Raw genomic sequence first — 144,179 nt, forward strand, 5'->3', positions numbered from 1 at the left:
ATCCGGGGGTGTGCATGGGACTAACATAAAGATCTGTGTTTGTGTCTCAGAAAAAGGGGCCGCAGTTAGGACCTGAAAGTGTTGAACTCTTTAACCCCTCCACCTTTCACCCTGTCAGAGACACTTCACTTTATTCTCCCCACCCCCCTCCTAGCTTTCATCCATGAGCCCTGCTGTATGGTCACAGAGTTGAGACATTGGCTGAACCATGCTTGGTGTGGCCCACGCTCTCTCCATATTTCAGCTAATCTGACATGGTATGTGGTCCAATTGTGGTCGCAGCTGAGAAGCAAAGCTCCTTTTCAAAGCCTGAGCCAAATAAGAGTTTTTAATTTCCTCTGATATACAGAGACATGTAGGAAGTACCAGACTTGATTTAAATTGTCAGACACCTAAAAAAGTACATGAAAGCACTAATAAATGATTAAGAATAATAAAATAAAGAATGACTAACCCAGTTTTTTCTTCATAATCTCCAGGTTGGGAATCTGTATTTGGACTCCAATTGTAAACTAGGGGAACCCCACCACAACCTGGCACAGCAACTGGAGTCCATACATCTGCCCCCAGACCGTCCGGTGCTTACAGAAGGTGCACATCAGTCTTCCCTGCAATTGGCTGAATGTCAGCAGATCCCTCAATGCAGTCCAACAGTTCTGCACACAATATTGTCAGTATATTTTTTTTCATTGTTGGGATCATTTCTGACCAACAGACTGCAATCAGTGAGGATAGGCAGCAATAGCCCCAGCACGATTATTCTCAATACTGGTGCCCCACAAGGCTGCGTCCTCAGCCCTCTACTCTACTCCCTATATACTCATGACTGCATGGCCAGATTTTGCTCTAACTCCATCTACAAGTTTGCAGATGATACCACCGTAGTAGGCCGTATCTCAAATAATGATGAGTTGAAGTACAGGAAGGAGATAGAGAGCTTAGTGGAATGGTGTCATGACAACAACCTTTCCCTCAATGTCAACAGAAGAGTTGGTCATTGACTTCAGGAAACGGGGCAGTATACATGCACCTGTCTGCATCAATGGAGTGAACATCACCAATAGCCTGTCCCGGTCCAACCACGTAGAAGCCACGGCCAAGAAAGCTCACTAGTGCCTCTACTTCCTCAGGAGGCTGAAGAAATTTGATATGTCCCCTGTGACACTCACCAACTTTTATCGATGCACCATAGAAAGCATCCTATCTAGATGCATCACAGCTTGGTATGGCAACTGCTCTGCCCAGGACAGCAAGAAACTCTAGCGAGTTGTGGACACAGCCCAGCGCATCACGGAAACTAGCCTCCCCTCCATGGACCCTGTCCATACCTCTCATTGCCTTGGTGAAGCAGCCAGCATAATCAAAGACCCCACCCACCTGGGTCATTCTCTCTTCTCTCCTCTTCCGTCGGGTAAAAGATACAGGAGCCTGAGGGCACATACCACCAGGCTCAAGGACAGCTTCTATCCCACTGTGATAAGACTATTGAATATTCCCTTATACGATGAGATGGACTCTTGACCTCACAATCTACCTTGTTGTGACCTTGTACCTTATTGTCTACCTGCACTGCACTTCCTCTGTAGCTGTGACGCTTTACTCTGTATTGTTATTGTTTTTACCTGTACTACATCAATGCACTCAATGTAACTGCACTGCGTACGATCAGTATGCAAGACAAATTTTTCACTGTACTTCAGTACAAGTGACAATAATAAACTAATACCAATACCAAGCTGAAATGAATTGAATGAGGCCTCTTTCATGAATGTTATTTTAAAATCTGATCTGAAAATAAGCAGAGATTCACAATAAGCAGTTTCTATCCTGTGTTCAAATAACTGCTTGCATTGTACACCCCAGCATTGGGCCCAGCTAACAAAGCTATGTTGATTGATGGATAATCTCCTGCTCTTTAACGTTGTGCCATGGCATTTTTAGTGTTCACCTGGAGTAAATTTAATCTTTCATCTGAAGACAACATGTTCAATGTAAAATAGTAAAGAAGAATGACCATACAGAATTCAAAGAATAAGCACTTTTTTATTGAAATTACTCTTAAACTTCATAAAATCATAATGTTTTACATTCCATCTCAAATGGATATGAAGGCACTAAGAACTCTGTATCTAGGCCACAGAGGGCAGAGTTTGGATTGGAGCTACAAGAGGTAGATTCTAACACTTTTGATGTAAAAATCTTTGAATAACATTGGCACTGGTATTACATTGGAGTCAAAAATAATCCACGTTTCACAGCTCTTTTTCTTAATGAACCATTACCACAATTTGTAACATACTTAAACTGCAGTAAGAGTACAAGTCATATAAAATATCTCCAGCAACATGATGTGCCAGCATCAGCAACTACATTTATAGGAATCTTCACTCTGCTCCAATGAGATTGCTACATCTCTAAGCTACTTTAGTTTTCAAAGCTCAGCTTTCTCTGCTTTTTTGTTCTTTTAAAAAATATAAATTATTTTTAAAAAAGCTAAAAAATAAGTTTTAAACAAAATACATAAAACATCTTTTATTATATCTACTATTTTAGACTTTAAACCTGCAGTAAGTAATCATTTATTGTGTTGAGGCTTTCCACCCAGATTACAAAAGTCAGAGCCAATGGAACCTTTGACAGAGTAATATTGGTGACGGCACGTCTTAAGCAATGACTTGTACTTCTGGATTTACACAATATAATATACAATATGTGATGAGATCTTCCTATGCACATTCTGGACACTTGCAACATTCCAATGCTCTGCTCATACCCCCAGTGTGACAGGCAAGTCCATGGAGAGCAACTGCAATCTCCTCATAAAGAAGGAGGCTTTGATTGCAGGGTGCCACTCTAGACTGCAGTCAACCAACAGAAACAGTTTTCAGACTTGGGTTTCTGCTTAGAGTCTAATAATCACCCTATATCGTGTATTATCCCACACATTTCTTAATCAAGAACTCAGCCATCTTAAACACCTACAGAAATCGTGACCTACCTTTCACCTACTATCATTATGTTCAATTTTGGGGCTAGTTGTAGACAATTTTCCTTAAATTACATCTCTCGGGAGACTTATTGCCCTATCTGCCTCTTGAGCACCAATCACAGCTTTACTCTATCTGAGCCTAATTTGACCAAACGAGGATTTGGTGCAAAAAATAAACTGCTGGAGGAACTCAGCAGGTCAAGCAGCATCTGTGGAGGCAAAGGAACTGCCGATGTTTCAAGTCGAGACCCTGCATCAGGACTACGAATGTAGAGGGGAGATAGCGAATATAAAGAGGTAAGGGGGAAGGTGAGGCAGGGGCTGGCAGGTGATAGGTGGAGACACAAGAGCTGCAGATGTTGGAATCTGCTAAGTAAGGAAGGTGACAAGTGGAGTCAGATAAGGGACGACCGATAGGCAGATGGAACCAGTAGGGAAGGGGACAGGAGAACCAGAGAGTGTGGTGTGTGGGTGCTAGGCAGGTGGAACCAGGTTGGGAGGGTTTAGTGGCGTTCTCTCTCCGTATTTTGCTTATGAATAATCACACAGGAATTTCACACGTGCTCTTATTGTTCTGAGTAAAGTGATTTGCTTATTGCTAATTCCGATAGAGCTAGCTGCACACACTGGAAATGTGGACCAAGTCACTCTTGTGGACCAAACTCTTGTGGACCAAGTCACCGTGAATCACCCAGCTGACGTTTTGTACACTGCAAGGTCACAGTTCTTCACTGATAGACTCTCAGTGTGTTCAGACAGAACTACATGGACTTGTAAGGCATTGCCCAGAGACATTTCACAGATGGTGCAACGTCACTTACTGATGGTCGGTACAAACACATCTTTTACAAAGCGGCCAGGAAAAGAGAACAGAAACTTGAAATGAAGTCACACAGTGAACGCCAAACAGCGTCTAAACACTCTGCTAAAAATTTCAGAAGTGAAGGCACAAAACAATATTTGGCTTAGCGACAATGGCAAAGAAATAGTGAGCATAAAGCCTCCTGAATTAGCAGAAAAGTGACCATAAATACTGGTCTGTCCTTGCTTAGCCTGAACAATGGTATTTCTCCTCAACTTCAGTCAACTCTTCAAACAGATTTTCAGTCCACTTCCTCCAACTCTGGAAGGTTTGAAGGGTTGAAATGTCCATTAATTCAAGGAAACACCTGTTGTGTCTGCAGATTAGACATTCTGTCTCAAAACTGTTCATCTGCAAGGCTGCAGAGCTGTGAGGCTGGAGAATTTCTCTGTCCTTCACTTGTTTGATGGAATTTGAATGTGGTGAACTATATAAGATTCATGTCGATCCCAATGTTCCCTCACTTCTTTGGACCTTCCTGGAATAATACTGGGGCCAGCATTAAGTTGTCTTTCCATGTAGCTTTTTCAAAACACCATCTCAACAGGTGATGCAGTTGCACAGAATATACCACAGCACATATTACATATTTATAACAGTATCAGAGAGCAGTTGGACACAAACTGCCTTAACTCAGTTAACTTGCGAGGCTTCAGAGGCATGAGACCATAGGCAGACCATGGCATACTAGGTCTTTGAGGTGGACCCAGGTAGATTGCTTCACGGTCTCCCTTTTCCCCTACCTCTGTTGATGACTATTCTCCATTTAAAGATAATAAATGATACAATGGACCTCACTGATTGTCATACTGGACAAATAGCAAAACACAGATTCCAGCTGGCTTGGCTTTATGAGATGGTTTTTGGCACTTCATTTGGTCGCAGCCCATTTTCACCCCCTCAGGCAAACATCTGGATGTGATCTACAGACCTTTAACACTTCATCCAAACAACTGGCAAGGGTCTATACAATACTGAAAATACTGAGGCCAACTTAGGTATGAGCTTAAGACAAAAATACTGGCACATAGGGAACACAGTAAAATACCCAAGACACTAGTTTCAGTCCACCAATGTGACCAAGGCCATCACAATCGATATGCACACCAATAACCATGCAACTGCCCATTGGTGGTAACAATGTTCCTTGTGGTAAGTGTGCCTGCTCCATATCCCACAATGCTTTATGTCAATACAATCCTTGCACTGTCCACCTCGTACTAGTAAGGCAGGAAAAAAAAAGTTTACAAAACCAAAAACAATTAAAATGATTTTTTTAAAAGAAGAAACAACTGGTTTTGTTTGTCTTTGAGGAATGGTGCATTGATTTCCAATGCTTGTCTTCAAAGCGATGAATCTTGACTTTCTATATGAAGCTTAAGCAAACAAATCATATACAAGTCCTGTATGTGAGCACAGCCTGGAATCCAGTCCCATAGGTGGCGGCTCCTTACTCATCGGTGTCTGGCTTAACATCCAGCATGGCGTGTAGCTCCTCTGGTGTGTAACCCAGCAGGCTTTGGAGGTCACAAACAAACCGGTACACATAGCGTTTGCCAGCTGTTTTGTGAATGATGTTCTTGTCATAGTAATAACGCAGGCCTCTGCTCAGCTTCTCGTAGTTCATCTTTGGTTTATTCTTCCTTTTTCCCCATCGTCTGGCAACCTGAACATAAATGAGATGGACAAACATTTACACTTCTTATATTTTGTTATGACACAGAAAAAGACCATTGGGTCTACATAAAACAGAAGTAGACCATTTGGCCCAACATGCCTCTTCTAGTGTTTCGGTCATCCAGGACCATCCATCCAATTCAAATCTCCTTACCTTGCCCTATCTACATACCCTTCTGTCCTTTATCTACTTATCCAACTTCCCCTTAAATGCCACACTACCACTCACTTCATCTACTACTCACCGCATCCACCACCAAGGACCCTTACCATCTGGGACATGTTACTACCATTGGGGACGAGGTACAGGAGCCTGAAGACCTACACCCAACATTTTACAAACAGCTTCTTCCCCTCCACCATCAGATTTCTGAACGGTCCATGAACACTACCTCGTTATTCCACTTTGCACTATTTATTTATTTTTGTAAATTTTCATGTCTTACACTGTACTGCTGCTGCAAAACAACAAATTTCATGACATATGTCATTGATAGTAAACCTGATTCTGATTTGCTGTATGTAGAAGTGAAGTCCACATTCCACCCACTCTCCACACATGGACATTTCTTCTGAATGTCTCATATTAAGTAATAGTGCCTATCATATACTTCTGCCTCTAGTCTTGAGTCTACCCCCCAACAAGTGGAAACAGCTTTTTATATTTACTCTAACAAGGTCAGTGTGGACATGGTGTTGCCAAAGGACCTGCTTCTGTGCTGTATGACTCTTTGACTAAGTTCCTCCATAACTTCAAAGACCTTTATTATGGCACCTGTAAGCTTTATCTTTTTTCGAAGAAAGAGTACCAGTCTGCTCAATCTTAAATGATCGTTTAAACCCCTCAGTTCTGGTATCAGTCTTGCAAATGTTATTGTACTTTTTCCACCATCTCTAGATCCTTTTGTATGCTTATGTTAAAAGCATCACTTTACTCCAATTTTGGCCTAACCATGGTTGTCTATAAAGGGAACATTCACTGGGAAGATCTCCCTTTATACCAAGCTTGCTTCCTGCATCATATTGAGCTCAGAGGGAGAATGGTGCAGAAATCAAATTCACCCTGAATGGATTATCTCTCTCACCTCCCTATCCTGGTCACTATGAGAACTCTGCCAGTTAAAGATTTTCAAATCTGATTGTACCACACATGAAAAATAACTCCACCTCTGTACTCAGGTGTTCCAGGCTAGTTGGAATAAACAGGAATTCGCTGCCTAAAAGGGTAATCAACCAAATTGATCAGTTGTATTCAAAAAGGAGTTGATATATTTTGAAAAATGAAAACATTTGCAGAGGTGTGAGGAAACAGTAGGAGCTTGGGGATAATTGGATGACTCTTTCAAAGAGCTGGTTCAGACACCTGGGCTCAGATGGCCTTCTGAGCTATTGAGACCTTTATATGACTGCAGAGCACATACAGATATTCTGAGACTGAAGCAGTAAATGGCTTCAGGCCCATTACTTGGGCAGGGGTTTAGAACATAGGTGAAGGCACTGAGCATTCAGCACCTTGGGCCTACTCTGCTATCCAATTAAATTGTGGCCCATTGGCACTTCAACTCTATTTACCCAGACCTAATACATTTTGCAGGATTATCTTATCCAATAAAAATCTTTTATTTTCTATTCTTTCAACAGATTCAAAACACTGAGTATGAGTTTCCACATTTCCACTTTCCTCCTGATTTTACTCTGGAATGGCTTAGCTCTCATCTTGATGTGGCGCCTTCCTGTTCTAGAAGTTCCACCCGTGGGAAAACCTTTTTATCTACATTTTAAAATCTTTTCGTTATTTTTAAATGTTGTATAATACTATCCCTCTGAACATTAGGGAATATAAACTAAATTCATGTAATCTGGCCTCACAAATGAACCCTTTTAATAATGGGATGACTTTCATCATTCAGTTCAGTTGATGTGATTGCTCAGTATGGTTGTATTGTTCAGACTTGAAAGATCTCAGATCTAGTCGCCGTTCTGCGTTGAGCTTGTTGATCTTGGAACCATTTCAACTGATCTTATTGGACCTGAATTAGTTAATTAGTGAATTAGTGCAGTGGAAAAACAAAAGAGAAGTTCCTGAAACACCTCAGCAATCAGTATTGGATGAAGCTTTGAAGCACCTCCTATATGAGTGAGTGAATTGGGTTACTACCCAATGGAAGCGTGACCAAGCCAAAGAATGGGTGAATGGTATTGGACCTGAATAGCAGCAATACATTCAGTGAGACTCATGTTTATCTCCCCCGTACCACAGAAAATGTGTCCTCATTTACTGAATAATAAAAGTGGAGCTCTTCTAAATTCTAATTTCAAATTTCCAGAAAAGCCTAAAATGTCCATTTGATGCAGTCCTAGGAGTTGGACAGTCAGTTTACCTCGAAAGCTTGGGGCTTTTCTGGATTTGTAATTCCACACACGGGATGCAAGGAAACACCACTTATTCTTTTCTGTTCATTCCTCAAGCTGGCTCAACACTTAAGCAGGACAATGTATTGATAAGACAGGGAAACTAAGTGACTATATCAAGCACCAGAGCCACTGAAGTTGCAGAACACACCCACAGCCATAGCCAAACTCTCAGGGACTACAATACTGAACACAGCCCCAAACTGGACAGGTACAGTGAAAAGGAAATCAGTAATGTCTTGCTCAAAAAATTAACAATTTATGCCTTTTTTTCCCAAAGATTTCAAAAGAGGCTCTTTACTTCACAACAGTGAGGGTTTAACACAGAAAGACTGACTTCTACACAGTCCTAAGTAATTAGGTATTTGGCAGCTAGATGCTCTGAGTCCTGTGTCGGGGGATTTGAAAATTTCCTAACACAGGTTAATACTAACAGCACACAAAGCTTGCGACTGATCGATACAGAGTCAATGCCACTGCACTGTTACCTCATCGGGATCTGCCAGTTTGAATTCCCAGCCGTCACCTGTCCAACTGATAAATGACTGGCAAGATTTGTCTGTCAAGAGCTCCAAAAGGAACTGCCACAACTGGATGGGTCCACTGCCTGTTACAGAAAAAAAGAGGTTGTTAATTAACAGACTCCAGAGAGATCAAAAAGCTATGACTGTACCTAAGTGCTCTTGTCAAGAAAGTGTGCACACAGGTAGATGGTTTAAAAACCATCTCATTGACCTGCTTTAATGGCAAAAGAAACTCCCAGCAATTGTTCACATACCTCTTCCATACACCTTACAGTTCACTACAATCCTTTGATAGAAAAGCTGGAGGAAAGAGGAATTGTGTTTGCAAGGTGAGTGGGGGTGGGGGTGGGGTACAGGTTGGAAGAGGAAATGGACAGAGAGTGGAGGTGGAACGAAGGGTGTGGACGAGGGTAGATGGAAAAGAACAAGTGAGGAGGAGGGCAGGAAGAAAGGAAGATATGGGGAAAGAGGGTTTGGCAAATCTCACTTACAAACACTGCAGGTCCCATTCATACATCATTTAACAGATAACGCAGCAAGAATGATTCCTCCAAAACCACTTCCAGAAAACAGTAATACCCAAAATGCGTGACTGCTTGCAATAGATACAGTGAGAAAATCCAGTGAGACCCATTGGAATCACTTGCATATGAGAGGCAGAGTGGGAAATGAAATATAGAATGTCAGCAGTATGATTGGCAGCCTGACTCTGTCTGTGGCTCTCTTCGTGTCCTTGGATAAGGAAGGGTACCCAGCACATTCACAGGGCTCAGAATAAAACAAAGATCTGCAAGCAGCTGTAACTACAGCAATGGAAAACAAATAAAACTGCAGAAGCTGGAAACTGAAAGAAAAACAGAAATGTTGGAAGAGCTCAGCCAGTCAAGCAGCCTGTGTAGAAAGAGAAACCAGTTAACGTCCCGATGAAAGGTCATTAACCTGAAACGTTAACTGGTTTCTCTTTCCATAGATGCTGCTTAACTGGCTGAGTTCTTCCAGCATTTCTCATTTTGTAACCACAGTATAATAATTATAATCATTCATTCTTAATCAAAGGACCTTCAAATCCATGCCTCAACATAGGCTAAAGTTTGCAAGAGGATTTCTCCAATAAGATAAGATTATTAGTCACATGTACATCGAAACACACAGTGAAATGCATCTTTGTGTAGAATGTTCTGGGGGCAGCCCGCCAGTGTCGCCACGCTTCCGGCGCCAACATAGCACGCCTACAACTTCCTAACCCATACGTCTTTGGAACGTGGGAGGAAACTGGAGCACCCGGAGGAAACCGGAGCACCCGGAGGAAACCCACGCAGACACGGGAAGAAAGTACAAACTCCTCACAGACAGCGGCCGGAATTGAACCTGGGTCGCTGGCGCTGCAAAAGCGTTATGCTAACCGCTACACTACCGTGCCTGCCCCCTACACTACCGTGAGCAACTTGTCTAAAAAGTGCTAATAAGCCTCCCCATACAAAACAAATATTCATTTCTGCATTACGTCCATTTTAGTGCATCACCCTAAAGAGAAACAGTAATTCCACACAATGCAAACTCCCCAAACCCACGCCAGAGAAAATACTTATTAAGGTCCTTTGGGTGAGGAGTCAAATTAAACTTATCTCCCTTTTCAAGTAGATGTAAAAGATTTCATGGCACAACCTTGAAGAAATTTGAGGAACTTTGGATAACTATTGGGCAGGCTTATCGTGGTAAGGGGGGAGGGCAGTATAGAACTTGCAGTATTATTGAAATAAAAGTCGTGGTCCATGATTCAATGGCATTTGATTTGCCCATTATAATCATGACACGTTTTCCACTGATGCTCAATCACTGAGTTGGGCCGACTGCTCTTGACTGATCTAGTTTAATATCCATCAGCAGATGATATAATGAAGAAAGGACCTGCATACATATAACGCAATTCACAAGTTTAGGATGTCCATAGGTGCTATACACCCAGTGAAGAAGATCTAGTAGAAGTGAAGTCACTGTTGGAATGTAGGAAACATCAGGCTAAGCTCTCTATTGGCTGAGCAATTAACATTCACCTGCTCTAAGTACTGCCATGGATTGTTCACATTCACATTAATAGATAGGTGAAGCCTATTAATTAACACTTCACCCAAAAGACTTCCATTTGTATGTCCTCAGCCTAACTCAAACTCTGAAGTTTGTGGTGTGGTGGTTGAAGCCACGTTCTTTTGTCACAAAGGCAATAGTGCTACCCACTGAGCCAAAGTGTACAGTAATCAAAGAATTCCAACTCAAACACTCACTCCCCTCCAACAGTCAGCTAAATATGAAAGAGCTTCACAGGAGATGCACAAACTTCACACTGCATTAACCCTGCCCTTTCCATCAGAAGCCTAAGAATAGAGCTCATGCCAGGGATCATATGCTAAAAATTCCTGACAATGAGCATAGTGTTTGCTAAGCAAAATCCGCCTCACTGAAGATAAAAAAGTTCATGCAGAAAAATTTTAGCCAAGCTCACAGACGCATGATGGCATCAGTTTATTACTATGTAGAAATGGAGTATTTGTGTCTCTCTGCTCCCATTTGTGAACAAGGGAATGTATTGATGAGACTGTGAAAAATGCAGGAGAGATAATCACAGAGAGTCAGTGTTTCCATCTGGGATGAGGTGACAGTGCTCGACTCTTTAGGTCTCTCGTTTTTTTGCTGATTTTACTAACAAACCCATTTATGGCTGTGATGATTCAATTCCTCAAGAATGCAGGCAGGCAGTGAGAGTAGCTTGAGGCAAGTGGCAGTAAAATGTGCAGCTATGAAATGGCCATTGAGTGACTTAGATCCTAGGCTACAACCCCCAGCAATATGCTCTTCAAACCCACTCATTCTCGTGCCTGCAAAGTCCTTATTGCTCTCCAACCCTGAAACATGTAGGGGCTGTCTTCACTTGACAGAGGGAATTCAGCAGTGATTTGACAGAGCTGCTCAATTTATGATTGGGATTGGGATTATCAGATGGAAACAAAGGGTCAAGAACGAAGGATGTGCATGATTAAAAGCAAGAGTCACAGGATAAAATGCAGGAGCAATGTTTTCACCCAGAGTTCTCAGGCTGGGGAATGTGACTGCAGCAGACTTGACATGTTTTATGGACAGTGAGAAGGAAAGGGAAATACAGATGACTCAAGGGAATTGAACCTGCTCTTGCATAAGATAAAATGGATTGGTTTGGCCAAATATCCTGCTCAGTGTTGTGATTTCCTTTGTAACACACACACACACACACACACACACACACACACACACACACACACACACACACACACACACACACACACACACACACACACACACACTCATTGGCATCAGCTCTACAGTGCAAAGCTTATAGTCTGTGCTGGGCAACTGTACCCCTGAGTATTTATTCAGCAGTCTAACATTTAACAGTATTCAACTGGGTGACAATTAATTCGATCAGTTGATGAATAGAAGTTAAAGCAGTTAGGGAATTATGAAAGTTACAGAGACTGCAAACTTTTTTGCTATCGTTTTCAGATGTCGGTATTATCTAAGCCACTGTAAATATATGTTATTAATTATCTGTTTTCCTTGTTAATTATATTAATTTGTCAATTCAGTCTATAACAAAGTCTGTTGTGAGGTTACTTTGCCATTTCTTGGGAATAGAGTGACTAAACAACTTGAACACATTGCAACCTTTGGGACTCAACAGCGAATTCAACAATTTCAGATAATCCATTTTCCTGCTTGTATCAGATCTGATCAGTTCTATTGGCTCAGTTTTTTCCCTCTCCACAGACGCTGCCTGATCCACTGGGCTTTTCCAGCACTGCCCTTTCGACTTCAGGTTTTGGCAGAAGCTCTGACCCACATTTCAGTGTTAACATGTGTTTCCTCTCTCTCTAGCTTCCCTCATTATTTCACCAAGCAGAGATATTCCCCTTGTCCTATCCCCTTCACCCTCCATCGCCCACTTGTTTTCTCACCCGCCCACTTCTGATGGAGGATCTTTGACCTGAAACAGAAACTCAATTCCTCTTTCCACTGATGCAGTCTTACAAGCAATTGCAAAGCAAAGCTGAAGCTCATGGAACTGAAAGAAAACGAGTGTCCTGATGGAAATTGACTGAGCAGCAGGGCCAGGGATATTGGGTCAGACTCAAAACCACAGGAACCGTGATGGGGATGAGCTATTCACCATATTTATAACAATTTCGGTGATGGCACAGAGACCCACGTATCAGAAATTCATTAATGACACAAGTAAGCATCATCATCCGCACTGTAGACAGAAGCATTAAGTTACAAAGAGATCAAAAGATTAAGTGAGTGGGTGAAGCTGTCGCAAATGGATTTAATTGTAAAGAAATATGAGGCCGTTGTCTTTGGAACTAAAAGGGGTAGAACAGAGGGCTCACTAAACAGTGAAGGCTAGATGCAGTGAGACTTGGGGCTTCATGTACATAGGTCACTAAAGTATCATGGACATACAGAAAATAATCAAAAAATCTAATCAAGTGCTGGACTTAAATGTCTTAAATAGTTTAAGAAATTTTAAGTTTAAGAAAAGAGTTTAAGAAATACGAATTTGCTACAGGTGAACAAAATCCTGGTTACGTCACAAGTAAACACTATAAATAGTTCTGGAAGGATACATTGATCATGGATTGAGAATCGCAGATGTTGACCAGAATTATACATTGACTCCAAGATCAAGTTATGAAGAGAGACTATACAACCTAGGATTATGTTCTCTTTAATTTAGATTTCCTTCTATGAAGGCCACCAGTGAACAAGATGGGTTTTTCTTTACAAGTCCTGCAGTTTCATGGTGACCATTACTGAGAACTAGCTTTTCCAAAAAAACACAATTATTTAACATCTTACCATGGTGGGATTTGAACTCATACTTCTGTAGCATTGGTTCTGACTTAAACTTAGAATGATCACAAAGCCAGAATTAGGAATACAGGGAGAGGAACAGGTGTTTTATTTCCTCGAGCATGTTCCACCTTTCAAAGATAATCTGATGGATCTGTGAAAACTCCAGCCCCAAGGTCTTTCCTCCATACCTTTTGCCATCTGATTTTATCAAAATCTATCCTTTTAAAATTTAAATGAATTTGCGTGATGACAACACTGTCATTGGCAGAATCACGGATGGTGATGAGGAGACATACAGGAGTAATATAGGTCAGCAGGTTGAGTTGTGTTGTAACGTCAACCTGCCCTCAACGTCAGCAAGACCAAGGAACTGATTGTGGACCTTAAGGGGAAGTCAGGTGAACATACACCATTCCTCGTTGAAAAACACTATGATGCTGGAGGAACTCAGTAAGCCAGGCAGTATCCATGGAGAAAAGCTAGCAGTCAATGTTTTGGGTCAGGTCCCTTCTTCACTGAAGGGTGAGCAGCTTCAAGTTCCTAGGTGTCAATATCTTGGAGGATCTATCCTTGGCCCAGCACGTAGATGTAGCCATGACGAAGGTGTGTCAGCATCTCTACTTTCTGAGAAGATTAAGGAGATTTGGCATATCATCAAAGACTCTCACAAACTTCTACAGGTGTACAGTAGAAAGCATTCTGAGTCGTTGCATCACGGCCTGGTACGGAAACTCCAGTGCACAGGAATGCAAGAGGCTACAGAGAGTGGTGGACTCAGCCAGTTCCATCACGGGTACAGCTCTCCCTACACCTTGTAATTTAACGCAGAGTCCTGGTAGTTTGTGGTCAACCTGCTGATGACCTGACATATTAACTCTTTCCACAGAAGCTGCTTGACCTGCTGCGTGTTTCTAACATTTTCTGCTTTTATTGCAGGTTTTAACATTTGCAGTCTTCTTTACTTTCATTGGATTTATATTGGATATTGGTCGACTGCCTCTTCCAGGGAGAGGAGACAGAGGAGCTAAGAACTGAAAGAGTCAGTGAAGGAGAGAATATAGTGGGAATTGGCAATAAAGTTAATGAAATTTTCTAGCTCTGGACAGGAGAAGGAAGCATCAAGATAGTCGCAGGTGGCCAGAAAAGGAGGTAGGGAGGTAAGGCAGGATTGGAACAAAGAACATTCCCCATATGCTGTGAAGAAGAAGGTACAGCTAGAACACACTTGCCTTTATTTATATACAGTACACTTTTCAAACAATACATATTGGCCTATGTTAGAGCACTCTGTACAATAAAACTTTGTATTAGAACTTATTACTCAAATATTAGAGCAATATGGCCTCATAGTAAAACACTCAATGTAGAATAAGGCCCTGTATTAGAATATTTAGTTCAATGTGCTGGCATGTTAGAGCAGCAGTTGTATTGTAGTTCTATATTAGAACCCTCACTGTAGAATACCGCCCTGTACAAGAACAGTAACTGTGCAGCACCTCAAACTGCTTGCTACATAGTACAGCCCAACATTAAGACATTCTTTGTACATAATGGTCCTACATAAGTGTACAGTATTGGCCCACGTTTGAATGGTTGATGCAATCCCCGGGTTCTGATCCTGAGAATCGTCAGGCGAATTCTCTCCATGTCAGAAACGCCAGTTTTCGGGAGCTATGCATATCATATTGCTCTACATACACTTGCTATAATTCATTCATTTCATTGAACAACCACCTTAACACTACCCATAATTAAACAAATGGAATCTATACTGTACCCAGTCATTAATGAATGCTTAAAAAAAATTATTAATATTCCTATCTTGAAAAATGCTTTGAAGATGTATGGGTGGGTTTGCGCGAACTTGGCTTTCTGTAAGTTCAGTCATCCACAATCCAGGTAACCCCTGTATTAGAACACTCTGTACTATACTGCACTATCCAATATAAAGCATTCACTGTAAAATGCAGCCCTCTATTAGGGCACATACTGAAGGGCTAGTTTTACCTTGGGGAAATCATTATAACATACAGTACAATATTACAGCAGTCACTTCCGAGTATTGCTGACATTGTATGTTAATGAGCTACATTTCACTGTACAGCATTAAGAGTGAAGGAATATAGTGGTGACCTCTTCCTGTAACAAGCAGTTGCAAGAATGGAGAAAAATCTGTCGCAAGTTCGCTATCACTGTTGTGAAACAGTTTCACATTTAAATGGTGCAGAGTTGAGCACTGCAATTCAGCACCTCTCACCGTTCTCCATGATGATGGTGTGGTTAGACATGCATCAAAACACAACACTCTGAACCCCAGCACAGGCCTTGCTAAAACAAGGGCAGCGCCACATCTGAGCCCCACTGGTGTGGGCAGCTGTGACACGCACGTGATTGTGGAGGAGTGCACCATAGTGTGAGACCAAACAGCCTTTTGCTTGTGGGTGGCCTACTTACTTATCAACAAGCATGACAAATCCAGGCTTGGTCACAGCCCAGAGTAATCCTCTGAGCTGAAACTGGATGAAGTCCTTAAAATGACTAAGCCTGTAAACCAAGTTTCAGTCCGCAGTTTCAAACTTGAGGACTGCCCTGGATATGTCTGCAAAGTTACAGCTCGAGAAACAGAAACATTTCATCTGCAAAAGTACTGGGAATAATGGGATCCTTGAAGAGTTCCAATGACTGCTAATTGCAAGATTAAAAGAAATTGGATATTGATCACTCTACCTGCTGAGCAGAATATTCGATAAACACTGTTTAACCTGCATATGTTTGCGCAAATTTACATCTATGGACACAAAGGCACAGGCACACTAATATACATCAAACTGAACAAAAACTCATCTACTGCCAAAACCATAAAGCACACGGTTCAAATTTAACTCAGCTTGACCAACTGTGCAAGAGTTTATGTGCCAGGTAAGGATGACTGGTGCCAGCTTGAAACAACACCTGATAGAAAATATGACCTTGCCATCTTGGCTCTCGATGTGAGCTTGATTTGACCCAGACTGATAGAATAAAAGTTCCACCTGTCTCCATTGGCTTCAGGAATACTTCTCAAAGAAAGTTACTGTATCTGGCATTCAGGTGCCCCAAATTCAGCAAAAGCTTCCACAAAAATTGCCCATGTCATTCAGAGCTGGTCTGGAATTTCCAGAAAATTAACAAGTAATCTCCAGGACAAGGCCGTGAGAAAACTGGGGTTAAAATTGGGACAATAAAAATAATTACATTTACTTTTTACAAAAAATATTGGAACTAGGAGTAGAAGCTGCTTTATAGATAAGAATCAACAAAGCAGTTAAGTCTATTTTTGGCCTCCAGTTGTGCTGGTATATTGGGCAGCCCAAGAATGGAGGTGTGAGTGGTGGCTCATGTGGGTGAGAAGGGGGAAAGGGGATAGAAAAGCTAGAGTCTGGGTAACTGGTGATGTAGGGCTAGTGGTAAAACCTTCAGAAATTCATTCAATCTTATTGGCCTGCCACTGGCAACAAAGCATGAAGAGAGAATTGAGAGTTACAGATTCAATGAATGGGACATCTCACAGGCTGACAGTCAGTGATTACCATGTGATTAGAAGAAAATAAGAACAGTAAAAGCAAGTCAATTGCCATCTTAGACAAGCACTGTTCTGAAGGAAGAATCTCTCCTGTTTCTGTTGAGCTTACTGTTCCTATGTGAATAATTTCAGAAATTAATTTGTTAAAGCTAAAATTGGATAGAAAATATGTCTATTAATGCATTACATCATGGCCTAGATGTCAGTGCAGAAGCCTAGCTACAGTTAGCCTGCCATTGCCCTGAATCTACCTTCAAGATTTGCCTTTGAGGCCAGTACCAGAAACCGCAACACAATAGGTCCGAGCTCATCCTGTCCTTCAAGTACCCAAAATTGCCCGAGGCAATGAACCTAAGTGTTTTTGTTCAGAAAAAAAAGGTTTCCATTTACATAGGAACACTGAGCACTAACCTCAAACATATTCTGACTTTCAAGAGACCATGGCTAATCTGTGACCCAATTCCACATCAATGCCAGTCGCCTAGGTCTCCTAATGTTTTTGGTATAATAAAATTTGATCAATCCAAGATTTAAAATGGACCTTAAAAAATTAACGAAGTAATATCCTTCATAAACCCAGGATATCATGAAGTGTTTTCTAGCCAGTGAAGTACTTTTGAAGTACAGTTATCGTTGTAATGTAGGAAGTGCGGCAGCCACATAATGCAAAGTAAGATCCCACAAACAGCAACATGATAATGACTAGAGAATCTGCTTTAGTAATGTTGATGTTAGGAGGACAATTGATCAGGGGATCATGGACGTCCCACCCACCAGCTAATCTTTGAACAGAGCAGTGGGCTTTGTGAGAAATGGTCTTGATTTGAAAGCAGGTTTAACTTTTCCTGCTACAATGAAGGATGCAGAAACTCCCAGCCTGCAGTCTCAGTGAGTTTAGGGTTGCCACTGGGTCCCCTCTTTCCCGCAAAGCCCGAGGAGATTGATAACAGCTTTTCCTGCTCCTGTTCCCTCCCTCTTTCCTTTGTCTGCTCAATGATCCTTAGTCTAATTCCACACCCCTCAAAATTCTAACTGCGGTCCATACAGTCACAGGCTGAGGTGCGACACCTGAACTTAACTGTGTCTGGGCCACATTCAAGAAAATGCACTGAATGAATAGTTATTTATATAGTGATTCAGAATGAGTGCACTGACTAAGCTTTCTGCACCTCCTCCAGCCCACTCCTGAGATCACCTGGCACGTTCCACACACCATGCAGTGTTTCCCAAACAACCCATCCACTGAGGTGCAAAATCATTTTGAACCTAAAGCCAGCAGGTAGCTGGTGCTTTTATTGAAACTCACAGAAAACTGGATGGGTCAAAAATAACATCAAGTGTTCTGGTACCTTCACATTACCACAAACCTGTTCGAGGGCTGTTGCTCTCTAACTGATTGACGATAACACTGGGTTCCATTTTATCACAGATAGAATCTGGGTGACTGTTACTAACACAGTGAAGCATGCAATCATCTCAGGCATCATTCATTGCAAGAGTAACTCATTGCATGCTGTGCACACGGTTAAGGTAACAGGTCGTAGAACTTCTGCCAACTGGAGATTACTAAACCTTCTCAGTGGAGTGAATCAGAAGCCATTGAAAAGTGGGATTCACTCTTTTTTAGTATTTTAAACATGTGCTGTATGCAACGCCAACACCCACATGAATCCCCCACAAAAATTCTTGGAATTGGGGAAAATTATTTCAAAAAGATAACCTTGGCATGTTGCACACAGAAACCAACACTAAATTGGGACCTGTGGGATTCCTGCCCCTTGGGAAAAGCACTGAGTGCTTGCAACTCATACACCATTGCCCACTGGCCACTGGGAAGTGAGCTGATGCCTAAAGAACTCTCCCAGGGTAGCCACAGAACAGCGACAGGGAAGGTGAGTGCAGAATGTCGGTGGAAGAGGGGAGAGTCTGTGCACCCTGCCGTGTGCTGGTCTTTCCGGAGTGACCCATGTGCAGTGTGCGGTGTGCACGACTGCAAGCTGCAGGTTGATTGCAGTGTGCAGCTCAAATTTGATCTGTATGAACAGTGCAGGGAAAGCTACCGACAGAGATTTGATCATCTTGGCTACTGAAGTCTGAGACTGGCAGACATGGAGTGGAAGACATTGATGGAACCTTAATGAACCTCTCACTTCCCATCTCAGCGCTTTGTGCTTTTGGGTTTTTTGTGTGTACTCAACAAAGGTCATAGGTCACCCCCAAAAGCTCCAGTTTCTGCCAGCAACAGGGGAAATGACAACCTATGACAATACCTAGTGTGACAAGTGCCGGGAAAACATTGACAGCACAAGGGTGAATTGTACACAGATATACGTAGGCCAACTTCCCAATGGCTGCTGCTACACCTGGAAATGAGCATGTGCACAATCTAACCCAGATAAAACTGCTTTTATGTATAATTTGCACACGAAAAATGTGTGCAAATCCATCCAATTGCTAGGCTGAAGTGTCTCTTCTTTTCCAGCCATTACTTACAAGCACAGCTCAACATTATCAGCACATACTTGGCCCCAGTAATATGCCTTAACTGCAGACTGCTATCATTACGTCATCCTGCCACAGACAATCTTTGTGTTGAGTGGATAGCAGGACAGTGCCAGTGGCCATGAACAGTGGGCCATTCGGCACTCAGGTCCTTCAGGACAAAGATGAGGATGCCCCAAATACATTTTACACTCAGTGCTATCAATCATGGTTCAACTTTCTGCAGCTTATCCCCAGCATTACAACCACTGACTGCACATCTCTCATTTTCTCAAGAATTTCCTGATGAGACAGGAATCATTTGGCTCATCAAATCTATGCTGGATCTCAGAGCAATCGCATCAGTCTCATTCCCTCACTAACTTCGCTGTAGCCTGTTCCCTCTTGCCTGCCAACTCCCTCCGAGTCTCCTGCCACCCACCTACACACTGGAGACGATCTACAGCGGCCAATCTACTGGCTTGCTAACCTCCACGTCTCTGGGATGGGGGAGTAAACTGGATCACCCAGTCGGACACCACACAGTCACAGGGAGAACTCCACACAGACAGGACCCAAGGTCAGCTTTGAAGGCACATTCTCTCAGACATCATGACCTAAAATTCTTTAACATCTTATCAGAAAGGCTGGTGTGGTATGGACCAAATAATGTTTTGGTTGAGGCTCAACCACTTGTAAATTTATTGCACAAGAGGCTCTAGACACCAAGGGCATTAGCTGGGGCTAATGGGCTGAATGCCTTCCAATATCCTTCTCATGCTCACTGCACCGTTGCACAATGTGCAGAAGCAAGCAAAGTAGGTCTTAGATTTGGGCTGCGGGTGATGGAAGAATACAGAGGAGATCGGCCCAGGGGTTTGATGGCGGAGTGGGCAGTGGATCTGGGATCAGCCTGGGAGTATCGGGACCAAGGGCTGTTCATGACATTGAGGGGGAGGGAAGGGACAAAAAAAAGAGTTCAAATGGCACTCAAATTAGGGGTTTTGGGGGTTACAGCCAGGGGTATGGAGAGGTCTGAAAGAACTGCCACAGAAAATAAGTTTTTATTAAACAAAATAGACCACGACATGCTGCCAGTTCTCAGTGCCCAGATCCCTCTGACTGGATCCTGCACACAGCGCTCATGTTTAGCAGGATTAAGACCTACTTTTGCAATGAGTGACTGAGGTTGTCTGTGAGCCAAGCTTGCACACAGGTTACATCCAGTTGTGCGTTTCATGTTCTTGGACACTGCTGCACAAGAGTCCATCTGCTTGTGTGTCAGTCAGACGGCGCGTGCAACAGAAAAATCATCAACTTTGTAGTTCACACCGTAAGGTTCCAATTTCAGTAAAGGAAATATTCTTTCTTCAACTCTTAATCAGGTAGCTCGCATAAGTACTGTGCTGGTCAACAGAACTCTGAAGCTAGAATGCATCTGTTTTAAATTGGCAAGACTGGAATGGTGTCCAGAATATAAGTGGGATCAAAGTACACTGGATGCAAAGGGATGGAGAGTGGATAAATGTACCTGTAACAAGTCAGTGAATATCTCACTCTGAATCAAGACTCACTGAGAAGCAACTTTCAAAGTAGATGTGCAGTTCTGTATCGTTCACTTTCTTCACACAAAAAAAAAGTACATGTGATTTTTATCAGTCTCCACAATCTGACCTACTTCGAGCAAAGGGTTGGTTTCTGTGACAACCAAAGAAGGCGAGAAAAAACAAACTATTGTTTTAAAAATAATTGTCTCTTTGCAAGTTTATCTGTTAAAATAAAAACTGCTGATCAGCAAAGCAAGACGGGAAAATTCCAAGTGAATGGCAACTGCATCTCTGAATCCCATCTGCAGTCTTTTGTTTCTCTGAATCCCATCTAGTTGGAACCACACAGACCGTGCCCTCTCCCAGCTAAGGTCTTTTCATCAGGACAACCACCACAAAATACAATGACACACATTACCAGCTGCTGAGATCCAGGCTTAGTTATTTTATGTTTGTTAGGATTCAGCTTAAGCAATCAAAAGAATCACACGGCGTGTTTCAGAACCTTAAATCTGAAGTCAAACCAATGGTCAGGAAGATGTTGCCTTTTGCTGGCTCAAGAACCTTCAAGGGACATACTTGACTGCAAATACTGGAATCAACTGGCTGTAAGACAGATGTCACTTGATAATAGAGGGAGTAACTGAAACTTGACTTCATCTAAGTAGGTGTTTAGTTTTATTCAGTTTCATTTTTTTCTTTATGCCGATACCGAGATGTTTATATTGCTTGACTGCTAATCCTGAAAACATGTTCAAATTCTACCACGGCAGTTGAGAACTTGAATTTGTTTTAAAAATAAAAATGAAAATAGAACCTTGTTCGGTGAAAGTAATCATGAAGGTGCCAGATCATTGATGGAAAGAAGGGAAGGAATTTCATTTAATGTCACACCAACTCCATAAAAATATGCCTGACCATTGCCTGCTCATGAAGCCACCGGGCAAGATCATACTGTGTGCAGAGGTCTAAGGCAGCAGCCCACTGCTCTGCCACAGAACAAGTAGGGATGGACAATAAATGGACGTGGTGCCCACTCCCTGAGCAGCAATTAAATCGACAATGTCAGCCCAGTACTAAGCTTATTAACAAAGGGGTGGGAGAGTTTGAGGGGATTTGAAGATTTTTTTTCACCCAGAGAGTGGTTGAAATCTGGAAAGCAATGCTTGAGGGGTGGAGGAGGCAGAGACTCTCACAACATTCAAAGACTTAGATGTGTACTTGAAACACCATGGCATAGGAGGCCATGTTCCAAATGCTGGGAAATGGGATTGGTATAGGTAGATACTTGATGGCCGTCAAAGATGCATTGCACCGAAGGGGCTGTTTCCATGCTGTATGACAAAAGACTCTAAAAAGACAGCAACAATCAAAGGTAGGCTCATTGCTGATCGCCCATGAGCTGGACAGAGGGATGGAGCCTTCACTTTCCAGCTGGCCTGGCCCTAACACTAGGTCGAAGGTTAAGCATGCTGACTTCCCAGCGAGCTGTGTCTCTAACTTCTTGCAGCACCTGACCCAGTATCTTTTCCCACCTGCCCTGACCAGCCACTCAATCTGCCTTTGTCAGCCCTGGCTTAATGGAAGTCAGTGCAATCCAGAGCAAAGCATGTTATCAGTCATTTCCGGGAGAAACTGCATCAATCACAAAGTTGTAAAGGACACTTAGGTTGGGATCTACACTGTCACATTGAATCATTTCCCTGTGTCAAACACCTATCTAATGATGTCAGTTGTTGTGCACTGTAGGTTTGAAACCCTCCCAACATACACTGGAGATCCAACACCATTACTTGTGTCTCTTAGAGAACCTTAGTGCTCTCCCCATGCCCTCTTCAACCTCCTTCTCCTCCACAGCAGCCTCAGGCAGAATCCATACTGACACTATGGCAAAGAAGCAGAGAATGCTGAAAATATCCAGCAGATCAGGCAGCATCTATGGAGAGAGAAACAGTCAACGTTTCAGGTCAGTGGCCCATCATCAGTTCTGCTGGATTCTGATGGAAGCTCGTCAACCTGAACTGCTGACTGTTTCTTTCTCCACAGATGCTGCCTGACCTTCTGAGTATTTCCAGCATTTTCTGATGTTATCTCACATTTCCAGAATCCACAGTAATCTGACATTGTGGACGATAGTTTACAGATGGTTTTTGTGATCCTTTAATGCAACTGTAAAGGTGATATCCAATTTCTGGATAATTATACGATCACTATCTCATTGCTTTTAAGATGTTTGTCATTTGTGTTTAATACACCGTAATAGTGATTTCAGAAAAAAAGCGTTTTATTTAATTGGGTTGACTCAAGCCCAGTTACTGGTGAGGCCTCAGTGCTCACCACCTAGCTCCCAGGGATGGAGACTCGGCTCATTTCTCCCTCTGCAACCTATCCTGGAGAGGGCGGGCCAAGGGCAGAGACTGACTCTGCTCCGTTCAGCCAACTATTCATTCACAGGATGTGGGCATTACTGACAGGGCCAGTAAACCTAATTACCCTTTAGAAGGTGATAGTGAGTCAGCTTCTTGAACCATGGGATTGCCTGTAAAGTGCTTTCAAGTGTCCCAAGGGGCTTACACATATAAAGCACCTTACATGTTTGAACATCCCTTAAATCTTTCAGCCAAGTACTTCTTGAAATGGAGTCAATGCTGTAAAGTAAGAAATGTGCAGCTAGTTTGCATCCAACGAGCTCTCTCAAAAAGAATGCAATGCTACCAGCCAGATAAGATGTTTCAAAGAAGCTGAATGTCAAATGTCGGCCAATGAGATAACTCCCCGTTCTTTGAAATGTGGCATATTATCTTTAAAATCCACCTGAGAGAGCCAATAGAACTCCATGCTTAAGCTACCTCCTCCTCAGTAATGTGCCTGTTTTTGTGTTCAAGTTGTGGGCATGTAATTTGACCCACAACATCTGCCTCAAGGAAAGAGTGCAACTGACTGAGCTGCAGCTGACACTTAGGACGTGAATATATCATTGTAAGCCTTTCCTCATTCCTGCACTGGCAGTCACAAATTTATGAAAATTATGGTTCAGCACCTATTTCGGGTCTTCAGTGTGCGCCATATCCCAAATAAGTGTCCCTGACTTCGGCAAGCCAACTAAATTTACATGCATGCATCCTAATCCTTCCAGCTGTTGCTCCAGTTTTACCCTGCAGCCCACGGGTCACACCAACAAACCCAGGGTGAAGGTGAGCCCTACCTGTGTATCCAGCCAGAGCAGCAGCAGGGATCACTGGCTTGTCCTTGTTTAAATCGGTTCGTTCTCGCACGTAGTCTTTGAATGTTCCTTTGGGCTTGTGATTGGGCAGGTTGCTAGAATAATCCTCTGAGTCAAAGCTGTCATAGGACGGCACTCGTTGGAGGCTGTTGAAAGAGCTTTGGCTGCTCCAGGACTGCGCTAAACGGTCACAGCTGTCAAAACTGTCAATGCTTTCAAAAGAATCCTGACCACCAAGCTTACCTAAAGGAGCAACAAGAGGACAAAGGGCTGTCAGTGTGAGTTTGTACAGGATGCAAACCTCCCTTTTTACCCCCCTCAAAAAAAAGAATTGGGGAAAAAGGGAATCTCTGTAATAAAAACAGAGAATTCTAGAAATTCTCAGCAGGTCAGGCAGCGCCTGTGGAGAGAGAAGCAGAGTTAAAGTTTCAGGCCATCATGAATTCTGATGAAAGGTTATCAACCTAAAATGTATTCATTCTATTTCACAATTCTCTGATGTTGCCTGACCTGCTGATTGGAACCAGCATGTACTTTTAATATTTTTTATAGTTTTTTTTTAACTTTTCAAGTCTCTGTATTGTTGGTTTTCCAAATATTTTGGTTTGAAGCCATGCATCTCAACGTCAAATGGAATTACTCCACACCAGCAGGCTGCGAGAATATTGGCCGCATTTGCTCAAAGCCAACACTTCGAGCCTCCTCCTGGTCCAGTTGGTAACAACTTCAGGCACCTTGCGTCAAGAGACGTGTCAAGTTCATGGAAAAGCTGCAGAACTGATTCACCATGAAGATTATCATGTATGAGAGGGTTTACAAAAAGAGATGAGAAGAACTGGGCTCTTTTCATATTAAACAAAGAAGATCGAGGGATGATTAGTTTGAGATGCCTGAAATTATTCAGGGTCTTTGATATGGTAAATCAAGAAACAGGACTTTTACTGGCCAGTAGATGAGTAACTGGAGAAACTAAAGATAGCAAGTCCTGGCCTTATTCAGCAGGTCAGGGAGAAGCTGTGGGGAGAGAAACAGAACTAATGTCTCAGGTCAGTACCCTTCAATCAGGTTAACAATCCTACTGATAGTCATTGACCCGAAACATTAAATCTGTACCTCTCTCGACAGATATTTCCTAACCTGCTGAATATTTCCATCGCTTCCTGTTTTATTGCAGATTTCCAGCATCTGCAGTCTTTTTCTTGTCAGTAATTGGTAGACCTCACTTTCAGTTCATAGGTATCTGCCAAAATGCTCTTTTCACAGTAGCTTGTTAGGATGTGAAATGCCCAACCAGGAGTGAAAATGGGAACCGAATCCCTTGTAACATTTAAAGTTGAGTGAAAAATAATATTTTAGAAAGAAAAAGAAACCAAGAGGAAGGACATGGATATGGGACTACGAGGTCTAACTTTACAAAGCCTGGACTTGTAAATGGTTGTACTGTTAAAGTCCCTGAGTTCCACTCATCCCTGTAGAAGTTGATCATACTACCCTGGTAAAGATTTAATTTCCCACAAGGGAGCACCGCAGTATCAAAGGCACTGTTCTCCAGTTGTGACCTTGAACTTAGATTGGATTCTACATTTCAGCTGGAAAGTGTTTATCCCACAGTTCTTAAAAACAGCAGGGAGTTCTCCAAATTTCCTGCTCAAATTCCCTTGCCAATGATCATCATTTTTTCCTCTCGTTACTGTGGGATCATTGTACGTCAGCTATCCTATTCATGCACGTAAAGATATGAAGCAGCTCAATATAAGTAAAACACTTTGGGATTAAGGGAAAGATGCAGGAAGATGACACAAAAATACAAGTTTGTTTTTATTTCTTAAACAGAACATCATAGAAAGGATGGAGAATATGTACTTAAACAAGAATAAAAAGACACTTGTATTAGGCAGTCCTTCTGAAAAAGTCCCATTTCTGACTGTATGCTGGCTAACTATCTGCTCCATACTCTTGAGAGAAAGAGGGTCCTTGACTGAGGGAAGTATTCTAGGTAGTTTAATAGGTGATGCACCCTTGATCCATGTGATTTCCTGGATTTTGACTGTTTGTGGAACTTCATCAGTCTTCTCCCTTACTGACCTGGTTTTTACCTCTCCCAGGTGAGTGAATAGCTGTGCAGTGGGAAGCAATAAAGTGGAAACAGGTGACCTCTCTGGATTATTACTTGCAGACGTGGGATGATTCAGAATTCCCTACCTGCCTCCTCTTAATCCTGAACAACAGGATTTTATCACAATTTCACCCACCTGTCTGGAGGCTGCATTCACTTTAGGGCCCCACCCCTCAGTTAAAGTATTCCAGTTTTGGGGGAATGCAGTGCAATGGGAAGTTACATTGTGAGCACAGGTTGCCCAGACTAGTCATGCCTTCCTTTGATTACTGGTGATCCAGTTGGTGCTGATGATGAAGATCCTTGATCAGGTAGCAAAATGTTTCCCTTTTTGGTGACGTCCAAAACCAGGGCAAAAAACTCAAAATTCCAATTAGGCTTTTTGGGTAATGGTTGGAAATACTTCCTCTCAAACATTCTAGTGGAACACTAAAACATGTCCCTCCCCTACAAGAGGTGTTGAGTCAGGATTTCAGTTTAAAACTGGCAAACTGATTGGTTTTGCTTGTCAGGCATTGTGGAACCAATGCACAACAGTAGTCAGGATAAAGATGAATTATGACCTAATTCTATGGTGGATTCGGCTTGAAGGGCAGAGTGCTTTAATCCCATTACCATTTAAAACACGGTGAAGCAGTTGTCAGGACAATAGAGATGCAGACTCCGTCTTCAGCGCACACCTTTAAAGGCACTAGAGTTTTTTGACAGGCCTCCAACAGGACACTGTGTTCTGCAGTAACCAGGTTTAACAGAGGGATGCAACCAATCACTGTTAAACAACCCCCTCTATAATCCTTGGACTCTAGATCTCAGTTTGTGAACCTGCAGTCAGTTTCCTCTGTCCCACTGCCTATGGTAGCAGTTTGTAAATATCTGGTTTGAAACAAATGCCTTTTCTCTGTAATTACTGGCCACTTGGTGGCTAATGGCTACCATCAATTGGTGGCCAACATTGCAACTGTTTTTCAGTTGTCACCTCATTCAGCTTCGGAGAAAGACAGCCAGGAGAGGCAAAATTACGATCCAGCTCAGCACAAGCCCTGGAGACTGACGTTCATCTCCTAAAATAGGAATCATTCACAGAGCACAACACTGCACAGTAAGTCATCATTCCTGTCCTCCAGCTGTAGTCACCTGTCAAAGCTCAGTGCTTCACAGAGGCCACCAGCCCAGATCATTTCTTCAGACAACGTCACCTCAAAAGTTGAGAGAAGTCCAGCCACAAGCCTTCATCCTGCACAAACCCGGTTCCACAATCAAGAGTTATCAGTGGTGCTTGTGTGCATTCCCAGAGATTTGATAGTCTGTCTGCCTTTCACCCTGAACATTCCCAACCTGGTGTTTCCATCTTCAGTCTGTCCTCTAGGTGAAATGCCCTCAAGCAAACAGGCCTGTCAAGGTGGAATCACTTTGTTGGAGAAACAACTTTCACACAACACTCCCTAATCACCAAAACTTCAAAAGGGAATAAATGATGGATCAAAGATAAGGAAAGGGCATAATTTTAAGGATTATTATTTTCCACGATGGTCTTCATACAAGTGTTATTTTCAGTGTTGGGAGATCTTCTCCCAACACCAATTACAGAGACTCCAAACCAGTCCTGCCCACTGGCACCCTATAAATGTAGTTGCACCTCCCTTGCTCTCACCTTCCAGAGTGCTTCTAAACTCAGAAGGAATTCCACAACACCACCCAGCCCCATTCCCCAGTCCCAACCTACCTCGGCTGATTCGGCCCACACACATGTTATCGGGTGACACCACTTCTTGCTTGATGTAATACTCAGATTGCAATGAGTCCACAGGTGCATCTCGACTGATCACGGTCTGATAATCCGCCTCGTATTTTAGTGAGAGCAGTTCCTCCGAGCTGATGGGATGCAGAGTTTGGTAGGACTCTGTAATAAATCCTGGATCTGAGTACTCAGATGGAGGGACGCATTGAGCATGCTCAATGCCATAACCTGTGAGGAGGGACGATGAAATCAAAACCTCAGAAACACAGAATCAGCGACTCTGGTTATGCCTGAAAATACAGCAGTACAGGAAGTCCCCGACTTATGAACGCCCGACTTACAAACGCCCTTACTTACGAACCGACCTTCGTGGTCGGTTCGTAAGTGGGCCCGGCCCCCGATCCTACCACGGCGGCAGTACACCTTCTTTGGCCCAACCCCGGGCCAAGTGCGTATGTGCGGCTGGGGCCATGTGCGGCCGCGATCCCCAGCCCAAGTGCGCATGCACAGACACTGTTCCGAGTTACATACAAAATTGGGTCACGAGCAGTCTCAAAAACGGAACTCGTTCGTAACCCGGGGACTTCCTGTATTGAAAGTTGGTCTCTGCTTGGAGTAGGAAATGATCTGACAGTGAATGGACCACCTGATCAAACAACCTCCAACTTAAACCACCCTTGGTTCATGCTACCTCTGGCTCACTCTTCACACAGCCCCGATTCACAAAGTCTTAATTCAAACTGCCTTCAAATAACTTGTCCCAATTCCCACCTCCCCCAATTCATTATCTCCAGTTCACATCCCTCAAATCATTGCTCCCCCAAATCACATTTGCCCCAATTCACCATCCCCTTCATTTCACATCTTCCTCTATTCACACCCCCCTCAAAGTAACCTGAGTTCACATCATCCCTCGTCCCACCATCCTTTTTCACACTGGCCTTGATTTGAACCATCCTATTTCTCACCATTAGCAACTCCCCATTCTAGCCCAACTCCCCCAATCCACACCAGTCCAATATACAACTACCCCAATTCATACGTATCAGCCCAATACACATTTCCCGAAATTCACATCCCAATTGACAACTCCTTCAAAGTGCACTGCTCCCAGTCCACATCCCCCTCAATTCACACCACAACGATTCACAATAACCTTGGATGGGTATCTTGGTCAGTATAGACCAGTTGGGCCGAAGGGCCTGTTTCCATGTTGTATAGAGTCATAGAGTTATGACTCTTTTCATATTGCGCCCAATTCATGTCCAATTCACAATTCCTCCACTTCACACCAGACCTAAGGCACATCATCCCCAATTCACACCTCCCCCAGTTAACCCAATGGCCCTCAAAGCAAACCACCCCTGTTCCCCTCTCCAATTCAAACTATCTCCAATTCAGAGACATGAGAGGTGGCAGACGCAAAAATCTGGAGCAACTCAATGGATCAGACTGGCCCTGATACAGGTTCTCGACCCAATACATTGACCATCCCTTTGCGTCTGCAGATGCTACCTAATCCACCGAGTTCCTCCAGCAGTTTGTTTCTCACCCCTAATTCACATCTGTCCCAATACCACCCGTTTTCACATCTCCTTCAACTTACACCTCACAGTTCGCATCTTCTCCATGTCACCGCAACCCTTACTTCACACCTCTCATAACTCGTATCGTCCCCATATCACACCACACCTAGTTCACACACTGGTTCACACCCTATTTGATTCACATCATCCCTGATTCACCCCATTCCTGATGCACATGTCCCTGATTCACAGCACCCCAGTTAAGAATCCTTCTTGACTTTCAAGTCCCAATTCACACCCCCCTCATTCACATACTCCCTAACTAACAATGTCCCTGATTTACACCAGCTCTGACTCACACTAGCCCTGATTCACACCCTATCAATACACTCTAACCCGTATTCACAATGATTCACACTGTCCCAAATTGCATCACCTTGGTTAACACCGTGCCTGATTCATACCCCCCACCATTCACATTGTGCCTGAACATATCCTCCCTGATTAACACTGCTCTTAATTCACACCGATCCACTTCAGGCTGTCTCGATTTGCACAGCCCCATTTACCCCACACTAGACACATGAAGATCGAATTTGAAGATCGAATTTTAAGACAGAATACAAGGTTAATGGCAGGACTCTTCGCAATGTGGAGGAACAGGGGGATCTTGGGGTCCACATCCATAGATCCCTCAAGGTTGTGGTGTGGGTTGATAGGGTTGTTAAGAAGGCGTATGGAGTGTTGGCGTTCATTAGTCGGGGTATTGAGTTCAAGAGCCGCGAGGTAATGTTGCAGTTCTATGGAACTCTGGTTAGACCACACTTGGAGTATTATATTCAGTTCTGGTCGCCTCATTATAGGAAGGATGTGGAAGCTTTAGAGAGGGTGCAGAGGAGATTTACCAGTATGCTGCTTGGATTGGACAGCATAACTTATGAGGATAGGTTGAGTGAGCTAGGGCTTTTCTCTTTGGAGAGAAGGAGGATGAGAGGTGACTTGATAGAGGTGTACAAGATGAAAAGAGGCATAGATCAAGTGGACAGTCAGAGACTTTTTCCCAGGGCTACAATGGCTAACATGAAGAGGCATAATTTTAAGGTAATTGGAGGAAGGTATGGGGGGATGTCAGAGGTAAGTTTTTTTTACACAGAGAGTGGTGGGTGCATGGAATGCACTGCCGGCAGAAGTGGTGGAGGCAGATACATTAGGGACATTTAAGTGACTCTTAGATAGGCAAGTGGATGATAGAAAAATGGAGGGCTATGTGGGAGGAAAGGGTTAGGTAGATCTTAGAGTAGGATAAAATGTCGGCACAACATTGTGGGCTATAGGGCCTGTACTGTGCTGTAATGTTCTACGTTCTACAAACTGTTCTTGTTTCATACCATCCTGATTCGAACTGTCCCTGATTCATACATCTCAGTGCACGACACCCATGATTAATACCATCGCTAATTCACAATGCTCCAATTAGGCATGGTTAACACTGTCCCTGATTCACAAACTCCCAAATTCATTCCATACCCCAGTTATTCTATCCTAATTCACACAGTTCCTGATCGCATCCTCCCTTATCAACACTGCTTGTAATTCACACCGTTCCACTTCACGTAACCCCTGATTACACACTGTATGATTCACACCTTCCCTGTTTCAAACTAGTCCCAATTCACTGTGCCTCAACTCACTCTCTCCCAATTCACGGCATTTCTGATTTACACCTCCCCTGGTTTACGTCATCGCGATTCACGCAGTCCTTCATTCAAACCATCCTGACCCACACTGAGTTGCACTGTCCCAAACCCCCAATATCCACTGTCCCCGTTAATCAATATCCTGATTCACAGTTTCCTGATGAACGCCTGTCCTTGATTTGAACCATTTGTGATGCACTCTGCCCCAATCCACACCATCCCTGATTCATACTGCCATGATATTCAGTATCTTTGACCATACTGGTGTGATTTGCCCCTTTCTCATTCACATCATTCTTGATTCACAAGTCGATTCACACATTTCCCGATTCGCACTCTCCGGATTCACACTGTTGCAACTCACACCATCTCTGGTTCACACCATCTCTGGTTCACACCATCCGATTCTACGCTCTCCCACACAGATCATCAGTGATTTACACTGTTCCCAATTCACACAGTCCCTGAACCCCATCCCAATTCACACAGCCCCTGACCCACCCCATCCCAATTCACACAGCCCCTGACCCACCCCATCCCAATTCACACAGCCCCTGACCCACCCCATCCCAATTCACACAGCCGCTCACCCACCCCATCCCAATTCACACAGCCCCTGACCCACCCCATCCCAATTCACACAGCCCCTGACCCACCCCATCCCAGTTCACACAGCCACTCACCCACCCCATCCCAATTCACACAGCCCCTGACCCACCCCATCCCAATTCACACAGCCCCTCACCCACCCCATCCCAGTTCACACAGCCACTCACCCACCCCATCCCAGTTCACACAGCCACTCACCCACCCCATCCCAGTTCACACAGCCCCTGACCCACCTCATCCCAATTCACACAGCCCCTCACCCACCCCATCCCAATTCACACAGCCCAGTTCACGCTTGCTGATTTGCATTCTCCCAAAACATATTGTCTTGGTTTACACTCTGCTTGATTCATACATCCCCAATTCAACTGACATCACCTGTGACTCACACAGTACAGATTCACACTTTACTAATTTACGCTGTACAGACTCACCCTGGCCCTGAGACTCACTGCCCTTAACTGGTTCACATCGGCTCAATACGCAGCATCCCTCATTCATACCTTGATGCCTTGCACCGTCCCTGATTCACAGCATCATTACTCATTCACACTGCCCCCATTCACAACATCTCTGATACGCACCGTCCCATTTCACATCATCTGTGATGCATACCATCCCGATTTGTAGTCTCTGATTCACACCCAGCTTAACTCACACTGTTCGATTCAGATTGTCCGATTCCCACTCTAACCAATTCACAATATTCCAATTCATACATTCCTTGATTTACACTGTTACTCCTTCACACCATCCCAGTACATACAGCCTTGATACACAGATCATGATTAACCTTACCCCAATTAGTACTGCCCCAAATTCACACTGCACTGACTCACACTGACCCCTATCCACACCATCCCAATTCACTCCATCCATGATTCACAATTTGCTATTTCACACTGTCTTGATTCACACCGATTGACAACATGCTAATCACACCACCCAGTCTCAATTCACACCAATAGCAATTCTCACTCTCCCAGTCACACCAGCCTAACTCACCATCCAAATTTACAGTCTCAATTCATTCACTCTCTGATTCACACTGCACTTATGCACACTGTCTGAATTCACACTGTTCCAATTCATACAGTCTCAATTCACACTGTGATCTGCACCGTCTCAGATTCACACCAGCCCAGATTCACACCAGCCTTGACTCACATTGTCCTGATCACACTCTCCCAATTCATAGCTCCTATGGTACACACCATTCAAATTCACCATCCTGATTTGATCCATTCCTGACATACACCAGCCCCAATTTGAACTGTCCCATTTACCATTGTACTAATTTACACAACGTATACTGTCCGATTTCCACTGCCTATGATTCACACTGGCTCTGATTCACACCATCCTGATCTGCACTGGCTCACTCTGCAACATTCCTGTTCACACACTCCCTGATTCACACCTTCCCGGATTTGCCCTACACCAAAACACATCATCCTTGATTAACACAATCCTGATTCACAACACAGTCCAATTCACCATTCCTGATTCACACAGGCCTAATTTTCACTGTTCCTGATTTGCACTTTCTTAATTCACACTCTCCCAACATGCATCATTACACTTTCCCAAATGCACACAGCTCCTGGCCCACACTGTCTGGATTCACAAAATCCCAGTTCACACCAATCATGTCCAGTTCCTGATTTATACTGTCCCAATTCACACATTCCCAAATTCACACCACCCATCATTCGCATTGCCCCAATGTACACTATGTCCTGATTTACAGCATGCCTGGTTCACACCACCCTTGAGTTATACCATCTGGATTCAGACAGTCCTGACACACAGCATGCATGATTAACTCCACTGATGATCCCAGGTGTGCACTATCCTGATTCACCCATTTGTGATTGATACTGGCCCTGACTCACACTGCAATGAATCCCACTCTACCAATTTGTATTTCACACTGCACCGCCTCACATCATCCTGTAGTCACCGTGTCCTGATTCACACTGTTCCAATTCTGTGCCTGACCCACACCATCAAAGCTCACAAAGTCCCAATTCACACTATCTCTGATTCACACCATGCCAATTCACAATGTCCACGATTCACAGCATCCCGATCCACACCATCCCTGATTGACACCATCGCAGAATCACAATCTGAATTCATACCATTTTGATTGGCAATGACCCAATTCACGGCATTCCTGATTCACACCACCCAGATTCACACTGCCTTATTCAAACAGTCCTTGGCTCACATCATTCCTGATTCACACAATCCTTCTTTGCAGCATCTGATTCACACTGTCTCATTTCATACTCTCCTAATTCACACTGTCCCAATGCACACAATTGCTTCAGCGTACAGTCCCATTCACACCCCACCAATTCACACCATCCTTGATGGACATTGGCCCTGATTTGAACCTTTCCAGTAAACACTGTTCCAGATTCATACCATTCCAATTTGCACAGTCCCAATTCACACTCTCTGTGATTCATTCCATTGCTGATTCACGACGGCCTGATTCGCACTGTCCTCGATTCAGGCCACCTTCTGAATCTGAACTGTTCTGATGAAGACTCTTTGACCTGAAATGCTAACTGTTTCTCTTTCCACAGATGCTGCCTGATGAGTATCTGTGCTTTTATTCAGAATGATTTGCATTTGCTGGCAATGTATTCCACTTCAAGGAATAACACAACTAGTCCTGTCCTCATGGGCAACAGACATACTCAGCCTTTCCTACAGCAGTCTGCAATCATTAACCAAGTCAGGCTCACTAACAATTGTTGTATTTGGCTGGTTTAGCCCCAACAGTCACTGCACTGGGGGAGGATTCCCTGAGGATTCACTGGGCTGCAGTCTGATGCTTGTACTCATCTGGACTAAACACTCAGATGTGGTACAGATCCTGACAACCACATCTGAGCCAAAGCTCACCACCCACATCTGGGCAGACCCTGATAACCACATCTGGGTCAGTGTCCAACAACCATATCTGGGAGGGAGCCTAATACCCAAGTATGGGATAAAGTACTGCACCCACGTGTGGATGGGAGCACGACACCCACATCTGGACCGTAACCCAACACCCACATGTGTGCCACATGTTGTGCGGAGCCAAACATCATGCGAATAAACCCAAGTCCCACATCTGAGGTGGACCTTTTGAGTTCTGTAACTATGCCAAAGGCCAACGTTTACCTATACAAGATTGGCCAGTGGCTGCATCTGGGCTGGAGCAAAACAAAACATCCCTGAGCCATAACTGTCCAATACCCTCACCTACAGGTGTGCCTGAACCCCTGACCCACATGTGTGAGAGAGACTACATTTGGATCCCACATGCCCAAGCTTGGACCAGAGTCCTACCCATGTTCGGGGTCTGTGTCCCCAAAGCAACCCACTCATCCCAGACATCTGTCACCTTGAACCACTGCTCTGGTGTTGACCTGTAACTTACCCATGGGGTAGGCAGAGAAGAGGCTGTTCTCAGTGTAATTGGACACCACTCCATTCACCACATAGGGCTTTATATCTTCTTGACATTCTGGCAGAAATGAAAGTCATACATTCAGCAATCAATGCTTTCAAAGGAGAAGCTTTCAATATACTTATCAAGAAAGATAGTCATATACAGGACATTATAACCACTCAGTGTGTCAGCATTCGAAATCCCCAGTCATTACAGGGTAACAATGCAGGTGAAGACTCCCTTAACACTCCCAACAAACACACCCAGGGCAAGTACAGCTCGTTCAGACCACAGTATAACTCCCTCTTCACTGTGCCAATAATGTAGTTTAGTCTAAACTCCAAGTGCACCTTCTTTACACTACTAATATCACACTGTTTCAAACCACCCACTCTTTCTTCATGTCTGATCTTTTGTTTGGAAAAAATTCCCATTGCCTGGTAGGAGTGCCACCACACGGCAACATCGCCCAGCTACAACGTGGCCAAGCATCCCAATTCTGCCACGTCCTGATGGAAAGTGTACTCTGGGACACACCTTATCAAAATGCAACCATTGCACTTATGGCTGATCTAATTTATCCATGCACGTGCTCCTGTTCTTGTAGGAATGGATGTATGAGGAAGTGTGTGAGTGAGCGTGAATCTGTGGGAGGAAACCCCAACAGCATAGGACTGACTCCCACAGTCACCTGGCCAGCATACAATTAAGCACAGGAAAATAATCAATATTTGGAAATGAAATGCATGAAGTACACTACAAATTGTAAAGGTACCAAAATCCTCTGCACTCCAGCTATGTACATAGCTATTGTCTGTGACTTATCCCAATTTGTTGTGGTAAACAAACACACCAGCTGGAATCTTAGAAGCATAACCACAATAGGATTGTACACTCCTCAGCCACACCAATATTCACTCTGCATTGTCTACAATTTTTAAGTTAATGCCCACACAGAGTCCACTGACCTAATCTTTGTGGACCTACAGGGTTTCAGCAATGGGCTCCAAGCCCAGAGCATTAACACTTCATCTTGAGGCAGGAGGACATTTTCTGTGAGTAGTTACATCCCTACAGGTGAGTGTCCAGCTGAATTTTATGATACTCATACGCTGAAGAGCTACCAATCTACCTCTTTGTGGCCCTTGCACTTTACTTGTCTACCTGCACTGCACTTCCTCTGTCACTGTAACACTATATTCTGCATTCTGTTTTCTTTTTACTCCCTCAGTGTAATTATAGATGGCGTGATCTGTCTGGTACGCAAAACAAAATCTTTTCACTGTACATGTGATAGTAGACTATAATAACTGTTATTCTGAGTGTTTTTATTCCTTACACTAAGTCAGAGAGACACCACAATCATCATAAGTCACAGGGGAAACAGCTGATATTTACCTTTCTGAAGCTGCTCAAGATGTTCCCACAAGATGTCACCCACAAAGTCGGGAGCTAGTTCGAGGAAGCTGTCCCTGCCCAAGGCACACAGACTGGCTCCATTCATCCGGAACTGATGGAAGTCCACATTCTTCAGACTGAATTCGTTGACAGCCCAGACCAACCAGTGGCTCACGTGCTCATCCAGCCATTGCCGAGGGTCTGCAGAATGTTATAACAAACAAGGATCGACCCCGCCTGACAACAGTCATTATCGTTCTCAGACCTTGGGCTTGTAGTGCCCACTATCAGAAAATTCCATCGGTGACAGAAGAAGGTTGGGAAGATTGATCTGGTTTCTTTAGGAATAAAACATTAAATTCCTGGACAGTGCTGTAAGAATGAGCTGGGGAACTGTCAAATGGGCACTTCTGAAAGAACAACTGGGGCCCAGATATTCCAGAGCACCCAAATGAATCGCACCATTAACAGTCTGCTAGAGGAACTCAGCGGATAGAGCAGCATCTGTGAGGGGAAAGGAATTGTCGATGTTTCAGGTTGAAAGCCTGCATCAGGACGTGGCACAGGGGTTTGACCTAGAGCATCAACAATTCCATCCCCCCCACAGATGAACACACCGAGTTCCTCCAGCAGATTGTATTGAGTATAGCAGTTGGAATATCATGTTTCAGTTGTACAAATCATTGGTTAGGCTGCACTTGGAGTATGGTCACCACTCTAGAGGAAGGATGTCATTAAGCCAGAGAGGGAGCAGAAAAGATTCACAGGAATGTTACTTGGACTGGAGGGCTTGTTATAAGCAGACATTGGACAGACTGGGATTGTTTTCTCTGGAGTGAAAGGAGGCCAACGGTTGATCTTATGGAGGTTTATAAAATTATGAGAGGCACAGATAGGGTGGAGAGTCAGTCTTTCTCCCAGGGTAGGGGAGTGTAACGTCAGGGGGCATAGGTTTAAGGTGAGGGGGGAGAAATCTAAAGGAGATCTGAGGGCAAATTTTTCACACAAAGAGTGGTAAATAATTGGAACAAGCTGCCAGAGAGACTGGTAGAGGAGGGTACAATTACAATGTTTAAAAGACATTTGGACAGGTACATGAACAGGAAAAGTTTAGAGGGATCAGGAAAATGGGATTAATGTGGACAGGCATCTTGGTTGCAATGAATGAGTTGGGACAAAGGGCTTGGTTCCATGCTGTATATTACAGCACCAGGGACCCCAGGTTCAATTCTGGCCGCCGTCTGCAAGGAGTTTGTACGTTCTACCCGTGGGTCTATGTGGGTTTCCTCCGGGTGCTCCAGTTTCCTCCCACATTCCAAAGACGTACGGGTTAGGAAGCTGTGGGCATGCGATGCTGGTGCCAGAAGCGTGGCGTCACTTGCGGGCTGCCCCCAGAACACTCGACACAAAAGATGCATTTCACAGTGTGTTTCGATGTACATGTGACTAATAAAGATATCTCATTGAATGCACCAGCTGCCTTCACTGCTTGCTGCACCCGCATCGGGAATTTTTAATAAAACAAAACTCAGAATTCCAGAGGAACAGTATCTGAAATGATTAAAGGCAGCAGCCTAGCATCATTGTTAGAGGGTGAGTGGAAGTGAGCAATAAAGATGATGACTCTGGTGACTCCCAGGTCCCAATTTGTCAAAAATGGTCCCCACTCACAGCAAGTTAAAGCAGAGCCCAAGTGGTAGGGAATCAGAACCAGAACATCAGATTTCCATATTTCCCAAGGCCCATTGAGTCAGTGTATGCTCTTAAGACAATCCCATCAAGCATTCCTCTATTCCTTCTTCCCAACCAAACCTCCGTGTTTGCCAGTGAAATGACTTTCATCAGTCTTTACTCTGGATTATTTAAAACCAGTGCATACTTAATGCCTAAAATGACATTTAGGTAGCCCTCACTCCCACCCCCACTCTGCCATGTTATTAATTTTGATGTCAAACATAATACAACAGTGTGAGAAAAGCCCTGTCCTATTCCTAAAGAGGGAAGGGAGTCCCTTCAAACTGCATTACCCTGGTCAGTCCGGCTTCTCAGTAAAGGATACCTAAGGTGATATATCAGAAGATTTCCATAGCAGTGAGTAGCAACATTTACCTTTTGGGATTCCCAGTCTCTGCTGCTCCCTGGTGAATTCACTAAATGTGGCCTTGAGGGCTTGAGACATCATTTTGTTGCTGCTGGGAGTCAGTAATGGTATATCCCCACATTCCAAATCTGAAAGGAATTTAGGAAAAAGAAATGCATTTTTATGCCAAATATACATACTATTGGATCTGCAAAGAGGTTAGCTGGGGTGCTTGTCCACTGTGTACGAGACATAACTGGAGCATCCAATGCCAGGTAACCACTTTGGTCTGAAGTTTCAACAGTGGCCATGCATCAGAAGCAAAACACCTGGAGATGATTTAACACTCTAAATTGTTCACCCACCATTCACTAATCAGTTCACATGCAAGGCCTCCTTCCAACGGGAATAATTGTAACAGAATCATTAGTTGGCTTGGACTTGAGACTGAAGGTGACACAGGTCTCTCATTTTGCAAGAAAATATTAACACATATTTCATAGACATTAAAATCTAGACATATTAAATAAACAAAAAGCATTCAAAATACTGATCAGGCTAGGCAGCATCTACACAGGGAAAGTCAGCTTGCATTCCATCCAGATTATTTTGATGAAAAACTATTGACCTTAAGCATTCACTCTTCTTCTTTCTTCTACAGATCCCACGGGATCTGGGAAGACTTGCTTCCACTCCAGTTCTGTGGGTTCTGAGGTGGCTGATGAGACCAATGTGGGAACCACAGACCCTTCCACAGATGGAGCATGAGGTGATTGAAGTGACAGCAGATAGTTTTTAAGGTGATGCACTCCATCGACTACTTAAACAAAGCTACTGTGTGCTCGCAATGCACAGCCAAAGGGTTCTTAAATGCTCTTTCTCCACTTGAGCAGTCACCGGCCAGCAGTTCCCTGGAGTCAGTGGGGATGCTGCATCTCTTCAAGGAAGCTTTAAGCGCATCCTTGATTCTTCTTCTCTGTCCATCTGGTAACCACTTCCTGTGACAGAGCTCAGACTCGGGTGATTGTTTGGGGAGTCTCGTGTTGGGCATGATGTGTTCTGCCCAGACAGCTGGGGATATCAGCCAAGGAGAGTTCACATCCTTCAGTGTATTTGGAGGGTTTTGCAGAGACAGCTTTGGTGGTGTTTTTCCAGGGCCTTGAGATACCTACTGTAGACAGTGAGTCTTAGAAGCAGAGAGGAGGCAAGAGATCACTCCCAACGGGCTCAGCATTTCCAGCATTTTGTCTTCCTTTTTATCCTTTTGCAATATCTAGAACCTACAACCTTCATCTACAGAAGGTACAGACTTAAGTTAGGGAGTGTAATTTCATATCTATCCACTGCCTTCCCATCCCTCATTCAAGTGGCCATTCTACAAGTAAGTTCACAGTTGGAAACTTGACCATACAGACCATGACACGACAAATGCTGATATGACAGATATGCCTTGGCAGAAGACTCCAGTACGTGCCTTTCATCAGTGGATGCAGATGACAGCTTAATTAACAAAGCCCATATTCATAACAGTGGCCAATTCCATCATGAGTGAATGGAGTAAATCAGGAGCAGAACCGTGAAAGAGCAAGTGGTGTCATTACGTCACACCAGGAGCTAAGGAAATGATCAAGGCAGAACACTGGAGGGAGATAACGGATCCTTGGTCAGGACAGCATGCAGCATCGGCAACCTCCTCCAGCCAGCAGTAATTCAGACTTATTATCTGTTGACTGAAACCAGAGCGGTGAGAAAAGACAATGCTGAATCAATTTGAAGGACATCAGGTGAATTTGTCTTCACAAACACATTTGATTTTTATAATGTTATTTTGAATGTGCAGCTTACACACTCTCACTAGAATTGGCTTGATACCCAGTACGTGTAATGTGGCCAGTTACAAAGTACTCAAAAATTAGGAAGTCTGAAGGTCAAGTTTCCAACGTTCAACTTGCTTCCCATCTGGGAATTGCTATCAACAAGGCAACTGGTCCGGAATGAGCTTCTTTCTAATGTCATGGTTCAGACTGCAACAATCTGTTGATGGGTCACACAATGCAATATCTTATGCATATTAATTATTCCTCAACAATTGGACGGTAACCAGGATACTTACTTCACTATTTTCTCTGCAATAGATTGAAATACTGCTACTTCAACCTGCCAGTCACCATCACACTTGTGAGAGCTGCATGTTGTATAATATTCAGTCAGCTGCTGTAGAGAGAGATACCCTAGCCCTAGCCCCTCTCCACCTGACAAAATTCTAGTTCTAAGTTAACATTGACGAGTAAGGAGAATTAAGCTCACTGCAAAAGGAGTCGCTCTGAAAGAGACCAAATTAGTTGCTGGTCCTTTTGGTCCCTTTGAAAAGAAAGAAACCAAAGAGAAAGACGAGATGTAAAGGAGAGTAGAGAAAGGAAAAGAAGGTTTTTTTTTTGCTCATGGAGCAGACTCCACCCTGCCCCCCCCCGCCACTTCTCACTTCTTTTTCCCCATTTCTTTGGAGCAGACACGATGGGCCGAATGGCCTACTTCTGCTCCCTTGTTTTGTGATCTTGTGAGAACTGGAAACAGAAAGGGGTAAACGAGATGTAAGAGGAGATGCAGAGGGAAAGAAATGGAACTTTTGAAAGGAACGAGGGACTTGGGTACCAGAGGTGAACTACAATACAACCCTCAAGAAGAGTTGGAAGATTAGAATAGAAATCACAAAATCAGTGTCAGCCACCGTGAAAAAGAAACAACTTTGCATCTCTATGGCACTACAATTCTATGTTACTTGTAAATAAGTATCTCACTGATTTTATTATTGAGAACAGCATTACATGATGGGATGAACGGCCTTCTTCAGTGCCATAATGACTCCAAGTACCTCTGACTCCATGCTCCATTTTGACCAGGAATCAGTTGAAAGACAAACTGCACATCACATATTCCCAGTCTGTAAATATCACTTCGAGGCGAGGTGAAAGACCATTACTAGTGTAGGTCAGAATGATGAACTGGCGATCTGGCAGCACCCAGCTTAGATTTTTTTGAGCCTGTGTAGAAACCCTAAGGCATCTCACTGTCATGAGTTATTGTGACAGGATGTGGTACAACATGAGGGAGTGCAGTAATTATAGATCATGTTACTCCACTGAAGGAAAATTGAGTGACATGAAGCACCAAATAGCACAGGTAGGAGGTAACTCATGAAAGAGTTAGAGAAGATAATAATTTTCTTTCCTTCCAGAGGATATTTTGGAGACTGGAAGTCACTGCCTGAAGGTATGAGAGAGGCAGAAGCCCTCCAGACATTTAAAAAGCACTTGGGTACGCACTTGTGGTACTGTGACTACAACCCTACAGAATAAGAACTGGAAAGTGTGATCAGGGTGAATAGCTCTTCTTGGACAGCAGGGCTAACAAGGACCGTAGGGTCACCATCTCTGATTCTATTAAATAAGAAGCAAGAACTTTACCTCAGTGTTTGGGATCATTAACCTTGGGGGCAGCAAGAAAAGATTAGTACCAGAAGTGCCTTGATGGACAGAGGAGAGAAAGGGAGGAGGAAGAAAAGGAGGAATGAAAGAGAGGAAAGAAGTGGAGAGGATGAGAGACAGGAGCGAACAAACAGTGGAAAGGGCCAGAGAAGGGAAGAGAGTGGAGAGAAGGAGGGATGCCATAGAGAGGGGCACAAGAGAAAGGGGATTAGCTCAAGGAAGAGAGGATAGAGAGAGGAGAAATAGAAAGAGCAAGGGAAAGAAAAAAAGACAGAAATTTAAACATAAGTATACTTAAGAGACAAAAAATCTTTTTCATTATGTTATCCTTCAAACATCACTCTGGCCAATGTTTGCACAGTAACCTCAATGGAAAGGGTAGGTGTTTATTATCAGAGAATCCCAGACATATAACTGCCTCACCAGCAATCCTCTGACAAACCTCTCACCAACCCATCACCACCACAACTCTCTTTCAGACAGCAGCAGCCCTGCAGATTTGGGGTTTGTACAAACATAAGTTAAACCCACAGTGATCCATCTGCCAACTCATAAAGACCACAGGCTGATGTGAATCAGGGGCCAAGCTGTTCTAAAACATTGAACTGTTGGTCATTCACCACCAATGTAAGATAAATCCCAAACATGGACATAATCATGCAACAAGGACACTGACAATATGGACTATCGTTAGCTCAGCTGCTTTGCCTGGGAGTGCAGCCATCCAGCCTCATTGCAAGTCAAAACCTTCACAGATGACCCTACCCATTCCTGTAGGTCAACATTCCAACTGGGATACAGAACATCTGGGCCAATCATTTCAGAAAATCTTAACTGCAAGTTGCACAACAGTGTTTTTGTTAGAACAACCCATAATGCACTCCTGAATGGTTCATCACAAAATCACAACAGATAGGAAATTAGCCTGTGGTTAGATTGCATGCAGAAGCAGATACACTCCACCCTTGCAGACACTGGCCCTGTTCACCCAACTTAACACTAATTCTCTGGCTTTAGTTATGGAAGCATTGTGATTGTTAGTTGATTATTAGCCAGAGATCTGGGCCATTGATCCAGAGACACGAGTTCAAATCTCCTCACCGCAGCTGGAGAATGCAAATTCAAGTAATTAAATAAAGCTGGAGTATTAGGTGACTCTAGATCCACCAATGTGGTTGACTTTTAACCACCTTCTCATTTTAGGGACAAATTGGGATACAAGATATGCCAGCAATGCTGGTGATATATATAGTTCATCTCAGATATATATATAATATGAGATGGACTATGACCTCACAATCTACCTTGTTGTGACCTTGCACCTTATTGCACTGCACTTTCTCTGTAGTTGTGACACTTTACTCTGTACTGTTATTGTTTTTACCTGTACTACATCAACGCACTCTGTACTAACTCAATGTAACTGCACTGTGTAATGAATTGACCTGTACGATCGGTTTGTAAGACAAGTTTTTCACTGTACCTCGGTACAAGTGACAATAATAAACCTATATATATCCTGTAAAACCATTCTTGGTATCATAAGGTGAAGTCCTGCCCCACCTCTTTCCATGAACAACTGCCCACTCATGTTAACACTTGAGCCCAATGTTGTCCACAATAGAAGTTCGTGCCTCAATCACTCCAGTAGGTAACTATAGTTCCAGCCAATTACAATATGTCTTTCCTTATATAAGGGGACCAAAGCTGTACACAGTACTCTAAATGCAGCCTCACTAATGCCTTGTACAGTTGCAATAACACTTCCCTATTTTTATACACCAACCCCTTTGAATTAAAAGCCAGCATTCAATTAGCCTTCCCAATTACCTGCTGCATTTGTATGCTTCCTTTCTGTGTTTCATGAGGATCTCCACATCCCTTTGTGCAGCAGCTTTATGCAGTCTTTCTCCGTTTAATAATAATGTTCCATCATTTTCCTTCCACACTAAACCACTTCACATTTTCCTGCATTATACTCCATTTGCCGACTTAACCTATCAATATCTCTTTGTAAACTGTCTGTACCCTCTTCGCAGTTTGCCTTCCCACCTACTTTTTTACTTGCAAATTTTATGATATACATTCACTTCCTTCCTCTAAATTATTAATATATATTGTAAACAGCTGCAGTCCAAGCACTGATCTCTTAAGCAGTCCACTGGTTATAGGCTGCCAACTTAAAAATGACCCCCTTATCCCTAATTGCTACTTTCCTGCTTATTAGCCAATCCTCTATCAATGATATTACTTCCAACACCGGGAGCTCTTATCTCCCAAAATAATCTTCTATGCAACACCTTGATGAACACCTTTTGAAAATCCAAATATATTACTGGCTCCCCTAATGCACACTGGTTAATATTTCCTGAGAGAACTCCAATAACTTAGTCTGACATGATTTCCCCTTCATAAAGCCATGCTGAATCTGCTTGACCAGATTACCATTTTCCAAATGTTCTGCTGCCCGCTCTTTAATAATCGATTCTAACATAAGATATTAGGCTAACTAGCTAACAGTTACCCACCTTTTGCTTCCCACGCTTTATGAATGAGAGAATCACATTGGGGGTTTTCCAACGCTCCAGTTCTTCTTCAGAACCTAAGGAAGTTTGGGAGATTACAACCATTGCTTCCACTAACTCTGCAACCACTTCTTTTGTGATCCCAGGGTGCAAACTATCATGTCTTAGTGACTTATCAGCCTTTAGACCCATTAGTTTGCATAATACTAACTTTCTGTCGATGGTATTTAATTGCTTCTCTGTATTTTTAGTGCTAACATCAATGAACCGGGTCAGGACCAGATTTAACAGGAGTAAGCCCGGTCGAAGTGTCTGACAGTATTGGTATTGGTATGTTATTGTCACTTGTATTGATGTGTAGTGAAAAACTTGTCTTGCTTGTCTTGCATACCAGTATTGCAGAGGTTGGATACTAACATGAGTGGACAGAGGCACAGGTTCAGATGTTGACTGGATCAGATAGGGCCAGAGGTCCTGCTATTAAAGTGACTGGCCAAGCTCCAGATAATAAGGGGGTTGGTCAAGACTGGAGCTCCTGATGTTGATAGGCGATGGATCTGATGTTAATAAGTGGACAGACTTGAGACAGCAGAAGTTTGTGGGAGGGGCTAGGCCAGGGATCTGGATGATGAAAGGTGTGGAAGGGAGCAGGACTACAGACATTAACACTTATGAAGGGGCAACGGTTTCAGGTGCTCCCGGCTGGGGTTCAGGTTGCAAAGAGTCAGGGCTAAACACTATTGGGAATGGCTGTGGCAAGAATTCCAGATGTAAACAGGAGTGAACAGGGGCAATGGTTAATGGAATTGGACAACACTGGAGCTGGAGCTGATTACAGGAGTCTAATGCCTGGCTCTGTCTCATAACAGGAGTGGGTAGCACTCTGCTCCAGCAGCTAACAGAATTGGACAAGGGTGGATTCAAGGTGTTAATAGGATTGGACAGGACTTTTCTCCAGCTGTTAATGGAATTGGACAGGGTTGAGTTCCATATCTTAACCTGAGTGGACAGGACTAGACTCGTACAGTTAATGAACCAGGACTTGATTAAACAGTTTGAAATAACTATATTTTCAAACTATCTGTTTCCTGGACATTCTTAGTATTTCAGGGAAAAGGCCTTGACAAAATAAAAGGTTAAAATAACCTCCCTCATAGACTTTCTGCTCTATTGTGGAAGTTACTTAATAAGCTTCACAGTGTCTTTTGCAAAGACATCAACTGACAGGAACAGAGTGTTTCCTCTCCTGCAGTCAAGCCCTGTCCCAGTTCACTCACTCCAAGTGTTGTCAGGCATGTCCTTTCCTGCCCTATCAACCTTCCGATCGACTGTTAAGCGGGGCGGTAAGTGAGGTCCTGAGATTGCTGTACTGTTATTCCTTTCCAATAAGCATTCAGCACATTTCTCAATGATGTGCTGTTATTGTTTTTACCTGTACTATCTCAATGCACTCTGTACTAACTCAACGCAACTGCACTGTGTAATAAATTGACCTGTACGATCGGTTTGTAAGACAAGCTTTTCACTGTACCTCGGTACAAGTGACAATAATAAACCAATACCAATACCAATATCCCTAATAATTATTCTCAGACCTTCAGATCTCCACCCAGTACTAGAAGGCACATAACAGCCATAAATGAAAGAGGTGGGGAGAGAAAGTGGACTTTATAAGAATATAGGAAATAGGAGTAATAAACCTTCATTACTGATCTTTTACGTTACAAAGACAGAAGATAGGACTGAACTAAGTTCCCTGCAACCTACTTCTTCTGACTTATTTTGGTATTGCCAACTTAAACGGCCATTGTTCAGCCTCAGAAAGAGGAGCACATCCCTATCCCAAGGGACAATCTCTCCCCCCCCAAACCAACACTCTGCCTTAAGCTCCAGAAAGAACACTAGCTTCAGTGTGCTACCATATGGTTGAGGGCAAAGCCCTTGTGGTGCCTGACCCAGGCTGACTTGGCCCTTCTAACTGAGCAAATGACAGAATGCAGGTCACATTCTGATATATTGTAGTCTCTGTTTTCAGCACTCCACCCCCCCCCCCCCACCCCCCGGACAGTGAGTAGCTGCCATTTGTCCTCAATGAACTGGGATCAAAGGGCTCCTTGTGTGTCAGCTTTGAGAGCTGTATAAAACCTCGAAGATTCACACAGTTGGAAAGGGGCTAAGACTTGAATCTCATTGCACAAACCACAAACAACTGCAGCATTTTCCTCAATATTTCTATCTCTCCCATCATCTCACCCCCCAACTATTTCCCTCAGTACCTCTTCCATTCCCTCTTTACTATATTTCCCTTCGCCAACCTTCCCTTCCCACAAAGCCCACATCAACCTCACGCACAGCATCAAGTTCATTTCAAGCTTCCTCATCTTTCACTTCATCCTGTTCGTAACCTTGTGGTATCTGATAGAAAAGAACAAGCAATTTGCCAAAGTAAATTTAAGAAGAGAAATGAAACAATTCCATTGGAACTGCAGAAATCAGCATGCTTTTAAAGATTGATTGATTCGTTGAAATAATTGATACTTGCATCAGAATATATGGAAGGATCAAATTGCAGCAAGTACTTGGCACTGTAAATGGTTGAGGAATAATGTGTGCAGGCTGCATTGGTGAGCAGGAGTACTGTGCGATCTCAGGTAGGTTGTCAATGAGTAGTTATAGTGGCCTCTTTACTACCAAGTCAGGTGAGAGAGTAGAGGAGGCAAGTGGGAAGGAAAATGAGCCAGAGTTCTACCTCCTGACCTCTGACCTTGTTTCTTGCTTCAATGATCAGAGTAAAACAAACAAACAATGCCTCAACTGGCTGAATTGCCTGCTGGAATTCAAAGTCTAGGCTCACGTAGGGTGCACAGTGTATAAGCAACAGGATGGGTAAAGGTATGTGGCAGACAGACACCAGGACAATTGCTCAAGGATAGTGTGTGGTTTTGGTCTTAATTGGATGCATGAGAAGTATTTGGCAATTTATTTAGATTTCTTTTGTCAATGTATGCTTAAGGGGACATGGAGATGATCGGCAGAAGGATAGTAACAAAAGAACTGCATCGTCAAGGGATTTGCAATTCCCTTTATTCATAGATCACTCATAGATGGTGGATGCAACTGGGTCAACATCTGCATCCTTCCATATCTAGAACCCAGGGTGATAAGGAACCACCTTCTATGCAGGTAGTGGGGGAACCCTGACATTGAGATGATGGATGCAGCTCAACATAATGAAACACAGGAAAGGGAAAATATACTTCCAAGTCAAGATGCTGTGTGACCTGCAGTTCACCGTATAGAAGCCAAGCAACAGTTACTCCTGTCTTTCATGTCAAGACCGCTCTCTGTGATGGGGAAGCAATGTCCAGAAGTTACTGCCATCCCACTTGAAAATGGCCCAATCTGCAGGCATCTCGTAAATGGACTGCAGTGAAGAATCAGGTTGGCTACTCACTCTGGCAATGAAGTGCACTGGTTTTTGCTGAATAAGGTACAGAACATTTCAGAGTATCTGGAGCTTCACTGATGAAGCAGATCTGATGGGCTCTCCACTGCTTTTGGAAATAGCTGCACTTAGCTAGAAGGATGGTGCATTGATTAGAAGACTGAAGAATTGCAACTATTACACACTTCTTCAAATAAAAGGAAAAAGGGTCAACCCAGCAACCACAGGTCAGTCACTTTAACCTTGCCAGTTGAGGAAGCTTTTGAAAACAATATCTGGGAGAAAAAAATACCAGTCACTTAGATAAGTTTGGATTAATTAATGGAAACCAGCACAGATTTGTAAAAGGTAAATTGCAAGTAAACTGAGATGCATAGGAATTTCTTCTCACAGAAGGTAGTGAATCTTTGGAATTATCAACTGCAGACACTGTCAAGGCTAGATCAATGGAGATATTTAATGTGAAAGTGGGAAAATTTTTGGAAAGGTCAGGAATTTGAGGACCTAGTGCAGGTGGCACAGAACAGGAGATGAGGCTTGGGGTAGATCATCCATGATCATTTTGAATGGTGGGGCAGGATTGAGGGGCCAACTCCCACTCCAATTTCTTCTGTTCTTGTGTGTTTAAATAACCTGATTGAGTTTTTTGATGAGGCATCAAGAAGAGCTGATAAGGGCGGGGGGTTGATGTGGTGTATACAGACTCGCAAGATCAAATGCCACAAAACAGACCCGTTCAAACTCCACGGAATAACAAGGATAGTGGCAGCATGGATAAGAAACTAAGCCATGCTCAGGCTGAAGGAAGGTAGAGAGAGATGCTCCTCAGTGATGGAGCCAATCACTTTTCTGATTAATGACTTGGATTTGGTTGTATGAGGAACAATCTCAAAACCTGCAGATGGGACAAAACTTGAACGAGTAGCAAACAACAAGGAGGAAAGTGACAACTTCAAGAAGAAGGGTTCTGGAACGGGGGACACAAGGCAGATGAATTGATGCATTGTGGTAGGAAAAGTGAGGATAATAGCAAGTCCAAACAGCATTAAACAACAGACTGGTGTATTTGTGCATAAACCTTTGAAGTTGGCAGTACAGGCTGATAAAAGCAGACAGAATTCTGGGTCCTTTACTCAGAGGCACTGCTCGGAGAGCAAGGGAGTTGTGATGTACCTTTATAAAACAATGGTTCAACAGGAACTGGAGGATGTGAAGAGCACGGCGAAGGTGTCGGACAGAGATGCTGAAAGGGCTCCAGGGACCAGGCACTTACATTTCAGGGTCAGGCTGGAGAGGTTGGACTCAAGACACAGGTACATAAACAGAAACCCTTTGGAGCAAGGATCAAAAATCAAAGGCTTTAGGTGATTTACAGAAGGCAGGATGAGGAGAAACATTTTGTTATGTTATGTGGTCAACATCTGGGAAGCACTGTTGACAAAGGTGAGCTGAAGGGAAGGTGGCTTTCAAAGAGAATTGTATCGGCACCCGAAAGAAAAAAATGTAAGGCTATAAAGAGAGTGGAACATTTCCTTCTGGGCTGCCATTCAATGATTCTATGATCAGCTCCTCTGGAGCTTCACTTACAGAGGGAAGTGTAGAGCATTTGTCAATGTTTTTGGAGTCAGCTGCTGTCATAGAACCAAATAGGGAACACACTTTGGTGTATCTGGAGTTGAGAGACCTTCTTTCACAGCCCTGATTGAAGCTTGTAGATGTTAGAGCAGCTTCAAAAGTCAAGAGTCTCTCATTGCTGCAAACACAGCCTTTGACATGTTTCTGTTGTTGCAGTGACTGCCCAGTAAAAGTACATTTCTGGTTAATAGTGATCATGGAATGTTACTGTTGGGAGAATGTCAAGGGAAAACATTAACAATTGCAATTGATGCAGATGATCATTACCAGGCATTATTGTGTTGTATTGGTAACTTGCCACCTGGCACCGCAAGTCCAAGTTCTTGCTGAATTTGAGCATGTGTGCCCTGGGTAGTGGAGCAAGTGTTCTCCTGTGAACTTCAGACGGAAAAAAGCACACCTTTACACCACATCCAGACAGGGCCTCTCTCTGCCATCATCTGACATGGAGGAGAAGGCTTTTGTGAAGTATACATACTGGCATACAGTATGTATGGAATCAGGCCAGTTGGCTCATCAACTGGCCTGATTCCATATTGTAGATTCTAGGGCCAAGGCTTAAACAGGATAAATCCGATGTGGAAATAGAGTTTCGATCTGTAACATAAATCTGGGGATGGAGAATAGAGAAAGTCTGAGATGGGAGGGGTGCTTGGGGAAGAATGCTGGAGGCTCCTTCTTTGTTCCACAGTCTTTTTTTAAAGATCTTGTTCCTGGAGCCTTCTTTGGTAAAAGCCTTTGTCATCAGTCATGACAATTGGTGTCAAGCTTTGGACTGATAAACTGTAAAAGCCTGAGAACGTTTTGCTACATAAAGCAATTTGGGATTTTAACACATACAAGCCTTATGCAGCAATCCCAAACTTGCTGACTGCTGTTTGCCAATGGCACTATGACCGTAGTCCAATATTGAACTCCTCTGAGTCTGGCAATGGAGGGCAGAATTGAGACAATTTCCCACGACTTCTGATGGGGAATATGCTTGAACATTCTGAGCCAGGTTGGATGTGGATCAGGAACTTTCATCCTCTGACTTCATTGGAAGCAAACGACTGAGAGGGATGATGCTGTTCATATTTTTTGAGGTTTTTAAGTGCTTTTATTTCTTTACCTTTGATTTTTAAAATAATTTTTCAACTTTTAATAGACTGATTAATTTTTAATAATTTTGGAATGTGTTTGACAGTTGGCCAAGACAGGTAATGTGACCAAGCAGCATCAGAGTCTCACTGCAGGCAGGGCAGGATTTAGACGTGCAGTGTCTTCCTGTTGTGGGATGTAATTAATGTGAGTCTGAATTTAGTCCAGCGAGCAAACACAATATCCAGGCCAACACACAGAAAATGCTGGAGGAACTCAGCGGGTCAGGCAGCATCTATGGAAAGAAATAAACAGTCGACTTTTGGGGTCGAGACCCTCCATCAGGACCTGAAACGTCAACTGTTTATTTCTCTCCAATAGATGCTGCCTGACCTGCTGAGTTCCTCCAATATTTTGTGTGTCTTGCTCCAGATTCCAGAATCTGCAGAATCTCTTGTGACAACAACCAGGCCATTGAGCCTTTGAGTGTTTCTTAATGACAGCTTTAATGGATAATTAGCCTGGGGAAGGACCTCACCAACAAAGGGGCTGGACACACTGGTTTTGCTCAAAGAGGCTCTGTACTAGATTGGACCTTGCCAACTAACTGGGAATCAGCTTCCTAGCAGAAGACCACTGAGAAAGATTTTGCTTTTCACTCATTAATTTGGGCCCAGGAGATCTTCTTTGCTGGAGGACCTGAGAGGGATTTATCAGCTATTTAGCCTATGACTTTATCTGGAATTTCACTTCTTCCAAAAGGTTTTCTGGGACCAGTTAGATTGAGGAGTTAATGCACTGAGCCAGGAGATTATGTTCTTAAGTTTTATATGTTGAAAAAGCATTTCTATACTAATTTAACTTGCCTCATTTTGATGGTTAACTATTCAGAGAGTAACTGACTAAGTCCCTAAAGTCTTGTTCCAAGATTTCATCAGCTATTTGCTTCTCAAGTAAACTTATTCATCAAAATACTCCATAGGACTGGATATTTTTACTTTTACTGGGTTGCCTCTGAGTCATTCAGTCCATTAATAGTTCGAAATTTCTTATGAACCAGATGATAGGAGTTGAGAGCGACGTGAATTCTACTCCACAAGCCACTTATCAGCCAACGTCCACAACTGCTAAACTACATCTGGAACAGCTGCCTTGGCAAAATTGCCATGACGACTTATAGCAGTAAATGTTGACAGCGAATAATGGCAAAAAAGTGCCTACAGGAAGAAAGATTCTGGGACAAGAAAATGCATCCTCAAGACAATAATTTTATAGCGTTTATAAAGATGGCCCAAAAATGCTATCCAAGAGTGTGTTTCATTTGCAGATTTTGAATAGCTGAATCACTCACAGCGTATGCTCAGAGAACAATAACCATGTAGCTACCTATGTGGAACTAACAAGCCCACTTTCCCAGCAAGCTTATCCACTTCTGCACAATAATCAACATAGCAATCATGCCCCAAGACTTTGAAGCAGTTACTGTAGCTGCCTCACAGCTCCAGTGATTTGGGGCTGACCCTGACCTCCTGTGCCCTGTGTGGAGCTTGCGTGTTCTCTCTGTTGCCACATGGGCTTCCCCTGGGCGCTACAGTTTCCTCTCACTTCACTAAGATGTGTTGGTGAGTTGGTTAGAACCATAGAACCATACAGCACAAAACAGGCCCTTCGGCCCACCATGTTGTGCCGTCCATTGTTAATTCGCTACTGTGAATTACCTTCAACGTAGGTGGGTGATGGGAGAATTGGAGAGTGGAGTTGGTGGGTATGTGGGAGAGGACAGGTTACAGGGAAATAAGAAAGGGAATGAGACTTACAGGAATGCTCTGAGGTGACGGGCCAAATGGCCTACTTCACTATCATAAAAAAATACGGGTCACCCACATGATAGAGAGGAGGTGAATTCTTTTCTCTCAGAGTGTCATGAGTCTTTGGAACCCTCTTCCTCTAAAGATGGTGGAAGCACAGTCTTTGAGTATTTTAAGGCAGAGGGAGATAGATACTTGATTGGCAAGAGGGCGAAAGGGTCCCAGGGTAAACAGGAGCGTGGAGTAGAGATTACAATTAGATCAGCCATGACCTTACTGAATGGCAGAGCATGAATGAGGGGCCAAATGTCTACCCTTGCTTCTAATTTGTATGTTGGTATATTCCACACTTCCTCGTGACATAGAAGGAGGCCATTCAGCCCATCAAGTCTATGTTATTTTACAGGGCAATCCCATTCCCTCACTAATTTTCCCTATTATCTATTCTCCCAGCATTCCCACCAATTTTACCTACACAACACCAGGGGCAATTGACAGTGGCCAATTAACCTACCACGCTGCACATTTCTGGGATGTTGGAGGCAACTGGAGCAGCCAGAGGCAACCCATGGACAGAATGAGCAAACTCCACCCTGGAGGTCAGGATTGAACCCAGGTTGTTGGAGATAAGAGGATGCAATCAGACTTTGTGTAATGGGAGTTACATCTCTTGATTTTGCATTGAAACTGTGTTTATTGTGTCAACAGAACCACATGCAGAAATGTATTCAAAGAATATGACTGATTTAAAGTTTTTTTATCAAGTTATTCCTAAATATTTGAAAGATTCCATGGTGTAAAGGGTTACAGAGACTCCACCACAGACTGTTGACAAAACAAAACCAATCTCAATTGCTTTATTTGGAACTGATTATGTTGAGTTTTGATGAACTTCTGAACCATTTGAAATCAGACTGACTTGCACAGCCGCACAAACAAATGTTTACTTTTTGCCAATTCTTATAAACCCTTGCCGTGACTGTGCTTGGATACTGTATCATGTGGGAAGCACTCCAATCCTCGAACTTGGCGCAGAGGATCGTCCGCAGTATCACCTCTAAACTGATAACACAGGAAGATTGCACCTTGGACACCCACTCAAAGCCACGGCGATATAGCACAAGCTTTCCAGCCTTCACCCGACAAACAGCGAATATTGTGGCCAAGGTGAGGTATCTTCGCATTGAGAAATAGAACATAACCTTGTTTCATGTTGCCATTTTCATCATCAATCCATGTCCTCGTTATGCATGGTAACTGGACACAGAGTAAAGTCTTTCTGCACTGACACAAATACTTTAAGCCAGATCTTACCCATCACAGCCAAAAAACTGTTCACTATTCACCATGTGGCTAGAGGACACCAGAGCAAAAAATGGAAAATGTCATATCTGCCAATGTTCTCCTTGATGCTGAGGATAAATTTAATGCTGCTTTTTATCCTACAAGAGATTGCTGATATGATCTGAATGTAATCTGCATCAAAACTGCACCATATCTGTTCTCTGGATGTCTGATGAGACAGTGCAGAGGGAGCTACAAACTGTATTTAACCTGTGATGCACCTGTTTAATGGGACTCTGAGTGCCTGAGATAGAAAGTGTTACAAACCACAGGGCTAACACCTTGCAAGTTGAACATCAGACATAGGCAATTTGGATCTGAACATAAAGGCTTATGTGCTTAGCACTATTACTCACCACATTCAATACATTGGGGATGGAAACAATATTTAAAGTCTGTCAGTTAACGTTGCATGCCTCTAACCTCTGCTCTTTCCAACCTGCTGTCCCCTCATTAAATGCCAATCAAACAATGATTGACATGAAGCTGTGGTTTATTTATTAACTAGATTTTATTCTCTTAAATATCACTCCCATATTGGCTTTACAATAAACCATTTGCCTAGAAACTGCTGCAGGCCACAAAAGCAGCATGACACCAGTAATGCGCAGGTAGCCAACGTATATTTTGCGCATGGGGTCTCCCAAAGCAATAGTTGATAATGCAGGAGGCCCGTGATGTTGTACAATGGATTGTGCCTCATGCATGCAAAGATCTTTGCTCCACCAGCTGCCCGGTTGCAAAGGTATTGGTTTAGATCGGGTGGGTTGCTGATTGCATGTGGTGGGGACACGGCAGTTGAAAGCAATCTGGGAGAATGGATGTGTATGTGAAAGTTGGTAGCGGAGGACTGTGGGGTGGGGAGGGTGATAAGAGGAGAGTAGAAGCAGAACCAAGGATTGGGTGAAAGCGGGAAGATGCCATGACTTGTAGATTTGGGCATCGGGGGTCATGGGCCCAACCACAGTAGGCCCAAGAAGCATCTGCAGTGAAGGGGTTCAGGGTGGGTGGTGATGGGGACAGGGGTCAAGGAGACAGGTGGGAGTGAGGGGTGAGTAAAAACGTAAAGGTGTCCTGTAGATGGGGAATTCATGTGTTGGGCTCTGTGTCCATGGATCTGGCCTGTAAGGACTGCTGTGGGTCAGGCAAAAGCAGGCCACATCTTTCTTTCATCTGTTCAAGTGGCTCCACGGTTTGTGGGCCAAGCACACGCAAATGAATCTTGTGCAAGTGATGCCTCTAGACCCTGCGTGTATGTAGAGAAGCCGAAACAAATTCAGCAATATCTGCGCTCCTAGTTAGTACATGTTCAAGTTCAACGATTAGATTCTTTGTTTAATTTCTTTTTGGGGTGCACAAAAACATTGGAAGGAGGAAAAGAATTTCTCGTCCATTGTGAATTCAGGGGCATAAGGTCCCTGCCCAGATCAAACAGCACAGCAGCCAGCTTAATAGGTAAACACTGGAAATACATTAGTTTCCAATGGAGTCACTGCTGAAGGTCACTGATGACTAGCCAGTGACGTGTGGATAACCACCTGTTTGCTACAATGTGAGTGGCATCCTGTCCCAGGCCCCTTTGCCCACGTACTACAACGCAGAAGAACATAAGGTGCTGGACGTTAGTTGTAACCACATCTGACCTGCCTATATTTACCACTGATCTCCTCACCCCAAGCACTGAGGTGGCCATGCCACCTCATTTGATTGAGGTCTCTGATCTTCATTAAAAAAGGTAAGTAACATGTAAATGTTTGGCACAGCTTTGTGGGCCGAAGGGCCTGAATTGTGCTGTAATTGTTCTATGTTCTATGTTCTAAATAGGGTGGTAAAGAAGGTGTGTGGCATGTTTGCCTTCATTGGTCGAGACATTGAGTATAAGGATCAGGAAGTCATATTGCAGCTGTATAGAACTTTGGTTAGGCCACACTTGGAGTATTGTGTGCAGTTCTGGTTGCCTGATTACAGGAACAATGTGGAGGCTTTGGAGAGGGTGCAGAAGAGGTTCACCAGGAAAGTGCCTGGATTAGAGAGTATTAGCTATATGGAGAGGTTGTTTTCTCTGAAGTGTCAGAGTCTGAGGGGGGGCCTGATAGAGGTTTATATAAATTATGAGATGCATAGATAGGGTAGATAATCAGTCTTTCTCCTAGGATAGAGAAGTCAAGTACAAGAGGATGTAGCTTTAAGGTGAGGGGGAGGAAATCTTAAAGGAGATGTGCGGGGCAAGTTTTTTTACACAGAGAGTGGTGGTCACCTGGAGCACACTGCCAGGGGTGGTTAGTGGAAGCAGACATGATAGTGGCATTTGACAGGCATTCAGACAGTCACATGAACTTCCAAGGGAATGGAGGGATATGGATCACGTGCAAACAGATAGGTTTAGTTTGGGGCAATAAGCAATCTGCTGGGGGAACTGAGCAGGTCGAGCAACATCTGTGGGAGGAAAGGAATTGTCAAAACCCTGCATCAGGACATCCTCCCACAGATGCTGCCTGACCCGTTGAGTTCTTCCAGCAGATTGCTCGTTGCCCCAGATTCCAGCATCTGCAGTCTCTTGTGTCATCAATGATAAGTAAACTGCTGCACCCCATGGAATGCTAAGAAGTTTTAGCTGACCTACAAGATCTATTTGTAACTTTCAGGCTTCAAGGGGATGCAAGGGTGGCTGAGATGTGATCATTCTCGGATGAAGGAATAAGGAGTTAGGTGAAGCAAGAACAACAAGCTCCAAATTTAAGGCCAAGAATGTGTCTTTCTGAAAATACAGGTAGTACATCCATGCCTGTAGATGAGAGAAGTATGCTACATCATGACATTAAGTAAAGGCACCTGTTAGATGTGTCAACTAATTAGATCTATTGTGTCTCCTCAAAACTTGGCAGCTAACAAAAAAATTAAGTCTGGCATGCAATCAAGTTGATATAAAACCTCACTGAAGATCATTTCACCATTCTATAAACACCTTGCAAATGTCTTGGTCTTCTCATCTACTCATTTAAGTCACTGTGACCTTGGCCCTCCCTAGTTTTATCAATAATAAAACAGAATTAGCATTTGCATTGCTCTTTCAACAACCTCATAACACCCTGAAGCACTTTACGGTCGACTAGTGCTTTTGATGTATGGTGTTGGGAAATGCAGCAGCCAATTTACAACATCAGTGTCCCAGAAACAGCAATGAAGTAAACAACCTGCAAACCACAAGCAATGGTTCAGATGAACAGCACAGATGCATTTGAGGAGAAGCTGGTTGAGTGCATGTCGAAGAACAGAAGGTTGTGCTGATGCTGCCAAATGAAGCGAGATGGCAAAATGCTTGCAAAGGGCATTAACATCAGCTCACACCAGCAGGGGCAAATGAATGCTTCAAAAATAATTTCTGTGCAGTAATCTTTTTTCTGGTAATGTTGGCTGAGGGATAAATAGTGATCAGAACATGGTGGAGAACTTCCCTGCTCTTTTATAATATATAGGACTATGGGAGAGCAGATGAGTTTAATGAATAATTTGAAAGAAAACACCTCAACCAGTGCAGTATTCCTTCATGTCAAAACAAGCTCCCAATGTTCTGTACGTAGACAGGTCAAGGGGGCAGGAAGTGGCATGTGGAAACCAATCCCAGGTATTCACACAATCCACTTGGGGGGCAGCAAACTAGGAAGCAGATAGTAAACAGTATGATATTGAGAAGTCTAGAGGAGTGAAGGGAGCTCGGTGTGCATCTCTAATGATCCTTGAAGTTAGCAGAGCAGACAGACAAGGTGATTAAGGAACTATATGGAATATTTCCCTTTCCTGGCTGAAGCATAGAATATAAGATCAGGGCAGCCTGCATAACATGTCACATAGACCACAGTTAGGGCACTGTGTACAGTTCTGGTCATCCCTCTACAGCATGAATGTGACAGTACTTGAGAGGTGCAGAGGAGATACATGAGGATGTGACAGGGATTGCAAAAGTTTAGTTATGAGGAATGATTGGTGGAGATCGAGTGAAGAATTAGTTGGGGTATATAAAATGAGAGGCCCAGACAGAGTGAACTGGCAAGACCTGTTTCCCTTGGTAGAGAGGTCTATAATTAAGGAGCATGCTTGAATGCGTAAAATGGGAAGACTGCCACAGAACTGAAGAAATATGTTTTCACCCAAAGAGTCACAAGGGTGTAAAAATCTGTGCCTGACAGCCAGGTGGATGCACAAACCCTGTACCTGGAAGATCTCTTCATGTGCTGTACTGTATGAAGGTTAGAGCAGAGAGCTGGCAGGTGGGATTAACCTCAATAACTCTTCACTGAGCCCTTTGGTCACAATGGGCTGAATGGCCTCTTCTTGTGCTGTAATATTTTTTATGATTCAATTGGGGAAATGATATTTTCATCCCTGCCCCCCATTCTGCAAAACATTTTCTCATGAAGATACCAACCCCTCAACCCTCTGTAAACTACGTCTCTTCACCATTTGTGTGAAAGAACATCTCAAATGTCAATCTCTCTTGCAGTCAACACTTAAAACTGCCTCTGCATACAATGAACAACAGTATTTCACTATTTCATTTTGATGAAAAGCAAAATGAAATGACTCTAAACAAAAACAGAAATGTTGGAACAACTCAGCCGACTGGTGCAGCATAGGTGGAGAGAGAAACGAGTCAACGTTTTGGATCAGTGACCCTTCCCCAGAACCTTCCTTTTGATCCTTTCTAGTTAATGAAGTGACTAACCTCTCTCATTTTCTAAACTGTGGTTGCATGGAATCTGCCTGGCCAGACTGAATGGACAGTGCATTCCAGCAGAATTATGTCAACTAATCTCATTTGATACATAGAACTTTATTAAATTTATGCCAATGAACTGAGAGGTCACAGTGAGAAAGTAATCTAATTGCAATAAAACACTGCATCATTATTCATGGGAAAGATAAATTTAGAACCCAGAACCCAGGGACGGCATAGTGATACAGCTAGCAGAACCACTGCCTCAGAGCTCCAGGAACACATTCAGTTCTGACCTTGTGAGGCATTTACATACTTTCCCTGTAATCACATGGGCTTCTTCCCACATTCCAAGGGCAAGCCAGTTGGTAGGTTAATTGTTCCTTGTGTGCAGAGGTGAGTGGTAGTATCTGGGTGAGTTGATGGAATGTGGAAGGAATTACACAAGATCAGTGTAAATGGGTGTACAATACTGTACAATTCTATGGCTCTAACATTTAGCTAAAAATGCATTCAAATCATCTCTCTCATCCTCCCACCACTGAGGTACCGATACAATGGTCACAGGAATACAGATTACCTGGTTACTAAATAATTGGTGAACTAATGATTGGTGAACTTGTGAACAAGTGACTGATATATTGGTTGCTAGTGTATTGGTGAACAAGCACACCTGTAAAACTTGTACTTGGGCACAAGGTACTAGAGTAATATCATTGCAGCAAACAGAGGAACAGCCCAGTCTACTTATCAGTTTGACCCAAATGAGAGCTGCAGCCCAGAATAAAGCTCAATTCCAATTATTTTGCTATCAGCAGCAGAATGCAAGCAAAGTGGGGGTTGCAGATGAGGGTTATCCGGGAACCTAATGGAACAGGAGCCTCAGAAGGGACATGATGGAAGAGTTTGAAATTGAGAAAGGTTTGGATAAAATCAACCTGCAAGCTTTTCAGCCATGCACAGAGTGTAACCACACAGGGTTACAGATGCAAAGTGAGTGCAGTGGAAGAAAACAGCAACCCAATAAGGTGGTTGATATGTGGAACAGATTACATGAGGTACACCAGAAAACTTACATAGACTTCCAGAGGGAACTAAACAGGTTCTTGTAACAAATATACTCAAAGTTATGAAAAAGACGATGGATGGAGGGATCCATTGTGCAACAGTCTACCTGAAGCTGCCACTGAAGTACAGCATCTGGAATGGTACTCTTCACTTAAGTAACTTTGAATAACGGCAGTATGGAACTTAAAATACTGTTCCTGAGCTTCATTAAAAACAATGAGCATTCTGACCCCAATGTTCATTGCACATAGGTTTTCTTAATTCAACATTAACCAGATCTCTCAAACAGGAGTTAGAATTAAAGACATGTAATGTTATTGCCCTAGAAGGTTAAGAAACAGTGACAAAAAACTTACTGAATCAAACCAAAGGCAACAGCCTAGAAATTCAATCTCTGCCATTTTTCTGACATTCAACTGTCATTGCAAACGCCGTATCAAAAGCTCAGAAAAAATTGCAGAATCTGACAGCACCATTTGAAGTAGGACACTGATGTGCTCCTTGTCTAACATATAAAGCCTCACAACCTGGGCAGCTGAGAGCTCATCAACCAGCCCTTAAAGATGCAAGTGCACACCAGCAGCGCTCTTCCGCACCTAGTGTTTGTGTTTCCTTGGCAGCAGTAGCATCAGTGAGTCCTGATGGCAGGAAGCATGCTCCAGGGACTTCGAGAGGTTACATCACCTACAAGAGAAATGCTGACAGGGGTGACAGGGACCCTCAGAGCCACAGCCAGGCTCTCCAGGCAGGAGGTTACCAGAGGTCTCTGTAAAGATATGAGTGCAGTCCATGGCTGCAATGGCAGTAAATGCCTGTCGTCAGTCTGCCTGCCCCTGTGGAGGTGGAGAAACAGGTAAAGTTTGACCTTGTGGAATGGGCGGATCACTGACCTTCCTGATACAGCAGCGAACAGCAAACTGCGAGAGACGACACCAGGGGCTGGGCTGGTCCTGAGGCCAGGAAGGTGAGAATAAGGGTGACCTTGACTCACCCTGTGAGGATAGTCCAGGTACGGCGCAGGCTTGTTCCTGAGGTGTTATGGTTATGGTGTGAACGAGGACAACCCTGTGAAAGCACAGCCTGTATAGACATCATTGCTCCAGGGTGCACAGGGTAGTAGGGGGTCTGGAACTCACTAACTGACTGGGTGGGAGAGGCAGCAACCCTCAACATATTCAATAAGTACTTGGATGCATTAGTGAAGAGGTGTGTCGTGAAGGTCCACAGACCCAGTCCTGGGGTGTGGGATTAGGCTGGGCAGTTCTTTTCCAACTGGTGGGAGAAGGGGAAGGACGGAGTTAGGAGACAGCGGCTGGTACATGATAGGTAGAAACAGACAGAGATAAAAAGGAGCTGTCGAGCCAGGTGGGTGGATGTGGAGGGTGGAGGGAGAGACAGAGGCTGGAAGGTGATAAGTAAGTAAGTAAGGTGATAAGTAGAACCAGATAAGATGAAACCAAGTGGGGAAGGGGAATGAAACTAGGTGACAGGGCGAGGGCAAGCCAGGAGAGAGAAAGGAGCACAGGGAGTGGGGGCTCCCTGAAGCTGGAAAATGCACTATTCATACATTGGGCTGTAGACTGCCCAAGTGAAACGTGAGCTGCTGCTCTTCTTGTCTGCATTTGGCCTCAGCCTGGCAGTGGACAAGGCCGAGGACAGACAGGTCGATGGGGGAATGGGGAGGAGAGTTAAAATGGCATGGAACCGGTCGTCAGACAGAGCACAGGTGTTCCACAAAACAGTCGCATAATTCACGCTCTTACTGCTCTCCTACGCAGAGCGACGTGGCTGAAAATCACAACAATTTTAGGGCTGGGCGCAAATGATGATGCCACTTGGGTGCCCAAGTTTGAAGCTGGAAAACCCCTCACCCAAAAATGATTGCATCGTCGAAAATTAACTACAAAGGAGGCCGTTCAGCCCCTTACATCCATGCTGGTCAATACCTTGCTACCCAGCCTAATCCCAGCTTCCAGTACTAGATTCAAAACACTGAAGATCACTGAGTTTTGCATACACATCTCGGTACTGTATAAGAGCTTCTACCTCTATTACCGTTACACAGGCAATGACTTCTGGCCTGCTAACTACCACCTTCTGGATGAAAACAATTGTCCTCATCTTCCCTCGAATCCTTCCACCAATTACTTTAAATCTGGGCTGCAGGTTCTGGCTTGTCTGTAAGGGAAATGGGCCCCTCCTATTTACTATTTGGTTCCCCCAAAGAATATGTGTAAAATTGCATCAATCTTCATTCAAGCAATTTGCGGCTTCACACACAGTTCTTTCTAATGTTTCTATGCCAAATGCTTGATCAATGTAAGGGGATTGTTACTTGACATCTATCCCTTGCTGTGTCTCTTGGGAATGTTAGATGGGACAACACAGAAAAAAAAACTAACATTGCACATTACTTAGGGCAAGGGGCCAAAGGCTTATTAAACAATTTCTAAGATTACAAAAGTTTGTGGTTAATTTAAGAATACCTTTGTTTGTTCAGTCCAAGTCTAACATACACCATGAAATAGCTGTACATGTTTGTACAGCACCAGATTCAGGCATATTCAATGAATATCTGTTGACTAGAGGCCAAGGTCAGGACAGAACCAGGCAAGGAGGGTGTCATCCCTCACTGACACTCTCAAAAATAGTTACAGATTAATTTTAGCATGCTTGCATAGGTTAAAAAAATGTTTCGTAGAATTTCAAATGACAGGTAGGAGGAGAATAAAGGCGGAGCAGACATTGTGGATTAAGTGTGAGGGGATGAAGTTATGACATAGCATGGGGGACGCATGTGAAGACGCAAATAAAGGAAGGATAATGAACAGGATGCAGACGGACATGAGGGAAAGAAGCAGAGATGCTGGAGAAGAGGGAGCAGAGGAGTAATGAACAGAGAAAGAGTGTGGGCCCGGGAACAGCACCGAGGTGTGGGAGTGCAAGATGAGCTAGAAAGGATAACGAAGGAATACAATAGAGGCGTTTTTAGGTGTTGACAGTGTCAAAAACTGTTGCAAGTATAATCTGTGCAAAGACAACAACAATCATGGCCCTTCCACTGCACTTTCTCTGTAACTGCATCACTATATTCTGCATCCTGTTACTACCTTAATGTACTTACGTTTTGAAATTATCTGTATAGATGGCATGCAAAACAAAGTTTTTCACTGTACATGTGACAATAATAAACTAATTCCAATTCTGCTGCCCAACTGACTGATGCAGGCAGCGACAGAGGGACAGTCATAAATCTGCATCTCATCCATTAGAGCCAATAATGCACCATTTTGGGAGACTGCAAGAGGGTATACAACAAACTGGAGGGCTAAGAACTAATCAGGGTTCCTGTATTATAAACAACACATTACATATGCCATATAGTTTCACCTGCTGCCTGTCTGTCCATTGCACCAACCTGTCTCAAAGTCCATTACTACCCTCCTCAAAGTTCACTACACCTGTCAGCTTTGTGTCTTCTACATGTTTGTAAATGGTGCCCATGCACCCATTTCCAAATCATCAATGTATTACAAATTAAGCTCTTAGCAATCACTGGGGAGCTCTGACATTTCCTTCCCATCCTCTGTTGTCCCCAACGTTGCCAATTTTCTACCCACGTTTCTACAGACTTTTATTCCAAAGCCTTCCACCCTGATAGCAAGCTAATTACGTGGCTCCTTATCAAATACCTATTGGAAGTTGATATGTACCACATCAGTCATAATTCCCTCATTGCCTTTCTCTACTACTTAGTCAAGAAACTCTATGTTAGTTCTGATGAAAGATCATCAGCCTGAAACATTAAGCCTGTTTCTCCTCCTACAGATGCTGCCTGACCTGCCGAGTGTTTCAACTTTTGCCATTTTATTTCAGATTTTCAGCATCTGCAGTTTTTTAGCCTCGTGAGACAATGGGCAATCACTTGGTTCTGGGTTGTGAAACCTAGCTGTGCAACACCTGCAGCACCGTCACTGAGCACCCAACCAGCCCAAAAGAATGAGTGGGAGCTGGGTTTCCATTCTGATCCATCATTTGTAACTGGCTCAGCCTTGAACCACCAGACCGACGAGTTCATGGATAGGAAGAGCCGAGAGGGATATGGGTCAAATGCAGGCAAATGGGACCAACTCAGATGGACATCTTGGTCAGCATGGATGAGTTGGGCCAAAGGGCCTGTTTCCAAGCTCAGTGACACTATGACTTGGCTCCTATGCACCTTCACGGGTAAGGCACAAGAAGAAATCCAGCAGCATTTTTAACCCCATTCCCTGTGCAGTGTCTTCACCTCCATCTGGTGCCACGAACCGACTGAGGTTTGACTGTGATATTCCCATATTCCACAGAGACTTCCTGGATTACCCCACAAAGTGCCACTTGTCTGGGTACTGGTGACCTGCTGATTCATCTAGTCTTCTCCCCATCCCAGTATTAACAGGAAAGGAAAAGCAGAATGCTCCAATGCATTCCTTCGCTTCGAGTTTAGAGCTTTTGTGAATTAATGTGCGAAGTTTTAAATGCACTGTTTCTCTGGCTGTCTGTAATCCACAAACAAGATGCTGCAGAAACGCAGCGAGTCAGGCAGCATCTGTGGAGGGAAATGGACGGTCACACAGAATGAGAGAAGGTCTCATCAAACTCCCGTGGAAGAGGAGGAGGAAAACTGGGCATACCTTGAAGAGACTTCGCAGTGGAGCAGCAAAATGGAGACACGAGAGACTGCGGATGCTGGGATCTGGAGCAACACACACGCATCTGCAGTCTCCTGTGTCTCCGCAGTAAAAATCCAACTGGGCTCAGTCCCTGCGCCCACCGCGGTTGTCCATTCCGGACACCCAAGGGCGTGTCACATACCCCCGCTCCCACCCTCCTCCAGCGGCAACACCCACCCCGTTTGAGTTTGACGAAGGCATCAAACAGAAGGGCGGGTGCGGTGGGATTCAGAGGGAGCCCCACGCCACATCCCGTCTCCAGTCCTCTACACTGAGGGTGGAGCCCGTTTGGGGAAAGCAGCCAATGCTATTGTATGCTAATGAGACTATTTTCGAGCGCATATTTAAAGCCACACTCGGATATGATGTCAGCAATAAGGCAGCCAGAAATGTTACCAAGCAGTCCGGTTCTGTGGCCTTTCTCTGCCCCGATGCCGCTGTGAGCTGCTTCAGAACAACAAGGACACATCCCTCTGCCAGACTCCTCCCGATACCTTCGTTAATCAAAACCCAGAGCCCCTGCGCCTGAACGCTGGCGTCTGAAACCCGTCATTTTTGTGGCTGTATTTGGAGTTAAAGTCTCTGAGCCTGGACTGCCCCGTCCAGTAAGTGAGGTCGTAGCTCTGTAAGACAGCACACGTCAGAAAAAGGAGATTGGTATGCCTGTTTGTGAACAGTAAGTCAAACACGTTAACTCCCACCCAGTGGTGACCAGACTATAAGCGCAGCCACAGAGGGGAGGGAGTTCCTGGAAATCCATTGACAGAATTTCACGTGATAACCAAAGCTACAGCAATCTAGATATAAATACAAAGTTCCTGAGCTCGGAGACAGTAACCACAATCCTTTCAGAAGCATGGCCGCAGTTCACACCCCTCGGTACCCCCGTCCTGTTATCTGATGAGAAATGTTGACTGGATGTCTCCTCTGAAGTCTGCTCCATATCACCCTTACAGCTGTCATACAAGCAACAGTTTGGAGAGCCATTTTAGTTGTGCGCTTTAGGCGTCACCTAAATGCAAGAACCTGCTCTTTCCAAGATCCGTTCAAGTTTGACTTTGCGTGACATTATCACTCAGCATTGAGGCAAACGAGAGTGCAGATGCTGGGATCTGGAGCAAGAAACAATCTGCTGGAGGAACTCAGCGTTCATGCACTGACTACCTTTGAAAGAACGAAATCAGCTATCTGGACACAAGCCAGTTCCTTCAGCGCATCCCTCTGCACTTTGAGGATTTGCACATAATATTGCGGCCTGTAATATTACAATGACATCCTGAGCATTTAATCCCTAAAGTTGGTCCATCATGACTTTTTCAAACAGCTGCCAATCTGGGACACGCCTACATCAAAGGTCTCGGAAACCCGTCGCCCATCCTCCTATTGTGATCGCCGTAACATAAACCAACCCCCACACTCAGGAATAAATCAGAGAGGGGCTGGAAGAGGTTAATGTATAACAGCAAAGTGCTCTGTGTGAAGTGCAGGCTGGAAGTATAACATAGCCCAGAGCTGCTTCCACTGGATCCGTGATGTTAAGAGCTATAAGTGCAATAAACTGCAGAGCTTGGAGCGAAGCCAGAGCCCTGTGAAAGTCGGGTTACCAAACTTCAATAATAAAACCAACTGAAAACGTTAAAAAGGATAAAGATTCGAGTTCAGATCAGGGCACAATGTACTCTCGCCCTTCTTTGAGCTTCAGGGGAGAGGACACTACAATAAGGAGACGTGTTGGTTCCGGGTCTAACAAGTAGGGTGAGGGTCTGAGGGCGTGACAGTTCTCAAGCTCATTACACACAAACACACACACACATTGACACACACATATACACTGATACAGACAGACACACACATATACACTGACACACATATATACTAACACACACATATACACAGACACACACATATACACTGACACACATATATACTGACACACACACACACACACACTGACACACACAGAGACACTGATACACACACATATACACTGATACACACATACACTGATACATGCATACACACAGATCTACAAACACGGCACAAATACATGCATACAAACACACACACCGAGACCGATACAGAGGCACAGACGCACGTCAAATCTAACTCAGCAAAACTGCGGTAAAACCGGTTCAATCTCACAAGCCGGAATCCACAGGGGTGCCGGACCCCAAACTTAAAGCGCGGAGTAGCGTCCGACCTTGCAAAGAAGACACGGTCAGAATGCGCCGAGCCCGGGTGACAGCTCGCAGTCTGTCCCGTTCACGAATGCACACACACCGCGCAGAGACAGAGCGGGCTCCACACCGCCACTCACCATCAGCCTTCTCCGTCTTAATGATAGTCAGAGCCGGCTGTTCGACAGCTGCCTTCATCGTCCTCTTCTCACACCGAGAGCCGAGGCTCAGCAACACAACTTAGCACGACTGCTGAAAAGTTTGGAGGGGTGTGCTGCCGGCGAGAGGGGTTGGGTTGGGTGCCGCGCCGCTTTCTCTTGGTTTCTCTCCAATATCCTTTTGCGGAGATGAAATCTCACTGATAGAGGCTGACCCGCTCACGGATTCAGGGCGTCGCTCAGTGTGTGAGTGTGCTGGGTGAGTTTGACTCGCATTGAGCTCCAGCTCAGCCCACGGACTGGTCCAACAGGGCTCAATCTCCGAAAGTTTTTTTTTCCCTGTCAAGATCTCACTGAGGACTTCCACCGCACTAGCCCGATAATTAAATCTCCCCCCTTCTGTGGCGGATCAGGCGGATGTGACGCCAAGCTAGTTACTGCTTTTTTTTCTGACTTTTTTTTCTCTGTCTCTTCTGGGGAAGTGTGTGCCTTTTAACAGATTACAATCGCTGTTTCCTCTCTTCCCATAACCTCCCAGACCTTGCGGCTCATGTGTTTACACTGAAATATATTGGGAAAAAAGAATGACTGATTTGCAGTCTGGGACCTCTCCGCTGTTCTAAAGCCACAGCTGGGCAGCTGCAGCCCAGAGAAAGAATAACATTAAATAGAAAGCTCACCATCCTGCCCTCAGTATTCTATAACCGTCAGACATCCCTTACAACTTCGCTGTCATTTTAGCTTCAATGTTCAACTTCACTCTGTTCTTCGGCTCTTTGAGGAGTATTGTGTGCTCTGTTTTCCAAACCGTGGCCCAAATTTGCCTCAGTCTGCCTGCTCTGATTTCAACAGCTGGATCCAACTCCTGATCTGTCCCTCTGTAAAGGGTATGAAAAGGACTTTGGAGTTGGGGTAGAGAGATGAACCCAATTCCATCACCCAAGTTCCACAAGGGGTTGAGCACCCTCGTGATATTTTCGCTGAAGACTTTTGTGTGGATTTTAACATGTTTGGAGGAGACAATGCAGGCAGCTCTAAGTCAACATTCAACACCTACATGCGACATATACATTTGCCCAAATTTCAGGGAATACAGCCCTGGGCTCTGGAATGTCTTCTTGTAATGTGACTTGCAAAATTCTGATAAATTAACACCGCAATCTCTCCGGGGTACACTATCCTTTCTGGACAGTACTCCAGTGCACCAGAGCTGTGCATAGTTGCAGCACAGTTCACTTGTACACCACTCCTCTACATATAAAGCTCAGCATTTCATTAGTTTTGACATTTTAATGTAGATTGAAACCTAAATCTCCCAGGGCCTCTTTTTGCTTCTAGTTTTTCTTAACCATGTAGTAAGTGCTTCTGCTCTTTCTATCCTTTTTTGGTCCAAAGCCAGGTAATTATTGCTGATTATGGACTACTGAAGTCAATGGGCAGTTATACATGATCGTAAATTTGAAGATCACTACAACAACTAGCTTTGAACTGGTCTACAGTGGATCCCAGCCCCCAAACACCCCAATTTTAGAATTCACATCCAATCCTTCCATGAACTGATCACTCTCAATCTCTGCAACCAATCATAAAACTGTCTTAGAAATGTGGAACTTCAATTGGGCCTTTTGATTTACTTGGTCTCACAATTATTAAACAGGGCCAAGCTGTAGGATTCTTTTTCTAGAGCCTTAAAAAGTCTCCTTTAAAATGTACTCTTTGACCAAGAATTTAGCCACATGCCCCCTATTATTTGTAAGATTCGAGTGTTAAACACTGTTACTGCTGTTAAGTTGAATCTGTGTACTTTTAAAAGCCATGAAGTCTCCCCTTCTGTTTAGTACACTAGGGGCTGAACTTGCAGGTGGAAGTTGCTCAGATGGGGGCTGAGGCAAGTGACACATTCCCATATCACATCTGCATAAACCCCACCAATTTCTTGCCTAAACCAGGCATTTAACAAGCCTGGATTGCAGTGCCTGCAGGAACATCCCACTAAGGCCCTGTATCAAAAAGAATAGGTTACTCGTTATATATGCTATAAGTGAGCTCATTACAGGATGTGAAACTAACCAATAGTCTTACAACTGATGACAAAGATAGCAACTTTGTTACTTAGTAATTGGAAAATGAAGTAAGTTATCTCATTTGATAGGGTCAAGCGAAGTGTGAAAATGAGCAGCACTGTGCAGGACGTCCTTGGTTTCTTCCCTGGCCGATTTAGAGTCGGCAGGGCTGAGCTGAGTTGTTGGGAGCATTTTTCCACGTTCTCCAAGGTTTGTCTCCCACTGGCAGAGTCCATTCACAAAAATTCACAGATACTTTCCAACAGAAATCACTGGCCATCAGTCAGAAAAAGACACCCTAAGTAATTTTCTCTTCTTTATCCTAGAATTGTCTTCATAGCTGCCTGAAGTGAGATCAGCTGACTCAGTAGCTCAGTAGTTAAACCTGGAGCCTTCCAGACTTCATGGCATAGAACTGCTTGGCCATGTCTGAAGGTGGATACAACTGAGAATAACAGCAGTAAATCAAATTTGTCTGGTAATGTATTTTTCTATGGAATTATGTTAATAACATAAACCAAGCACCAATGAACCTCAAAATCATTTGTTTTGAGATGAAGGCTATTAGTGGCAGCTTGACGCAGTGGTAGCAGTCTTTCTACTGGTTCAGATAGTTCAATCCTCTCCTCAGTGGCATTATGTTATCGTTTCATTTGATATCTATTGCAGTACTGAAGGAGTGTTGCACTGCTAGGGATACCATCTTTTACATGAGATGTTAAACTAAAGCCTTATCTGCCTGCTCAGAAAGGTGTTAAAGATACCTAGACACTATCTAAGGAGATTCACCCCAATGTTTTAACCAATAGTTACCCCTTAACCAACACCACTGAAAACAAAACAGATAATGTCACTGTTTATCCCAGTGCTGTTCACACATTGGTTGATGCATTTCTACATCACAAGAGTGACCACACTTCAAAAATATCCGTGGTTCCAAAATGTTTTGTTTCATTCCAAGAAATGCCATGCAACAGAGGGAAAAGAATGAGTGTAGTCCTAGATCACTCGATGTACAGGACTCAGCGGTGAGACAGAACAACAGCAGCCAATTCGGAGAGCACGGGACGGGGGCAGCATCGATACAACACATTCAGCTGAAACCACAAGGTTAGCAGAAGCTAACTGACAGTTTCAAAAAGCTCTCAAGGTGGTTTCAGCTCAAGAGTGCTCCTGATCACAAGGTTTTCATGTGAAAATGACTAGTAACAGAGACTTTATGAATTAATTTGGCAATATGCACAACATCTCTTGATTTTAATTAGCATCAAAAAAAAAGCGTTAAAGCACAGAAGCATGAAGGGGAATTCCAAATGTTAAAGGCACACATTTGGTCAGCACACTTCATGGACTTGCATAATACTTAATATTTTAAAGCAACACATTTTGCTTCTTATTTTAAATATTACAAAGGGAAAAGCTGAAGAATATTTGTTTTTCATCGTCCGTCCAGATTGTACAAATGTTGTCTCAACAACCATGTTCTAACATCCTTCCACTTCCATTCTGTTCCCTAGTCCAACTTACCTTGACTTAGTCTCACCCTGACTTAGTTTACTGAGTAACTCTACCCCATCCACCTCTTTATCTTTTCAGCTCTCCCCATTTTCAAATTTCCCACTTAACAGTCACATCTTTCATTTTACCATCAATTCCATTTGGCACTATTCATGCTGGAACTCCTGTCTGACCCACACTACACCCCAACACAATCCCCCGACCCTGCCTCCACCCCCACCTCTCACCCTCCACACACACACCTCTCACCCTCCACACACACACACACACACACACACACACACACACACACACACACACACACACACACACACACACACACACACACACACACACACACACACACCTTCCACCCTTTCTACAAGCTGATACTCTTTCCCTCTACCCTCGAGTAATTCTGGAATTTATCCTCACTCCAGTTCTGTTGGTATGGCCCTTCCCCGATACCTGGTAATAATTCCACTGCCAACATATTCACACTTCCTGAACCTAACTTCATTTTCCCTTCCTATTCCTTCATCACCAGACCATTTACTTCTCTTTGTTCCCTCCCCTTTCCCTACTTGATACCATACTTGAACCTAGCTGTCCTTTCCTCATTATTGCTCCCTCTGGAAGAGATTCTAGCTCCTCCTTACTGAATTCCTGACAAAATAGGAAGCTCCACCTGGAAGACAGGTTCTCCACCAGTAACATTGGGAAAGGTTTGGATAAGAATCACAGACCTGATCCAGTTAACAGCACAACTTGTGTAACAATGAGATTGCGCAGATGGCGATAACGGTCCTCACTGAGTTTTTGTAGTGTGTGCTGACATAGAGATTGCCAGTTTGACACACTTTGATATCCCAATGCACTCTTAACTGGCCTCTGGCATTCTGTTCTTCATAAACCTGGGATCACTCAGAACTCAGATACCCAACTACTCACTCACACCAGAACTCGCTAACATACCAGCGCTGTCTACTACTTCAGTAATATACTGACTCTACAGTTCTCATTCTGGTATTTCAATCCCTCTATGGCATCAGCCACTACTCTACAATCTCCCCCGGCCCTGCAATGTTCCAAGAAACCTGTGCTCCTCCAACTCTGTCCTCTGATTCAGTCCTCAACTTAATTTTCCACCATTGGGCTGCCAAGGTCCCAAGTTCTGGAATTTCTTCTCTACAGCTCCGTGTCTCTCTTCTGGGCCGGAAGGGCCTGTTACCGTGCTGTATAAATAAAGTTTTAGAAAAAGTTTTAAGATATTTTTTAAATCTAGTGGGCAACTGCTCCAATGATTTCCTCAGCAGCTTGGTATCAAATTTTCTTTCAAAATGTTCCTGCTTTTTGCTGCATTAAAGACACTTTATAAATGTAGTTTTAGATTGTTGGCACACGCCAATCAAATGTAACCTTGCAACACGTTAATGACCTGTTGCCATTATCTGATACAACAAATTAGTTGTCCTAAATATGTCTAAAGATACAGACCAGTTATTGGATGTCATTATCAATCTCTCTGTGATTAAATCAATAAACAACAGCGAATCAGTACTGAGTTCAAAAGTATGCATATGTGGCAAAAATGAACTGCTGGAAGAACTCAACGGGTTAAGTGGGATGTGATTCAGGGTCTTGACCCAAAGTGTCATCATCCCTCTCCCTCCACAGGTGTTGCTTGACCCACTGAGTTCGGCCAGTTGTTTATTTTTTGCTCCATATTCTAGCATCTGCAATTTCTTGTGTCTTCAATATGCGCACATATCCAACTGCGTTCAACAGTGAGTCTTCTGATATGATTCCCTAACTAAATATCTAGCAGGAAATTCAAAGCATTTAAGAAGCGAAAAAATACATGTAAGAGCTCTCATGCACCTTTTGGCAAGGAATAGTCAGTAGCTCAGTGTTAATCATTTCTATTTTACTTTATTAAGAAAAAAGCAACGTGGATATATCAAACCTAATGCATGATCAGAGATCGTTTGAAGTCACTAAAGATGAACTGCACAATCTCCAGCTCAGTTTATCTTGTTTGGTATCTTCTCTCTATCCTTAATCTCTTTCACCATATAAACTCTCTGACTCAGAGTAACGATCACCATTTGATGTTTCCATTTCACTTGGTCCCATTACTACTATCATCTCAATCACAGATAGTGCTGACTCTGATCACCTTCTTGTGTCACTCTGCACTCACATTCCCCTTCCCCTTCCAAAGCCACTTCCTTCTGTGTTCATTCCTGGAAAAATTTCTCTCCTGATTCACTTACTTTTGTTCTTTCAAGATCTCAGTTGTTTATTGGTATTGGTATTGGTTTATTATTGTCACTTGTACCGAGGTACAGTGAAGAACTTGTCTTACATACCGATCGTACAGGTCAATTCATTACACAGTGCAGTTACATTGAGTTAGTACAGAGTCCTAGTACAGGTAAAAACAATAATAAAGTGTCACAGCTACACAGAAAGTGCAGGGCAATAAGGTGCAAGGTAACAACAAACAAGTCCTTTATCTAGTCCTTTGCCCTCCATTACACAATATTTTTCTCATTACTGATCACTTCAAATGCACCTTTGCCTCCAATTCTGAAGACCTGGTCCTCATTAAAACCGCTGCTCTCACTGGTCCCCATCGTGCAGCTATCCTCTTCAATTTCTTCAGCCCAAAAGAAGAAAACAAGTCCTGTGGAGCACTGAGGCACACAGGATTCTTGTCACACAAGTGCTAGGCAATGACATCTCCAAAAACAGAGTCTAATAACCTAACCTTGAACTTTAATAGCATTACCATCACTAAATCTCTCACCATCAACATGCTAGGGTCACCACTGAACAACATGTTAACTGGATTATCCACATAAGTAACGTGATCAAGAGCAGCTCAGAGGTGGGTATCCTGCAGCGACTGACTCAGCTGGTTCGGCCTAAATCCTGGAACACCCTCGTCTAAAGCTTTGTGGGAGTAACTTCACCAAGAGGACTGCAGCAGTTCAAGAAGGCAGCTCACCACAACCGTCTCAACGATAATTAGAGAAGGGCAATAAAAACAGTCCAACCGTATCTGATGAAACCCTGTCTTATCCATGATCAGTTAAGTTTGCATCTCAGTTTTATTCATTGATGAGATGTGGGCAATGAATGAAGTACTATCGTCCTCCAAAGCTGATAGACTTCCAGTGAAATGGTGGAAAGCAAAGGTAACCTTGACTTACTTTCTCTACAGTAGTCACCTTCATAAACTCTTTTGCTTTGTCTCATCTACCTTCAGCTTCACAACAAACTACGAAGAACTCAGACTTCTACACACTAACAGCCAGACCATGCAGTCACCAGTATCTGCCACCTCCCTCCCTTTGTCTAACCTTCAGTATTAAGTTTCTCTCCGGTCCTTGCTCCAAACTCACATCGTTCTCCAGTTGCTTACTTTTCTGCCCTCATGACACCTCTGAGATTGTCTTGCTTATGAGACCACCTCCTGCTCACTTAACTCCATTAAATCGTTTACCTCTCAATCCTCCTTGCTAGCCCCATATTGGCCGATGCCGATGATTCCGAACAGGAGCCCTCTTTTTCCATTTAAACAGGGGAGACTCCTGGAAATCTGACGACGTGTCCTTAAACAAGGCTGGTGGGGACTTACTGATGGATTTAGATCACTAATCAGGACAACCCAGTCTTGTTTTTATACCTAGCACAGGATCCAAGACTGGGCAAGGATTAGGAAGCAAAAGGAAATGGTTATTTTTCAAAATTATTATTTACAAGTATTTGTATATAATTTTGGTTGAATTTTAATACATTGTATTTTTCAAAGAAATAATATTTATTTCAATTTTAATGATCTTTTCTAATTGTTTCTGAATGTTTGTAAAAAAAATCATTTACAGACTTGATGGCTGGCATTGCTGGGGGCAGCCCATTGCCAGGTCTCAGTGCTTGCAGGGATATTTCAGTAATGGGGTCTCTCACTGTACCGTCAGAGCCTTTCATGTCTGGACCGGGGCATGGCATGGATGGACAGAGTTGGCAACATCAGATCATGGTACTGGACCAGCTGATATGACCATTAATACCAAAAGATAATATATTTTGGGAGTTAAAGGGATGAAAACAGAACAAATTCCCTTGATCTGAAAGCTTGCATCCATGGTTTTAGGTGACCTCATTAAGACATGCATGGAGGAACATAAAGCAAGAACCAAACTAAATTTGAAAGGCTGCCTGGCATTGATACCAAGAACACCATAATTCAGATTACTGCATCAACCCCACCAACAAAATGGTAAGTCTCATCAGTATCCCAGTGTGCAGGATACACAGAGAAATATGTCATCCATGTTCTGTGGATAGGAAGAATAAAACGGACTGATCATTTGAATCCTTCCATGTTCAGTGAAATGAGTATTATAATCCTTAAAAATAATGACAAACTAATATGGAAATAACTATGTATACACTTATTACACCCACTACAGTGCATTAATGACAATCTTGCAGTAGGAAGTCATAGGTCAGACTTGATCAAATGCCCAATAGCAAAGCTGGTATTGGCATAATTGTTTCTTTAAATTGAAACTTTTTCTAATTGGTGAATATTTTGTTCAATATGCAGGCCTGAATCATAGGTGGAGTAAAGATATTTTCCTCAGCGATACATTTAGTTCTGACCTCAAAAAAACTATCTCTTAATTGCTCTTACGTGACATTTTCCATTCCTCGTACCAGCCATTCTGTGGTTTCTCTGAGTGAGATTGTTGAGCAGTGTAGAGCTAGTCTTTTTTGCAAATTGTGCTGGGTCTCACTTGTAATCCTAGGCCAGTGCATACCCAATCCAGAAAATTATAGAACAGTTCTGAAAACCCACCTTCTTCCAATGTTTCAAAAATCTGCTATTTGCGTATGACCTTTTAGATTAACCACAATAGCAGGGCCTTGGTTTAAAGCAAACGAGGACAGTTTATAGGAGAGATTTGTGGGGAAAAAACCCTCAAACCAATAGTATATATTGAGGTGATGTGATGTACAGATAGCTCAATGTATAGTGGCATTGAAAATAGCAAATAGTGTCTGAGAACGATATTAATCCAAAGAAGGGTGAGTAGATGTCCTGAGAAGAGATCTGCTTATACAAAGTACAAGTTCATTCTCCCCACCAAGGACCTGTGTTGGTACTGGGTTTGGATGCAGTTTTTATGTGAAGGATAGAAAGTTCTTTCATTGTGACATTATATCAGGGGTAATAAGAACCACTGAAACACGGAGTTGTCTTCTGGATGAGACCTCAAACAAGGTTCCATCTACTCTCTCTGATGGATATAAATGATCCTGTGCCACTCTTTGAAGCAGAGTAAGATCGTTGCTCTGGCCTACTTTCATCTCTCATCTAGCATCATGAAAATTGATTAACTGGTCATTTGTCCCATTGCTATTTGTGGGACATTGCCTTGGGCTAATTGGCTGTTGACTATGCCTACATTACAATAGAGTGGTTCAAAAGTAAATAATTGGTTATGAAGAGCTTTGGGATTTCCTGAGGCCATGAAGGATGTGACAAATACACATTAGTTTCAGCATTCAAAAAGGAATACATGACAAGATCTCAGTTATATTCATAATTAACTAAAACTTGCAGATGAATAGATATGGATTCAACATTAGGCAAAAAAGATTTCTTTCTACATGTAGGTGTATTAACACTGAATCTAGGAGGAGTGGGAGTGGAGAAGGTTATAAAGTTTAAGTGGGTGATCAACAACTGTATGTCAGAGAGAAGAGTTAATGAAAGGTATAATTGGTAAAGTAAGTTGGGAAGTCTAGTTCACAGACTGACAAGTAACAGTGGTTACACCACAATTCACTCATTGCCTTACAGAAGGGTAAGAAAGTCATTGGTACAACTGGCCAACTTTATTTATGTGTTTCTCTCAGGAAATGGTATTACTGGTGATAAAGGATTGTAGGGAATGAAGTTATGTTATCAAACGAACAGGGTAATTTGACATTCTACTCATATCTTTCTTTATGTGGACTGATATACAAACATAGTTACCCATTTTTTGTGTGATACAAATAATCAATGTCACTGTTTATTTATCAATTCTTAAAAAATGTCTCTTAAATTGACTGCTTATGCTTAGTCTGTTGAGGACTAACCAATCAATGTCAAGAAAATGCCACTTAACCTACTGAAATCTGTATATCTGGTGTTTTACATGTCAATGACATGCTTTTAATGGAATGGATGTCTCTGTCCCAGTAAACAGGGCTGAGAGATTAGCTCCAATATTTATCATCTAAATTTATTACATGAAGTTATTTCACTGCCATTTAGAAAGAAACACTATTTAATATGTAGGTATAAGGCAAGTCATTGGCTAATGAGGCAATACTCAACCAAATTTAGATGCCTAGTTAACACTTTATACTCGCCATTAAACCACACATTTTTTGTTATTGAAGAGTGACAAATACATAGCTTATCAGCAAGTCAGAGATCAGTTTAAAAATGGATTTCCCCTCATTGGGCAATGGCACCACACAACCAACTAAACCAAGAAACTGGTGCACTCGATCCCTTACAATAATGAGTCAGCTAATATCTGCTAGGGATATAAAACAGCTGCTATATGCACCTTGTTACCACCTGAAGAGGAGCTTACTCCAAGTTTCACTTTGCAGGAATCAGGACTTGGAGCGAGAGATTTGGAAAAAAGTGAGTCTCTGTGCTTGTGAGTTTCACCTTGCAGGAGTCTAAAAGAAGCACATTTGCAAATTGCCTCATTGGCCAGTTAACAGCAGCCAATAAAAAGAAGTAAGGGTCAAGCAGAGTGGCTATTTTGGAGTAGCCATTGTTAGAGTGGGGGAAGTTGAGGCTTTGGTGAGAAGAGGTGGAGGCTAAGGTGTTGGTGACTTGGAGCAAGAGTGGGAAAATTGAAAAGAAGTAAGTGTCCTTGCTTGTGAGTTTCACTTGTGGGAATGTCAGAGGTAAGTCAGCTAATTGTTAGTTAATAGGTGATTGGCTAATTATCAGCAGCTAATAAAAAGAAGTTAATGTCAAGTGGAGTGGCTACTTTGAGAGGGGCTGCTGCCTAGCCAAAGCGCTGCTGGTTGTCTAAGTGTGGGCTTTGGTGAATGCCAGGCTTCAGTGAGGAGGGTGAGCAACACTAAGGTGAGGGTAGGTTCTTTATTTTCCCTCAAAGCTTTTTAGTCATGGCAGGTGAGCTCAGACCTGTGTCATGCTCCTCCTGTGCGATGTGGGAACTCTGGGAGGCTGCCAGTGTCCCTGATGACTATGCGTGTGGGAAGTGTCCCGTTGCTGCTCCTGACAGATGGTGTGATGGCACTGGAGCTGTGCATGACTTCACTTTGGAGCATCTGTGATGCTGAGAACATTGTGGCTAGCATATTTAGTGAGTTGGTCACACTACAGCTTAAAGGCCTAGGGAATGGGTGACCAACAGTCACTCCAGTAGTAGGGAGGTAGTGCAGGAGTGCCCTGTGGTCATCTCCTTCTGAAACAGATACACTGCTTTGGATACTGTTGGGGGAGATGGCTCATCAGGGGAAGGCAGCAGTAGCCAGGATCATGCACCAGGAGAGGCTCTGCTGGACAAGAAAAAGAGCAGCAGAGGTATTGTGGTAAGAGATTCTATGGTAAGGGAATAGACAAGAGCTTCTGTGGCTGCCACGGGACTCGCGGTTGGTGCCTTGCCTCCTGGGTGCAACAATCAAGGATGTTTCAGAGTAGCTGCAGGGCATACTGGGAGGGTGAACAGCCAGTTGTCGTGGTGCATGTAGATACCAATGATATAGAAAAAAAGTGGGATGAGGTCCTACAAGCTGAATTTAGGGAGCTGGGAGATAGATTAAAATGTAGGACCTCAAAGGTAATAATCTCAGGATTACTACCTGTGCCACATGCTAGTCAGAGTAGGAATAGCAGTGGAGTTGGGATGAATATGTGGCTTGTGCAGGGGGAAGGGTTTTAGATACCTGGGGCATTGGAACCTGTTCTGGGGGAGGTGGGACCAGTACACCTGGGCAGGATGGGGATCAATGTTCTTGGGGGATTGTTTACTTGTGCTGTTGGGGAGGGTTTAAACTAATATGGTGGGTGGGGGGAATTCATGCAGAAAGACAGGGAAGCAAAGCAGAGACTAGAGCAAAAGTTAGAGAAGTGAGAGTGGCGTACAGAAAACTCAAATGCAAAGGACAAAGGTTTCTGGATTCTAAAGGGATAACAAGTGTAAGGGCACTTTATCTGAATGCCTGTAGTATTTGAAATAAGGTCAGTGAACTTGTGGCACAAATCAGTACAAAAGGGTATGATTTAGTGGCCATTACAGAAACATGGTTGCAGGGTGAAGACCAGTGGGAATTAATATCCAAGGATATTGGGTAATATGGAATGATAGGAAGGTAAGGGGGGTGGGGTAATCAAGAATGAGATCAGGGTAATAGTGAGAGACTATATAAGATCCAAGGAGCAGAATCTTGAGTCCATCTGGGTAGAGACTAGGAATAGTAAAGGGAAAAAGTCACGTGGGAGTTGTCTATAGGTCACTGAATAATAGCATTACAGTGGCACAGGCAATAAACCAAGAAATATTTGATGCATGTAAGAATGGAATGGCAGTTGTCATGGGGGACTTTAACTTCCATGTAGATGGGCAAATCAAGTTGGTTGAGCCAGTCTTGAGGAGGACTTCATAGAATGCATCCGTGATAGCTTTCCTGAACAGCATGCAAGTGAACCTTCAAGGGAAAATGTTATCTTGGATCTGGTCCTGTGCAATGAGACAGGTAAAATTAACAATCTTGTAGTTGGGGATTCTCTTGGAAAGAGTGATCACAGTATGACTGAATTTCTCATACAAATGGAGGGTGCAATAGTTCTATCTAAAACCAGTGTATTATGCCTAAACAAGGGAGACTACAACAGGATGAGGGAGAAGTTGGCTAGTGTAGACTGGGAACACAGGCTATGTGGCAGGACAGTGGAAGACTTTCAAAGAAACTTTTCAGTGCTCAACAGAAGTATATTCCAGTTGAAAGCAAGGACAGTAAGGGTGGGGAGAGCCAGCCTTGGATAACTGAGGAAATAAAAGAAAGCATCACCTAAAAGCTCATGCATACAATGTCGCCAAGAGTAGCAGGAAACTGGAAGATTGGGAAGACTTTAAAAAGTAACAAAGAACCACTAAGCAAGCAAAAAGGAAAGGGAAGATGGATTATAAAAGTAAACTAAGCAACTATTTCTTTAATACTTAAAAAGGATAAAGATCCCACTGATTATGCATCTTGTAAACCTATTTCTTTATTAAATGTAGATTCCAAAATATTGGCCTTTAGATTGGAAAAGGTTCTTCCACAAATTATCTCTGAAGACCAGACAGGATTTATTCAAAATCATTATCTACATTTTAATATTAGGAGATTAATGAATATTATATATACCCCTTCATCCCAAATTCCAGAATGTTGTTTCACTAGATGCTGAAAAGGTGTTTGACAGAGTCGAATGGGAATATCTAATCAATACACTTCAAAAATTAATTTTAGACCTAAATTTATCTGTGATTAAAATGATTTATTATGTACCTATGGCTTCAATACTTGGTAATAATCAAAGATCTCCATTGTTTAGGCTTTTTCAAGGTACTAGACAAGGCTGCCCATTTAGCCCTTTATTATCTGATATTGCTTTAGAACCTTTGGCTATTGCACGTCGGGATTCTTCAATTATATGTAGCATTACTTGTGGACAGAAGATTCGTAAGATATCTCTTTACGCAGATGACCTGTTACTTTATATTTCTAATCTGGAGGAATCTATTCCTGCAGTACTATCACTATTAGATCAGTTTAGTGTTTTTCTGGCTATAGAATAAATTTTAATAAGAGTGAACTTTTTCCGTTAAATATGCAAATCCCAATTTACAGCCATTACCTTTTAGATTGGTAACTGACTATTTCATGTATTTAGGTGTTAAAATTACCAAGAAACATAAGGGCTTATTTAAAGTTAATCTACTGCCTTTAATTGACCATGTTAAACAATTATTTACCAAATGGTCCCCACTGTCTCTATCATTGGTAGGCCGAATTAATGTGGTTAAGATGAATATTTTACCAACATTTTCATATTTATTTCAAGCGATTCCAACTTTTGTTCCAAGATTTTTTTTGACACTATTGAATCTAAAATTCTTCCATGTATTTGGCAGAATAAAAAACCCAAGGCTAAGTAAGAAATATTTACAAAAACTAAAAAAGGATGGTGGTACAGCCTTGCCTAACTTTAGATTGTTATTGGGCAATCAATATTAGATATTTAATTTTTTGGATACAAGATTCAGATGTAATTCAACGCCCCAAATGGGTACACCTCAGTACTTGAATTTTCATTAGTTTCTATTTCAGGAGCTCCACTCCCTTTTGCATTTACCAAATTAAGTAAACATATGATTAACCCAATTGTTAAACATACAATATGAATATGGTTTCAATTTTGTACACTTTTTGGATTGAATAAATCTATCAAGTCCCATTCAATATATTTTTTTCTTTCATCCGTCCAGAGTTGACTCAGCTTTTTCCATACGGAAAAGGAAGGGAATAGTATGTTTTCATGATTTATTCATTGATAACTGTTTTTCATCTTTTGAACAATTGTCTAACAAATACAATTTGCCGAGATCACATTTTTTGATATTTGCAAATTAGAAATTTTTTTAAAAGCTACTATACCCTCTTTTCCAACACCTTACAAAACTGAAATTACAGAAAAAATTTTAGGTTTTAATCCTTGTCAGAAGGGCTTGATAGCAATAATTTATGATTTAATTATGAAAATTCATTCAGAACCACTGAACAAAATTAAGAATGAATGGGAGTGAACTCCAGACTTCTTTACCTACAGAGACTTGGAAGAAAATTCTTCATTTATTTAATACATCTTCAATGTGTGCCAGACATTCTTTGATACAGTTTAAGGTAGTTCACAGGACCCATATGTCAAAAGATAAGCTAGCCCGTTTTTACCAACATATAAATCCTATATGTGACACATGTAAATTGAAAGTGGCTTCTTTGACATGTTCTGGTCCTGTCCTCTTGGAAAAATATTGGGAAGATATTTTTAACATTATTTCAAATGTATTGAAGATTGACTTACAACCTCACCCTATCACTGCAATTTTTGGTTTACCAAGGATAGAATCTGGCCATCTATCTGCCTCTGCTAACCGTATGATTGCCTCTGTTACACTAATGGCCAAATGATCCATTCTGCTTAAATGGAAGGATCCAATACCCCCGACTACTTTTCAATGGTTCTCTCAAACTATATCATGTTTAAACTTGGGAAAAAATTAGGAGTGGTACTGTTGATCCTTCGCTTAAATTTGAAGTTTGGAGTCCATTTATTCAATATTTTCACATGATATGAATCCCCTTGTAATAACCTTTCAATTTAGAGGAACGGAGTTGATGACATAATATGGCTCTGCTTCTGTTGAGAAATTTGAGTCTTGTTTTTTTTTGAATTTTTTTCTTTAGCTTAGTTTGGTTTGATATATTTATAATTTTCTTATTGTTTAGGGGATTTTTTCTTATTATAATCTTTCTTTTATATTATTCATTCACTAACAGATCATTGGATCTACAGACTTGTTTATACTTTATTGTTCTTTATGATTATCCATGTCATGATTGTTCTCCTGATCTCCTTGTATTACATGTTTAAACATTGATATATGAATCTGTATTAATTTGGAAGCTAAAAAAGATTGAAAGATAAAGAAAAGTAAACTAGCACAAAATATAAAAACAGATGGTAAATTTTTATAATTACTTAAAGTGGAAAAGGATGGCTTAAGTGAATGTAGGTCATCTGGACGATGAGAAGGGGGAGTTAATATTGGGTAATGTGGAAATGTCCAAGGCCTTGACTTTCAGTCTTCATGGTGGAGGATGCATCTAATATGCCAAAGAGTAATGTTATGGATGCGATGGGCGGTGAGAACCTCGATACCATCACTGTCACTAAAAAGGAAGTGATGAGCAAACTAGTGAGCCTAAAGGTAGACAAGTCCCCTGATCCTGATGGGGTGCATCCCAGGGTACTGAAAGAAATGGTGGAAGTTATAGTAGAGGTGTTTGTGATAATTTACCAAAATTCTCTGGGCAGGTCCTGGCAGATTGAAAGACAGTGAATGTCATGTAACTCCTTAATTTAAAAAAAATGTAGGTAAAAGCTAGGTAACCATAGGCCAGTTAGCTTAATGTCTGTAGTCAGGAAAATGCTTAAAGCTACTATTAAGGAAGAAATAGCGAGATATCTGGAAAGAAATGGTTCCATCAGGCAGACATGGCATGGATTCAGGTAGGGCAGATCCTGTTTGACAAACTTACTGGAGTTCTTTGAGGATATAATGAGCGCAGTGGATAGAGGGGAATAAGTAGATGTTGTATACTTGGATTTCCAGAAGGTGTTTGATAAGGTGCAGCATAAAAAGACTTATCCATAATATAAGGATGCATGGAGTTGGGGGTTTGCGGGTGCAACAGGTTATCAAGAAGGCAAATGAAATGTTGGCCTTCGTTGCTAGAGGGATTGAATTTAAGAGCAGGGAGGTTGTGCTGCAACTGTATAGGGTATTGGTGAAGCCACACCTGGAGTACTGTGTGGTTCTGGTCTCCTTACTTGAGTAAAGATATACTGGCTTTAGAGGTGGTGAACCAGGTTGATTCTGGAGATAAGGGGGGGTTTTAGCCTATGAGGAGAGATTGAGTCTCCTGGGGTTATGCTTGCTGGAATTCAGAAGAATGAGGGGGGGATCTTGAAGAAACCTACAAAATTATGAAAAGGGATAGATAAGACAGGCAGGAAGGTTGTTTCCACTAGTAGGTGAGACTAGAACTAGAGGACTCAGCCTCAAGACTCGGGAATAGATTTAGGACAGAGATGAGGAGAAACTGCTTCTCCCAGTGAGTAGTGAATCTGTGGCATTCTCTGCCCAGGGAAGCAGTAAAGGTTACCTCATTAAATTTATTTCGGACACAAATAGATTTTTGCATAGTAGGGGAATTGAGGGTTATGGGGGGGGGGGGGAAGGCAGGTAGGTGGGGCTGAGTCTACAGTCAGTAAGTGGTGGAGCAGGCCAGATGGCCTACTCCTGCTCCTATTTCTTTATCTATAATGGATGTATAGATATTAAACTGTGTGGGAGAATGGGATATGCATTGTTCATGATTATCAAGGAATTTCAGATCACTCAGTGGGAGCTGAGGTTTCAGTTTCCTGCTTCTGAATTTTAAATTTTATTACCCCTGCTTATTTCAACATCTTTATGCACCATTTATTTTTGTCTTCCTTCCTCGCTGATCCACAGTCTCTTTTGGCTGTTTCATCACTGCCTTCCTCACACAGCAGTTCGTGATTCCACAGGAATTAAAATATAGATTTAAAAGAATATGAAAGAGGAAAAATGAAATCCAAATTATTAGGAGAATGGAAAGTGAGGGAGGAGGAAAATAAATGAAGGTAAAGAAGTAACAAATATGGAAATAAAAGTAAAGGGAACTGTGGGAAATGAGAAGTGAAAGTGAGAGAACAGTCAGTGGGAGATCAGGAAAAAAAAAGTGTGAAAGAGAATGTGAAAATGAAATTTAGGTTAAGTTTCAAGAGTTTTTAAGAAAAAAAACCCTCGGATTAAACACTACAGCCTGCAGGACTCAGTATCAAAATCTCCACTTTGGATAGCTCATTCCTGCTTTATTTGTAGCAGAAGAGAATTGGGGATGGGCAATTAAATGCTGACTCAGCCTGTGAAGCCCACATCCTTTAAATGAATCAAAAAAAATGAACTGGCCACCTTGTCTGCCATCCTTTTTTTGTTTCACTTGCACAACCTGACCTACAGGGATTTTCCCAGTAGATCAAAATATAACATTGCACAGACTACCCAACATCAGCAACACATTACACAGACATGAGCTTATCTGCCCCTCACCTGCTACAATAATTCACCCTACCAGAGAAATACCCTGCTTTGTCTTCCCTATTTTTTCTGCTGCCTTGAGCAACTTATTTCTCCCTTAGTTCTGATGAAGAGTCATAGACCTGAAATATTAGCTGCTTCTCCTTTCATAGATGCTGCCTGACCACCTGAGTTGCACTCTTGATTTTTTTTCATGCAGTACTGAAGAACATTATCCAGGGTTTCAAGCATTGCTAGTTTTCTCTTGGTTTGGATGAGCAGATAAAGTGGGGGCACCACTGTAAATTACTGAATCATTTTGCTTGTTGACTCTAGTGCACCAATGTTAGTGGAAATCACTGCTGTATGTTGTTGTGGCTCTCAAAATTTAAAAAAAAGTGGCACAGGTCATCCAAGAGAATGAGAGGATTTCATGGCCATGTGTCCCAGAAATCCAAGATATTGAATTGGATCTTGTGCTTGAGAAACCAGACAGCAGAGGCCTGACACAGCAGGGTAATCTATGAATAAGACAGAAAAGCCTTGTGATTTGTATCTCAACGTCTGTGACAGCTAAAGAGGTTTAGGAGCAAGTCACCACCAAATCTAGTGGCCAGAGACAAACTATGAACACGAAGTATCTGGGAATGTCACAGCAACAAGAAACCACAAATACTGTTGGCTATCATGGAAACTAAAGTTCAGAATCCACACAAACTTCAGTTTGGTGAAAACTTGGATATTGTGCAACTGTAGACTTAATTATGGAAATGCAACAGATTTTGTGTAGATAGAGGGACTCTCAGTTAGCTTCCATAAACATAAGTGAGCTATTTTCTACAAGGTAAATGGTCAAGGCCACAGTCTGTAAAGCTAAGTAGAAGGAATGACAACCCAGAAAATTGGTGACACCAAACTTGTGGATCTTGGATGACTGGGAAGATTGCCAAGGATAATAAAGTCCATAGTTACAAACACTTGATAAAGGAGGTAGAGGAGAATATTGTCCAAAAAATGATTGAGAATGCTTCAAACACTCCACAGATCAGGCAGCATCTGTGCAGATAGAAACGATTAGTGTTTCTGGTTGATATCTTTCATTGGTTTCATGCTACCTGACCAGCTGAGCATTTCCAGTTTTTAATTTGGGTTTCCAATATTTGCTGCTTTGTCTTATCAATTACTGTAAAGACTTGATTTCAGTGTTGTCAAATTACAGAGAATGCAGAGTGCTCAGAATAGTTTAAAAGAGAATGGAAACTTAAGGAAGTTTCTTGATAAATTGTAGAGAGAAGTAAGATCATGATGAAGCTTAAATGATGACTGAATGTGGTTTGTGATAAGACTCTCAACAGTTGTGTGGTAACCCTAAACAAGGTACAGACACCAGCTGCCTTGCTTGTACTCCCATGAATCACTAAACATTCTAACTGTGGCTTCTGTGCTTTACTGTTTCATTCTGCAATGAACTTTGACATTATGTTTTTGCTGGAAGTAACACCTTTTTCAGTGATACCAGCCAGCAACAGAGTTGGAGACACGAGACTGCAGATGCTGGAATCTGGAGCAACAATCTGCTGTAAGAACTCAGTGAGTCGAGTAGCATCAGTGTGAGGAAAGGAATTGTTGACATCAGGATGCAGAGTTTTGACTCGATGTCAACAATTCCTTTCCTCACACTGATGCTTGATCCAGTGAGTTCTTACAGCAGATTGTTTGTAGCAACAGTTTTGTTTTAACCCATTCTGCATTGCTGCTCTGACCAGATCAGCGATACCAGTAATGATTTTTTTCATTGTAAAGTGTATTTCGTTAAAGAGAAATTAATTGGACCTTCTGAAACAGTCAAAATTTGAGTTTTTTCTTGCAAGACCATAAGCCTCAAGTGTGATACCACAAATTGCAATCCCACAATACTTGGCAGTATACAAGCAATGATCACATTTCAGGTCTTATTCTGTGCTTCAATTAATATTCAATCGGCAGCTTAATGCATAGTGAATGGAGAAATAGAGGGATTTTTCCATTCCTGTGAAAACAACAGGGTTATGAATGCTTTAGTTCAAACTCATCCACAGGTCCTACAGAACTGTCTCTAAGCCTTAGAAGATAAACTTCTGCACCATCACATATTATAGCTCCTTTCCTAAAACAAGTAGAAATGGGAATAGGTCCTTCAGCCCCTTGTGCCTTCTCCCTATTCAATGAAGTGGCTGATGTTCTACTTCTCACAGCTCTTGTTAAGGGACATGGGATTAATCCTGACATCATTCTTGTATATACTCAGTGACTGAGCCTCTGCAGCTCTCTTGGTTCAGAATTCCACAGGTTCTAATATCCAGGTGACAAAATGTTTTCTCATATCTTGAATGGCAAACCCTTTAATTTGAGACTGACTCTTGTTTTCAACACATCTCCACACCTTCCTTGTCAAGCCTGATAAGAATTGTGTCTCTCAATGAGGTCACATCTCAGCCCTCTTAAACTCTAGGGAGTACAGGACCAGTTCACTTAATCTCTCCTTGTGTGACAAATCCACCATCCCAGAAATCAATCTGGGGAACCTTTGCTGCACTCCCTAAAACTCTAGTTTAACTTCCTTGAGTACAGGACCAGATCTCAGCACAATCCAGATGTAATCTCAAAACAGCAAATGCTGGAGAAACACAACAGATCAGGCAGTATCTGTGGCTAGAGAAACAGTTAACACTTCAGAGCAAAGACCCTTCATCAGAACTGTAAAAGTGAGAAAACATGTTAATTTTATGTTGCAAAGTGGTGCAGAGGGATGAAGAGGCAAGTACTTCTGATTGCATAAGGCTAATTGCTCAGGTGGTTCCCAATGTGTCCAGAGCTATCTAATTAAAGATCTCTCACTCATCTATTAACATTGGAATCAGCTTGGAAACCTTGGCTTCACCCTGTCAGACACATTCCCTGTCTCCTATCCAGCCTCTGCAATTTAGTTTCCCAATTCTGATAAAGGGTCTTTGACCTGATATGCTAACTCTTTCTCCTTCCACTGTTTCCAAAATTTTCTTTTTATTTTAAGTTTCTGACATTTTTATTCTCTATGTAACCAGAGCAAAACATCCTTGTTCTTACACTCACATCCTCTTACAATAGCACCAACATACTTTGTCTTCCCAATTGCCTGCTAGAGTTACAAGGTAACTTTGAGTACAAGGAAACAAAGGTGCTACTTTTTCTGTGCTTCTATTTTTCCACATTATATTTCATTTGCCATGAGCTTCCCCTTTCACCTATGCTGTCAAAGTCCCCCTTCAGCCCTCTTCTCAAACAATAAACTTAGATATATTACGCCTTATCACTTCATCCAAATAGTGAATCACTGAAACTCCCTGCATTACCCGACTAGTCACGGTCTGCAACTCGAGTAATCCATTTATTCCTGCTCTGTTTTCCATCCATTAATTAGTCCTCGTTCCACATAAACGTATCACTCAATTCCATGTGCAGTAATGTTGTTGCATTTTGAAATACACCCAAGAACAAGAATTAAAGCAGCATTTTAAGTCCTTTCCACAAAAGGATGGACTATACAAAATTGAGGGGTATAGATAGGGTGAATGCATTGCAGGCTTTTCCCCTCAGGTTGAGTGAGACTAGAACTAGAGGACATAGGTTTAGGGTAAAAGGTGAAATATTCAAGGGGGATCTTCACTCAGTGGTGCGAGTGTAGAATGAGCTGCCAGCGGAAGTAGTAGATGCAGGTTCAATTGTAACATTTTGAGAGGTTTGGATAGGTACATGGATGGGAGGGGTTTGGAGGGATATGGTCTGGGTGCAGGTAGATGGGGTTAGGCAGAAGATCTGGTCTGCATGGACTAGATGGGCTGAAGGGCCTGCTTCTGTGCTATAGTGCTCTGACTAAAGCAGATTAATCTAACTCTACATTTGTCCAGGCTCTTCTAACTGAGCTTTCCCTTTCAAATGCCAAAGGAGCCATTGTGTAGTTCCAGCACTTTCTGGTCTTGTTTCAGTTGCCTTTTCACAAAGGACCCCAAATAAAACTAAAATGAGAGACTTTCACCCAACAGATGAGATACTTCAGAGGTCAGATAGTTAAATTCCATTGGAAAGAGTTCATCAATGAAAGGAGCTTTTGTTTTCTATCAGAAATTGATCATCAGGCTGAGGAGATGAAAGAAAATAATTATAAAGTACAGGGGACCTGAATCATTGAGGGAGAGGAAAGGACCAGCAAAAAATCTTCTGGTGCATGCAAACTCGCATCAAAGATGAATTCAATGTGCCAGGGAGGAAATCTTTCTCCTTCTGTTCAGACTTGACTTAAACCCATTTCCAGAGATGAAATGTGAGTTTTACAACCTACTCCAGAATGAAGTTGGGTATGTTGAGACAACTTAAAATTGCTCTCTTTCAGGAGTAAGATGTGCATAACTAGCAAGTTATGTCATCCCATATCACTTACCTGAAGCACAGTACTCATGCCCAGTTGGTACTTCTTGGGCTGCAAGCTCACCCTGCTGTTGGCAGTAAAATCTTTGTTGGTGGCAGTTGTCAGGAAATCCTACCATTGATGTGCTCTCACTCACGTCAACAGGGACCTGCTTCTGAAACACAGGAAGTGACAGCTCATTTAACAGAAACACACCTCAGATGTATATAAGTATTAGTAACTAACTTATCAGGGAACACAATCCCAGCTTTGTAGATCCAATCAGAAAACCTTTCTCATGTTCTATGAAGTGATGAGAATCCGATACCATGTACAACAGATGCAGAGGATCTTACCTGCAAAACTACTGGGTCAAGCACTCCCGATTAAAGTACACTATGGGTTTAATGCAGAGAGAAGACCCTTCTCTAGCCCATAACTCCTCTGGAGCAGTTATATTAAAGCAAAGCTCCTTCACACTGTTCCAGCAAACAGTGTCATGAAGACATAATGTGCATTTGATACTGAATAAAGCTCCATCTGCACACTTCTAGCTGTCTTGATCTTAAAGGAGCAACCCCTATTATTTTGTTGTGACTTTTTTTCAGTTTCCAACACATCTACACCACAGTCCAGTATGCTCCTAGGCTCACAAATAGACTATGTAAGATGACCTGTCTCCAGAATTGATATAGGCTTGCTTTGGACCAACAACTGGAACCAGACAGTTGAGTGTGAAGTGCATATTCTATGCACTTACACCAAGTAAGGTGTCTAAGACAGGCCTGTGTCCAGAATGTCTGAGTAGTCATTGTTGTACATATCTGTTCTGATCATTTTAGTCTGTGGATTAGTACTCCAATGTATTATACAACTTTGTATGTATTAATCGGCAATCAACAGTTGTGGTGATAGACAGCATAATCCATGCTTTAAAAAAAAAGCAGAAAAACAGTACTTGGTCGCAGAGAATTAGTCTTTACAGCACAGACAGGCCTTTTAGTCCAACTGTCATTTTTGTCCCATACCAGCACCCTCCAATGACAGTATCTAACCTAATCTGTATATTCCAGTTTTTCTTCCTTAGTCCAGCTAGTCCTACTCCCCCTCTCCCCCTGGACCTGCAAATTCTTTCATTTCAGATACTTCACCAGCTCCCTTCTGACACTATGGTTGAACCTGTCCCAGCAGTGTATTCCTGATCCTAACTGCTCACTGCAAAGATGTTTGCCATTCATTCTATTAACCCCTCCATCTACATTGTCTATACACTTCATGATTTTTAAGTCCTCCTACCAGATTCCTTCGCAACCTCCTCTGTTAGAAGGAGAACAACGAGAGTTTCTCCAGTCTATCCGTATAACTAAATATCCTGGAGTCATTTCCTCTAAAGGATTCACATTTTCTTAGTGTGGTGACCAGAACTTGAACACAATCTACCACTTGTGGCCCAATCAAACATTTTAAAGTGACTTTCTCTAGTAACCTGTCCCTTTATTTTAAAGTCCCAACATCCTGCATGCATTTTAACCACTTTCTCTATAAGTCATTCAATTGGACCATGGTTGATCAACCACTTCGGCAGCCTACTCCCACCTTCTTGAATACTTTTAATGGTATAGCATCCACTGCCTTCTGTGATTAAAGAATTCCTCAGATTCACCTCCTTCTGGGTTAAGAAATTTCTCCTCATCTCAGCTCTAAATGACATATCCCTTTATCCTGGTGCTGTGGACTCGGATTCTGGGCTCTCCAGTCATTGGGAACTCCCCACCCCTGTATCTAGTCTTTTAGACTTCTATTTGTTTCTGAGATCCCTACCAGGAATTAGTCCAGTAAACCTTCGTTGCACACTCTCTCCATTGCAGGAACACACTTCCTCAGATTTTCCAGTCCTCAGACACCAGCCTTGACTCATTAAATGTTTGGAAGGCAATGACCAGAGCCTTTGCAATTTCCCTGTACCTTTGACAGCAATCTGAACCAAGTGATTTTATCCAGCTAGCCTGACTACTCTGTCAATATTTAGCCCATCCAGAATCTTAATTGCATCTTCCTATATGAAGACTTTAGCAACAACTTCTTTACTAAAGGAGTGATGTAAAGTACTCATTACCCAAGTCACAGCCTCTACACCACAAGTGATTTCAATTCTTGGTCTCTGACCCACTTTATCCTTTCTCTCATGACCTTTATCCTGTTTTACTCTATCTCTTTGGTCATCCAGTGAGCTCTGACTTTAATTTCTCTACCCTTCTCCCTTGTGGCAAATCCATGTGGTTGCAAGCTCCCTGACATCCTCATTGGATTTGTCAGGGATTATCTCAAATTTATAGCTACTACCTTTGAACTGTTCCTTGTATCAAAGTACTCTCTCTGCAATAACTATATTTTACTATGCCAACTTTCAATCAAGATCACAAAACATGAAGAGTTTCATCTTATTCTTATTTCTTTTATGTTCTTTGTTAATTTACGTAAGCATGTACAAACTAGAAGCAGAGTAAGCTGCTCAATCCCTCAAGCCTATTCCACCAATCTACCTCAAACAGTTTTCCTACTCTTTGGTTCCCTTGATTCCTTTAACATCCTGAGATCTTTCCATCTGCTTGAATACAATCAATGACTGAGCTTTCATGGCACTCTGGCGTACAGAATTCAAAAGATTCACACCCCTGGAGAATTTTTTCTTCATTTGTCCTAAACACCCTATCCCCTATTTTGAGACTGTAAACCCCATTCCTAAACTCAGCCAAGGGATACATTCCATAGAATATAGAACCATTCAGGCCCTTTGGCCCACCATGTTGTGCTGACCTTTAAACCACACCTAAGACTGACTAACCCCTTCCTCCCATATATCCCCCTATTTTTAAACTCCTCCATATGCTTATCTAACAATCTTTTGAACTTGACCAATGTACCTGCCTCCACCACCACCCCAGGCAGCACATTCCATGCACCAACCACTCTCTGGGTGGAAAAACCTCCCTCTGATATCTCCCTTGAACTTCCCACCCATTACTTTAAAGCCAGCCCTCTTGTATTGAGTATTGGTGCCCTGGGAAAGAGGTGCTGGCTGTCCACTCTATTCCTCTCAATATTTTGTATACCCTCAATATAATGTCTCCCCTCATCCTCCTCCTCCTCCAATGAGTAAAGCCCTAGCTCCCTTAGTCTCTCCTCATAATCCATACTCTCCAATCCAGGCAGCATTCTGGTAAATCTCCTCTACACCCTTTCTAATGCTTCCACAGCCTTCCTATAATGAGGCGATCAGAATTGGACACAGTACTCCAAGTGTGGTCTAACCAGAGTTTTGTAGAGCTGCATCATTACCTTGTGGCTCTTAAACTTGATCCCACGACTTACGCTAACATCCCATAAGCTTTCTTAACTACCCTATCCACCTGTGAGGCAACTTTCAGGGATCTGTGGATATGAACCCCCAGATCCCTCTGCTCCTCCACACTGCCCAGAATCCTGCCACTAACCAACACCTTGGAGTTTGTCCTTCCAAAGTGTACCACCTCACACTTCTCCAGATTGAACTCCATCTGCCACTTGTCAGCCCCTATCAATATCCCTCTGTAAGCTTCGACAGCCCTCCACACTATCCACAACACCACCGATCTTTGTGTCATCTGCAAACTTGCTAACCCAGCCTTCCACCCACTCATCTAATTCATTAATAAATATCACAACAAGTAGAGGTCCTGGAACTGATCCTTGTGGGACACCACTGGTCACAGCCCTACGGTCCAAATGCACTCCCTCCACCACAACCCTCTACTTTCTACAGGAAAGCAAATTCTGAATCCACACAGCCAAGCCTCCCTGAATTCCATGCCCTCTGACCTTCTGAAGAAGCCTACCATGTGGAACCTTGTCAAACACCTTACTAAAATCCATGTAGACCACATCTACTGCACTACCCTCATCAATCTTCCTGGTCACCACCTCAAAGAACCCTATCAGGCTTGTGAGGCAAGATCTTCCCTTCACAAAGCCATGCTGGCTGTGCCTAATCAGTCCATGATTCTCTAAATGCTCATAGATCCTATCTCAGAATCCTTTCTAACAGCTTACCCACCACAGACATAAGGCTCACTGGTCTGTAATTCCCTGGACTATCCCTACTACCTTTTCTGAATAAGGGGACAACATTTGCCACCCTCCAATCCTCTGGTACCATTCCCATGGACAACGAGGACCCAAAGATCCTAGCCAATGGCTCAGCAATCTCCTCCCTTGCCTCGCGAAGCAGCCTGGGGAATATTCCGTCAGGCCCCGGGGACTTATCTGTCCTAATATTTTCTAACAACTCCAACACATCCTCTCTTGATATCTACATGCTCTAGAACATTAACCTTACCAACACTGTCCTCAGCATCATCAAGACCCCTCTCCTTGGTGAATACTGAAGAGAAGTATTCATTGAGAACCTCACCCACTTGCACAGCTTCCCACCTTTGTCTTTAATTGGACCTACCTTTACTCTCGTCATCCTTCTGCTCTTCACATGAGAAAAAAGCCTTGGGATTCTCCTTAACCCTACTCACCAAAGCCTTTTCATGTCTCCTTCTTGCTCTCCTCAGCCCTTTAAGTTCCTTCCTTACTACTCTATATTCCTCAGGAGCCCCATCTAATCCTTGCTGCTTACACCTTGTGTATGTTGCCACCTTCTTCCTAACTTGTTGTTCCACCTCTCTTGTCACCCATGGTTTCTCCACCCTGCCATTCCTTCTCTGTCTCACCAGGAGAAATTTATCCCTAACATCCTGCAACAGATCCCTGAACATTGACCACATCTCCATAGCACATTTCCCTTCAAAAATGTCATCCCAATTTACACTCAAGTTCTCGCCTTATAGCCTCATAATTTGCCCTTCCCCAATTAAATATTTTCCTGTCCTCTCTGCTCCTATCCCTGTCCATGACAATGCTAAAGGTTAGGGAGCAGTGGTCACTGTCCCCCAAATGCTCACCCACTGATAGATCTGTTGCCTGTCCCAGTTCATTACTTAAAACTAGATCTAATATGGCATTCCCTCTGGTTGGCCTGTCAACATACTGTGACAGGAATCCATCTTGGACATACTTAAACTCTGCCCCATCTAAACCTTTAGCACTAAGTAGGTGCCAAGCAATATTTGGGAAGTTGAAGTCTCCCATGATGATAACCCTGTTATTCTTGCACCTTTCCAAAATCTGCCTCCCAATCTGCTTCTCAGTATCCCTGCTGCTACCAGGGGGCCTATAGAATACTCCCAGTAGAGTAACTGCTCCTTTCTTGTTCCTAACTTCCACCCATACTGACTCTAGAGAAGATCCTTCTACATTATCCACCCTTTCTGCAGCTGTAATAGTATCCCTGACCAGTATTGCCACCCTCTTCTTCTCCCCCATCCCTTTTTAAAACACTGAAAACCAGGAATATTCGATATCCATTCCTGCCCTGGTGACAGCCAAGTCTCTGCAAGGGCCACAATATCATAGTCCTGTGTACTTATCCAAGCTCTCAGTTCATGACCATTATTCCTGATACTACTTGCATTTAAGTAAATGCACTTTAGCCCATCCACCTTTCTACTTTTATAGCCTGTACTCTGCTTCTCCTTCCTCAAAGCCTCTCTACCTGTCAGATCTGACTTTTTTCCCCATCCACTTCTTCCTCTGACCTACCCCTCTGGTTCCCATCCCCCTCACAAACTAGTTTAAACCCTCCCAAACCACCTTGGCAAACCTGCCTGCAAGGATATTGCCCCCCCCCCCCCCCCCCCCCCTCTGGTTCAGGTGTAACCCGTCCTCTCTGTACAGGTCTCACCTTCCCCAGAAGAGATCCCAATGATCCAAAAATCTAAAACCTTCCCTCCTGCACCAACTTCTCAGCCATGCATTCATTTGCCATCTCATATTCCTACCTTCACTATCACGTGGCACTGGCAGCAATCCTGAGATTGCTACCCTTGAGGTCCTGTTCTTCAGCCTTCTGCCTAGCTCTCTGAACTCACTTTTCAGGACCTCATCCCTCTTCCTACCTATGCCGTTGGTACCAATGTGAACCACTGCTTCTGGCTGTTCTCCCTCCCACTCAAGAATCCTGTGGACCCTATCAGAGACATCCCAGACCCTGGCAACTGGGAGGCAAGATACCATCTGGGATTCATGCTCACTGCCACAGAACCTATCTGTTTCCCTGACTATCGAATCCCCTATCACTACTACCCTCCTCTTCTCCTCTCTTCCCTTCTGTTCTTCCCACATCTACTGTTAAGCCCAAGAATCTTGTATGCTCCAGTGAGGTCATGCTCATTCTTCTAAGCCCTTGTGAATGATGGCTAAGCCTACTCATTCTCTCCTCAGAGACCCGCCTGTCCAGGCACTAGTTTGATAAAACTCCACTGCTCTCTATCCAAAGCAAGTATCTTCTTTCTTTGGTGAGAAGACTCAGACTACACACAATACCCCAGATGAAGCCTAACCATGGCCCTACATATGTGGGAAGACACCTTTATTCTTGTACTCAAATACTCCTGTGATGGAGGCAAATGGTTTATTGGCCTTTTTTTCTTGTAAAAGAACAAAGTCCCTTTGACCATCAACATTTCCCAGTCTCTCACCATTTTAACAACTATTCAGCATTCCTGGTCTCTCTACTAAAGTGAATAACCTCACATTTTCTGCAATGTACTCCATCTGTCACTTTGCATCCTTATTAACGTTCCCACCTTATTTCATGGTCATCAGCAAACCTGAAATATTCCCATCACAACTACTATTCAGAGACCTGTAAACCACTCCCACCAGATTTGTTTCCCGCTTCTATTTAGTTCCACCCAAACTGATTCTCATTCTGTACCACAATCTCTCAATCCCAGATCTTTTCTGAATATTGCACTCATCTTATCACTTAAGAGTGCTACACTACCCTTTTTACCTGTCCTACCTAAATGTCAAATACTCTGGAATATTTTGTTTCCAGCTTTGGTCATTGAAGCCTCATTTCTGTTATGGCAATGAGATCACATCCATTTATGACTATTTTTGATGTTAATTCATCCACTTCGTTGCACCTGCAGCTTGCTTTTTAGCTGTGGTGCCTTTAGATCCATCTTTGAACATTTTGCTAAACTTTGATCCTAATTGCTGCTTGCTTTTTGTTTCTGATACTGACTTATGTGGCTTCCACTTATAACTTCCACTTTCAGCTTTGTTGCTCTCCTTCCTGCCTCTTCTGGTAGATTTCCATGCCCCTTTCAAGCTAAATTAAACTCCCCCAAAAGTACAAGCAAACTATGCTGAGAGGGAATTGGTCTTGGACTTGGCTGTGTTGTACAAGTCTCAACTGCCACAGAAGCAATCCTAAAGTCTCAGAAATGCAAAACCCTCCCACCTGGATCACATCTCCAGCCACACATTCATTTGCTATATCCTTCTATTTCTGTACTTGGTTAGGACATGGCACTGGGGCCAGTCATGAGATTATTATCTGTGAGGTCCTTTCAGCCTCTTTCCTAAAACCTACCAACATCAATGGCAACACAGTTTCCTTCAATATCTAATGCCAAGTGTGCCCTCAGCTACTGAGAAATCCTTCAGACACACATTGGTTCAAAGCTTGTATTTTAGCATTTAAATTCAAATTGATCATTTCAAAGAGAAGTAATGGCCCAAGGCACAGGGGCTCTCAGTGGTCAGTGAACAGATGAAGTATGATATTCCCATTGGTCTCTGGTATTGTCTCTGTTCTAACACCAGGGAATTTAAATGGAGCATCCATTAACCATTACAAAGATGAGAACATTTTATAATTATGTTGACCTACTGTATCCTCACTGATATTGTAATAAAGTAATTATTTTTCTCTGCTTGTTCTCCTAAATCATACCTTCCCAGAGACCCAGAAATGAACAACTTTGGACCTTCTGGACTGCCTGCTTCAATGCTATTCCCCCAAGCCACTGGTAAACCTACAGGAGTTAATACAACTGCCTTTACACATTGATGTATCTTGTAGAGGCAGGGGAATAGAAATTGGATGGTGCTCAAACATCTGCAGGAATCAGAATGCATGAATAATCCACACATATTCAACCTAGCATAGGAAGCACAAAACTTGTGCTCTCCCCTCATTATCATGATAGTAGTATGTGGCCCATACCAACTGCTGTTTATTGCATTAGTGCACACCCTCAGGGTGCAATTTAGTGAATGGCTGGTACCAGTTGAAGCTCACTTGTGCTAATTGAAGCCATGCCTGAATCTGTTAAAGGATTTCCTCACTGCCTGCAAACACTGGTGGAAGGTGCCGAGACTGTGGGAAGCCATGATGGAACACACAAGAACAAGTGACCAGACTTTTGAGATGCAGCTCTAAATGCCTTGGGAGGTTAAAGTGAAGAGGACTAAACTGATGACTCAGAATGCAGTGGCTGAGCAGGTCATCCAGGTCCATAGGTGGACAGCATTGGAGTGTGGGTTAAAGACAGAAGTCAACTTGAGCAGCCAAAGACCAAGGACATGAAAAATGTTGTAAAAATTGTAACAAACTCATCTAAACTATAGTAGTCGGTGTCACCTGAAGACTAGTCCAGAGCTGCATGAGGTTGGCTTTCACAGCAATCTGTAGTCTCCTCCACATCATTTGCAGCCTGGGGAATACTGTGGGAGAGCAATAGAAGAGGCAAAGCTGAACAGGTGCCAGGCAGCAAGGAGATGCACAAGGGTGACTTGTCAAAGATTGCATAGCTTATGTATTCTTGAATTGTGGTTGATCAGATACAGAGACAGAAGGTAGTGTGGAAACTGTGGTGGAATGAAGAATGGTTATGTTGTTTATATTTTTGCATAGAATGCAGTTGTCATAACCTAGACAGCATGTCATGACCCTACCTAACCTGCCTTTGGGTAGCACTGCTTGTATTGAGCTAGTCAGGCAGCATTTGTGGCAAGGGAGATGGTTAACTCTTCAACCATTACATTCCTACCTCATCAACCTGAAAGATGCTTGGGGGATGGACATTCCTAGCCACAGCCACTGACCTCCACCAGAAGGGAGGCTTTGCCTTTTGGCTTCTCTCCCCTTGCTGCTTGTTGTGCTGGAAACTCATGAGGGCCCAAGATGAAAACTTCTCGAAGTTACAAACATGCCTTCACCCTTACAATGTTCAAAACACTCCCATGTTTCCACTGTTCCAAGGCTCTGCATGACTAATTCCAACAAGCTAAACTCTGAATGATCTGATCAAACTTGCAAATAATTAATGATCCTTTTATAAAGCTCAAGTGCAGAGCTTGTCCTGGTTCCCTGGACATGGTTACACAAAGTGCTGATTGTATTTCCCAGAATCAATTTCAGTCTTGGCATCAACTGGTTCTTGAATGAGGATTGGCATTATCCCTGGGTGCTCTGTGCACTGTACATTATATGCATAGAATTGCAGGATTGAAAATATAATTCTCACCCTATGAGCTATATAGATTATACCATTCAATACTTAACTTGCATATAAAAGAATGACGATTCTGTTTTACCGCACTTTCTAACAAACCAAAGAACTCCACAGCTCTGCAGATCATGCTCCACGTATTTGCTCACTAAACCTACCTATGTTCCCCTGCAGACTCTTTATATTCTTCCCAGTTTGCTTTCCCACCTAGCTTTGTATCATCAATAAACCTGGACACTTTGCTCTCTTCTTTCTCCTCCCTTGTCAATATAGATTCTGAAAAGCTGAGGCCACCCTCACTGATTTGAGGGCCCATTATTGATTCTCATACACCCCCAGTCACGTAGCTTGCCACACAGAAAATGCTCCCTGTCTTCTGCACTTTAACTGCTCCTCAAACCATGATGAAACATTATCCTTAATCAAGTAGATTCTTATTTCATCTAACAATCCTTTGTGTGTCACTTTATCAACTGTCCTTCATCCAGATAGTGTAGTGTTAACCCTCTGGTTCTCCCTTATCCACCCTGTCAGTGATATCCTTAAAATACTCTACCCCAGCAAACCATGACTTCCTTTCATTAAAGCAGGCTGGATCTACTCAGTCACAGTTGGATTTTCTGAATGGTCTCTCACAATGTTTTTAAGATTGAGGATATATTGGGGCTAAGAGAGTGAATGTTGCTTCTGTGTCTCTGGCACCTTTTCCTGCATTGTACTCTATAACCACTCACTGCCTTTCAGAGCTCCAAGAACAGGTTGCTTGAATGTCTGTACAACTTACCATCTGGCCCATGTAAAGTAGAGGGTAGGAACTGCAGCTTCCAGTCATTACCTCAGGGTAATAATTCATCTTTAAGGTCAGCCTAAAACCACAAGAAGCAAAAGGTTTTTTTTTATTGTTAGATCCTCTGATAGTCCCCAGGAAGGGAAACAACAACCTAGTTTGAACTTGTTTCACAATTTGTAATGGATTCTCAATTCTTAATGGATTGCTCTCAATCTTTTGCACACATTTGTATCAAAGTTAAAATATGACAGTCAGTCACTACTTACTTTCTGGCAATAGATTCCCGCTTTACTGATAATGACAGTTTAACCATGATTAAGGTGTTTGTTATGTTGTTAATATGACTAGTAGTAAAACATGGGGTCAAGATGAGGTGAGCAGTGATTTGCCTTGTTGAGTGCTTGGTCCTGACATGAACAGAGGACACACAGATACCACTTGTGTCAGATTGTCCAACCAGCAGGTTGCAGGAGAACTGCCACTACTTCCCTTTGTTTCCAGTCAGAAAGTGGCCGGATTGGTGGATTGGCTTTCCAAGCTCTGAGCTGGCTACCTTCTAATAATGACGCATCTGTAAGGCTGATCCAGCACCAGGTCACTGGCAGATGGAAGTTCCCAGCCTATGCATCAGGGGGCACCAGCCCTCTCACCTCTGCTGGACTGCTGAACGAAGTGAGGCTCTGGGAAGGCCCAAGGTCTCCAGGATGGAGGGTTGGAGGTGGCAGTAAATCGGGTCTCCAGATAGTTGGCCAAAATACCAGCCAGCAAGACAGGAGTATTCTGGGCAAACTGGTAAATGAAGGTAGAGCTGGTCTTTGTTCAGTGGGAATTTGAAAAATACATTTCATGAACTGTTTTGCATTTTTTTTGGAGTTGTATGTAGGTAGGAGATCATTCCCCACCTTGAAACACCATGCAGCCAGGAGACATCAGCGAGGGTGTCCATGTCAATCATCTGTGAAACAACAGAAGTGAGACCTCCCCCCTCCACCGTGGTGATCAGTGAGCAGCATTCTCAAGGCCTCTCAGTACTGGGTAGTGGCTGTATGTTGAGGTGGACAAGCCATTTTAATGCTGATACAGAGTCACGCAGAATGCCCCTCACCCTCTGCTCTGTACAATGATTCATATGTTCTACTCTGCACAATGATTTATGTAGGGACAATAACTGAGAGATTCTTGCATTCCATTAGTGTGCATTGTTCACAATGATTAATACATTGTTAACAGTTGTGTACCAGATGAGTTTGCATAGAATAGTATCATTAATCCTGCACTTAATCACTCCAACACTGGCTGCTTTGCCGTCAGCTGCCAGAGCCCTGCAATCCGGAATTCCTCCCGAAATCTCTCCACCCCTCTTTCCGCCTGAAGGATGTTTCTTAAACGTATTTATTTGCAGCAAGCTTTTGGATATCTGCCCTGTTATCACCTTATGAGTCTCCGTTGTCATTTATCTGCCTCCACTGCACTTTCTCTGTAACTGTAACACGATATTCTGCATTCTGTTTTCCCCCTTGTACTACCTCAATGGATGTATGTGTGACATGATCTGTCCGGATCGCACGCAAACAAAAGCTTTTCACTGTATTGTCAATGTGACAATAACAAACCAATGACTGTGTTAAAATGTTTGATAATACTCCTGCGGTGCACCTTGCGTTAAAGTTAAAGGTGGTTTATGCACACGAATTACTATTGTTCACAATAACTAATAACCCAGTTTGAACACCAGTGTCGTAGTCTGCGGTCCACAATGCCGTACACACTCCACGCATGACGGTCACAAGTTGCGCATCTCCCTGAGCACGTTGTGTGGTGACCAATGCGCCCGTTGCCGTGATTAATACATTGGTGCTTTTGGATTGATGTCGTGCACGGTCCGTGCTGCATACTACCGTATGCAATGGCTGATGTCGTTGTAACTAATGCACGCAATGCTGCGCAGAGCGACCGGAATACTCGTGCACAACGGTGGAGGTAATTGTGCAGAGCAACGCTGCATTGATGGGACGGGACCAAAGCGCTGGGACTTGCTCAGCGCACACTGGTTTCCTGGAAGCGGCACCCTCTGCCTTGCATCAGATCGGGCTGTCCCGTGTTCAGACCGCTCAAGTTTAGTGAACCCGAAGCGGGGAATTCCTTGTTTGGAATTGCGAGCTTTCATTGACATCGGCCAGGGATACCAAACCACAGCAGCAGAGGTTTTAAAGCAAAAGAACATGCCTCATTAATCTCCGCGTGTGCGACAAAGCAGCTTGTACCTGGAGGCTCGGTGTGGCGACTGTGGTCCTGCGGCGGCTGAAGTCCTCTCCCTGCTCCTTGTGGAGATGGCTGTCTGTAGTGATCCCAATCCCTCCGCCGCTCGCCCTGCTTGCACCGCAGCCTTCTCGCCTCCTACCAACCTTCAAATCCTCGGGGCCAGAGTGTCCGGGACAGTCCAGGACTCCACCTATTTAACAGCCCAGTGTCATTTACATCACGTCCTACCGGATCCTAACCTTCCTGAAACAGGAATCGTGACCCACCCGAGACTGGTCTGGTTACAAATGCTTCGGCATATTCACGATTCAATGTCGCACAACCAGAAACATCACTGTCCTGGGAAATCCACTCTCGGCCCTTCAAAATGATGGCAATTTGGAACTTTGATGTTCAGACCTTCAAAGACAAGCAGGAGCCCAGGCAACTGGGCATGGCAACCAAGATTAGAGTGGCAGGAAGAAGGTTACTGAGAACATCAGGACCAGGCACTAAGTGACAAGAATGGGTCAGAGTGCACTGCCCAAGCATACATTGAGCAGGGAAACAACCACTGCAGTGGCTGGGGTAATACTTTACGCAAAGGTAGATGGTTGTTGTTCGACGTAAATCGTCCGGACCCAGGGCATCACTGCAGAAGTTCCCCATGTGCAGGAATGTCACAAAGTTAATCAAACTGCCGCTTGTCAGTTTACTCCAGAAACAGCAAAAAAAACCTGATTCTTTTTACAAGTTCTGTAGCACTCATTCAATCTAGCTTGTGTCCAGCAAAGAGAAACTTGGAAGGGTGATGGAGAAAAATGGGGATGTTATCTATTTAGCATTACACTAATCTATTACTCAACTAACTGCTTTTCACTGTTAATGAAGGGTGTGGAGGGTGTTCGGATAGAGTAATTGGGTCAAAGTAGTTGCAGAGAGACATATCTGGTAATGCTAATTTAAAGCAGTCTGCCTCTATAGCAGATTCAGCAACCTGATACTCAACCAGGCAAAACTACAGTTCTCCAGAGTGCCACTGACTGACCAGCCAACCTGGTAAATTAATGGAACCCTTATGTCCATATTTCCTTGCAACGTAGAATGAGGTCATTCAGCCCATCGAGTCTCTGCCAGCTCACAGAGCAATCCCATTCCATCACTAATTTTCCCTGTAACTTATTCTTGCCCCATTTCCCTCAGCTTCCCCAGATTCCGCCACCCACCTACACTTGGGGGCAATTTACATACCAACTCACATATCTTTGGGACGTGGCAGAAAATGTTAAAAGCTATCTCATTAGGCAAGGTTTTAGTCATCAATATAAAACTCCCTCAAATTTTGTTAGGCAATGTTTGTGTTAAGCACCTCAATTTTTTTTCATTACATTAAAAATGCTGTTGTTATCTCATATGGCATGAAGGAAGGCATGATTACTGGGCTATTGCTCAAATTGAAGAAAAGAGAAAAATCTTCAGAAAGGAGCAATCCTAAAACAAACAGAAGGACACGGAATCCTGATGGAAGCCACCATTAACTCTGGGGCCCCACAAGAGCACAACCACTTACTCTAACAATCAGTACACCGGTATTTTTGTAACTGAAACAGTGACAAGAAAGGGGTAATTCCATTTACACGATGCACAACAAAATCATAAGCCTAAATATAAAGGTCAAATTAATATTCAGGTGCACAACTTTCACAATCTCTGCACATCTGTCAATGCCTTTGCTAAAGAAATTCACCCAAATGTGCAACAGCAAACCACTACAAAACTCTGATTTTATCTGTGTAAGCATTGCATTGCAACAACTTGCATTTAGTTGGGGAAGTGTTTGCTTGCAGAGCTCTCAACTTTGGTTACTTGGAAACAGATTATTTCAAGTTATTGTTACCTGGTTATTTTAGCCTGAACTCTACTGCCCTAATGATAGAATAAAATAAATCAGATGTCACAGGAATTTACCTAAGTTTAACTCTGACCCTCATCAAGCCATAATTTTTACCATACCATGACTCTAGCACAACCTGAACCAGAACTGTACAGCAGTTCTATTCCCTAATGTGAAACCAAGATTAGAGTTAATTGAAACCCAAGCTGCAAAACCGGCAAATTTAACAAGAACCTTGCATCAATCTAACATCTTGAGTTAATCGTTATGACCTACCCTGTGCTTGTTTTGATCCAGATACGAACCCTCAATGTAATACTATTCTTATTCATATTATCACCGCACCTGCCTCTAGCTATGTTTCCACACACACTAATTTCAATAGTAACCCAGACAGAATGATAGTTGTATTTACCTTGGTCTCTACTCCCAACACTGTTCTTCATCACCTATAGCCACGTGGTATTATTCTGAAAAACAATATTGGATTATTCCTTATCTAACATTTTTTATGCTTATATGGTATGTGAGTTTTGCTGGCAAGACCAGCATTAATTGCCCAACCCTAATTAGCATTGAGAATGTAATCGTATTTTCTGACACCTTACAAAATTGAAACTATGGAAAAAAATTTTAGGTTTTAATCCTTATCAGAAGGGCTTGATAGCAATAATCTATGATTTAATTATGAAAAAAACGTCCAGAATCACTGGACAAAATTAAGAATGAATGGGAGTGAACTCCAGACATCTTTACCTACAGAGACTTGGAAGAAAATTCTTCATTTAGTCAATACATCTTCAATATGTGCCAGACACTCGTTGATACAGTTTAAGGTAGTTCACAGGACCCATATGTCCAAAGATAAGCTAGCTCATTTTTATAACCATATAAACCCTATATGTGATAGATGTAAATCGAATGTGGCTTCTTTGACACATATGTTTTGGTTCTGTCCTCTTTTGGAAAAATATTGGAAAGACATTTTTAACATTATTTCAAACGTATTGAAGATTGATTTACAACCTCACCCCATCGCTGCAATATTTGGATTACCAAGGATAGAGTCTGGCCATCTATCTGCTTCCACTAACCGTATGATTAGCTTTGTTACATTAATGGCCAAATGATCCATTTTGCTTAAATGGAAGAATCCAATACCCCCGACTACTTTTCAATGGTTCTCTTGAACTATATCATGTTTAAACTTGGAAAAAATTAGGAGTGGTACTGTTGATCCTTCACTTAAATTTAAAGATATTTGGAGTCCATTTATTCAATATTTTCACATGATGTAGATCCCCTTTCAATAACTTTCCAATTTAGAGGAACGGGGTTGATGACATAATATTGCTCTGTTTCTACTGAGAAATTTTAGCCCAGTTTTTTCTTTTTTTGTTGTTTGTTTTTGTTTTGCAATTTTTCTGTTTAGTTTATATTGTTTATAATTTTTCTTATCGATCTGGGGTTTTTTCTTTTTTTAAATTTATATAATAAATCTTTTTCTTTCCTTTCTTTTATATTATATTAATTTACTAAGAGATCGTTGGATCTACAGATTGTTTTATATTTTATTGTTCTTTATGATTATCTATGCCATGATTGTTCTCCTGATCTTTGTATTACATGTATAAACATTGATGCTATATATCAATCTGTATTAATTTGAAAACTAATAAAAAGATTGAAAATTTTGCAGTACTTGTGGTAAAGGTATTTCCACAGCACAGGTAAATATGGAATTACAGGATACAGACCCAGTGACAAGGAAAGAACTGCAATATATTTCCAAGTTAGATTGATGTGTAATTTGGAGAAGACCTCTGGATTGATGATGCTTCTAACCATCTCCTGCATTTTCCTTTTGAGGCAAATCTTGGAGGTACTTTTGAAGATAACTTGGTGAATTGTGGCATTGCAGCCATGATGTACCAGTGGTGGGGGGGAACACATTGTTCAAAATGGTGAATGTGGACTGCTTTGGCAAGGGTGCTGTCAAGTTTTTTTTCAAGCTGCACATTCAGACATTTGTGGAATATTTCATTACATTCCCGATTTGAGCTTTATGATGGTAGATATGCTTTAGGGAGTCAGGGTGTGTATAGAGAAAGCCCAGACTCCAACCTGATCTTGCAGCCACATTATTGATGTTGATATAGTTATTGATAATCACGCCATTGAATGTCATGGGAGGTGGATAGACTTTTTATTGGGAATTGGAATTGTTTGGAATTGGTTTATTATTGTCACTTGTTCCAAGGTACGGTGAAAAACTTGTCTTGCATACCATTCATATAGATTAATTCATTACACAGTGCATTGAGGTAGTACAAGGTAAAGCAATGCAGAATAAAGTGTAACAGCTACAGAGTGCAATGCAGGGAGACAATAAGGTCCAAGGTCATAACAAGGTAGGTTATGAGGTCAAGAGTCCATTTTATCATACTGGGGACCGTTCAATAGTCTTATAACGGTGGAATAGAAGCTGTCCTTGAGCCTGGTGGTACGTGCTTTCAGGCTTTTGTATCTTCTGCAATGATATTGCTCGGTGATTGTGTGTCAAGCATTACATGTCAATTCTTACTCCAAGCCAGAATGTTGACCAGTTAATACTGCAGATGGAAGCAATCTTTATTATCACTGAAAGGGTCATGGAAGTCCTGACCACTGAGATCCTATATGCCAAGCAGTCCAAGAAACCTGCCAGGGCCAATAAAAGAAGAGCCACCAGCAGAAAATATTTGCCATTCAGAACTCTGTCACGATCAAGGGATCATGGGTGCTTGCTGGAAACATGGAATTGACCATCAGGAAATTCCTCTGGTGACCCACAACTGGGGAAGGGGAAGGACTTTCCTGTTTATAAAAGCTCAGGGTTATGGGTGTTTGATTGCATGTACTTGTGGGAAGCTAGCACTGCTGAAAAAATCCCAGTGTCTGTGATAACACTTCCAGTTCACTGATATCAAAGTGTATCAAATCATTTCCTGGAGACACATTGCCAAGGTGACCTCTCTGATGTGGTGTTTGATCAGAAAATTGGGAGATATGACATTATTGCAAGCTATTTGGAGAGATCCTGTGGTGAGAAGTTCAGAGGCAATGTGACGTTGATCTCAATCCAAGCACAGTTGAAGCTTTTCCCATAGTATTTCCCTGACTTCAGTAATGGCAGCATTGGAAAACCTCAGCATCAGGATTGTTGATGAGAGAGGTCCAGGTGGGATGTGGTGTCTCTGACGACCCAGTGGGAATAGACTTGTCACACATGGCTATGTCATTTTCTTCTGCCCCAAGGTTCCTGATCCATACCCATGACAACGCATCCAGTAATGAGTGTTGCCAGTGGTGTCATCACTGAGGCTGTCATTGAATGAGTATCTCCCTGTTTGTCATAGCACGTACTGTGGGCTTTGGAAGGTATTTGAAGAGCCTGCAGTGGGATGTGAGGTTGCCACTTAGGTCATCAGGGTGCCCATCTAAATAGCCAGGACAGCAACAAACTAACCTGCTGTGCTGAGACTGTTCCATGACAGTTGCCGATTGCACCATTGAGCTCCAGTTTATGTTGGGAAAGTGAACAAGGGCGACATGATTATGTGTTCTGATAAAGAGTCACAAACAAGGACCGCTGACTGTTTCTCTTTCCACAGATGCTGCCAGCCTGATGAATTTTTCTAGCATTTTAGAGTCATAGAGTTATACAGCATGGAAACAGGCCCCATTCAAGGTAGTCCCATTTGCCAGCATTTGGCCCATAACCTTCTACACCTTTCCAATCCATGTACCTGTCCAACTGTCTTTTAAAAGTTATTGTACCTGCCTCAACCACTTCCTCTGGCAGCTCATTCCACAGAGGTAACATCCTTTGTGTAACAAAAAAGTTGTCCCTCAAGTTCCTCTTAAATCTTTCCCCTCTCACCTTAAGCCTATGCCTTCTAGTTCTTGATTCCCCAGCTGTGGGAAAAAGACTGAGTGCATTCACCCTACCTATGCCCCTCATGATTTTAAACACCACTATAAGATCACCTCTCAGTCTCCTACGCCCCAAGGAATAAAATCCTAGCCTGTCCAACCGCTCCCTATAACTCAGTCCCTCAAGTCCTGACAGCATCCTTGTGAATCTTTTCTGCACCCTTTCCAGTTTAATAATATCTTTCCTATAGCAGGGTGACCAAAACTGAACACAATACTGCGGCCTCACCAGCATCCTGTACAACCGCACCATGACCTCCCAACTTTTATACTCAATGCCCTGACTTATGAAGGCCAGTGTGCCAAATGCCTTCTACCCAACAGCCTTTTCTGTTTATATTTCAGATTTCCAGCATCTGCAGATTTTTGGTTTTCATCACTACATGTGTGTCTGATCTAGAGAAGACATCTGATACACTAGAACACAAGAAAACAGAAGAAGATAGCACACAGAATGTAAAACATAGAACAGTGCCAGCACAGGAACAGGCCCTTTGGCCCATGATGTCTGTGTCAACCATGATGCTAATCCAAACTACTCCCTTCTGTCTGCACATGACCCATATCCTTCCAATCCTGCCTGTTCATGTGTCTGTCTAAATGCCTCTTAAACGTTGCTATTGTATCTGCTACCACCACAGTGCATTCAGGCACCTACCACTCTCTACGTAAAAAAAACGTACCCTGCATCTCTCCTTTAAACTTTCCCCATCTCACCTGAAGGCTTGTCACCAAACACTCTAACAAACTTCTACAGATGTAGTGTTGAAAGTATCCTGACTGGTTGCATCATGGTCTGGTACAGCAATTAAAATGCGCAGGAACGTAAGAAGCTGCAGACCGTAGTGGACTCAGTTCAATACATCGCCGGCACACCCCCTCCCCACCATCGGCTGCATCTACATGAGGCGCTGCCTCAAGAAGGCAACATCCATCATCAGAGATCCCCACCATCCAGGTCATGCCATCTTTTCACAGCTACCATTGGGCAGGAGGTACAGAAGCCTGAAGTCCCACACCACCAGGTTCAAGAACAGCTACTTCCCTTCAACCATTCAGTTCTTGAACCAACCGGCAAAACCCTAATCACCACAGTTTAGCAACACTATGATCACTTTGATCATTTTGCACTAAAATGGATTTCTTTTGTTCTAGTTGTGGTTTTTTCTCTATAAAAATTGTTTAATTATGTTTTTCTCATGAATGCTGCTTATTTGATGCTACATACCTGTGATGCTGCTGCAAGTAAGTTTTTCATTGCACCTGTGCACACATGGACTTGTGCAGATGACAATGACAATAAACTCAATTTGACATTTCCCACTGGGAAAACGACTCTATCTATCCTACCTGTGCCTCTCGTAATCTTATATACTTCCATCAGGTCGCCCCTCAGCCTCTGACACTCCAGACTTTTTTGACTTTTATACTCAACCAATGTATGCATACACCTTCTTGTGTTCCTATCTACTTGCCACTTCCAGGGAGCTATGGACTTGCACCCAAGATTCCACTAGATATCAAAATAGGAGCAGGAGTTGATTATTTAGCCACTCAAATCTGCCCTGCCGTTCAATATTATCATGGCTAATCTGCCCCAGTCCTCAGCTCCTCTTCTGTGCTAGTTCCATGCAGCCCTCAATTCCCCAATCTCTCAAAATTTTATGTAGCTCCTCTTTAAATACCTGCAGTGACCTAGCCTCCACAACCATTTGGATAGAGAATTCCAGACATGCAGCATCCTCTGAGAGAAGTTCCCACCTGCCTCCATTTTAAATAACCTCTCCCTATCTTGTAACTATGTCTCCCTATTCAAGACTATCCCATGAGTGGAATCATTTAACATCCACCCTGTCAAGCCCCCTTAAGATCTTATTTGTTTCAATAAGATTGCCTCTCATTCTTCTGAACTCCAAGGAATACAGATCTAACATTTTTATCCATTCATGGTAGGACAAACCTCTCATTCCAGAAACTAACCCAGTGAATCTTTCCTGGACACCTCCAATACTCTATCACTTAAAAAACGGACCAAAACTGGACACAAATTCTCTGGGGGGAGATCTCACCAGCACCCTGTACAATTACAGCAATACTTCTCTCTTTCTAACCTCCAGCCCCTCTTGCAATAATGACCAATATGCCTCTTGGTTTTATCACTATTTTTTGCAACCTGCCTGTAATTTTTTTGTGTTTCATGAACACCTAGATCCCTCTGGACTCCATTGTTTTGCAGTCTCTCTCCATTTGGATAATAGTCTGCTTTCTTATTCCTCCTACCAAAGTGCATGGTCTCACACTTCACGACATTAAACACCATTTGCCAGTGATTGAGGGCTGAGAACTGGTCCTTAGGAAAAGACTCTCTGCCTTCCAAGTGATAACCATTCTTCAATCCATGCTTATACTTCCTCCAATATCCTTTATGCAGTAGACTTTTACATGGTACCTTATTAAATGCCTTCCCAAAATCCACATCTGGAAGTTCCCCTCTATCGACTCTGCTTTTTGATATCCTCGAAGAACTCGAGCAAGTTTGTCAAACATGTTTTCTCTTTCCTAAAAATGTGCTGGCTTGGTTTGCTTGCATTAAGTTATTCGATATGACTAGCAATTTCTTTCTGATTGCAAACTTCATCATCTTCCCAACAAACCGATGTTAAGCTTATACCGTTTTTTTGCAACTATTTGTACTTGCACAATTTTTTTGTCTGTGCTAATTGTTTGTCCTCTGTTCTATGTACATCCTCTGTTGTGTGAGTCTGGGGAAAACAACACTTTGTTCCTCCGTGTGTTTTTATAGCAATGGGTGAATGGCAATAAAGTATAACTTGAACTTGAATAATTTCCCATTTTTTATCTCCCTCTCCTTATATTTACAGTTTTCAAATCCACTGGTGAGCTTTAGAACTAATGATTCTACTACCTCTGTAGCCACTTCCTTTAAGATCCTCAGCTGCAGGCTGTCAAGTCCTGGTGACCTGTCTGACTTTAGTCTCATTAATTTTCCCAAAGCTTCATCCTTCCTGATAGGGATTGTTGCAAGCTCTTCCCTCCTATTTAAAACTAGCCCATCTGTTAAATATGGAATATTTGCAGTATCTTCCACTGTGAAAACACACACAAAATAATGGTTTAAATTACCTGCAATTTCTTGTTTCCTGCACTAATTCCCAGTTTTCACACACAAGGTGGCGAGTACAAGTCATGGGTGAGGCAACATTTGGAATATGTGTTCAGTTTTGGTTGCTTTGTTAAAGGAAAGATGCCATTAAGCTGGAAAGAGTGCAGAAAAAATTTACAAGGACGTTGCCAGGACTTGAAGATCTGAGTTATAGGGAGAGGTTGAGCAAGCTAGGACTTTATTCATTGGACTGTAGGAGAATGAGGGGTGATCTTAGAGGTGTATCAAATCATAAGGGGCATAGATAGGGTGAATGCACACAGTCTTTATCCCAAGGTTGGAGAAATCAAGAACAAGAGGGCATAGGCTTAAGGAGAGAGGGGAGAGACTTAATAGGAACCTGAGGGACAACTTTTTCACACAGAAGGAGGTCTGTACAAGGAAGTGGTTGAGGCAGGTACATTAACAACATTTAACGTAGAATATTACAGCACAGTACAGACCCTTCGGCCCACAATGCTGTGTTGACATTTTATCCTGCTCTAAGATCTAGCTAATCCTTCCCTCCAACAGAGCCCTCCATTTCTCTATCATTCATGTCTCTATCTAAGAGTCTCTTAAATGTCCCTAATGTATCTGTCCCCACAACCTCTGCCAGCAGTGTGTTCCACGCACCCACCACTCCCTGTGTAAAAAACTTACCCCTGACATCCCCCTTATACTTCTTCCAATCACCTTAAAATTATGCCCCCTCATGTTAGCCGTTGTCACCCTGGGAAAAAGTCTCTGACTGTCCACTCGATCTATACCTCTTATCATCTTGTACACCTCTATCGAGTCCCCTCTCATCCTCCTTCGCTTCAAAAAGAAAAGCCCTAGCTCGCTCAACCTATCCTCATAAGAGAACCTATCTTCATAAGACATTTTTTAAAAGACACTTGGACAGGTACATGGATCAGAAAGGTTTGGAGAGATATGGGCCAAATGTAGGCAAATGGGACTAACTTAGATGGGCATCTTGGTCAGCATGGACTGATTGGGCTGAAGGGCCTGTTTTCATGCTGAATGATTCTATGACCATATGGAACAAGCTGCCAGAAGAAGTGGTAGATGTGGGTACAATTACGACATTTAAAAGACATTTGGACGGTTACATGGATTGGAAAGGTTTAGGGGGATATGGACCGAATGCAGGTAAATGGGACTGGCTCAGTTTAGCCACCTTGTCAGCATGGACGAGTTGGCCTGAAGAGCAAGTTTCCGTGTCTCTGTGGCTCTCACTTTCCAGGGGTCCCACATGTACCTTTGCTATCCTCTTCCTTTTTTATTTATCTATGGAAGCTCCTGTTGTTTGTTTTGATATTACTTGCCAGTTTGCTCTCATTATCAACTTCCTCCCTCCTTATTAACTTTTCAGTCCCCCGCGGCTGGTTCCCGAAAAATTCCCAGTCCTCTGATCCACCGCCAGCCCTTTCCGCCTAATGTATTCTAGTTTTTGGTTTAATATTTTCATTGACCTCCTTGTTAACCGTGAGTAGTTCATCTTTCTCATTCTGTCGCTCTTTCTGATCGGCATAACATTCTGCTGTGCCTATTGAAGTAGCTGCTTAAATAACTGCCACGACTCATCCACTAACTTTTCCCTCAGTTTATTTTCTCAATCCACTCCATTCAGCTCTTCCTTCATACCTTCATAATTGCCCTTATTTAAGTTGAATCAGAATCAGGTTTATTATCACTGACTTATTTGACATGAAATTTGCTGTTTTGCGGCAGCACTACAGTGCAAAGATATAAAATTCACTATACATTACAAAATAAATGAATACGGCAGAAATAAAAGGGATAATAAGGTAGTGTTCATAGGTTCATGGACTATTCAGAAATTTGATGGTGGAGGGGAAGAAGCAGAACTTAGATTTTAGAGTGTGGGTCTTCAGGCTCCTGTACCTCCTCCTCGATGGTAGTAATGTGGAGAGGATGGTGAGGGTCCTTCATGATTGATGCTGCCTTCTTGAGGCACTACTTCTTGAAGATGTCCTCAATGGTGGGGAAGGTTGTGCCCGTGATGGAGCTGGCTGAGTCTACAATCCTCTGCAGCCTCTTGCAATCCTGCGCATTGGAGCCTCCGTACCAGGCGGTGATGCAACCAGTCAGGCTGCTCTTCACCGTACATCTATAGAAATTTGCAAGAGTCTTTGGTGACTTAAGAAACCTCCTCAAACTCCTAATGAAGTAGAGCTGCTGGCGTGCCTTCTTCGTGATTGCATCAATGTGTTGGGCCCAAGATAGATCCTCTGAGATGTTGATGCCCAGGAACTTTAAGCTGCTAATCTTTCCTGCCGCTGACCCCTCAATGAGGACCGGTGTGTGTTCTCCTGACTTCCCCTTCCTGAAGTCCAAAATCAATTCTTTGGTCTTGCTGACGTTGATTGCAAGGTTATTGTTGCAACACCACTCAACCAGCCGATCTACCTCACTCCTGTACGCCTCCTCGTCACCATCTGAGATTTTACCAACAACAGTGGTGTCATCGGTGAATTTATAAATGACGCTTCAGCTGTGCTTAGCCACATAGTCATGAGTAGAGCAGTGGGCATCCTTGAGGTGCGCCTGTGTTGATTGTCAATGAGGAAGAGATATTTCTGATCCGTACTGACTGTGGTTTCCTGATAAGGAAGTTGAGGATCCAGTTGCAGACAGAGGTACAGAAGCCCAGGTTTTGAAGCTTGGTGATTAACACTGAGGGGATGATGGTGTTGAATGCCGAGCTGTCACTGGTTTTGAACCTGAGATGTTCGTCCTCAAACTCTATCCAGAATTCTACCATGTTGTGATTACTACTCCTTAGAAGATCCTTACCCACAAGATCTCTTACAAATCCTACCTTGTTACACATAATCAGTCTGAAATAGTTTGTTACCTGGTAGATTCTGCAATACATTTCTCCAAGAAACAATCTCTGATGGACTCTATAAACTTCTCTTCCACTGTACCCTTGCCAGTTTGATTAGTCTAATCAATATGCAGATTAAAATCACCCATAATAATTGCAATTCTCATCTTACATGGGTTCAATATTTCCACATTTATACTTTGTCCTGTCATGAGGTGACACTTTGGGGGCCACAGATCACTTCCATCCATGTCCTCTTTCCCCTGCTCTTCCTTATTTCCAGCCAAATCAATTCCACATGATGAACCATTGCATCCATATCAATACCCACCATCACCCTGATACGTTCAGTGATTAATGGTGTTGTCTCATTTCCTTTTCCTTTATGCCTTTTGTTTTGGAACATTGACTAACCTCAGGATAATGTGGATCATGTCTGGCAGCATCCACTCTAATTTTGCGATGGGTGCAATTTTACCCAGAAACAAATATTGGTGAAATCTATTCCAGGTAAGACCAATAAAATGGACACTAAATCAATCCAATTTTTGCATTAGTTTCTAACTAACATCAATGACATGTGCTTTGTCTTAAATGTTCAATTAGTCCTCACTACTGCCTGTCTACAATTACATTTTACAGCTGGAAATGATCAGACATGGGCTATTCACTTTCAACTGACCAGTTCAGTAACAAAAGGTTCCATCAGTTAAAGGTCATTAATGGAATTGGCTGTGAGGGAGAACCACTACACAAACTCAGGACTGCCGAGACTGGACTCCTAGAGGCAGGGAGACACTGAGCTCTTTGCCTTTGTCTTAAACTAAAGATTTATTTGTATGAAGGGTTCTGTCCACCACTTGCCGACAGTTGGTACAGAGCATCTAGGAGTCTGGTATCCAGTATTGCACATTCTTAGCCATCATTTTTAACTTCTTTCCGTGTCAGTCATCAGTCATCTTCCAGTAAAAACAGCACCTCAATTATACCCTGGCGCAGGTTGGATCTGATTTGTTATAACCTCTCCAGGTTACAACAGGTCCTGAGAACTGTTCATAACCCAAACTGTTCATAAGTTGGAAATGAACAAAAACAGCTATGACAGGAGAGCAAACAGGTGCAGGAAGAGTGGCCACCAGCTGGTCTCACTGACTCAGTGAGTGAGCAAGTGCATCTGCTCAGTGGTCCCGGCTCCACTCAGCTCCACCCGGTCCTGATGGTAGTGGAGAGGTGGGGAGAGAAGCCACACAGAAACCCCACCAGCAGAAGATACCTGCAGTCTTGCAGCAACCAGGCAAATCCATGCAGCCGGTCTCCCAAACATTCATCTGTATATACAGACTGTCCCGGGGAGGGCCTGCACTGCAGTAGGATTAACCATTGTATTTAAACCAACTCAGTACAGATGGTTCAGGGTTATGCCTATTGCTGATCTGAGAAATAATTTATACTCAGTCACTTAGGAGAGAGCAAACGGCTGCACAGGGTTGTGAGGGTATTTTGAAAGAATCAGGGTGCAATAGAATGGAGTTAGTTTCTTCACTGACTATCTGGGAATTTCTGGCATTATCATGGACTCTGTCAAGCTGGTGAACTGCCACAAGGCAGCAAAACCTGCAGCTGTTTGATCTGAAAGGAATACAAAAATGCAGAAAATGCGGGAAATGCTCTGCATTGGGCAACACCTGTGGAGAGATAGGAGAATCACAGGTGGTGATGAGTCAGCTTACCGGAGCGAGATAGGACACCTGGTTGAGTGGTGTCGCAGCAACAACCTTTCACTCAACGTCAGCATAAGAGCTGATTGTTGACTTCAGGAGGGGGAAGGAGGGCGAACATGCGCCAGTCTACATTGGGCAATCGGCGGTGGAGAGAGCCAGGAACTTTAAATCCCTGGGCATTAACATATCAAATGACCTGTCTTGGGCCCAGCACATAGATGCAATCATAAGGAAAACGCAACAGCATCTTTACTTTCTTAGGAGGTTAAGGAGGTTCGACTTGTCACTGAACACTCCAACAAACTTATACAGATGTACTTCCCTTCAACTATTCGATTCTTGAACCAATTGGCACAACCCAAATCACTACAGTTTAGCAACATTATGACCACTTTGCATTAAAGTGGACTTTGTTTTTTTTTGTTCTAATTGTGTTCTTTCTCGTATAACTTATGTTTGATTTATGTTTTTCTTGTGACTGCTGCTTATCTGATGCTGTGTTGCCTGTGATGCTGCTGCAAGTAAGTTTTTCATTGCACCTGTGCACACATGGACTTGTGCAGATGACAATAAACTCGACCTTTTGACTTTGACTTTGAATGTGGGCGACATCAAGCAAGGTTATTATAGATGAAAAAAAGTAATTAAGTAACAAATAAACAGAAAAAAAGTAAATGTTACCACAGCAATATAAGAGTTACTTGAATAAAATTTGACATTTAAAAGCAGAACCTTTCTGAGTGGTCGGTCACTGCATTCACCTCTGTCCTCCAACCCAACAAATGTGAGCAACTGGTTCCTGTGGATTTTCTGGTCAGGGTATCATGCTTGCATTTCTAACAGACACACCACACATCGTCACTGCTATTCACAACCTCTTTGTCTCCCCTCACTGTCTTTCATTTCTTTGATTTTCCTCGCCGCGTCTCCCTTTGTCTCCTGCTAACGTTATTCTTGTCCATCTCCTGCTTTTCACTTCAGCACTTTGCAGGTCATTCTACTTCTCCTTTTGTTTCCATGTGGCTGTTTGTTTGCACGTTGCAGTGACTGCATGCTCATGTTTTCATGAATGTTTGTCTTTTCCTCATCCTTCTAAGCTTCCTATTTCTTTGAAAATGCTGTTTCCCTGTGTTCCAGTTCTGGCGGACAGACAGTAGCTGAAACAATGAGCGAGGAAACTAACTCCACTTCAACATCCCCATTCTCCCTGCAGTCACCTGTAACTGACCCTTAAACCTTCTGGGGGGGATTTCAGATCTGGCTAAGGAAATAGGAAAGGATAAGGGGATAGTGTTTGCTATTATTAAATCAAAGCATGCAGACTTATTTAAGAACAAAGGACAAATTACTTTGCTGCAGTGAATAAAATCACAGTGTACCATTGTTTCCCAAGCCCTGAGCGTATGTACGCTTTCTGCATTTACTATCTGGAAATACAAAGGGCAGTCAACAATAGTGTTAGAGAATAAGGACCTTATTGCTCTGCTGGAGAGTCTGACAGAGAATGACAGTGAGTTAGTGGCAGCTTCTCCCTCAAGGGATCTGCCTGGAGGCAAAACAGTGGGAATCTGGTTGAAACAGCTGATCTATCAATTAACATAATGAATTATTTCACAGTGAACTGAAGCCGTTCCTTGTCCTAAATCATGGGGTGCCAAAGAGCAGTCTGTTTCACCAGTCACATGTTGACAGTACCTGCACTTTTGAAGATAAGTTTGTAACACAGTGTGTGGTGCAGATTTCCCTGCTTCTCTGATCCTCAGATTGTCTCTGGTTTGCGAGATAAGTTTGTTGTGATAGGTTGGGTCTGTGTTTTGGTTGCTGTTTCTGGGTGTAAGCGCCAGGATTGACTGTGCTCGCACTCCCTCCAGAATGGCTTTTATTTTTAGCTCAGGTTGAACGTCTGGGACGTGAGTTTTTCCGCTGTCGTGAGGCTGTCAGGAAACAACAGGAAAACTGGGTGTAATTTTCACAGAGTTCAGACTGAGCTGTGTCAGCACCTTGACATTCTTGGTTTTTATCTCCAGTCCCCTCTCCTCGCATGGTTATCTTATAAACCAGATGCATTTTCAAAATGTATATCTAAGCAGACAAATATCTACTTCACAGAGTCTAATCTTGCCTGCAAAATTTCCTCCAGTAAGTCATAAATTGAAACATGCAGAGTCCCAGTTTAATTACTCCAATATAATGACATTTGTTTTTTACTAAATATTATTTTAACTGAAAATCCTGTTCAATTTATGGACGGCATGGTTTCATCTACAGAAGGGAATCGTCTTGCTCAGCCATCTGGGCAGAAGCGTCAGAGTCCAACTCTCCCACTTTCCATGAATAAGTATATATGTAACACATACCTGAACTACGAAGCAGCCCTGTGCAATGTTAGCCGATCAATCACGTTCCACTCACCATCAACATCTCTAAATTAGGCAGAGGAACTCAGCTGGAGCTCTGGCTCTTGACTTCCCATCAAACACTGCTAACTGCAGTGGCTTTTGTAGTTGAATAGCTTGCTACTACTCAGGGACATCAGCAATGGATGCCAGCACCAAGTAACTGGAGGGAACTGTGAATCGACAAAACTTCAGGATTAGAGAAACAAGAGATTGTGGAGACTGGAACCTGGAGCAAAAACACTGCTGGAGAAACTCAAGGGGTCAGACAGCATCTGTGGAGGGAAATGGACAGTTGATGTTTTGGGTCGAAACCCTTCATCTGGTTGGTCTTAACCTGTAGTAAAAACTGGGAGGGATGAAATGTACTCAAGGCATTGCACAGAAAGCATTTCATTTTCTGCTGTAAAAATGGTTCTAATTTTAATTTGTTAATATGTTATTTAAATTTGCTAAGCATTTATTTTAAGCTAACTTAAATGATTACATTGAGTAAATCAATAGGTTTTAGTAACTTAGTCTTTAACATTCGCAATGGAAATGGATATATATTATCAGATATCTGGAGGTGAGAACTGGAGAATCAGTGATTAGAAGCTTCGTAACCACAGCAGTACCTTATAATTGTATTCTGAAGGTAGAGGCAAGATTCCATCCTTTCAATCACTCCAGGGAAGAAGGAATTTTTTAAAAAAAGTATAATTAGAGGAGCTTATTCCGATTTTTTTTCTGCCAATTGAAGTAAATAAGTACTATTACTGAAATTGTGCAGATAGTGGACCGAGAGCTGAACCCCAGGATTAAAAAAAAACATAAAATGTTGAAAACGCTCAGCAGGTCAGGCAACTTTTGTGGAAAGTGAAACAGAGTTCATGTTTCAGGTCAAAGACCTTTCATCAGAACTGGAAAAGAGAGAAAACAAATTAGCTTTAAGTTACAAAGAAGAAGGATAAATGATAGGATAAAGGAAATATTGCTGATAGGATAAGGCCAGGGTTGCCATGGGGATAAGCAGTAGATCAAGTCACTCCACTAGACTCCACAATCATTTTCTCCTCCTGGACAGAGCAAGAATAGAGTTCTCCAGTCCTACCTTTCCACTCCACCAGCCTCTCGTGTAGTGGATCCATTCTTCTCACGTCGAACAACTTCTCCAGGTCAAAGACATTGCTATGGGAACTCACACCTTCTGTGGGATATGCAGAAGAGTTTTTGTTTCATTCCTCCTCAGGCCGCCTCCCTTAACTCTTTCACTTGTACATCGACGACACTTCCGGCATTCGAACCGAACTCAAAAATGTCAGTATTTTTACTGCCATCCTGCTCTCGCTTTCATATGGTCCATTTCTTACTCTTTCCTTCTCTTTCTGGATGCCTGACTCTATCTCCAAGGATGGGTTAGTGGCAAACGTCCAAGCCCATAGACTCCTATAGCTATCATAACCATACCTCCTCCCATCTTATCTCCTGTAGGAACTTCATTCCATTCACTCAGATGACAAATTTTTTCATGCAGGTGGCTCTGAGATGTCTTCCTCCTTCCTGAGCCGTGAATTCCCCTCAACCACAGCACTTGACCACTTCTCATCTATTTCCTGCATCTCTGCTCTCAACCTGCTTCCATCTGGACAGAGCTAGGGTAGAGCTCTTCTGGACCTCACTTTCCACCCCACCAGCCTCGATGTTCAATGGATCATTTTATCAACCAGATGACTTCATAAACAGCTTATTCCCATGGTAATCCTGGCCTCGTTCAATCACAGATATCCCATTTGTCCCATCCATCCATACTCCATCCTCTCTGCATCTTAGAGGAAATTGACCAGGGTGCAGCATGGAATGGAGCATTTCATTTATAAGGAGAGACTACATAGGCTGAGTTTGTTTTCCTTGTAGTGGAGGAAGCTGAGGGGGAGACCTGACTGAGGTATACAAAATTATAAGGGGCACGGATAGAGTAGTCAGTAGGAAATCTTTCCCCATAACAAGGTATTTAAACCTAACAACATATATTTAGGGTAAAGGGTAAAATGTTTAGAGGCGATATAAAGGTCAAATTTTTCACCCAAAGGGTGGCAACCTGGAATGCACTGACTGTGTGGGTGATGGAGGCAGACCCTCTCAACATTTAAGAATCACTCAGATAAATTGCCAAGGCACAGAATGCTGAAGACCTGGTGCTGATACAGAGGATCAGTATAGACAGAAACTTCATGGAGGGCATGGACATCATGGGCCAAACAGCCTGTTTCTGTGCCCTACACCTCTATGATACCATGAGTCTACAACAAACTTATTCTCTCTGTTTCACAGTTTGGACAAAGGGTTGTTGACCTGAAACGTTAACCCTGTTTCTCTTTCCACAGATGCTTCCTGACCCGCTGAGTGTTTCCAGTATTTTCTCCTCTTATTTCAGATTTCCAGCATCTGTAGCTTTCTGATTTTCATTAGCCCCAAATTGTGTCTCTTCATGTAGTTGATCAATCAGGTTGGGGTTGTGGATTCGCAGATGATTTGTTCTCCCATTAACCACAGTAGCAGATGAACATACGTACCGATATACAACTTAGGAGCAGGAGGAGTCACTCAGCCCCTTGAACTTGTTCTACCATTCACTAAGATTCTGGCTGATCTGACTATTACATCAATTCCACCTTCCTGCCTTCCCCAGTAACCTTTCATCCACATTCTTGTCAAGGATCCATCTACTTCTGCCTTAAAAATATTCAAAGACTCTGCTTCCTTCTGAGAAAGGAAGTTCCAAAGACTCTTGTCCTTCTGAGAGAAAGTATTTCATAAATGGGCGATCCCTTACTTTAAAACAGAGACTCGCCAGTTCAAGATTTTCTCACAGCAGATCTCCTTCCAGGATCTTTTATACTTCAATCAAGTTGTACCTCATTCTACTATCCTCCAGTGGATCCATGGATGGCTGCTCATCAAGTAACCTGCCCAATCCAGATAGCAGCCTATGAAACTTTTTCAGAAATCCTTCCTTAAGTTAGGAGACAATGCTGTCCACGGTACCTAAGATGTAGCAGCCTTTGTGAAATGTGCAAGGACACACACCCCTCTGCATCTCAGAGTGTTGCAGTCTATAACAATTTAGATTATATGTTTTCTTAATTTTCCTACTGAAGGGAACAATTTCACATTTTCCTATATTATGTTCCCATCTTTGCGACCTTTGCCCGCTCACTAAAGATATTTATATCCTTTTGTAGCCTATTTGGAATGTCCTCAAAATCCTTACCTTTTTTGAACCATAGAACACTACAGCACAGAAAACAGGCCATTCGGCCCTTCTAATCTGTGCCAAAACTTTATTCTGCGAGTCCCATTGACCTGCACTCAGTCCATAACCCTCCAGACCGCTCCCATCCATGTATCTATCCAATTTATTCTTAAAACTTAAGAGTGAGCCCGCATTTACCACGTCAGATGGCAGCTCGTTCCACACTCCCACCACTCTCTGAGTGAAGAAGTTCCCCCTAATGTTCCCCCTAAACCTTTCCCCTTTCACCCTAAAGCCATGTCCTCTCATACTTATCTCTCCTAGTCTAAGTGGAAAGAGCCTACTCGCATTTACTCTGTCTTTACCCCTCATAATTTTGTAAACCTCTATCAAATCTCCTCTCATTCTTCTGCGCTCCAAGAAATAAAGTCCTAACCTGTTCAATCTTTCCCTGTAACTCAACTCCTGAAGACCTGGCAACATTCTAGTAAATCTTCTCTGCACTCTTTCAATCTTACTGATATCCTTCCTATAGTTAGGTGACCAGAACTGCACACAATACTCCATATTTGGCCTCACCAATGTCTTATACAACCTCACCATAACATCCCAACTCCTATACTCAATACTTTGATTTATGAATGCCAGGATGCCAAAAGCCTTCTTTACAACCCTGTCTACCTGTGACGCCACTTTCAGGGAATTATGTATCTGATCTCCCAGATCCCTTTGTTCCTCTGCACTCCTCAGTGCCCGACCATTTGCTGTGTATGTCTTACCTTGATTTGTCCTTCCAAAATGCAACACTCCACACTTATCTGCATTAAATTCCATCTGCCATTTTCTGGCCCATTTTTCCAGTTCGTCCAGATCCCTCTGCAAGCTTTGAAAGCCTGGGGGTTTAACAGATATTTCCCTGGAATTAGAGCAGATTGGCAAACCTAACCTTGGGGCCTGGCTGCTGGTCCACTTCGTGTACAATCTCAATAATAGTGTTGTTTCCTTCGACTACAGAAAAGATTTGGATGAGCTCCTCTAATAATACTTCCTTCAAAACGCCTTCCTCCCTGGAGTTAAATGTGCTGCTCCCTGGAGAAACATAAATGTAATTCAACCCCTTTCTGAATTTTATCATGCATTACAGGGCAATAAAAGCTCACCAACCTTGTACAGCAATGGTGGCTCATAAATTTAAGTCCCTTCTCTTTGTCCAAATAATGCTCTCAGATCACAACAATCCGATGGGCTTTTTTTTGTTTTTTCCCTTCTCCCACTGTCTTTGCTTCCCTTCCAGGAGAAACACAATTCCTATTGGTGCAACATTTCACCATTCTGAGGATGAGAATAGTTTGCTCCTGTTCTAAACATTGGTATTTCCCCTGCTGTACCTGTACGACAATCATTTATTATCAACAGCAGGATCTCCCTGCCATATCTGGGTGCAATTGTCAAACTGTTGTCCAGAGTAGACTGTGATGCCAGAGCCAATGGTAACCTATGGATTTTCTGTTTTGTTGGTGACTGGAGTCATCTGTCATCACAGAGGTTTTAAGATTTACACCAGTGCATTTTTATTCCTGAGGGGATTAAAGGAAATGGGGAAAAAGCTCCCAAATTGAATGGCATTTTTAGATTGGGTGTTAACTTATATATTTTACTCATGGTATGTGGGCTTCATCAGCAAGAAATTGTACATCTCTAATTGCTCTGGAATTGAATTGAATAAATTGCCAGGCCATTTCAAAGGGCAACCACAGTGGAGCCACACTTAGGCGATGTTATGCAAGGAAATTAGATTTCCTTTCCCAGGACAATATTACTGAGGTCCTTGGCTGCTTGCACCAAAGGCTTAAAACCACAGTAGCCGGACATTGACTCTTGAACTGAATTTTGAAAGTGAATTTGAGGAGTACAACATATGGTCACTGAAATATTTCTGTACTAAATGTGTGTGGTGCATTATGTTAAAGCCAGATCAGAAGTCACACAAAAAACATCAAGGAATGTGGACATCCTTGCTTGAAGAACTCTTTATCATGAATTATTTCCATTAAATGTTGACCGGCGCGTCTCACAGTCATGTTGCTTCAAATCCTGCAGCTTGCTACTTTCTCTTTGACATACTTCTTGTTTTATTGTGAACAAAGGTCAGAGCTCAATATCTGTAATTGAGAGGTCGAAACAAGTCATGCACATTAATGATGTCATCACGTGGGAAGTACAACGGCCAAATGAAACCTGTATACAGATGAATCACAAATGAAAGTGTCACTATGAAAAGCAGGATTTCAGCCACAGTTTAATACCAGGCATTTTATTTTATACGTGTGATTTACCTCCAAGTCCACTCCGACCATCAAGCACCCATTTATACCAATCCCATTTTATTTGCCTCACATGCCCATTGACTCCCCCTAAATTTTATCACTCACTTGCACACGAGGGACACTTTACAGCAGCCAATTAACCTACCAAGCTGCACAGCATTGAGATGTGGAAAGAAACCGGAGCACTTGGAGGAAATTCATTCATTCACAGAGAGAACGTGCAAACTCCACACTGACAGTGCAGGAGGATAGGATAGATGCCGGGTCATTGGTGTTGTGAGGCAATGGCTCTCTTAACTGCACAACTGCACTGTGTGGTTCTGTTCTAAGAAAGGGCTCGAACTTCTGAGGCTCCCTTACTTGCCATCTTGCTACACATTGTTGCTGAAAAAAAATCCACACCTGCTGCAATGCTTGAGGGAAAGCTTCCTGCTCAGCTAAAACGATCACTCAGTGAGCACTGGGGCGCCTGCTTATAAATGCTCTTTCAGCTACCTTCCATCTTCCAGCATCTGCAATGGACTGTTTAAAAAATGAGGTTGACACATCTGGCATATGTGCATCTGAGTGCAGAATCTGTGTACAGTATAGGGATTGCTGAGGAACTTAAATGTACATTGAGAACCTCCAAAATACATACAGTCCATTCACCTTTGGCTCCTCAATGCACACATCCATGAAATTACATGCCATGAATTAATTTGCATAGAATACATTACTTTCCCCTTATTGAAAGGAGTGATTCACATATTTGCATTATTGGCAGATTTAACCTCTTTAGAGGTGTTCTCAGTTATTTTGATCTTTCAAAAGAACTTCTGTCATTCTTGTATCGATTTCTTGGATTGAGAAAGGGATCACTTCTTGACTCACTTCATTAGGATATTGCGTTCTCCGTCCACAGTCTCCATTTGATTAACTTCTGGAATATGCTCATTACTGCACACTCCTTATTGTCTTGTACATATTCTCTTTTACATTCCTCACAGCAATTTGGTAATTTATATGTTTCTGATATTATCTCCTTTTTTCACAAGCTATCTCTTTGCACCAGACATTTTGCTGATACCCCATCATTCTCATCCTTGTATCCAAGTTGTGAAGCATGTGTGTCTTACGACAATAATTGTGAGTAACATGAAGATATACAGAGAACTACCAAAACATTTACGACCTATTTATTCACTTACTAACTTCTCTATACTTTGAATGTGAACATATACATCTTCACAGATATCATAAATTCAATTACATCAAATACAACTCAATTTGTGTACCCATTCCCACCAATGTTGTAAATGGGATATGTTCCAACTGAAAGATAGAAGGTTGACAGGTGATGTGTTTATCAAAATTATTCTGGCTGTCAAGCTATTTTACTTATAACAAATTCAGATATCTGTAGAAAACTGAAAAGGGGTGATTTGATTTCAATTGGAATCAGAAACCTTTTCCCCTTATAAATCAATTAAAGGCATCAATGCTTTCTGCTTCAATTACTCCAAAAGGATGTGATTTCCACTGCTGTGTAAAGAGGTTGCTCCCAAAGTTGTTAATTGGTTTAACATGCCTGCTTGTTCTTCAATTGCCCATAAGTGCAAAGAAGTTCATAGCGCTTCATAATTATGAAGACTTTCACCAGGTCATCTCCATGCCAAAGAATCCCAATCCACATAATCTTTCCTGATAGTTCCATCCTCTAATTTCTTGCATCAGATTTATTAAGCTTTTTTGCATAACGTTCATTACTTCAACTAGAATGAGCCTGAGTTCATAATGCTCTAGCTCAGAGGTGTGAACACAGCATTGGGTCCACTTCTAGATCCTCTATAGATAATCGTATTGGGAGTTAAACAGAAGCTTCCCAAGAACCACATTTTTACTTTCAGCCATTTCCTGATGTCACAACAATCTCTTTGTTGTTTCAGGATTTAGCCTGTTAATCTGCATCATTTTCTCCCAGTGTACATTTGCTGCAAGTCCTCTTGTATTGGAATTAACACCACTCCCGTACTGCATCCCAACCTGCATGACTGAGGGGATGAAGAGATTGGATAATGAGGAGGAACGTTGTAAATGGGACATGTTCTCATTGGAAAATAGAAGGTCAACAGGTGATGTAATCACCATCTTTAGGATATCAAAGGAGCTCAATAACTGAGGCCCTGACAAACTGATCCTGGTCATAAAATACTGCAGTAAAAGTGAAACGTTGTTCCTTGGCAAATGGGGTGAACAATCCTTTCTCTGTTCACCATTGTCAGATTAGCTGAAGGTGCAGGGAAGATGGTTGGGAAGGACTTGGCCATGCTCCACTGGATGGGTATATTTTCAAGGCGGCATAGGAAGAGAGAATGTAGGCACAACACTCCCTCTTAATTTTGGGGAAGAATTCATTCACCAAGTGTGAGAAGTTTTTGTTGCAGCTGCTACTGCGACACAGAATTGGTCCATGCCTGGCTCCTATGCCACAAGAATTACCCAACAGTACTTTATCCAGGTATCAAAAATGAGTTGAATGCTATGTTCAGATAAAGTGCAATGGAACATAACCAGCATCACTCTCATCCTGATATTTATCTTCCCGTAAAACTACAATAAGCTGTAACAGATTGTCTGTAAGAAACAGCCAGTGTTGCTATGAGTGGAGATCTTTTTGTCCCTAGTGGTGTGACTAAACTTTTTTGTAGAAGTTTCCATTTAGCTGAACCTGTTTGTACTACCTGTCCACCATTGAAAAGTTGATGCTGAAACTGTCTTTCAAGCCTCTGTCACCTGCAGATTTATCTATTCGTTGTGGACCAACACTGGCATCTGATTAAATGATGTCTTAATTTTAAAATTCTCATTCTAGTTCTCAAACATTTCTGTGGTCTCACACACCTATGTTTTTTGCTGCGGCTTTACCCACCGCACTCCCCGTAGAATCTGATCACCCTCAAATTTCATCCCACTGCAGGTGGTGTGCTTTTTGCTGCCAAAATGCAAGGATCTGGAATTTCTGCCCCCTTCTCCTAAAAATCTCATGTTTTCTTTTCTCCTTAATATGCTCCTTACAACTCATCTCGTTGACCAAGGCTTAGATCCTAATATAGCCACATGGTTCAGGAGCAATACCTAGTCTAAGAATTTTGTGAAGCACCTTTTGCAATATTATAGATGCAACATAAACGGAAATTGTTTTCACAAAGACATCTTTAACTAAAAACAAGCAACTGATGCTCTGTATAAACATCCTGCCCCATCCAGAAAAGAAAAGATCTTGATGAATGATTCTTCAACAAGACTGTCAGAGCCATATGGCAGAAAACTTCATGGGCAGAACCTTCAAAACACACTAAAACATATTGTGGCTGACAATGAAGAAAAGTCTCCCATTAGATCCATCATGCACATTCAGCATGTTGTCCTTAAGATGGTCACAGTGGGAAAGAAACAGTCGCCCAATTTCCAGAATAATGTGCTTCTACAAAGGACTGGAAAGAAAAGGAGTGATTTTGTTCAGATTCATCCCAAGAACTCCATAACCAGGAATATGCTCTACAAACTATTTCCCAAGGTGGGATAACAATTGGGAAACAAATTACTTCATGAGCAATGCCCTCAGGTCTACCAAGATTTGATTGTCTTCCAGTTCAGGAACCTGCCCACAACAGAGATTTGCAGATTGGCACATTTCAAGGTCTAGCTGAAGTATATATAATGAAGTCAGGTTCAACCAACACAAAGGTCCAACAGAGAGATACCACGGTTGTGGACCCTCCCACCACTGGTTCCAGTTCCAAGATGTGCGATGTGAAACACTATGGGTTGTCTGTGACAGAAAAATTTGATGTCATGTAACATAGATACGATTTGTACTGTATGGGAGTGAAGCATTCCAGAGTACCATAATGATGTATTTAACATACAGTATCTGCATTGTACTGTGTAAATTACAGTATTTTGATTTATTATGTTTTTATATATTTTACAAGTGAGACATATCTTTGGCAAAAAGAAGTTAAATATGTGGAATGTAAACCCAACATTATACACACACACCCACAACTGTTTATAAACACTGGTATTATTACCAGACATTAGTTAATTACTCTCCTCAAGTACAACTGATTTAAAATTGATTGTTGGGGCATGAGTAATTCTTGGCAATGAAAAAGAGAGCTGGGAGTTGTTAGCAGAACAAACTATGCACCTTTCTGAGCCCTCATTATAGCCGTGATTCCTAAAAATGATGCAGAGCATCACTCTGGATTTGAACATGAGACAGAGACAAAATCACAAAGCTGCCCTCACATCCCCCCTCCCCGATGTGTATCCATTAATCGTGTCAAATGTTCTACATAGTTCACTGTTCAATAATCTGTTAACAAATTGTTCTGAAAAGTAGAATTAGAACTAGTATGATAAAGTTTATAAAGATTATTATTAGCACTCAGCATTTATTGATCCTCCCCTCAGAGCAGCAGTGGATTGCATACATTGAAGATCTAATTGTAAGTAATGAGCCATGTGCAAAATCGCTGCTGTGAGACAAATAACTGAGTGTCTTCCCAGGGCAAGAGGTGCAGGGATGTTCCCACTGACAGCTCAAGGAAGCCTTCAGCTTCACTACTGACCATCATCTCTTCTCACTCACTTCCCCTTGTTGCCCTGATGCAGGGTCTCGACCCAAAACATGGACCATCCCTTTGCCTCCACAGATGCTGCTCGACCTGCTGAGTTCCTCCAGCAGTTTGCTTTCTGCTCCAGGTTCCAGCATCTGCAGCCTCTTGTGTCTCCCCTTTTTGTTGTCATAATCCTGTCCCTGATGCTCCAAAACCTGCCTCCTCCCCTCCCAACTATCTGGCCCCCTTGCCAAGTATCATACCACAACTTTGCCTGGCCGCTCAACAGGAAACAGAACAAAAGAATTTAGAATGAGATACTGCTGTTAAACTCAGATGGATCTCTGGATCCCCAGCCACACCTCCTCTCCACCCTCTCCACGTGTATCAAGAGAATGAATTTCCTTCCACTTGCCAGTTACGCTAGATCTTCTTGCCTTTAATATTTAACCAGTGGAATCAGCAGCAAAAATATCCTTCAAATAGTGAAGAGCAGCAAGTAGCAGCTGGGATGTTTTAGAGAATTTCACAGTCTGGTCAAAAAAATCCAAGGTGATTTTTTTTTTCTTACTCTGTTTATTTTCCAAAGTAGTACAACAAGTACTGGCAGGCTCGGTCCAGCTGCTGAACGCTGTGCTGTGGATCATAGAATTGTACGGCACGAGAATGGGGCCCTTCAGCCCACCTCGTCCATGCTGACCATGATGCCTATCTACACTAATCCCATATCCCTGCATTAGGCCCATATCCCTTTATGTCTTTTGTATCATGCACCTGTCCAAATGTCTTTCCAGTCTTGTAATTGTATCTGTCTCTACCACCTCCTCTGGCAGCTCATTCCAGGCACTCACCACCCTCTTTGTGAAACACTTACCCCTCAGATCTCCTTTCAATTTCTCCCCTCTCATCTTAAACCTGTGCCCTGTAGTTCTAGGCTCCCCTGCTCTGGGAAAAAGACTCTATCTATCCTATCTATAATTTTGGGGGCATGATTTAAGAATAAGGGCTAGGCCATTTAGGACAGAGGTGAGGAAAAACTTCTTTCCCCAGAGGGTTGTGAATTTGTGGAATGCACTGCCTCAGAGGGCAGTAGAGGCCAATTCTCTGGGCACTTTCAAGAAGGAGCTAGATAGGTTTCTTATAGATAGGGGAATCAAGGGATATGGGGACAAGGCAGGAACAGGATATTGATTGTTGAGGATCAGCCATGATCTCAAAATGGCGGTGCAGACTTGAAGGGCCGAATGGTCTACTTCTGTTCCTATTGTCTATTGTCTATAAGGTCACCCCTCACCCAAAATACATCACCACACACTTGTTTGGATTAAACTCCATCTGCCATTTTTCTGACCAAACTTCCAATTAATCTATATCTCGCTGTATCCTTTGACAATCTTCCCCACTGTCCACAGCCCCACCAACTTTTGTGTCATCTGCAAACTTGCTAATTAAACAACTGACATTTTCATCCAAATCATTTATGTATATTACAAACAACAGAGGTCCTGGCAATATTTGAGCCATGAACTTAAGTACCTGATCTTATATAGTGCTTGTCAATTTGCACCCAGCCCAGGTCATAATTCAGAACTTATTTTATTTATGGTCCTGTTTTTTAATTTGTCCACCAGCTATTCATGCTCCTTCAGTGGAACATCCTTCCTTGTCCTGTCGATGTTGTTGATTTCTATGTAAATCTTAACTGGATTTTCCCTTCACACTCCAGTATTGAGGAAATGTACTTAACCCTAATGTGGGAAGCAGTACAGCCTTAGGGACAGACACTCACTGCAAACAGTATCTATCCCCTTAAATATACTGTTTCCTATCATCACTATATTCCTTTTCACACGCCCAAATTGAATGGTACCCTGTACCGCAGCATTATAGTCAATTTGTTTGTTTTCCCTGTAGTCTCTTCCCAGGCTATAGTAAACCTGTACCTCTTGGGCAAGTGCAAGGTCTGAGGCTCGTTCAATGTTCCCTTCTGGATCTTCATACCTCCCTCATTCATGATCACACCTTCCTATCCCTCTTGACTGCAGTACTTCATCTAAAAGGTCTGAACACCTTTTAGAACTAACTGTCCAATTGATCTTTTCCTTCCCCAAAGGATCGCAGTTCCTGAATCTTGGACTCCAGCTCATCAGCTCTGAGCCGAAGCTCCTCAAGTTGCAGACATTTACTGCAGATGTGGTTGCTATGGATCACAAAGGTTTCCTTCAGCTCCCACGCACTGCAGCTGCAACATATCATCTTCCCTGCCGTGCCTGTCTTAACTCAATTTATTTGTTTAATTAGCTTTGTTTGTTTAATCTTTTAAAAATAAAGTTCCACCATTGCCCCTACCTCATTGAAGTCCCTTCCTCACCAAAGCCCACCCTCTCCACTACACTTGGTGGACACTGTGCACTGCTAAAATATACTGTGGCTGTGCAGAACCCACAGACTGTTAGTCCCAGGGTCTACAAGCTCTGATCATCAGAATCAGCCAGAAAGGATTTGGAAAGAAATAAGTCTTGGTGATGAAAATAATTTAATTTTTTGAAGATAATACGTAGTGGACAGAAGAATGTCGATAGATGTTACTTACATGGACTTCAAAAAGACACTTGATCAAATACCTCACAAGGGATCTGAAGTGCATGGAATTGAAGAGAATGTATTGCTGGGTTATAAGACTGGCTGAGCAGCAGGAGACAGAACATATGGATAATGAACTGGTATTTTAACTGACAGGAGATGCCTCATGATGTTCCTTTGGGATCTGTGTTGGAACCTCAAAGATTCAGTTTATTCACTAACAGATGTTGGTATTAATCAGTCAGAAAAGTGCCTTTGAATCAATATTGATTCCTGGTAGCCCAAGGGACTAGCTCTCTATAAGATGACATCACCAATTATATACTAAAGCTGCTGCAGAGGCATACTAGTCGCTGCTTTGACCTCATCCATTCACTTCATTAACTCTTTACCTCTTCTTCCTTTTGATAGCCACTTCCTTACATTCTGACTATCGTTTCCTTCCACATCATCTTCTCTACTGCACCGTTTGCCCACCTTACATGTTGAATATGTTTCTAAATATTAAATGAAGATCAAAAAGAAATTGCAGAGGCTGGATATCCGAATAAAAACAGGAAACGCTGGAAACACTCAGCAGGTCAGGCAGCATCCATGAAAGAGAAGCTGTTAACATTTCAGGTCATAATACCTGCTTTCACCACCTGCTCAGGTAGTGCATTCGAGACCTCAGCTATCTTCTGGGTGAAAAACTGCTACTTCAGATCCCCTCTGAACCTCTAACTCCTCACCTTATGGCGAGTGATGTCAAAATTGTGATGGATGGTGGACCAATGTATGTTTTGTGCAAGAGCCTGCTCTTACAAAATTGTAGTGCACGGAACACGCTGTTCAAGGCTCTGCCATTGTACAACAAACAGAGGAAAACAGGGAGGCCTCAGGTTCGGATTGCAAGTTGCAGTGCAGAGTGGGCTGGTCCTATGGAGAGAAACCTTGGTTCCCAGTCAGTGAGTTTGAGGGTGAAAACAGGACCTCTGTGGTTGAAGCGGACTCTGCATTGCCATGAAATTCGTGATTGGCTAATGAGGTGTGGGTGGCGGTGAATGCAGGTCACACACCAATGCAATGCTACTGCACCTACCTGGTCACTTCTTTATGTTAGTACATGGAACAATACAGTTATGTTATATGCCTGGTGGATTCAAAAACAAAACGGCAAACCCTAAGTTTCACTTCGAAATTCTCAGATTACACTTAGCAGTCAGTTTTCAGAAGAAATACTAACGTGTTTTGCACCTAGGTTTTTTCTATGCACTACAATTTTTTAAGCCAGAATATGTTCTTTTTCTGGGTTATCTGACCAGTGATTGCTGTGAATGTCAGCTGACAGTATACAGGGCCGTGTAGCTTTCATGAGCATCTGAATGTGTTGCTGATAGACTGCGTTATATATATATATTGTCCAAGGAAGATTGATAACATTTTTAACCATCCCAGCTGGCTGATCTCAGAATGTGTACAAATGGTACTTTCTACAACTGTTGTACACATATTGTAATTCAGCAATTTCAGATAGACCCAGAGAGAACTCAGTCACCCTGATGTTCTAAAACACTTCACAATTAATGCACTCCAGTCAAAGTGTACAGAGAAAGGTTCTGTAAGAAACTGATGTTTTTGAGGTATGAGCTGAAGGAGCTGAAGGGCAGCATGGTAGCATAGTGGTTAGCACAACGCTATTACAGCACCAGCGATCGGGGTTTGATTCCCGTCACTGTCTGTAAGGAGTTTGTACGTTCTCCCGTGTCTGCGTGAGTTTCCTCCGGGTGCTCCGGTTTCCTCCTAGGTTCCAAAGACGTACGGGTAGATTAATATGGGTTTAAAATGGGTGGCGTGGACTCGTTGGGCTGGAAGGGCCTGTTACCACACTGTAAATAAAACTTTTTAAAAAAAATTAATAAATAAAGACCAGGGCATTCAGATACTTTATACCAAAATGAACAGGGACAGGTAATTGTATACTGTATTCATAGAATGCAATTAAGATACAAGATACTAAGATATTTATTTATTAGTCACATGTACATCGAAATACACAGTGAAATGCATCTTTTTGCATTACTGGGAACGTTCTGGGGCAGCCCGCAAGTGTCGCCACTCTTCCGGCGCCAACATAGCGTGCCCATAACTTCCTAACCTGTACGTCTTTGGAATGTGGGAGGAAACCGGAGCACCCGGAGGAAACCCACGCAGACACGGGGAGAACGTACAAACTCCTTACAGACAGTGGCCGGAATTGAACCCGGGTCACTGGGGCCGTAACAGTGTTACACTAACCGCTACACTACCGTGCCTCCACTCTATTCTCATTCATTCCATCCAAATATTCCCAGCACTTCTTTAACACACCAAGTTTAGCATGAAGTTCAAAATAGATTTAAATTGTTTTCAATGTGAACCCGTGCTTATTATCCAATAAGAGAATCATAGAACCAAGCATCACAAAAGGTATACCCAAGAAAAGGAGGCTTTCTGGGATATACTTGATAACAAATCTGTTTGTTCCCTTCTGAAATTTGCTAAGTAAGTCTGAATGAAATGTTCTCCCTTCCCCCAAGTTACTCAGTGGTTATCTGAATGGACATACCCCTGCAGTCCAGAAAAGTCCTTGGTTTGAGGACCTTACTGCTCAGCTCTGGGTTGATGAAATGGGAGAGACTGGTTGGTGGCAGGGTGCTAGTGTTGGAATGTGGGGTGGGGTTATTATTTTTCATTTAAGCATCCCTAAGCTAAAGAGAGGGAACAAGTCCATGCTGCCATTTGTAATTTTAGTTCAGACAGCCTGGTATAAGTGTGTGTGCATGTTACGTGCATGTGTGTGTGTGAGACGGCAGACAAGACAGCTTGCCTCAAGGGAACTTTAGCATCAAACTTCTGTGGGATCTTTGCATAACGAAGGAGTCTTAGCTGAGATATTGAAATGACTGCCACCCCTTGTTCTCCCCACAACAATGCTGATTCAAAAGGATGGAAAGATATTACACTGCATGCTTTTCTTATTGTATTGGAAATATCTTTAGAAGGCAGATAAGTCACTTGTGATTACTGAATTTTTGATATTCCACTAAGGTGGGAAAGCTGCTTTCTGGCACAACCCCTCACCAATGACAGAAGTCAGAAGGTGAGGTTCTGGCTCATTTCCATTCAACCTTAGCTCAACTACACCCTCACCTGAATGCTGCTGGTACTTTATCATTGAACCATAGCAAAGACCAGCAGTCACTGGCCTATCCAGCATTGATTGGCTGCAGATTTTCTCGACATTCTTCTACAAATGTCAATTATTCAACCAAGAAAGCCAGACTGACTCCAAAGCAACAGCGCATAAAATAACTGCAATCTGCCTTCCTCTGAGGTACTTCCTCAAGCTGACAAATAGCATTATTGCATGAAGGAGATACACACTTACAAAACTTCCTTTCTGCTCACTAAACAGCTTTAATTGGAGCAGTCCTGTGTTTACATAGATAAAGGCTCTTGTTTAATCTCTGTGCAAACCTGTTACTTTAAGTGCCTTGATGAATGACTGGAATGAAGTTAAAGTAAATAATTCACAAGTATGAACTGTCCTTTAGCAACATCACAGATTTCTCTTGTCTAATTGTATTTACACTCTTGCCTGTCCAGTGACCCCAAATGTAAAGTGTGCATTGCAAGTGGGCAAGATTGGGTTTGACTGGGATACTCCTGCAAAACAAAACTATTTATTGCTCATTGCCTATTTATTTAAGAACTTGCATTTGTACAGAACCTTTCATGATCTGCATGTCAGAAGGACATTTTTAAAATCAGGTTGCTGTTGTAAAATATAAAATGTGATGGTTAATTTGCAAACAAAATCCACAAGCAGTGATTTAATAAGTAAGCAGAAAAGTTTTTTTAAGATGCACACTGAAAGGTAAATCTCAACTGGGACACCAGGGAAGGGTCCTCATTATTCTTCTTCCAATGAGTCAACAGAAATATTTTTTCACATTCACCTGACAGAATCGATGGCGATGCTTACATTTCATCCTTAAAGACAATTTAGGCAAAACACAGAGAGTAGCCAATGCCCAAGGAACAGTCTAATATTGTGAAAAGCAGAAACTGCAGAGGTTGGCAATCTGAAACAAAAACAGAGAATGCTCAGCAGGGCAAGGGAGTACTGAGTGTTTCCAGTAGTTTCTGTATGACTTGAGGGTTGATGCAAGGAAGGAACAGCAGTAAAGGCACATATTTCAAGAACTTAGAAGGTCAGAATTGTTAGCAGCCAATTTTCTGATCCTCCATTGCTAATGAAGGGGTTCAATTGTGAATGCTGTGAGAAAACTTGGCTCCTACCCTAAAACCTACCGCCATTCAATTTGCAGATACTTAAATTTTCGATGCAGCAAAGGCTCTCTGTTGGCATTAAGCACAACACATAATTTAAAGTGGTATCTGCTTGGTTTAGTTCTTAGTATTCTTTCAAACACAGTTCGATGGACAAGCCATTCCACTGAATAAGTGCTTTAAAAATGTGAAAGTGCATAGCCTCAAGAAACAAGACTTGCCAATTTGGATCAGATGTGTCAAGTTTTCTTCAGCCCTGGCTAACTTCAACAATAGTCCAACCATCTTCCATCACCATTGGTCACTCACCTTCAACACCTCGGGGACCAACAATGTGCAGAAACTGATCTGGAGAAAACATAGAATGAGCATGCTACATGAGCACATCAGATGCCACCAGTCCTGTAGTAAGGAACTCACTTCATGACTTCACAAAGGATTTCCATTCTTTTTTCAAGACACTGGTCAGGGCTTTTAAGAAATGCTCACTATTTGCCTCTGGGGTGTGCAGTTCCAAAGGCATTGAAGAATGGTTCAACTTTTCTGTGTGATGCAGCCTCAAAGACAATAAAGGATAGTCTCATAAAACGTGGAACAGTACAGCACAGGAACAGGCCCTTCAGCCTACAATGTTGTGTCAAACTAATTAAACTGGTTAACGCCTAACTAAACTAATCCCTTCTGCCTACACAGTGTCCATATCCCTCCACTCTCTGCATATTTATGTGCCTATCTAAGAGCCTCTTAAATGCCTCTATTGTATTTGCCTTCACTACCACCCCGACAGAGCATTCAGGCACCCATCACCCTCTGGGTAAACAAACTTGCCGCACACATCTCCTTTGAATTTACCTCCTCTCACGTTAAATGCATGCTCTCTAGTATTAGATATTTTGACCCTGGGAGAAAAATGCAGTATGCCTACTCTATCTACAGTATGCCTCTCATAATCTTATAAACCTCTATAAGAGCTCCCTTCATCCTCCGCCGCTCCAGAGAAAACAACCCAAGTGTGTCCAACCTCCACTGATAGCACATGCCCTCTAATCCAGGCAACATCCTGGTAAACCTCTTCTGCACCCTCTCCTAAGCCTCCACATCTGTCCTATAATGGGGCGACCAGAACTGAATGCAATACTCTAGATGTGAACTAAGCAGGATTTTATAAAGCTGCAACATAACTTCCTGACTTTTGAACTCAATCCCTCAACAAATAAAGGCAAGCACGCCGTATGCCTTCTTTACCACCTTATCTACCTGTACAGCCACTTTCAGGGAGCTATGGACGTGAACCTCAAGATCCCTCTGTACGTTAAGGGTCTCGTACTTTCCCTTTACATTTGATCTCCCAAAGTGCAACACTTCACATTTGGCCGGAATAAGCTCCATATGCCATCTCTCTGCTTGGATCTGCAACTGATCTATATCCCGCTGTATCCTTTGGCAATCTTCCGCACTATCCACAGCACCACCAACCTTTGCATCATCTGCAAACTTACTAACCCACTCACGTACATTTTCATCCAGGTCATTTACATATATCACAAACAGCAGAGGTTCCAGTATGGATCCCTGTGGAACACCACTAGTCACGGACCTTTAGTCAGAATAAGTCCCATTGACTACTACCCTCTGTCTTCCACGGGCAAGCCAATTCTGAATCTAAACGACCAATGCACTGTGGATCCCATGCATCTTAATCTTCTGGATAAGCCTCCCATGAGGGACCTTGTCAAATGCCTTACTAAACTCCATGTAGACAACATCCACAGCTCTACCTTCATCAATCACCCTTGTCACCTCCTTGAAAAACTCAATCAAGTTACTAAGACACGACTTGCCCCACACAAAGCCATGCTGAATGTCCCTAATTAGGCCATGGTTTTCCAAATGCTCATAAATCTGATCCCTAAGAATCCTCTCCAACAGCTTCCCTACCACTGACATGAGACTCACTGGTTTATAGTTTCCAGAATTATCCCTATTTCCCTTCTTGAATAATGGAACAACATTAACTACTCACCAGTCCTCCAGGACCTCGCCTGTGGCTAGAGAGGACACAAAGATCTCGGTCAAGGTCCCAGCAATCTCATCTCTTGCCTCTCTTAATAACCTGGGGTATATCCCATCAGGCCCTGGGGACTTATCCACCTTAATGTTCTTTAAGGGACCCAACACTACCTCCTTCTTTATCTCAAAATGCCCTAGCAAATTAGCCACTGCTCACTGACCTCTCTATCCTCCACATCCTTCTCCTTGGTAAATACTGATGCAAAGTACTCATTTAGGATCTCTCCCACATCCTCCTTTATCCTGAAGTGGTCCTACCCTCTCCTGAGTTATCCTCTTGCACTTGATGTATGTATAGAATGCCTTGGGATTCTTTTTAATCCTACTTGCCAAGGACTTTTCACGACCCCTCCTGACTTTCCTAATTCCCTTCTTGAGTTCTTTTCTAGCTTCTTTATAATCCTCAAGGGCTCCGTTTGATTTTAGTTTCCTAAAGCTTACACACATTTCCTTTTTCTTCTTGACTAAATTCACCACCTCACTCATCATCCAAGGTTCCCTTGCCTCGCCATCTTTGTCCTTCCTCCTTACTGGAATATCCCTGTCCTGTACTCAGTGCAGTTGGTCTTTAAACAGCCTCCACATGTCAGATGTGGACTTGTCCAAAAACAGCTGGTCCCAATTAACTCTGTGTACCTCCTGCCTAATCCTCTCATAATTTGCCCTGCCCCAATATAATACTCTCCCGCAAGGTCTATACTTATCCTTATCTATAGCTATCTTAAAACTTTAAGAGTTGTAGTCACTGTTCCCTAACTGTTCTCCCACTGTAGGGTCAGTCACTCGGCCAGGCTCATTTCCCAACATGAGGTGTACGGCCCCTCCTCTTGTTGCACCATCTGCGTATTGATTTAAGAAAACCTCCTGGATGCACCTTACGAATTCTGCCCCATCTAAACCTCTTGCACTAAGGAGGTCCCAGTCTATATTCGGGAGGTTGAAGCCAACCATAACAATAACCCTTTCCCTAATCTGCTACTGGTCCCAGTGGCTAATGGGGCGGGGGGGGGGGGGGGGCGGGGGGGGTGGGGTGGGTCTGTAGTACAATCACATCTGAGTGATAGCACCTTTCTTATCTTTGAATTTTACCCATATAGACTCAGTGGATGAACGCTGCATTATGTTCCCTTTGAGTGCAGCTGTGATATTGTCCCTGATTTATAGTTCAACTCCACCCCCCCTTTTACATTCCTTTCTATCTTTTTGAAAACATGAAAACCCTGGAACATTAAGCATCCAGTCCTGTCCCTCTCAACCAAGTCTCTGTAACGGCTGCAACATCATAGTTCCAATGTACTGATCCATGCTCTTAAATTCATCGCCCTTACCCCTAATATTCCTAGTGTTAAAATAAACACACTTCAACCTGTCTGTCCCATTGTGTCTATTCCTTTGCTCCTGTCTGTCCTTCCTTACAGACTTACTGGTCATGACATCTACCTTCTTCTCAACCCCTCCACTTTCTGACCCAGTGCTCTGGTTCCCCTCCTCCTGCCAAACTAGTTTAAACCCTCCCAAGTAGCACTAGCGAACCTTGCAAGCAGGATTTTGGTTCCCCTCCAGTTAAGGTGCAACCTGTCCCTCTTGTACAGGTTACCCCACCCCAGAAGTTCAAATGATCCAAGAACCTGAAATCTGCCCCCTGCACCAGTTCCTCAGCCACACATTCATCTCTTCTACCTTTCCATTCCTGCCCTGACTAGCATTTGGTACCAGGTGTAACCCAGAAATTACTACCTGCAAGGTCCTGCTTTCCAGCCTCTTTCCTAACTCCCTATACTCACTGCACAGGACATCTTCCCCCCTCCTACCTGTGTCATTGGTGCCAATGTGCACCATGACCTCTGGGTGCTCACCCTCCCACTTGCAAATGTCCTGCAGCCTCTCCAAGACATCTTTGACTCTGGCACCCGGGAGGCAACACACCATCCTGGTGTCTCTTTTGCAGTCACAGAATCTCCTGTCTGTCCCCCTAACAATCAAGTCTCCTATCACTATTACTCTGCCTGATTTTACCCTTCCCTGCTGAGCCTCAGAGCCAGCCACAGTGCCACTGACCTGGCTGCTATTACTGTGTCCTGAAAGGTCCAAACCCACCCCCCCAATAGTATCCAAAGGGGTAGACTGAGAGGAATGGTCACAGGGGAATCCTGCACTATCTGCCTGCTTACTCTACCTTTCCTGGTGGTCACCCAACTATCTGCTGCCTGCACCTTAGATGTGACCATCTCACCAAAACTCTTGTCAATGATGCTCCCAGCATCCTGGATGATCTTAGACATGTCCAACTCCAGCTCCAGTTCCTTCACGTGATCAGTCAGGAGCTGCAGCTGGGCACACTTCCTACAGATGAAGTCATCAAGAACAGTGGCGGTCTTCCTGATCTCTCACATCCTGGAGGAGGAGCATGTCCCTGCCCTAACTGCCATCCCAGCTACTCTAATAGGGAGAGTAATTCTAAAGAAATTTCCTGGACTTACCTACTCTTACCTGCTCAGCCTCCTCTCAATGAAGCCTTCTGAACCACTTATACTCAATTATAGCTCAAACATGCCTCAGCTTGCCTTGAATTGTGCCTCACTGAGTGACCTTTTCAGGATAATGTATCCTGCTTGATTGCCAACCAACGTATCTCTATCACCATTCACTGCCGTCCACCACCAACTCAATGTGTTTAAATAAATGACAATTAATTGCCAGTTCTTCCTCAACAACATACAATGAAAGCATGATTTTTACCACTTGGAAGACCAAGGGCAACAATTGCTTGGGCACATGATGATCTCCAGGGTGCAAACATCCTGACTTGGAATTATATGTCGCTGATCCTATGTGGTTAATGATTTGTGATGTTGAAACACCCATCCAACAGCCCGGTGGGGTTTCCTTCTTCACAAGCACTACAGCAAGTTAGGAAAGTGTCTTCTCACAACTTTCACTAACACAATCAAAATATCCTGACCTCTGAACAATGCCAACCTTCCATGAGTGACTCTGAGTGAACAGAAACTTGAATCCCTATAATTACCATATTACCAGCTTCGGTTGCTGATCATTTTACTGTCAGTACAAATCATCAGTACAAGAACTAATCAAATTAACATCAAGTTAGATCATATGTCCAATCTATCACAAATCATACAATCGTGGATGATTCACACTCTGTGAATATTTTCTCTGTACCTTTGCTTGCCCTGGTCCATGTCTGCAACAATCTGTCAGAGGCAGTAAATGGAAGGATGACAGTGAACATTTCTGGACTGGACATTCCTGCACTGGACGACATTGTCTTACCATGAACAATGGTGGTCTAGACTGGATGATTGATGAGAAACGTCAAAATGGCAGCAGCAGAAGCATAAACGCTATCACCCTGAAAGAGGGCAGCATATCCGTAGCCTGCTCCCCTTTGGGGGCTTCTGCAATCCTTGCAATCTCCTGGATGATAGATTACTGTCATGCAATAAACCCTCAACATCCCTTTGAACACTGGAATTCAATCCCATGATGGCACCATGATGCAGCAACACTCTTACACAGAGTGGCTCCTCTGTCCTGCACTGGAAGATGGAAGCTCAGCCATCAAGTTTCGCATAATGGCTGAAACGGTGATGTTTATGTGGAGCTCTCCACCACCTCTATATCGGGAAGGATGTGTTTGACTTGAGTGCCTGCATGCTCCTGGAAATTTAAAGCAGATTTTCTGGCAGATTTGTTCCAAGCATCTACATGTATACGCCTTAGCCTTCATCTGCAGCCTGAAAATCAAAAAAAGACCCCACATTTTCACAGTCATAGAGCCAAACAGCATGGAAACAGGCCTTTCGGCCCAACTAGTCCATGGGGGACCAAGATGTCCACCCAAGCTAGTCCCATTTGCTAGCATTTGACCCATAAACTTCTAAACCTTTCCTATCCATGTACCTGTTCAACTGTCTTCTAAAAGTTGTTATTGTACCTGCCTCAACTACTTCCTCTGGCAGCTCATTCCATATACTGACTACCCTCCAGGTAAAAAAGCTGCCCCTCAAGTTCCTATTAAATCTTTCCCCTCTCACCTTAAACCTATGGCCTCTAGTTCTTGATTCCCCAACCCTGGGAAAAAAGACTGAGTGAATTCATCCTATCTATGTGATTTTATACATCTCTGTAAGTTCACCTCTCAGTCTCCTACACTCAAGAAAAAAAGTCCTAAAAGTTACTGAAAATCTGAAATAAAAATAGAAAATGCTAGATACATTCAGCAGGTCAGGCAACATCTCTGGAAAGTGGAACAGAGTTAATATTTCAGGTTGGAGGCTCTTCTGTTTATATTTCATCAGTAGGCTGTACTACTGTATTCTTCTGGGGTTGAACGATCAAGTAAGTGACCTAACCCTCCAGGGAAATGGCCCACAAAATACCACATTCCTCCCGCCTGGTTACCTATCATGTGTGGATCATACCTTGAAGCAACCCTATATTGACTGTACAATGGCAACAAATCTCAGACTGAGTGGATGGTGCCTTCTTCTCTGCCTTGCTGTTCTTCAGCTGAGCCTTGGGTAATTACCACCAGAAGAGTATGGTCATGGTGAGGAGAAGGAGCATGCAAGAGGCAGCAGCTGTGTGCAGCTTCTAGTGCAAAAGAGAGAGGAATAAGTATTAATGAGTGCATTCACTTGGTCTCAGTGTTGCACCTGTCATTGATCAATAGCTAGAAGTGCACTTAAACTGAGGTGTTTGGATGAAAGATGAACCGAAGGTAAATGTGTGAGTGGAGTATATGAATGTTAAACATCAGTTGAGACTGATAGAGATCATTGTTAGGTGAGTGCTGGAGATGTGTGTATAGAGCAGTGTGTGTGAACTTGTGCGCTTGTTGGTAGACGGGATATGTTAGTTGTATTTATTGACCTTGACCACACATGTGAAGTCAACAACCTTTTCAGCATTTGTAACCAAGTCCTTGCGTATTGCTCGATGTTCTCTTGAGGCAACCTCCCCCATTTCAGATCAGAAGTTTGCCAGGATCTCCAAGCGCTTATCCTGACTTCTACTTCTTTGACTTGTACCTCCAGTTCAATATGAATACCAGGATGTCCACTCCCTTATTTGGCTCAACCGTTTTGGCAATGAATATTCCCTCAGCTATACAGCAACCTAATAACGTTGAAGGCAGTGAACACTTTCCCCTTGGAGATGACTTCAGTTTGCCCACATTATTTTCAGCTGGTACGAGCAATTTTTGAAATTACTCCCCCTCATTTATGGACAAACAGGGCAAATACTACCATCATTGCATGAGGTGTTAGCACTAGAGACATAATTCCAATGTGAATTCATCCCAGCAGGCCAACTACAGTTCAATGATTTTCACAATCCACAAGCCCTTGCCTACTTGCAGAACAGGAACCTTTTGATAATCCTGTTTCCCCTGAATCTACACTGTTTAAATCACACACAAACTGCATTCTGTGCCAGGCTGCTTCATGGCACTCCATCGCCTCATTGTGATTCCACACATTGTCTACACTTAACACTGAGCTTTCTTTGCACTTTAACTGTATTTCTGCATTATATATGTACTCCTAATGGGATCTTGTCTTGATTTAACATTTCTCTTGTTGGATGTTATGGAAATGGACCATAGTTTTAGAGACACCACTGGCAGCCAAGGGGATAACATGGGAGGAAGCAGAGAAAGGATCATCACCCAAGACATATAACACCCAGGAACCAAAGCTCAAAGATAGACTAAGTATCCAATGTCTGCACAGAATAAGCTTCACCAAGAAAGTCCTCTCTGAGACCTGTGAATCAGGTGCCTGTTCACTCACATCTCTGGACTGCTCTCAACTGAAGTCAAGCTCACCATCGCTTTGAACTTCCAAGATCCTAGATCTCCCTACCTAACAGCATTGGGGGTATACCCACACATCAAGCAGGAGTTCAAGAAGGCAGCTCACGACCAACTTCTGCAGGGACTGGCAATTAAATGTTGGCTCAGCCTACAAAAGCCACATCCCTTGAATAAATAGAACAAGACTCAGGCTGTCCCTGCCACACTGAAGCTTGCTGATTACTGCTGTGTTATGGAGGGCACACAAGCTTGAGATTCAAAGAGAGACTTCATTTACTCATTTGTGTGATATCCATATCAGGGTTTCTGACATTTTTTGGCATCAGATACATCTAACATGTCGTCATTTGGGTTCCAATGATTTCCATCTTTACCACATAAACTGAAGATTAGGACGCGATCTAGGGCTGTCATGAAACAGACTCAATACACCTGCTAGTTTGTCGTTTCGCTGAAGAGACATTCTGCTGACATCGGGAGATTTAAACTGGGAGCTTCAGAACTCTGTTGCAAAAACATCTTGCAAAGTCGACAAAGTGTGCTATAAAAGGGTGTGTTTCCTCTGCCGTATAAAGATCTCATAAGGTCCCACAGAATTTCAAAGGCAATGACATAAAGACAAGTTACACATAGTAACCTCCCACGCACACTAAGGTGATAATGACCAGAAAATTTCTTTGCAGAAAATTAAAAATTTGTAAAAGTCACATTTGCTGGGGCGTGTGATTCAGGCAAATACATTTTTTCAGTTGTGATTCTAAAGAGCCATCAACTCATTTTACCTGTTTCTGCTTCAGGTTTATCATGCAGCAAAGTTATGAGACAGTAAGATCTGATTAATGTGTCCTATTCTTGCCTTCCTATCTGCTTCTGGTTACTACCAGCCCTGTTCTCCAAGGGATCTCATTGATTATAACAGCTTTTTGACTTTGTACTAACCCAATCAGAATGGTTATGACATTCTGTAGGATTGCTTTCTGAATGAATTGACTGATTAACAGTAACAGCCATGAGTCTTTTTCTGACTTTGATGTTATTTGTTAAATGCTGACACAATGACGAGCTGACCTTCAGCTTGAAATTCTGGGGTTTGCTATACAGATTCACAGCTGGAAAACTGGACACTGTCAGAATGATCTACCTGTCTTGATTTCTTATTCTTTAAAGCTCTTGACTGAAAGGGAGATATGAGGGGCTATGGAAGAAGTTCCAGATCTTTGTGCCCGGGCAATTACAGGATGTTCATGAACCTAAACCCTGAAATTCCCAATGCTAAACCTCTCCAGTCTATATCTCTCTCTTCTGCTTATTAAGGAATGTGGATCTGAGGAAGAAGTATAGTAAAGATGTAGCATGATCCAATTAAATGAGAAAACAAATGCTTGTTTTCAAATAGTTAAACCTGAAAATCAAAAAGGTTTAGGGGATGTTGTTAAAGATCAGTCCTTGCCAGAGGTAAAGGCTGAAAAGTTGGATGAGGTGAGGAAGGAATTCCGTTCTTATGTATCAGAGGGTTTTGTTTCACCGAATGATGGCTCACCTCAGGTGCCAGTGAAAATCCTTAGAGATACTGGGGCTTCCCAATCACTCTTGCTGGACAATGTTTTAAATTTTGGTGAAGAAACTGACACTGGTGAGGTAAATCTAGTGCGAGGTGCTACAGGTGACACCATGTCTGTTCCTTTGCACAGGGCGATTTTCAAGTCAGTGGGAGTCAGTCAGAGGAGACAGAGTGAGACAGCAGCCTGCTAGTCTCTATTGATGGATGAAAAAAAGTAACTGTATCTGTCACTAAAATCCACGTATGGATT

At 42.8% G+C, this 144,179-nt stretch overlaps 1 protein-coding gene across 3 annotated transcripts; it reads right to left on the reverse strand.

Moving 5' to 3' along the window:
• Positions 1-2,044: 2,044 nt before the first annotated feature.
• On the reverse strand, positions 2,045-101,554 carry ets1 (v-ets avian erythroblastosis virus E26 oncogene homolog 1). 3 transcript variants are annotated; one of them, XM_052040072.1, is made up of 10 exons: positions 101,408-101,554; positions 99,138-99,219; positions 88,935-89,076; positions 38,809-38,928; positions 36,700-36,900; positions 35,290-35,376; positions 28,001-28,243; positions 24,144-24,404; positions 8,429-8,547; positions 2,045-5,517 (listed from the first exon to the last, which is right to left on the reverse strand). In XM_052040072.1, the coding sequence occupies exons 2-10, from the start codon at positions 99,204-99,206 to the stop codon at positions 5,302-5,304; spliced, it is 1,458 nt and encodes a 485-aa protein (XP_051896032.1). In that variant the 5' UTR covers positions 99,207-99,219; positions 101,408-101,554; the 3' UTR covers positions 2,045-5,301. The 3 variants fall into 3 exon arrangements, with proteins under 3 accessions (XP_051896032.1, XP_051896033.1, XP_051896034.1); XM_052040073.1 differs by lacking the exons at positions 88,935-89,076; positions 99,138-99,219; positions 101,408-101,554 and adding exons at positions 64,992-65,218; positions 66,913-67,318; XM_052040074.1 differs by lacking the exons at positions 88,935-89,076; positions 99,138-99,219; positions 101,408-101,554 and adding an exon at positions 66,913-67,318.
• Positions 101,555-144,179: the final 42,625 nt, after the last annotated feature.

This window comes from Pristis pectinata, chromosome 27 (assembly GCF_009764475.1).
Source record: "Pristis pectinata isolate sPriPec2 chromosome 27, sPriPec2.1.pri, whole genome shotgun sequence".
Lineage (NCBI taxonomy): Eukaryota > Metazoa > Chordata > Chondrichthyes > Rhinopristiformes > Pristidae > Pristis > Pristis pectinata.

Coding starts and splice junctions, on each gene's coding strand:
- ets1 (XM_052040072.1), bottom strand. CDS start 99,206: ATGAATTATTACCCTGAGGTAATGACTGGAAGCTGCAGTTCCTACCCT. Junction 38,929..88,934: donor GCATGAGTACTGTGCTTCAG/GTAAGTGATATG, acceptor AATTCCTTTCAG/ATTTGGAATGTGGGGATATA. Junction 35,377..36,699: donor TCTTGAGCAGCTTCAGAAAG/GTAAATATCAGC, acceptor CATTTCTGCCAG/AATGTCAAGAAGATATAAAG.